The sequence below is a fragment of the Notamacropus eugenii genome (assembly GCF_028372415.1).
Source record: "Notamacropus eugenii isolate mMacEug1 chromosome Y unlocalized genomic scaffold, mMacEug1.pri_v2 SUPER_Y_unloc_22, whole genome shotgun sequence".
Lineage (NCBI taxonomy): Eukaryota > Metazoa > Chordata > Mammalia > Diprotodontia > Macropodidae > Notamacropus > Notamacropus eugenii.
The window spans coordinates 1-102,500 of NW_027325123.1; the positions used below are offsets into that span (position 1 = coordinate 1).

At 35.4% G+C, this 102,500-nt stretch overlaps 1 protein-coding gene across 1 annotated transcript; it reads left to right on the forward strand.

Annotated features, from left to right (window-relative positions):
* Positions 1 to 10,762: 10,762 nt before the first annotated feature.
* On the forward strand, positions 10,763 to 98,711 carry LOC140516993 (transcriptional regulator ATRX-like). The gene is given in 31 exon segments (XM_072627841.1): positions 10,763 to 10,870; positions 13,941 to 13,984; positions 14,182 to 14,291; positions 18,494 to 18,607; positions 23,755 to 23,864; positions 25,279 to 25,346; positions 29,340 to 31,009; positions 32,881 to 32,968; positions 34,935 to 35,037; positions 36,122 to 36,292; positions 37,231 to 37,369; positions 39,585 to 39,694; positions 44,145 to 44,291; positions 44,478 to 44,655; positions 46,144 to 46,281; positions 46,729 to 46,904; positions 47,455 to 47,572; positions 52,771 to 52,901; positions 57,257 to 57,345; positions 58,201 to 58,355; positions 61,232 to 61,388; positions 62,417 to 62,523; positions 64,703 to 64,811; positions 69,249 to 69,426; positions 71,509 to 71,570; positions 71,572 to 71,707; positions 73,323 to 73,469; positions 85,239 to 85,346; positions 86,776 to 86,871; positions 97,675 to 97,803; positions 98,419 to 98,711. Coding segments are annotated over 31 exon segments (5,433 nt in total). The 3' UTR covers positions 98,656 to 98,711.
* The last annotated feature ends 3,789 nt before the right edge of the window (positions 98,712 to 102,500 follow it).

A 102,500-nucleotide genomic window follows, 5' to 3' on the forward strand; every position in this document is an offset into this window, starting at 1 on the left:
TACCTCACCTATCGCAGGTCTTCGGCTGGCCAAACCGGATAAACGTATGAGAGAAGAGACTTTCCAGAGTCGAACAAGGGTTAGGCTTTATTCAGGGTCTTGGTTACATGTGCAGGGGGAATTCTTCCTGAGGAGAGAGGAATCTCCCAAGGAGGCAAAGATCTTACAGTAAGAGAATGGAAGCGGGAGAGGGGAGAAGGAAGAGAGAAGAGGGGAGAGGGAAGAGGGGCCTTCTGTCCTCTAAGGGCCCCTCAGCGCTAAGAGCGCCTTCAAGCTTTCCTGACCCTACTTAAGCTCTCTGGCCACATAGTTTGCACCTGAATACCGTGCCTGCTCTCAGCCCTAGCTAGACAATAGGTGTACTCAGACCCCGGGCAAATCTCGAGGGCGGGAATGCTCTCTCCCACCACGTTTCCCACGGGAAGAGGCGGAAATGCACGAGATAGCCCAGTCTCACACCTCAATTCCCAGCTGTTCCCTGGGGGGGCCTCATGAGAATTCTAAGGTTTAGAAGTCCTCACTACTTTTTATCTGCCCGAGACTGTCCACATGGAACTGAGCTTACACCCCCAACATATACATATATATTTGCCTACTCCTTCTCTGTCTTTCTCTGTCTCTTTCTACCACTCTTTTTCTCTGTCTCCATTTCTCTCTATCTGCATATGTTCTCTCCCTGTCTGTCTGCTTCTCTCTGTGTGTCTCTCTCAATCACGCACACATACACATTTTCTCCCCAAAACATTCTGACAACTACTTTGTCTCACAACACACACAGACAAACTCCAACATACACGGTCTGTCTCTGTCACACAGAATCCCTTTATATATAAATCTCTCTTGTCCCAATCTTTCTCTCTCTCTGTGTGTCTTTCCCTCCCTCCCTCCTTCTTTCTCCCTCTTTCTCTCTCCCTCTCTTTCTGGCTCTCTGTCTATCTCTCTGCTTCTTTCTCTGTCTCTCCTCTCACCCCCACACACATCCATACTTTCTCCGCAGTATGTGCTCAACTCCATGCTGTCTCACAATCATAAAGGTAATAACTCTAATATATATACTCTGTCTCCTATCCACATACTGCTTCTCTCTCCCTGTCTCTCTCTGGATCTCTGTCTCTCTCCTCATATGTAAATTTGCATCTGGTTTTCTGTCTCTGTCTCTGTCTCTCTCTCTTCCTTCCTCTCTGTTCCTGTCTGTCTGTGTCTCTGTAGCTATCTCTCTGCCTTTCTTTCTCCCCTTTCTCACCTCCATACTCATACACTCTTTCTACCCAGAACATGCTCACATTTTTGTTGTCTTATAAACACAGACACACAAACTGTAATGTATACACTGTCTCTGATACACATACTAATTTTCTCTCCCTCGGCATATGTATATGTATAAATAGACATACAAATATGCTATATATACACATACACATCTGTACTGTTCTATCTATCTATATGCATTTAACAGATCTCTGACTATTTTTCTGTCTCTCATTCTATGTTTTTCTCTCTCACTATGTCCCCCTCTCTGGGTCTGTTTCTCTCTCTTTGCCTCTGTTTCTCTCTCTCCCCCACACACACATACACTTCTTTCACCCTAAAACATTTTCAAAATTATTTTGTCCAACAATTACGCACACCCAAACTCTAGTATATACATTCTGTCTCTGACACACATACTGATTCCCTTGATATGTAAATATCCATATATATACCTACCTTCTTTCTCTTTCTCTTTCTGCCTCTATAAATTCTCTCCCTCTACCCCTCTGTGTCTGTCTCACACACAGAAACACGTTTGCCGTCTCTCTCTCTGTTTTCCTCTGTCTTTCTCCCTCTCTTTATTGCTATTTCTCTGCCTCTATAGCTTCTCTCTCTGTGTCTCTGCTTCCCTTTGTGTCTCTCTCTTAACCACAGACATATGCAGACTTTCTCCCCAAAACTTTATGAAAACTGCTTTGCCTCCCAAATACACAGAAACAAACTCCAACATACACACTCCCGCTCTGACAGAGAATCTTTTCATTTATATATATGATATATATGTGTGTGTGTGTGTGTATATCTATCTGTACATACGTGCACATACACATACATATGTATGTATAGATCTATCTATATAAAAATAGGTCTATATATAAATATGTGTATAGGTACAGATATATACATATATATATATATATATATCTTCCTAATCTTTCTCCCTTTCTCTCTCTCTCTCTCTCTCTCTCTACATTTCTCACACGTCTGGCTATTTTTCTCTCTCCCTTTCCGTCTTTTTTGACTCTTATCTCTTTGCCTGTGGTTCTCTCTCTCTCACACAGACATATGCTCTTTCACGTCAAAACTTTTTGAAAACTGTTGTCTCACAAACACCCACACACAAACTCTAATAGACACATTGTGTTTCTGACACATATACTGATTCTCTTTCTATATAAATATGTTTATATGTATATATATATATATATATCTGCCTTCTCTCTCTTCCTCTGTCTCTCTGTCTCTCTCCCTCCCACTCTCCCTTTCTCCCTCCCACTCTCCCTCTCTCCCTCCCTCTCTCTTCCTTCCCCCCCTCTCCCTCCCCCTCTCTCTCCCCCTCCCTGTCCCTCTCTCTTTCCCTCTCTCCCTCCCTCAATACCCTTCCTCTCTCCCATCCTTCCTCTCTCCCTCTCACCCTCCCTGTCTCCCGCTCTTTCTTCCTCTCTCCCTTCCTCTCCCTATCTCCCCCTCTCTCTCTCCATCCCTGTCTCCCTCTCTCTGTCTCCCTCTCCCTCTCTCTCTGCCCCTAATTCTCTCTCTCTCTTTCTCTCCCTATCTCTCTCTCCATCTCTCCCTCCCTCTCTCTCCCTCTCTATCTCTCTCCTTATATAAACGTATATCTACATCTGCTTTCTGTTTCTTTTTCTCTCACTTTTTTTTTCTCTCTCTCTCTCTGTCCCTCTCTGTCTGGGTCTCTCTCTCACCCCCATACACATACAGCCTTACTCCCCAACATGTACTCAAATACATGTTGTCACAGAAACATAGTCAGACAAACTCTCATATGTACACTCTGTCTCTGACACACAATTGATTTTCTTTCTATACACACACAAACATATATACATATATATTTGCCTTCTCTCTCTTTCTCTCTCTATCTCTGTCTCTGTCTCTGTCTCTCTCCCTTTCTCACCCTCACACACCCTTTCTCCCCAGAACCTTCTCTAAACCATTTTGCCACACACATACACACACACACATAATCTCCAACATGTACACTGTATCTCTGACACACAAACTGATTCGCTTTCTTTCTCTCTGTGCCATCTCTCTGCCTCTTTTTCCCTTTTTTCTGTCTTTCACCCACAAACCCATACTCTCTTTCTCCCAAAACATTCTCAAAGTTGCTTTTTCTTACATACACACTCACAAACTCTATCATATACACTATGTCTCTCATACACGTAGTCATTTTCATTATCTGTCTCTGTGTCTGTCTGTTTCTGTCTTTGTCTCTGTCTTTCTCTGTCTGTCTGTCTCTCTGTCTCTCCCTCTCTCTCTTTGTCCAGGCACATACACAGTTTCTCTCCAAAACATACTCAAAACTATTTTGTCGCACAGAGACACACATACAAGTTGCATCCTATATACTCTGTCTCTGACACACATACGACTTCTGTTTTTCTCCCTCTCATTCTCTCTCTTTCTCTCTTCCAGCATCTTCATCTGACTTCTGTCTCTTTTTCTCTCTCACTGTCTCTGTTCCTGTCTGTGTCTCTGCGTCTCTCTGCCTTTCTTTCTGTCTCTCTCATCCCCACACTCATACACTGTTTGTCCCCAAAACATGCTCAAACCTATGTTATGGCATAAACACAAGCACACAAACTCTAACGTACACAATGTGTCTCAGACTCACATACTGTTTCTCTCTCACTCTCTCCATATATACACATTTTTCAGACATCTGACTATTTTTTTCTCTCCCTTTCCCTTTTTTTTTTTATCTCTCTCTCTCTGTCCCTCCCTCTCTGGGTCTCTCTCTGTTTGCCTCTGTCTCTCTCTCTCCTGCACACACATACACTCTTTCACCCCAAAATATTTTCTAAACTGTTTTCTGAGAAACACCCACACACAAACTCTAACATACACATTCTGTCTCTGACACACATACTGATTCCCTTTGTATATAAATATACATACATGTACCTGCTTCTGTCTCTCTATCTGTTTGTCTTTATTCATTCTCTCTCTCTGCCTCTCTTTCTGTGTCTTTCTCACGCACAGAGGCATACACATTCTCCCCCGAGAACATTCTCAAAAGTATTTTGTCTCATAAAGACACACACACAAACTCCAACATGTACACTGTGCTTCTGACCAACAGATTTTCTTCATATATCTATGTCCAATCTCTCTGTATCTCCCTGTGTTCTCTCTCTTTCTCTGTATCTCTCTGTGCCTCTGTCCACCTCTCTATCTTTCTCTCACCACCAAATACATACACACTTTCTCCCCAAATCATACTCCAAACTGTTTTCTCTCACAAACACACATACATGTATTGCTTCTCTCTCTCTCTCTGTCTCCGTCTCTCTCTGTCTCTCTTTGTTCTGCTCTTTGTGTGTCTCCCTCCCCCATAGACACATGCACACTTTCTCCCCCAAATATACTCAAAACTATTTTGTCTCTCTCTCTCTCTCACTCTCTCTCTCTCTCTCTCTCTCTCTCTCTCTCTCTCTCTCTCTCTCTCTCCTCCTGCCTTGTCTCTCTCTCTGCCTGTCTTTCTGCCTCTCTCTCAACCACACACACATACACTTTCTCCCCAATACATTCTCAAAACTATGTTCTCTCACAAATATACACACACAAATTCTCACATGTACATCCTCTCTATGATACACATAATGTTTCTCTCTCTCTTCATGTGTACATATATATATATACATATATATATATATATACACGTATATACATATATCTATATCTGCCCTCTGTCTCTCTCTTTCTCTCTCTCTGTCTCTCTCCCTCTGTGTTCCTCTCTGTGTCTCTCTGTCTCTGTTTTTCTCTCTCTGTTATGCCCGTACACGTATAGCCTCATTCCCCAATATGTGCTCAAAACTATGTTCTCTCACAAACACACACAAACTCTAACATACACACTCTGTCTCTGAGACACATACTGCTTCTCTCTTTTTCTCTCTTTATCCCTTGCTCTTTCTCTCTCTCTCTTCTGTCTCTGTCTGCCTCTCTTTCTGTCTCTCTCTCACTCACAGACACATGCACACTTTTTCCCCAGAACATACTCAAAACTATTTTGTCTCACAAAGACACACAGACAATCTGCATTCTATACACACTATCTCTGACACACACACAGCTTCTTCTGCTCCCCCACCCTCTCTCTCTCTCTCTCTCTCTCTTTCTCTCTGTCTCTTTTTCTACATGTTCCTTCTGTCTCTTTTTCTCCCTCTCCCTTTCTTTCTCTCTTTTTCTCTCTCTCTCTGTCCCTCTCTGTCTGGGTCTCTATCTCTCTGCCTATATTTCTCCATCTCTCACCCACACATACACACTTTTTCCCCAAAGTATACTCAAAACTATTTTGTTTCACATACACGCATACGCACACACACACACACAAACTCCAGCATATACACTCTGGCTTTCACTCACAGATTCTCTTTGTGTCTGCTTAACCTCTCTCTCTCTCTGTGTCTCTCTCTGTGTGTGTCTCTCTCAGTCTCTCTCTCTGTGTCTCTCAGTGTCTCTCTCTCTCTCTTTCTGTTTCTCTCTCCCTCTCTGTAACACAAATTGTCTATCCCTATTGCATTCTTTATCTTTCTCTCACGAACTCACTCTTTTTGCACTCACACATGCTCTCACATATATCTTGTCTTACGAACACAGCCACATTTTACCACATACACTCAATTTCTCACACACGTGCTTTTTCTGCATCTATCCCTTTGTCTTTCTCGCAGTCACAAACAAACACACACACATACTCTCTTTATTTCTCTTACCCAATCTTAAATAAAATTTAAAGTTAGAGGCAGCAAATTTCAGACAGAAAAGGTGTGAACACTTTTACAGTGGAGTAGAAGATTTGGAGTTGTTGAAAATAACATTTGAAACTTATTCTGGTTAGAATTAGCTCAGTTAAGGCAGTAATTTCAAGCGAAATACTTTGGAGGACAATGAAGGAAATGTGAAATACTTTATTGGAACAAAAGCTGACATTTAAAATACAACGAGGAGACTTAATTTAAGAATTACTGGAATACTTGAAAGCCATTATGAAAAAAAGAACATAGACCATGTTTCAAAAAATGATCAAGGAAAACTACCCTGACAAGAAACATAGATTAAATATAAATAGAAAGAATTCATCCCCTGAGAGAGATCCTGAAATGAATACTTCCAGGAATATTGTAGCCGAATCCCAGTGAAATTTGTCAAGGGCAAAGTATTTCAGGTAGCCAGAAAGAAACAATTCACATATAGTGGAGCCACAGTCAGGCTGTTCCTTTAATCTTCTAGCAACAGAAGTTAGTATTCAGGAAATACAAACTGTGAAACTTTAGCAATGACATACACAATCTATTGAAGTGCAGCAGAACAGCTGTAGCAGTTATACTAATTTTATAAAAAGGATTTTCAGATTATTCTATTACCTCACTCTCCTTGACTTTTTGAAATGTGATTGTACAGACATAAAGAAAGAGTGCAATTAAAACAACTGTGTTTCCAAATTCTGTCACTTAAGGAAAACATAGTAATATTCCAATGAAATGAAGGAGTAAGGAATTCTGTTTACATGAGACCCATCTAAATAAGTTTACTTTCTTCTTTTCACAGTCAAGATCAACACAGATCCTCCACTTCCCTCTAGCATCTCAGAGCATCGATGTAGACAATCTGCATCTCATATAAGGAGATGAGACAGAGATCTTTAGGGGTCCAGTGGAAAGTTTGTCTTTGAGTGAAGAAGCTTCAGTGTGACTCTGGCTTTGCCATTACCATCTTCCATGATCTCAAGGATGACACTGGGGGCTGGATTAGATTCAGGGTTGGGGAACCTGTACTCTTGAGGCCACATGTAATCCTTTGAGGTCTCTGAGGGTGACCTTTTGAGGGCTGAGTCTACATTTTACTGAAGAAATCCTTTTATTAAGGGGATTTGTTCTGTGAATTTTGGATTCAGTCAGAGGCTGCGCTTGAGGACCTAGAGGGTCACATCGGGCCTTGAGGGTGTAGATTCCTCAATAGGTGATTCCATCCAAGTCTCAAATTACAAATGAGCTTAGAATTCATGCTTTAGGAACACAGACTGGAAGAAACAAGAAGTTAAAAATTGGAGAGCTGGAAAATATATACGTGTGTATGTATGTATGTATATATATATACATACATATATATATATAATATTTTAGAAAGTGTTGTCATGTAGAAATTCTTTGCAGTGTTTTTAAAAATTCTTATCTATACACAGTGACCATGACTTCTACAAGGTCTCCTGATAAAGAAAGCTTCATAAACATTGTAAAAGGCTCTGACAAATCTGGCTAGGTGAGAACTCTCCAAAAGTCCTTTGTTGCCAGAACTCAGATTTTCTGCTTCTGAATTCTAAGAACCAAAAAGCAGGGCTTAAAATATAAAAATGGTGAAAACATTCCACAATTATGCTTGCTTGTCAGATATCCACTATATCCACAATTATTTGAAATACAAGACTGAATATAATCAATAAGAGAAGGACATTGAACATTTGTTCTGAAAAATAACAAATGGAGATATAAACTGAGAACAACAGTTGTTTTTTCCTTTAAAGACAGTTCTTCTCACAAATAGAACTCAATATGTCACCTAAAAGAAGGTGTAAAGACCACTTTTGCTCCAATTTGACATAAATATGAATTTATAAATAAATTTGAATTTATAATGAAAATATACTAACTTTATTTTCCTCATAACATTGCAAGGCCTAGAACCTGAAATTTACACCCTTCCTTTTGAGGCTTTTCCTTCATTTTGATAAGCATTCTTCTTTGGGCAATGGGCATCTGTTCTTTTGTTTATGGCTACTTGTATTATAGGAGCTATTCCCTTAGGAATTTGAGGAGTTCAAGTTGCAGTTTTTGTTGCTTGGTAAAACAAGTAATTTCCACGGGCTAACTGTGCTCTGATAGTTTGGGAAAGCAGTAAATGGTAACTATTGCTGTTATTTTTGGGCTTTCTTGAGAAGGAGATGAAGTTTGGATGTTTCCATAGCATCCCAAAGTCATGTGCCTGAGTGTCATGTCACTTTGCATCTCAGAGAGACAAGTGCAAGGATTGAATATGCATACACCAACTCTACATTCCCCCCCTTTCTCAGAGGTGAATAAATCACATGGTAAGAGGAAACTGTACAACAATAGGTGAGGGAGGGTCTGACAACTGACCCAATATCAGTAACATTTGAAGTCCACAAATGAGGGGACTTGGTTAAGAGTTCAGTGGTTAGGAAAGATTAAGGAGGGTCAAATGAATTACTGATCTGTCCTTGTAACTGGCTAAAGAACTCAGGACCCAGGAGGAAAAAAAAGCACTGATTTCTTCAATGAAGAAAGGAAGAGGGGTTCTGAGATATGGGCTACAATTATCTTATCAGCAGTTTTCAGAATTGAGATACACTCTTGACTGTGAGGAGGGGAGTGGGAAAGGCAGAAGGATTTAAAATTGTGAGTGTAGCACTTTTGTCCATAAGAGTTAGTGTCTTTTGCCCCTGTGTGAGCAAATGGGCATCTCCAGCAGGAGTCATGGGGATTATAGACATTATACATCCCCTACCTTTGTTACCCATTGTGCCAGTTGTCCCTGGAGCCTACTCGTACTGAGGTGCTTTCTGACATCAACTCCTATTGTTTTCTCTGTCAACTGAGACAACCATGAGTTGATACAGATCGAGATGAGTACCTATCTCAATACAGGTTTAGTGGGAACCAGTCAGCAAAACCTGTGGGATCCTCACTGGGGCTGGGATACTTGTTGGCTGGAGTGTGGAATTCTTCAAGTTGCCAGGGCTTGAAATTATAGATCCTGATCAAGTAATTCTCTTTAGAGTTTTTGCCTGAGTTGTACTTTCAAAGAAAACAGAGAAGCTGGGGGGCTGGTGATGCTTTTTGGTTAATGCTGATATGCTTTAGGTAGCTGGGTAGTTTGGGGGTTTTTAAGGAGAAGATTTACAATTGTAAGTGACTCACCAATTAGCAAAAACAGTTCTGAGAATCTAATTAATTAGTGTGTTCATTATGTATACATTAACTTTTATAAAAAATCAAAATTTCCTTTATGTTATATTTATGTTTAGCCATTTTGAAGTATTTTCTGCTTTTAAATTTAGGGTTAGGGTTTTAAATTGATCTTCCTCATCATAGTAACGTTATATATTCAGGGTTTTTTTTGTTAATTTTTTTCTTCCTTTTTTGTGATGTGGATTTTTTTAATGTAAGAGGTGGACTGTGGTGCTGTAGTATCCTAAGTTTTCTGTGGTGTGGCTTGGGGTTTCACACATGTGTTTTGGTGGGCTTCAAAGGTTACTTACTTGATTTGTATGGAAGGTAGGTTTCCTTTCTGAGTAGGGTGTGGGGAGTCTTTGTTGGCTTTAGGTGCGTGTAAGGATCAGCTGGTGGCATACTTTAGTAGGGGGATCTTCTTGCCGGGTTGGTGAATATTTATGGTGGTATACCATGGAGGAGAAATATCTTTATTTGTGGGTTTGGGGACCCTTGGTCTCCTGCTGGGTTACTATGGAAACAGGGTTTCTTTAGTGACTGGCTTTTGTGGTGGGTTCTCACTGTTGGCTTTACTAATTGTCATTAATAGGTTTAAGGCCTAAGTTGTGGTTTGTGGTGGAGGTGGGTTACTGGGATATGCAATGCTGTTTCAATATTTGTAGGAGGATTGGGCCTGAATGGCATGGAATGTTGTTTCTTGCTATGAAGATGTTTGGTTCTGGGCTGCTTTTGGTTTTGGACTCTCCCACAAGAGTAACAAAATGGTGTATTCCAGACCTGTGTAAGAAAGATTATTAGACAGGAAATTTAATACAAAGTAAGTATGAAGAAGCTAACATAACTTTTTGCATATGGTAATGGGATAACATGATCAGTCTTATGTTATCAGAGACATAATTTGTGGAAGAAGGAAGGGAGTAGGCAAATACTTGAAGTGGTGGGGAACAATTTGCCTATTTTTGCAATAGTTTAGGAAAGACGTGATAAGTTAAATTTTATGTGAGTAAAGATGAGTGGATGAATGTAAGAGAAGTTTGAAAAATACAATTAGCATTTCTTTGAGTTTTTGGTATTGACATTTGTTGATGATTCTGATAAAGTTGTGAAATGAGGGAGTAGAATACTGTGGGCAAGAAAAAAGGGAAAGAGACAAAAAGAAAAAGTAAGCAGGAGAAAAGAGAGAGAAAGGGGTGGAGAAAAAAGTAGGGAAAAAGAATGATGAAGAGCAGTAAAAAGAGTGACAGTAAAGTCTGGATGAACAAAAGAAAAATGAGGAATAAGTGTGTCACAGTTTTCTTTTATGTCTTTTGTTTAATTTTTAAAATTTAAAAAACCTTAGTGATAATAAATATTTTAAAAGTCACAGAAAACCCAGACTATATTAAAACCCACAAATTTTTATGAAAGTGTTTCCTCTGTAAAATGTTGCTTTAAATTGAGGCACAGGTGAAATGTGGGCGTGGTGTCCTCTCAAGATTCTAGAACCTTCATTCTCGAGGGTAGTTGTCTCCGCGATGATTGACTTTCTCATTGTCCAATCATCTTCTTCCCCTCCTGTCACTCGGTGGGTAGGTCCGTTTAAAAAAAACTGTGACGGAACTCCGCGAGCTTCCACTTCTGAGGTAAATATTTCTGCCTCTAAACGTTCCTTTACTATACACTAACTTTGCTTTGCGTCACTGAACTAGTTAGCACAAACACTTTCATTGTCTTTCTGAAGAATTTTTCTCTTATTTTCGACGTTTTTCCACATTCAGCCTCACTTGGTTTTCTTCGTATTTGAAAATTTTGCAGAATGGATTTCTCTCAAAATTGAAAAGTTTTATTTTGTTCAGTTCTCAGCACGTGGATGTTTGTGATGCAGTAAAATGTTTATCTCTTTTTGTCCTCAGATTCAATACTATTGGAATTATTAATTATTACTTAACTGACTGAAATATGTTTTAATCTTTTAAAACTACATACGTGTACACAAATAGTTTTCTTTTAAAATTATGGTGTTTTCAGTGTATTTTTCTAAAATCTTGTTTTGGACTTATACTATGTTCTCTTAATCTGAGCAACTTATACTTTCACAAATACTTTGATTAAATTTACGATGTCACTTTTACCATTATGTAGTTCTACACAATAATTAACTTCCATTTTTTTCTTTGTTGACTAAAAATTCATGTTTTCACATTTGTTTCTAACAGTTTGGATTTTTGTTTTTTTCTTTCTCTTAATCAAATTACAAAATTCCTTGTATATCTTTATGTTTAAAAATCAGTTGCTACTTTCATCTGTTTGAATTTTTAAAAATTAAATATTTTGTAAAATTAATTTCTTCATTTTAATTGTGTATTTTTTTTTCTAGATTATATATCTTTTGAAATGGAAAATCCCAAGGATGAGGTAAATATGTTCTCTATGTTTATAAATTAATTTTAAATATTTAAAAAATCCATTATCTCTTACTCTTTTACAATTAAAACATTTACACAGACTTATTAGTAAAACTGCGAACAAACCATAAGGACAGGCACCATTTGGAAATTTATATCCACAAACTCTCTACAGCTTGTCTGTACTTTTTATATGGCTCAAGTTTGCAAAAAAAAATTTTCATCACTTAAATATGTTCTGATTCTTAATATTTTGACAATAGCAAAAAGAATAACTACTGTTGCGGCATAACTTACTAACTTTTTATAGTCATACTGCAAAAGTTATTACTCAACACTTCACATATGTGATTCTTGTCTACTTAAAATGATATGCAGTAGTGCAATATTGACTCAATCGAAGCAAAAATTTTCGGGAGAAAAACGATATTGTAACAGAAATCCAGTGTTTGTCATGTACTCTTCCTCTCTGGTATATATTAAAATGTTTATTGATTAATATTAAAGTCATAATTAAAAACAAATTTTAATAAAGGATGTCAGACAATTACACCTTAATGAAAAAATGTTAACTGGAAGTACAGTGGAATTCTTGACAATCATAGAAATAAAAACTAAATTATTGTAAAAATCCAAAAGCAAATAGACATATAATAGGATTCTGAAACCCTCCAAATAAGACATAAACCAAGAATGCCCATTTTCAACACTATTAGAAACACACTTGACACTAATAAGGTATCAAGGAAAATTTGTAGCAGCAGACACTGTCTTTTGATTAGTTGAGTCCACCTTATTATCTAACTTTTTCTTAATGACTTCATCAATTAACAATAACCTGTGGAAACTTAACTTTTGCTGTCTCTCACAACACTGCAATAGTTCCACAAATTCTAACTGCAATAGCAAAATAACTGGCAATTATAAAACACCAGTAAGAAGAAACGTAATAAAAGACTAAATCTTTTACATTGCATAGTAGTGTATGTATACTAGAAACCCCTTGAGAGTAATATTAAAAACTTAATGAAAATAATTAACTTCACCAAAAGAAACAAAAAAAGGAAGGAGGAGAAATAATAGGAGAGAGGGAAAAGGAATGGTTGAGGGAAGGTTTGAAATGTGCTATGATTCCCCAAAGAAATTATATTCTGTTAAATAGAATCACTACAGTAGCAGTAGATAAGGCAGCATCTTGAAGATACTCTGAAAAGATGAATTTCTGTGTCTCTATAGTTCAATATTGGTAGATTTCTGAACACCTCACTCTCTTTCACCCTCCATATCCAGACCTAGGCATGTTGATTTGACCATCTCAACAGATCTCAAATATGTGCCTCTTTCTCTACCCTCTCCCTAGTGCAATTCCTCAATTCTCTTTCCCACTTCACTCTAACCTCCTTCCATCCCTTAGAGTGATTTTCTGAAAAATTCTCATCTGTCATTCTCCTCCTGCCAGCCCTCCATTTCATTAAAGTCGCATGGCTCCCTTATTGCCTTTAGAATCACATGTAAAACCCCATCATAACCTAGCTCTATAGCTTTCATCGAGTTAAAAACGTACTCTCCAGTTTATGCTCTTTGACTCAGTAACACTGGCTTCCTGGCTGTTCCATGAACTAAACATTCCATCTCTGGTCATTCTTTCTTGCTATCCCCCACCTTGCAGTATTCAAGCTTTGTTTCAGTGAAAACTAAAGTCCCACCTTCTGTAGGAACCTTCCTCAGCCTCTATTAATTCACTTACCTTCACTTGTCAGTTTTTCCTATTTATCCAGTATGTAGCTTGATTTTTACATATTTGCTTGTTTTTTTCCTATTAGAGTGTGAGCTTTTGAATACAGGGACTGACTTGTCTTTTTTTCAAAACTCAGTTTCTGACAATACTATGTGCTTAATATTTTTTGTTTTGATCAACAGTAATATGATATCAGTATTAGTTGGAAGGTCATTTCAATAATTTACTGAAGAAGCTAAGTCTAATATTTTCCAAGAAGACGCCACATGGCGTCAGAACAGAAAAATGGTTGAATATTAAAAACTTAACTTTGCGCTGCAAAGTGGTAAAGGCACTAACCTGGACTCAAGAAGACTCATCTCCCTTCATTTTCAGATGTGACCTCAGACATTTGCTAGTTGCATTAACCCTGTTTGCCTCAATTTCCTCATCTGTAAAATGAACTAGATGAGGAAATGCAAAACCCTGTCGATCTTTCTTAAGAAAACCCCAAATTGGGTCACAAGGAGTTAGAATTGAAAAGGAGAAAACTATGGATTTACTAACATTTTACTTGCTTTTTCTTTTTAGGGTGGTGGTCATTCTGAAGGACTGAAACCATCTTGCTCAGAAAGGTTAGTGCTATTTCTGACCAAAATACATGAATTAAAAAAAAAATACAAACACACCTATGGAATCACGTAATTTGAAATATTGTCGTATCATTTTCACCAAGGAAGTCATTTTTGTAATAACATGCAGTCTACTAGTATTACCTTGTTTTTTCATTTGGCATACTTAAGTACAAACATAGATTTTACATTTTATTTAGGAAACTTAAACCTATCAACTCTGATGATGAACAGAATGTGGATGAATCTACATATGAATTTCAGTCAGATGAAGATTCAAATAATCTTCTTAGGAAAAACTTCACTGAAGGTAATTTATTATTTCTATGGTTGCAGTAAATATGTAATTTCCTTAGCATGTTTGATGGGGGAATACTGGGCTATCAAGAATTCCTTTCCATAGATGTGAACACATGAAGAGCATATTTGGGATCAGTATAAATGTGAGCCGTCAGTAACTTCCCCAGTTCTACAGCCCTTGTGAAGGTGGCAAATTCAGCCCTCTGAGCAGAGATCCTCTAAGTTATTATAAAGGCTGACTTGGGTTTTGTGTTTGTCCTTTATTACCAAAGAACATCATGCCATCACAGAAATGATGACGTGGCTTGCACTTGACTTTGTTTTGAGTGATGGAGGGCTGTGCAGATCACCAGCCTCACTTCTCCTCCAGAGCCATCTGAATCCAGTGACCAGATATCAGGATGACTGGAGATGGCCCAGGTGCACTGGGAGACCTTGGTTCCTTTAGGTCAAGGTCTTCACAGTTACTTCTTAGGGTGAGGTAATACCCATTCAGGGAGTAGGCCTGTTGAAGAGATAGCTAGGGCGTGGCCTCTTTAATGAGGCAAAGAAAAAGAAAGACATCAGGCTGGGAGGGAAACAGCAACAGTTACTACTGATAATCACTCTAAAGCTAGGAGGGTCCAGAGGAGCCCTTAGGCAAGGGACCTTTGGCGTCCCAGCTTCAGTGTACACTAGGATTAAGGTTTTAAGAAAGGAGAAGACAGGACAGGACAGGAGGGTTCAACTCCCACCTCAAATACTTCCTGATGAGACCACTAGCTCAACAAGTATTATCTAAATGAAGGAAGATTTGTGAGATAGGTGTACTTCAATCATTTCAAACTTATAACTTCGTTTCTAATTAACTCCAAGAAACTTATACACCTTTATAAAGTCCTCATCAGATGATGATCAGACTCACTGTGGACCTTGTATTTCTTGAAGTATGCTATATTGGTAGAACATAACCTATTAGGCCCTACCACCCTGGAAAAGCTTTGAAGATACTTCTTGCAACAAATGATATCTACTTTTCCTGAATCACACCATCTCACCACTAACTAGGAAGCTAGTCAGCCACTTGATGATAAATTCTTTGGCCATGGCAATGAGTGAGGAAACAAAGACACTTCTATTTCGAAAGGGGGAGTCAAGAGGGCACTAAGAATCAATTTTTAGACACTTATGGAATTACTTTACATCTTAGGACAACAACCACCTTCCCAGCAACAGAGAGGAAAGAGCTCTGAAAGTGTATCATCCTTCCCTGGAGACCAGGCATTACTTTTTGGTAAGCAATCACTCCAGTGAAGATTCTCTCTCTCTCTCTCTCTCTCTAGCTAAATCCAGCTACACCTTACATCTCACTGATTCTACTTGGAGAGGCAGTTGTACAGGCTCATAAAAGCTTCATGTTGTAATGTGGATAATAGGTATTCTTCATCCACTTTGGTTTTTCCTACGTGAATACTTAGACCAAATATTTGACTTCATTGTAGATGTTGCTTATATTCTTTGAGAGAGGAATTAAAAGAGATTACTTTATTTAATCCTGATTTTTTAACATTAAGCAAAGAATAAAACTGGGAAAATGTGTGTTCTCTAAAAGTTATTTCAAAGAATCTTGTATGATTTTGACATGCATGGGACATCTTGGTGTAGAAGAGAAGTTAAAATGGCTTTCCAGTCTATTGCAACAAATCTTTTATTAGGCAATATACAAATATAATGGGAGTTTTTAGTCCCAACATTTTAGTCAAATTATGTGACTTTAAAGATGTAGTCTTATAATGATAAAATATTTATGATTTGGAGGACCTTAATGAACTTTTCATAAAATTGCTTTATGTTTTTTTTAAATGTTGTCACATTAAATGGCAGTTTTGTTCATATTAATGTTTTTAGAAATGATTTTCATGAGTACTGCAGTATGAGTTGACCAGGTTTCCCACGAAATAATGTTTCTTCTCTACTACTGAATAGTCCTTAATTAAATTGAACCCATCTGTGGAGCAAAAATAAAATCCTTGAAGTTAGGGGTGGCTGGATCTAGAGTCTCAGTCTTAAATGGTATCACGTAACAGAGAAGCAAGGTAGCTGGATTGAGAGTGTGGCATACCTAGAAAGTTAGGTCAGGGTGTCTTACGGGAGAGCCTGGTATTTGCAGAACCTGCCACTTTAGTTTCCAAGATAGTTTGAACCTGATGAGGAGTTAGGACTTTTAAAGGTTGTCCATGAGTAGGTTTGGAGCATTCCTCAATTAGAATTGAGGCAGCCACTGCTTCTAGACAAGGTGGCCACCCAGAGTTAACACAGTTTGTGTAGTGAAGGAGCTACCAGTCTGGGTCAGATCATAGGGAATGGGTTAAAACTCCCAAGCTTTTGGTCTCATTAGCGTTTTTCCAGATTGGGCAGGGTTAAGTCTGGGGTAGTCAGTTTCGGCTTCAAAATATTGAAGGCCTTGACTTAGGCCAAAGGGAGGAAGTCAAGGCCTTGAGGAGAGTCATAGAGGGGCTTCTGGGGATCCTGATTCTGTAAAACTCTGCTATACCCAGAAAGGTGTATAATTATTTTTTAGTGGATGGAACAAGGATGGACAAAATTGCCAGTTTCCTTTCTGGAGTTAGAGACTGGAAAGTGGGAGTCAGTTAATAGCTTAGATATTTTTCAGACTAATTGGAAATTTGGAATAAAGCAGAGGAGACATTTTAACCACAAGGACTCAGGAAGCTGAGGGTCTGTACAGTAGTGGCCGGGGAGGCCTCCCAGGTTGGGCTATAAATGAGAATATCTATGTGTTAAATTGGGCTAGTCTTAATATCAGATCCCTCATATCTTTCCTAAAGCCTGTTCAAAAAAGTGGGAGCTATCTCCAGATATTTCCCTCCTAGGCTTTGGACTTAATCAGGTACTGGTGACAGAATCTTGGAGACAGGAGCTGGGATGATGTGGGGTAGCTTGCTCCCAGACTGAGGAGTCTACTTCACCACTGATTTCTGATTAGCTAAATAAAAGTGCTGCAGAACCAGGTTTCCAAATTCACCATTTGGATCTGACCTGAACAGGGCCAGGAGAGGAGGACAAGAAATCAGTGATTACAAAATAGATGCTAGAACTGGGAAGGCCTCAAGGCAGTTTCTAAATTTACCTTCAGTCCCCATGACCTGATGGTATGAAGGCCAAAGTGCTGGAGTAGAATAGGGTAAGTGGCTCCTGTGTCAGACCTACCTGCCACGTCCAAAGTTATCCTGGTATTTGGTAATGCAGAAGCAGGGAACTTGGTTGGATTCCAGCCTGTCATTCCAAAGTCCTAATGAGTCTAGAGTATGGGAAGAGGCTACTTGACTCCATTTGTGGCAGTCTCTCTTCCAGTTTCCCTCCTGCTTGTAAATAGGACATAGGCCTTCTGGGTTCCTCTTTAGCAGGTACTTATGAGATCAGTGACCTTTCTTAAGGCATTGAAAGCATGAATCCTCCCCAAATGGAATTATGGACGGTACTCTTCTAGGTGCTGGGTTTGGTAGCAATCAGAAGTTGAGTCTGTTCTCTGTTGGCTAGCCTTGTGGTTTTTATCTTGTGCAGCAGTTTAGTCCAAAAGCTAGGCCTGTGTCAGGGGGTCCATAGCTAACTTCAGCAATTTCTCTGAATGTCTGGGGGCAGATAAATAGTAAAGTCCATGCTAAGGATGCAAGTTTGGGTCCAGGTTGGTGTATTCTTAAGGGCCTCATCTTGAAAAAGTGTGGGGTTCTCCTCAGGCCCTTAAATAAATAACCTCCTTAAGCTTTTTATAGTTCCTGTATTTCCTAATACTCCTTTCTGCACCCCCATCAGTTAGGAAAATTAACATTTCTGTATCCCTATCATTGGTAATCCCAACCTGGAACTGATGTTGCCCAGGTGGGGTGGGGGAACAGGAAAGGAGACGCAATCTACTGATAGTATCAGCCCCAAATTTCTGATCCTTCTCTTTCTCTTCTGTGGTACAATAGGAGGAAATATATTATTGTGCCCCATGTTAGGTCAGATTGGTGGTTATGGTTTCTTAAGAATTTCAGCTTTAACTAACTATAAGACGCAGAGGTTAATAATATAATTATATTGTAATGTTAACAAACTTGCCCTTTTGCTTCATCCACTGACTTTCAAAGACTTGTTTTTTATTCTGACACTCAAGGTTGATTCACTTTTCTTTATGTAGTTCACATAATAATTATTAATGTTAAATTGTAGGTAATGTGGTTGTGCAATCAGAACCAGTGCAGAAGGAAGACAAAGGTGATTTTCAGCGGTCTAAAGTTAGCAATAAATATAAAATTGAAACTAAAACTCTCAAAAAATGTGTGGGTAAGTAGTTTAGATGAAAATGGATTTCAAAGCAGCTTTTGTACAAACAACATAAAGAGTATAGAAAATCATGGAAAGATAGGAATTAACATAAAGTGATTACAATTACGTAAACAGGAAAAAATAGCAGAAAAAGAAATTAAATAGTTCCTACAACCAATTGAAGGTCAACAAAGAGTTGAGTTTTAGAAGTGGGGGACTATAGGTATAAAATATTTCATACACTTTCAGACTTGATTGATATATTGGGTGGATTGACTGGTTTGGTTATTTTATTTTATTTTATTTTTTATTTAGAAGGAGATGGTCTCTGGGTATTTTGGGGGGAATTGCAGGTGAAAATGAGTGCATCACAAAAAATAGAAGGTATCCAAAGAATACAAAAAATTATTCATGAAAAATTAAATTCCTATTTTGTACAAAAGTAGGCTGCTTAAAATAAAAAGTGTAACACTTTTGGATATCTGCTTTTAAGTACTCTATACTTTGCATCTATATTGGATCTAAGTTTGTTTTAATTCAAGACCTAAATTTCACTTTATCTTTTTATCACTCTGTAATCAGACATTATTAAATGCCTGACATTTATCTTAGAATTAAGACAATTAAATCCCAGGGTTGAAAAGTGCATTGTTTCATCTAATCAAACCTATACCTGAAATAAGAATTCATTTAACCTACATCCTTGAAAATGTTCTTCATAACTCAATTTAAACATCTTTGTAAATGAAGAGAATATAATTATGAGTTTATTTTACTTTGACAGCACAAATGAGAAAAAAAATAATTCATTGAGTTGATACTTCTTGCTCTATCACTTCTCATATGTAGTTTGTGGCTCATCATAGAGTACTTTATTATAAAAGTTGTGTTGATGTGTGTGTCTGTATATATATATATATACATATATGTATATTATAACTCCTTTTTTAACTTCTTTTAATACAGCCCAAATTCAGATTTATCTCTTTCAATGTAATCTGCTGTCTGGCATTTTAGCATATCACTATAATGAGATTTTAGTACCCTTCTGCTATATACTATAAATTCAGACCTAAAGGTAAAAACTGTAGTTATTTGACTTTTTTTCTCATAGATCATTTTACTTCATTTGGATTTTGTTTATTTTAATGTCTTAGGATTAATATTATTATTATATTGTTTTAATATTATCAATAATTGGTCTGTGTATTATAGACTTTTGCATTCTCCTCTGTCTCTTCACATTGGATGTCCTCCTTGTTTGGAATTTGCAATAGCTTTTACTGAAACCCTTTCTTAATCATCCCAGCTGTTAATTCCCTTCCTTCCTCCTCTCTCCTCATTTTTGTCTGACACTCTGCGACCCTGTTGACCATACTGTCCCTGGGGTTTTCCTTTTTTTTCTTTTAAATTTTTTTAAAAATTAAAAAAAATACAGAATGAGAAAGGAAAAAGGAAACATTGCTGTGTACAAAGCAGAATATGAGAGAATTTTGTATAAAACACTAGATTTCCATTTCAAGAGAACCTATATAATAAATAGTACACATTATTTTCAGAGTTATTCAGCTTTTCTTTGCTCCTTGTAGATTTTCTTTTGTTCTGTGCAGTACTTTTTACTTTATTTTTCCCCTTCCTTTCTTCCTCTTCTGCCCTAAAGAAGGTTACAGTTAAGCATGGATATATGTGTGTATGTATATATGTATACAAACATACATATGTATATATATATTTATACACACATATAGATATGAACATCAATAAACATGCATATTTATACATATACACTAATATACATATATGTAAGACTAGTATGCTTATTTCCATTTGTCATGTTTCTCTGGATAGCATCTTCCTTCATATTTTGACATATTTCTGACATGGTTTATGGGTGCTGACACTAGGTGGTGAGACCTCAAAATGTCAAGATACAGGTGGCATCACTTGGAACAAATCTACATACTCAAGCTGTCTCTCTAGCCAGGTGGCAAAGTTTATTGTAACACTTAAACAGGCAAGGGGTTAGGCTTCTTAGGCTGCTAGGGTTATATAGAAAAGGGTCAGGAAGGAAAATGTCAAGAATGCTCATTAAGTAATCTAGGGATTTCAAAGGAATATGTAAGGGGTCTGGTGTCTTTGGGAACAGGCATCAGTGATCTTGGATGAAAAAAATTCAGGTAGTCAACAGAGATAGGAATTTGCATCAGGAAAGAATTTTCTCACAAGAAACTGGGTTGCTTTTGTTTTAGTTGTATAATTGGGGTAGTATTGAATAATTAGGTTAAATTGTCATTTTTTATTATGTTGGTTTTACCTACTGTTAAAGACACACGACACACAAAAAGTGTCAAGGAAAATTCATTAAAATGGAGTTCAGAAGATGGAGGGCCTTATGAACAACTGGTCTCCAGAATGGCTACTGGAGACTAAAACAAGGTCAAGATAAGACAGGCTTTTAACAGAATTCTGCTGGCCATGTGACTTTATGTTCTGTCTGCTAGGCTTTCCCCCAAATAGCTCATTGGGCTTGTGCAGTAGTTTCTGACCTTTACCTGACCATCCTAGGTTGTGACTCTGGGCAAATACAACTTCCTTGTTTCCCATACTACCCACAAACAATAAATATTTCTTGAGCTATTTAGATCTGAATTTATTTGTGTATAAAATGTTTTATATTTATGTTCATTCTTCCTGTGTCTTTTTTGGCAAGTGTACTCTCAGATGTTTCGTACAACCTAGTTATTTAAAATGACTTAAAACAATTTAAAATAATATTGCTGACATGGAGTATAGTTTTCTTGTTTTTCTCTTTTAAGTCTATTTTAGCTTTAACTTTTTCTGGGATTTTGATTAATACCTCTGCTTTTTTTTACATAGTAAGTCCTGCTCCTGACCTTTATTTGTCTTTGTGTGTATCTCATTTTTATATTGTTTGGTGAAGGCAACATATTGTTGAATTAAAATTTTTAATCTGCTATTTCAGTTTTTTGGATAAATGCATTCCATTAACCTTCTAAGCTGTAATTGTTTGTATATTTTCTTACTTCCTGTTATTCCTCGCTATCCTCAGTTTTTTTCCTATCCCTTCTCATTCCTTGGTTTTACTTCTACCATCCAATTTGCTTCTTGCCATCCAATTTCTTAACCACCCTTGTAGAACTCCCTGCTTTATCCCACTCTTTTCTTCTCACCACCTTGTTTCTTTCTCAAACCTGTATGTTTGTGTGTATACATATATTATATATAAATATAATAATATATACATATATTTTCCTCTTTATCCCATTAATGATGAAAATCAGGTTCCACTACTCCCTACCCTCCTCCTCTGAGCTTCTTCTTATCATTTCTTTCTTTTCTTGCCTCATTTGTATAAGATAATTGCTCCTTTTTATTTTTCCATACATGCAGTTTTACTTTTTTAGAATCATCACGTCATACACAGCTCAACGCAACTCTCTCTTTCAAACTGTGCAAATAATGACAATCACAAGAGTACCGATAATATTTTCACATATAAGAAGGCGTCAGATTTTCCTAAAGTTCTGAGATTTTTGTCAAAGGTACCTGAGCGTTTTTGAGTTTGTTCAGTGTTCACTTTTTTCACTTATACTTAATTAGTTTTGTTGGGTAACTTAGATCTTTTGCTCCACAGAATGGAGTATTCTCAGATCTAAGATTCTTCAATATAGTAGTTGCTAGAGTAGTTACTTTAATTGAAGCCCTCCAAACCGTGACCATAGTTTCACTTAAATGCATATCTTTGTGCCTCAGATTTTTCTATATTTTGTTGTCACAATAATTTTCCTTAATGGTTGGTCTGCTTTTAATAAGCTCCTTTAATCTAGCCTGTAGGTATAAAATATAACTTCATCACTTGACTTTTAAAGCCTTGAAGTTTGTCCTCAGACTAATTTTGACTATACTTATTTTCCTTCTATAATGGCAATCAGAATAGGATTTTTGTTAGTATAATCAGGGACCTGGGCAGATTTGCAAGAAGGTCCACACCTTTTGGTAATGAGGCACTGGTTCTCAAGGGGGTGACCCTCTGGTCAAGGGTGAAGTTTTCCTTTGTGCCTTATATTTTTTAATTAGGTCTGAGTGCCAGATGAGGACTCTGGGAAGCTGCTAAGGAGCCCTCCTCAACCCATTTTGAGAACCCATTTGTCTTGCTCTCCTCCTTGGTATTGTCAGACAGCTATACCTGTCTGTTGAATTACGGTCAAGCAGAGGAAACATTGTCTGTTGATTGCTTTGGGGTGCAGGGTGTTAGACTCCTCTGAACTAGGTGAATAATATATTGTGTTTGACTAAAGGATTGATATATGTACTTGATTAAAGGGATTGTTAACCCCTTAAAAGTTGCCTTTCCCTTTATGAATGCAGATCTAACAACCTGTGATAGTGCCCCACCACCACCCTGTGTATGTTGAGTTGCTTGCTGCTACACCTTCCTTGTGTTTATAAGTTTTTGTTCCATTGTTGTAATTATTGCTGTGCACACTCTCATCTTTATTAAAAATTTTTTTTTGCTTTAGTTTTGTCAGACTCTTTATGATCCCATTTAGAAGGTTTTTTTGGCAAAGATACTGGAGTGGTTTGGTGTTTCCTTTTCTAGCTCATTTTATAGATGTGGAAACTGATGCAAACAGGGTTAAAATGACATACCCAGAGTTACATAGCTAGTAAGTATCTGAGTCTGGATTTGAAATCAGTAATATGAGTTTCCCTGATGGTAGGTCTAGTATATTCTCTCTATTTATGCTATTTATGCATTCTATATATGTATATATTCAAAATTCATATATAGCTTATAAGTATATTAAATATTCTCACTATATACTATATATAAAACATATATATGTACATATTTTCTTCTTAGTTGAACCTGTTAGATGTCATCTATTTAAAGAAATAGATTAATTTTTGTCTTTTTACCAAAGTAACTGTGAAATATAAAAAATATGTCCAGGTATGTGAAAGTCTGTCTCAGGGGAAAAGGGAAACAAACCAAAGAGTTACTTTGTTTTCTTTCTGTGATGAATTATTCTTGTTCTGATTGCCATTATAGTACATAGAGCTCCAGAAAAATTGGATGAAAAATTTTAAAATATTTTGAAGATAGAATAAACTAACCTATGTTTGCAATTGATTTGTTTTAGGAGAAGAGCTACGTAGAAATGTGAATTGTACTGCTTGTGGACAACAGGTGAACCAGTTTCAGAAGGATTCGATATATAGACACCCTACACTGAATGTTCTTATTTGTAAGGTATGTAGTTGTGAAGTTGATGATGATTTTATCATCTGTAGTCTATTATTCCTTTTTTTATCTTGAATAGTTGAGTACAGGACAGCTCTCTTGTTACATTTTAAGATATCCTTTTATTTATGTGAATTCTATAATGATTCATTTGAAAAGTGAAGGCACTCTCTGTCTTCAGAAATGGAGTGCAATAAATGTCAAACTCGTAAAAACCATACTTGATTAATAAATTGGTTAGTTTAGATGAACTTCATTTTTTAACTTTTACTTGCATGAGAACAAACATATGTCATCAATCTGTAGTAGAGCCTTCTGAACTCATTGCTCTGATCAGTTGGAGTTGATCCTCTTTGATTAAGAAGGACAACTTACAAACAGATACAGGTTATTGTTTTTTAAATAAGATGTTCCTTTAAGTTATGTGTTTCCCTTACTTTACTAAAATTTTCTGAAAAGTGTTGACCATGAGAATGGTAGTATCCTTTTTGGGGTCTGTCAAAGCTTGTTTTCAGATTATTAATTCATTCACCTACTATAAAGCATTTTATTTCTCTTGAAATGAAAAAAATTGTTGATACTTTTTATTTTTATGTCACAATTTTATCTGGTTATCACATTTCTTTAATCCACAGAACTGAAGTTGCTTTCAATAGGAAAAAAAAAGGTTTAATTAAAAAATCCCATGAAAAATCCAAACCTGGTACTCTTTATGTTTGACAGTACATACAATATTCTGCCCTTGATTGCCTTTGCCTCAAGTGAGAGGAAGATATTTCAAATTACATCTTTTGGGGATTATTACTTCTTATAATAATGAAAAAAGTAGCATTATATAATTGTATTTTATAGCACTCTTAAGTTTTCCAAAGTGCATTACATATACAATCTTGTTTGATGCTCAAACAACCCTGTTGGACTGTTATTATAATACCTATTTTGTTGATTAAGAAATTAAGTCTGAAAATGGTTGTTACTTGAGAAAGGATTTCTTTTGAGATCTTCCAACACTACCAACTGTGCTACTACTACTGGATATCGGATTTCATTTTGTTCTTTGCAATTGTATTATTGTAATAATGTGTGTTTGTGTGTGTGTGTGTGTGTGCTGTATATTTTCTTTGAAAAGCTTTTGAATTTTCTTTGAATCAGTTTTTTAGTTAAAATGAATTCATTGAAAAAAAATTTAACTGTGCTAAATATTTTGTTCAGCCATACCCTAATGATGGGTTACTACTTTGGTACTACTACCTTACTATTGCCAAATATTTCTCCATTTTTGCTATGAATAAAGTTATTGCCCCATTTTTATGTATAAAGATATTGACTTAATGAATTGGATTATTTTAAAATTTGTGCTTAGTAAATGTTAACATTTTAACAGATTTTTATATGTAGAATTGAATGTTGATTCCTTTTTTAGAACTGCTACAAATATTATATGAGTGATGACATAAGCCGTGATTCTGAAGGAATTGATGAGCAGTGCAGGTAGGGATGTAGAAAACATGCAGAAAACATAATTATGAAATTTTATGTTTTGTATCAGTGACTTAAAATGTCATCAAATGTCAGAGTATATATATATATATGTGTGTGTGTGTGTGTGTGTGTGTGTGTGTGTATGTATATGTAGTCTATATTCAAAATGAGGGTGATACAAGTGTTTAGATTTCTGACTATAGACTTCTTTAAACATTTATTTATTTATTTAGTTTTAATTTTCAACATTCACTTTTATAAGATTTTGTTTTAAATATTCTCCTTTCCCTCACCTCTCCTTTTCCTCAAGATAATGTGCCATCTTATATAGGGCAAACATGTACAACCATATTAAACATTTCTGCTTTAGTCATGTCGTGAAAGAAGAATTCTAACGAAATGTAAAAAACTATGAGAAAGGGGAAAAAAACAATAAAAGAGCAAATAATCTACTTTGCTCTGCCTTCTGAGAGGAGGTTCTTTCTCTCGATGTGGATGGCATTTTGCATGATGAATACTTTGGAATTGTTTTAGGTTCTTGCCTCGCTAAGAAAGGCTAAGTCTATCAGAGTTAGTCCTTGCACATTGTGGCTATTACTGAGTGTAATGTTCTCCTGGCTCTGCTCCCTTCGCTCAGCATCAGTTCCTACTAAGTCTCTCCAAGTATTTCTGAAGTCCACCCATTCCTCATTTCTTACTGCACAATAGTAGTCCATGACATTTATCTACCACAACTTGTTCAGCCATTTCCCAATGGATGGGGATCCCTTTGATTTCGAGTTTTTTGCCACCACAAAAAGAGTTGCTGCAGATATTTTTAGTTTTCCTGTTTCATCATGTGACCCATCTAACAAGTATGATTTGGTAGTTGTTTTGATTTGTATTTCTCCAGTCAATGGTGATTTAGAGCATATTTTTCATATGACTATAAATAGCCTTCGTTTCTTCTTCTGAAACCGGCCTGTTCATATCCTCTGATCATTTGTCAATTGGTGAATGTTAGGGACACTGGCTGTAAAAATTCTTGTCTAGTTTTCTGCTTCCCTTATAATCTTGGTTGTATTGGCTTTGTTTCTGCAAAAATTTCAATTTAAAATAATCAAAATCATCCATTTTGCGTTTCGTAATGTTCTATATCTCTTGTTTAGTCATAAATACTTCCCCTCTCTTTCTTAGCCAGTATCAAGTGCTTTTGATGATTGCTGCTTTATGATACAATTTGAGATCTTGTAAGGATAGGCCACCTTCCTTAGCATTTCTTTTCATTAATTCTCTTGATATTCTGGATTTTTTGTTTTTCCAGATGAATTTTGATACTATTTTTTCTAGCCCTATGGAATAATTCTTTTGGTAGTTAATTGGTATGGCACTGAACAAGTAAATTGATTTAGGTAGAATTCTTATCTTTATTATATTAGGTCGACCTGCCAAGCAACTGGCATTTTTCCAGTTACTTAGATCTGACTTTATTTGTGCGAAAATTGTTTTGTATTGGTGTTCATAGAGTTCTCGGGCTTATTCTGACAGGTAGAGTCTCAAATATTTCATAATGTCTACAGTAATTTTAAATGATATTTCTCTTTCCGTCTCTTGCTGTTGGACTTTGTTAGTGATGCATAGAAATAACCATGATTTAAGTGGGTTTTTATTATATATCCTGCAACTTTGTTGTTTGTTATTTCAAGTAATTTTTTACTTGATTCTGTAGGATCTCTTACATATCATTTGCAAAGAGCAATAGCTTTTGTTTCTTTTTGGCCTCTTCTTATTTCTTCAGTTTCTTTTTCTTCTCTTCTTGTTAAAGCTAACATTTCTAGTACTATATTGAATGGCACTGGTGATAATGGACATCCTTATTTCACCTTCAATCTTACTGAAGATGCTTCTGTCTTATCCCCATTACCTAAAATTCTTGCTGATGGTTTTAGATACATACTACTTAACATTTTGAGGAAGACTCCATTTATTCCTATGTTCTCTAGTGTTTTTAATAGGAATGGGTGTATTTTGTCAAATGTTTCTCCTGCATCTGTTGAGATAATCATATGAATTCTATTAATTTTGCTGATTTCTATTAGTTATGCTGATAGTTTTTCTAATAATGAACCAGCTCAACCTTCAACCTTCCTTGTATAAATATTTAATATTTTTGCCTTTCTGCATTGGAATGTGAGGTTTTTATATTTTATTTTTATTGTTTTTAGTATATGGTCAATTTTTGGGTTAGGTTCCATTTACCCTGAGAAAAAGATATATTCTTTTCTCTCATCATTCAGCGTTCTCCAGAGGTATCTAACTTTAAAATCCTGTCCATCTCCTTTCTTGTTTATTTTGTGGTTACATTTATCTAGTTCTGAGAGGACATTGATGTTCCCAACACCTGTAGTTTTTTGTTCTTCCTGTCACTCCCTAAATGTCTCCTCTAGGAATTTTGATGATGTACCATTTGGTGCATATATGTTTAATGATATTACTTCACTGTCTATGGTACCTTTTTAGCAGGATGTAGTTTCCTCCTTTATTTCCTTTAGTTATGTGTTTTTGCTTTTGCTTTGTCTGAGATTAGAATTGCTACCAACCTTTTACTTTTATCCTGTGTGTATCCCCCTGCTTCAAATATTTCTTGTAAACAACATATTGCAGGATAATGTTTTTTAATCCATTCTCCTATCTGTTTCTGTTTTATGGAAGAGTTCATCCCCTTCACATTCACATTTCTGATCACTATCTGTGTTTTCTCTCCATCCTATTCCCTCCCCCCAACCCCCCTTATGTGTTTTTTTGTCTATTTGCTCCCTTTCTCTTTTCATTAGAGTTTTGCTTTCCACCACCACCTCCCTCAATTTGGCCTTTCCTCTATCAGACCTCCTCCACTTTCTTTCCTTTATGCCCTCCTACTTACCTACAGGGTAAGTTAGATTTTTATACCTAACAGATTATGTTATTGTGTCCTTGAGTCAAATCTGATCAGAGGAAGATTCAAGCAATACTCATCTCCCTCCCTCCTTCCTGCTACTTTAGTGTATATCAATGTGATGTAATTTACCCTTTTTTATCCCTTCTTTTCTTCTTCTGCCAGTACAATCACTTTTCACTACTAAATTAGACTTTTGTATCACCACATCAAAGTAATTTTATACCCATGCCCTCTTATCTATGCATACACCTTTTAAATGTCATAATAACAATACACTTCTCAAGAGTTACAAGTATCATCCTCCTTTTAGGGATGTAAACTGTTTGCCTTTATTGAATAAAATGTTTTTTTCTTTCCAGCTTACCTTGTTATGCCTCTCTTGAGTATTGCATTTGAAGCTCAAATGTTCTGTTGAGCTTTGCTTTTTTTTTTTTTTATAAGAAAGGTTTGGAAGTCCTCTATTTCACTGAATTTCCATCTCCTCCCCTGAAAGATTATGCTCAGTTTTACTGGATTGTTGACCCTTGGATCTAATTCTTTCCCTTATGGAATGTCTCAGCCTCCACTGGTGGCACAAGCTCTGCCATTCCAGTGCTGCTTCTCTCCCTGGGCCTGCCATCCAAGATGGGTCTGAGCATGGGCAAAGCAACAAAATCCTGCCTCAGTGCAAGCAACGAGACCCCTGTACTCTTCTTCTGACCGGCTGTTCGACCCCCTTACTGACTGTGGGCTGAGAGCTGCAGAAGCAGCCAGTGCTGATTCACTGGCTCCCAAGGTCACTGACTGGCTTGGACTGGAATATTGTTTTATCCTTTACATTTATTGGTTTTTCTACTCCAGAGTTACTTTTAAGGCAGTATTTTGAAGTTCTAAAGCTGTTTGGATAAGAGAAGTTGAGTGAATTTCTGCCTCAACACTGCTATCTTGGCTCCAAGTATATGTACGATTTTAATGAAAGTGTGTTGTGTTAAGTTTTAAAAATAAGCACATTTTGATTCCTGATTAGTTTTTATTTTTAAGTTTTTAATAGTTGTTTGATTAGGAATGATGCCTTAATATTATTTTTGTTTCGTTTTATATTTCAGGTGGTGTGCAGAAGGTGGAAACCTAATTTGTTGTGACTCTTGCCATAATGCATTTTGCAAGAAATGCATTTGGCGCAATCTAGGGCAAAAAGAGGTATCAAAAATAATGAATGAAAAAGATGAGTGGCATTGCTATATTTGCTGCCCAGAACCTTTGTTAGATTTGATTGCTGTATGTGACAGTGTGCTTGAGAATTTATCTCATTTAAAGCAACAGAAGGTAAAGGCTGCAGTTAAAAAGAGTGGGAAGACATCTGACTGTCCCCATGAATTCCACTCCTCCACCAAAAGAGAAAGTAATGCTGAAGAAAAATCTCAGCTAGATAATTCTTATTCTGGTACTGTAGCACATTCTTTTTCATCATTAAATATTCCAGTAGACTTGATTAAAAAGACCATAACAGTGGTTGAGAACACTGCAGTTATGAACTCTAGTTTTTTGACATTTTTGGAACAAACCACCAGTAACTGGGAAATTACCTCAAATACTAAGCTAAATCAGTTGACAGCTATTAGATCTGTGATAAGTGACATAAGTAAGGCTCATAAAGTGTTAGAAGAACACTTGAACAAGAAGATAAGTAGCTTGGTTGTTAGAGATGAGGAAAAAAATAATAAAGAAAGGAAAAATGATGCTAAAATTAAAAATGTAGATAAGAAATTAGAAGAGGAAAATAAATTTGCTACAAAGACAAAAAGGTTTTTGAGTGACAAAATGGATAAAGAAATTATGGTCCCAAGAGCAACAACTGACGAGGGTAATACAAATGAAGAACTACAAAATGAACCTCCCTGTACTTCTAAATCTTTAGATATGGACTTGCCATCTTTTCCTTCTTCAAGACCTGAAGTTATTTTTAAAAATGTAGAAACTTCAGTCACTATCCAGAATGATGAAAATACTGAAGTATTTAAGGACACAGAAAAGTGTCCTTTAGAAACAAATGAATCTTCAGAAGTTGGCAAAAAAAGATCCAAGTTAAAGACATCAACAAGGAAATTATATGTTAAACTTTCTCCCATTTCCAAATCAGATTTCTCATTGAAAGACACTATCGATCAAGAGAAAATAGAAGACGAATATCAACAGGAGACCAGTATTACAGGAAATGCTGAAGTCCTCAAGGAAAATATTATCATCCCTGGTAATGACACTACATTATTGAAGGAAGAAACTGACCTTCAAACAACACCTTTAATCGGACAGATAGAAAAAGAGCTTGTTAAATCTAATTCAGAACAAAGTAATAAAAAACGTAGAGCAAAATCATCAGGACAGTGGGGAAAAAAAGGGAGAAAGATTTCTTTGCCTGAAGAAAAGTTCAAGTTAAGTAACAGAGAATCCAATTCAGATTCCAGTGAAAAGCCAAAAAAAGAGGCTAAGAATTCTTCAGAGTCTGATACTGATTTAAAAGATGAAAATATTCAAAAGAAACTTGTATCCAAGGCAAAATGTCACACGCGTAAAGGTGTTAAAGCAAAACGAAAAAGAGAAGATTCTGTTACTAATTTAGATAATGATGACAAAAAAAGTAAAGCCTCTCCAGAAAATATCAAGAAGCAGCAAGATGAAAATGATTTTTCATCCCCTTCATCTGACATGTTCAACAGTGACAAGTCTGAAATGACCATGACAGAAAGTACTGATGCAACACATTTTCAGTTGTCAGGTATGTAAAAAATAGTTTAAATTCCTAGAGACATGTTTATTTCTTTTTGTTTGATGATAATTTTAAACTGCATTATTAACATAAGAGAAACAACCTCTTAAAGAGTGTATATGGTTATGATGTCTTTTTTGTTTACAAAACATTTTTGTTTTATCCACCTTATAATAAAAAAAATACTTAAAGTTTAGGGAAAGTATATTTATTCTTATTTTGCATGTTCTCATATAATTTGTATTTAAGTATGAAAATTTGGGCAGGAGAGTAGTAGTGAAAAAATCACTTAATTTAAAGACTGAGGTTTATGTCCTTTAGTAGGGCAGACGTTCTAAAAATCTCTAAAATTCAGTTTTTCTACCCTATTTATTTTACTTACCTGATTTATTTCACATCTAGACTTTTTAAAAATCACAACATTTAGGTAGCCCAACTCCATTGTCTCTTTGAATTGTTCTCTAGATGACTTGTTTTTCTGATGATATATATCACATTTGTTTTTACTTTTTCACTTTTGGTTTTGTTTTATTATTTTTTGGTACCTGGTAATTTGTTTCTTTTTTCCCAGTTCTAGTTTTCAAGGAGTTATTTTCTTCTTTGATCTCTTTTTTCTAATTGGTTGATTGACTCTATTTTCATAATTTTTTTTTATTTTCTTGAATTATTCTTATTTTTTTCTCAGCCTCTTCCTTTTTTTGTGGAGGAAATTTGGAGATCTTGGAAATTTCTGGCCTATTCCACCATCTTTCCAGAATTGTATAAGATTTTTCTAAAAGCCTTCATCCAGTAACTTTCTTTTTTAGTTTAAATCCATCCTCATGTAAAAATCAGTTAATAGAACTTAAGAAAATAATAATAATAACACTCAAAACAAAGAAAAACATAATAATTGGTGTGCTTTTTTTGAATATCTTGCTGTTGTTTCACTAATTTTTAGTTGAATTTTTATGTCATTTTTCAGGTTGATTTTCATTTGTTTCATTTCCTTTGTGCTTCTGTTCATTCCCTTAATTTCCTTTTCTCATTGCCAAAGGTAGCATTTCTTTCAGTATTTTAAATGATATTCAGCTCATCAGTCAACACACACTTACTGCAAATATGTATCGTATTGCAGACACTCTCCTAAGTAGTGGGAATGCGAATCAGGAAGCAGTTATTTATATAAGCAGTGAAAACAGCATATAAGTTACATTCAGAGTAGATACAGGATAATATAAAAAAAGTGTAGACTTTGACTTTTAGCTAAAGGGCAAACCAAGAAGACAAAGCAGAACTTTATATTCTTAGTTGACAGCAAATGATTTGGAGTGTAAAGTTCGGGAAATATTTGTAGATTCGCACACATGAATTGTAGTCTATGCTCAGGGAACGCAAGTGTAAAAAGTCAGGAAATATAGTCATGGAAACCTAAATTTTCATACGGGAGAAAACAAGGAGATTAACAAATATATTTTATGATAATATACTGAACTCACATTTGGGATATAACCTGGAGGAATGTTACATAGCAAAGTTTATTTTGATCTTCAAGAAATATATTCTTTGAAAGACATGGAAAATTGTATTACAAGGGGAATGAAAAAAACTGTGCAAAGTCAGATTATGATGTGTGAGGAGCGCTGAAGAGAGTAAAGATTGAATTAAGATGGGTTGAAGCAGGGTTGAATGGGGTTTTAAAAGCATAAAGCTTTACCTGTAATTTCAGGAATAATAGGAAGTCACTAGAATTTATTGAGTAGTGGAATGATGTTGTGAGACTTGTGTTCATCTGCTAAATTATTAAAATATTGAGTAAATTTTAATGTAATTTTTTGCAATAGAATGAAAAGTGCTAGAGTAGAGCTTAATTTTAATCTTTTTTTTATTCACTAATCAAGTAAACACTGATCAGTCACTTCATTCTGAGCTTGAAGGAAAGAAAGTTGTGGATGACATCACTGAACATGTTCAGCAGCCAGGGACAAGGTAGTTTAATAATTTTTGTGTTTCATTACCCATATTTTTTCAATGTTCTGTTTTAAGAAATTTGTTATATGGATTTTTGGTTTGGATTTAATTGCCATTTCTGTATAATTGTCTATTTAAGAGTTTGTGTTTTCTAATTTAGAAATTGCAAATTTATGGGATAGTCTGATAAAATAGAATCTAATGAGTGTGTCTCTACAATATTTAGTTCTCATGATGTTTAGTTCTCACTTTGGTAACCATTTTTTTAAAGTTCTGGTAATTGCTATGTTGGTACCTTTGTTGGTATAGTTAAAAAAAGCAACTTAATTCTTCAAATTATTCAGTGTAAGGGAAAAATCTTATTGTTTATGAAGACTGTTTAAAAATAAAAAAAATTATATTGACTTTATTACTTTTTAACAGTTTCAGGAGACAGTTTTTTTATTGATTTAAAAGAATCTTATGGATATTTTATTTATGATCATTTATTAAACACTTACTATTTACCAGGCACTAAAGGATACGAAAAGAAGTAAAAGATTGTAGTTCCTGCTTCCAGGGAGCGTACATCATAATGGGGGAGCTAATAAGCAAATACACACACACACACACACATACACACACACACACGTACACACACACATACACAAGTAATCTATACAGAAGATAAATAGAAGGTAATTGAAATAGGGAAGACACTGGAATTAATAGTTGGGAAGAAAACTCACTGTAGAAGGTAGATTTTATCTGAGACTTAAAGGAAGTCAGGGAGTCAGTGCAGAGAAGGAAGAACCTGGAGCTGAGAAATGGAGGGTCCTGTTCATTGAAATAAGGTGTAAGGAGACTGGAAAGGTTCCCAAGTTAGAAGGGGACTAAATTACCAAAGCCAAACAGAGCATTTATATTTAATTGTGGAGGCTGAAGTTTATTGAGTAAGGAGAAGGGTGTGTATGCTGTGATTGGATTTATATTTTAGGAAAATCACTCAATGGCCAAATCTATGATGGGTTAGAGTGAGGAGAGACTGGAGACTGGTGGATTTCTCAGCAACAGCTACTGATAGGCCCTATGGTGGTTCTGAGGTTGTCAGCCTGGAAAGCTGTACAATAAATATCAGGTTTAGATCAACACCCAGCCATTATAAATTGGATATAAGATTGGAGGGAAAACAAAGAAATTATTTTCCCAGTCTGTGGATAGGAGAAGAAAATAGGAGAACTTTGGACTTATTAAGAGTGAATTGAAATGAGAATATTGATAACATTAACAGCTTTCAGATATTTTAAAGCGTTTATTGATCCTGTAATAAACAAGAGTCTAAAGGAAGGAAAATGAAATTTGACACTTATTTTCTGCCCAACAATAAACATAAAATGTAGAGACGGGTACATTTTCAGATATGGCTAATGTGGGAGCTTGTTTTGCTGAACTCAAAGCTAGTATAATAATACGAAATATTATTTGTAATTGAGTGAAGGTGACATTAGTTTAACAAAAATGCTTTTGATGTGAAAAATATTGATAAATAAAAAATAAGATCATAGGTTTGTCCATTATTAATGTCAGTTTAACAGAGTACTAGAAAAGTTGGCTAAAGCAATAACGTAAGGGAAATTGAAAGTAACGCTTTGGCTGCATGTTATAGATTTGGCTATGCAACAATTGTAAGTCTTTTGTTGTTTTTGTGATTTTGCACAAACCTTGTAATGTTGTATGAAATGATCCTTGGTCATTTGTGTCCATATGAATTAGCAGAAATTGATGGGAATCACTTTAACTAGGTTCCCTGCCCTTCTTAATAGCAAGGTTAGAAAAATAACTGAACAACAACTTATAGAGAAATAGAAAATAGAGATATTGGTGTATATGTGTGTGTGTGTGTGTGTGTGTGTGTGTGTGTGTGTGTGTGGTATATGATGTGTGTGTATTCTCCAGTGGTATGTATTTTATTATGATACTCAGTTTTACCTTCATTCCCTATCAGCTCAGCAAAAAGCATAATGGTCCATAGTAATCAACGAAGTTACAAACAGAAGAAAAGGAAACATATTAAAGTAAAGGAGAATTTATCAACTGAACATAATAAGGTATATATTAGCCTTTTTTCCCCTTCCCTAACCTTAAATAAATTATTTCTCTACAGTTTTATATACATATATATATATGGATGTATATGGATGTATATATACATATATATATAACCAGTTTAAAATATATATGTATATTTTATTTTTTCATAGTTTAAACTATAACAATTAATTTTCATAGATATGCTAATTTACACATGATACACATTTTATGAAATAATACAGTACAACTAGATATATTTAGGTGCTTTTCTACTAAAACAAATTATCTTTGCTATAGTTACTTAGATATCTTGTTGTCATTTGCTATTCCTACATGCATATTCCTGAAGCTGTGCTAAAGGACTGACTTTTCATAGTGCCATTTTTCATTTTATGAAATTTCACCAACACTGTGTGTCCTAGGATTCGTGTTAAATTTGCTTTCTATTTCATTTGTAGCATAATATTATAAAATGTTTTCCAAGTGTAAGCCTGTAGCTAGCTGAACCTTGGTATTTTTATCACTTTTGCATAGGATTATTTAATTTATTAGTAAATGCGTATCAATTTTTGCTGTTCAGTTTTGTGTTTCAGTCATTTTTCAGTTGTGTCCAACTCTTCATGACCCCATGTGGGGTTTTCTTGGCAAAGATATTGGAACAGTTTCATTTCCTTCTTCAGTTTGTTTATTCACGGTCACATAACTAGTAAGTGCCTGAGACTAGATTTGAACTCAGGAAGAGGAGTCTTCTTGACTCCAGGTACTATATCACCTGCATCAACTAGCTACCTCTAGATATTTCTCAGATGTCCATTAATGATGACATTTGTTATGAATTTATCTTTAATATTTTTAAAAACATAGCACACTCAAAACAAGCTATCATAGTTATTCCTTCCCATGTGCTTTTGTACATTGAAAGTATTCTACTTAAATTAAGTATATCTTATAGAAATAGAGTTGAAAGGAATCTCTAGAACCTTTAAAGTCTTACCCTTAATTGTCCTTAATCTATATGCACTGAATAGTGATTTCATTTTGTTTGTGTTGGATTCTAGGGTGTTTTTCCCTATATCTAACAATTACTTCCAATTATTACAGAATCTTTCTGAAAATGATGAGTCAAAGTCACCAGAACAAAGTAGAAAGAAAATTAGAAATATCCTTGAAAATGATAAATTACAAAGAGAAACACAGAAAGCACTTAAAGAAGAAGAGAGGAGAAGAAAACGCATTGCTGAAAAACAGCAAGAAAGAGAAAAATTAAGAGAGGTGAATTACTAAATACTAGATATGATTCTTGTCTTCTTGAATTCCTGCTAATATTTTAAACATATGTTCTTCCAGGTTGCATATACTAACCTAATGTGATTCAGCATTAGCCTTAATACATGGTCAGTTTTTGTGAATATTCCATGCACTGCTGAGAAATTCACTCTCTTCTACTCAAATCCATTCAGTATTCTCCCAATCTAATTCAATCCATTAACTTCTTTCTTGTTTATTATTATTTTTTTTCCAAATTGATTAATTTGTTTTCAGTTTTCAACATTTACTTCCATAAGTTTTAAATTTTTCCCCGGTCCATCCCCCCCAAAACACACAATCTTCTGTGGGCTCAAGACATGTGTTCCCATTACACATAAATTACACATCCATTTTTACAGTCATGTTGCATAGAAGAATTACAGCAAATAGGAGAAACCATGAGAAAAACAAAACAAAACAAAATCTGACAAAGAAGAAAAGAGTCCACTTCATTCTACATTATTCTTATTATTAGTTCTGACTTTGATGACCTTACAGGCATTTACAGATCTAAATCTGTGATCTGCTGAATTGCCTTTCTTCTGTGAGAGTTCTTTTCTATAGAACTGGAATTACCCAGAATGTTTAAAGCCGAAGCAATTAATTAAAACTTTAACAGAATATGAGATACTTGAGAACAGAGACTATGCTCATGTTCTCTCAGTTTCCCAAATGCATTTCCTCTGATAAATATGTCATACTTGATGAGGTTAATTGGAGTAAAATGAAAATTGCTAAATCCATACTTTTCTAAAAATAACTTTTGCCATTTGTTTTGTATTTATCATTATCATTTACCATTGCAGATTTGACACAAAAAAAATTTAAAAAAATTAATACATTAATTGTTCCTATTTTTATTTTCCTGATAATTCAACTGATTTTTACCCTTTTTCTTGCAGGTGGTAGATGGTTCTGCTTCACCTACTGAGTGTCCAATTACAATCAAACTTGTTTTAGATGAAGATGAAGAAACCAAAGAACCTCTGGTTCAGATTCATAGAAACCTGGTTACCAAATTGAAACCTCATCAAATAGATGGTATGGATGTATGATGTATTGATATATTTAAAATACATTTTAAGTGACTTATTTACATAATTCTTTTTATTGTCTTAGAACATAAGCAGTTAATATATAGTTTGCATGCATTGGTGAAAGGAAAATTTCTTGGGGGATATGTGTATTTTTTTTTCATTTTTTCATTTTTTTTCATTTTAAGCATTTTATTTTATTTTAAATATTTTAAAAAAATTTACTCATTTATTTTTAGATTATGATATTCATTTCCACAAAATTATGAGTTCCAATTTCTCTCCATCTCTTCCCTACCCTCACTCCATAACACCTTCTATTCTGATTGTTCCTTCCCTCAATGTGACCTCCCTTCTATCACACCTTATTCTTCCCTTATCCCCATGTTCTCTACCTGTATTTCTTATTTCCCAGTTATATGCAATAGCAATTCTCAACATTCGTTTCTAATACTTTGAATTCGAACTTCTCTCCCTCCCTCCGTCCCCACCCATCCCCACTGAGAAGGCAAGCAATTCAGTACAGGCTATATATGTGTCGTTTTGCAAAAGACTTTCATAGTAGTCATGTTGCGTAAAACTAACTATATTTCCCTCCATCCTACCCTGGCCCCCCTTTTTTCTATTCTCTCATTTGACCTTATCCCTTCCCGAAAGTATTTACTTCTGATTACTCACTTCTCCCATTTGCCCTCCCTTCTATCATCCCCCTCATCTCACTTGTCCCTTTCTCTCCTATCTTCCTGTAGTGTAAGATAGATTTTCATGCCAAATTTAGTGAGCATGTTATTCCCTCCTTAAGCTGAATGTGATGAGAGTAAGCCTCCTCCCTTTTCTCCTTCATTGAAAAAGATTTTTCTCTTTGATTTTATGAGTGATAATTTACCCCATTCCATTTCTCCCTTTCTCCTCCCAATATACTCCTCTCTCACTCCTAAATTTTATTTTTTTTTTATAGTTAACATCCTTTCTGATTCAACCCAACCTGTGCTCTCTGTCTATGTGTGTGTGTGTGTGTGTGTGTGTGTGTGTATGTGTGTGTGTGTATAATCCCTCCACCTATCCAAATACTGAGAAAAGTCTCAAGAGTTATAAATATTGTCTTTACATGTGGGAACGTAAACCATTCACCTTTAGAAACTGTTGACTTGATTTTCAAACACTTCCATGGCCTGAGCTCATTGCATATCCATTTTGGAGTTACTGGATGCAGAAGCCTTGACTTCCTGTGACAGTATGCATTGTTATTGCTCCTCTGAAAGGATGGAAGGAAATACCTGTTCACCAAGAGAGTAACCTTCTGTGGTCTTATTTTTTTCCCCTTTTTGGGCATTTTCCCAACCAGTTACTTGGTTTCTGAATCCTTTGTCAAGAGGAGGGTCCTAGTGCTCTTCCTCACTCCAGGACCATGCTCGGGGCTGAGATTTAGATCAGTTTCTCAATTCCTCCAGGGGCTTTAAGCAGAGCTGCTCTCACAATGGATGCTGCTGCCTGACTCTGCCACTGCCATGCAGCTCTATTGCCCTGCTGCTGCTGCTGCTGCTGCTGCTGCTGCTGCTGCTGCTGCTGCCTGGGGCTCGTGCTGGGGGGAACCCTGATCTCCTCTCACCCAGCCTGGAAAGCCTTCTCACTGACCTTTGAAGCTTTCTTCAGCGCTTGTGGGTTGAGGGATCTGAGACTCTCCCTGCTGGGGATTCTGCCATGGCCTGTTCTGGTATTGTTCCTCCTGGTGCACATGGCCAGCGTCCTGTGGGATAGACCTTTCCTGTCAGCCTTCCAGGTTACCTTTGACTGGAAATCTCTTTCATTCTGTTGTTCTGTGGCTTCTGCTGCTCTAGAATTCGTTGAGAGTCGTTTTTTGCAGGTATTTTATGGGTTGTGGGGGAAGAGCTAGTGGATGTGCATCTTTCTAATCTGCCATCTTGGCTCTGCCCCTCTTAAAATTATTAATAGAGAAATTTAAATACAATTGTTATTTAAATTTCTTTAAACAAACCTAGACATGAAACAATTGATAAAAATTAACAAGTATGAATTTAAGGTTTTTTTTTAAAACTTAAGCTCACCAAATATATATTATATATTCAGCATATGTAAAAGCCTGAGGACTGAGAGAATATAAACAGTTCCCGTCTGGTTCCATAGTCCTTGTTAAAATTTTGAAATTTTGATTAAAAAGTCACACAAATTTCAAAGTTTTTTTGTTAATTTATTTTACATAGGTGTTCAGTTTATGTGGGATTGCTGTTGTGAATCTGTAATACAGACAAAGAAATCAGCAGGCTCAGGATGCATTCTTGCCCACTGTATGGGTCTTGGGAAGACACTACAGGTAACATATTATAAAAATTCAAGATAAATTGTATCTTATCTTGCTATCTTGAAATTAAGTGTAGTACATATTAAACTTCCTAAAATATCTTGAACTTGTTGCTTATGCAGAATTGCAGCCATTCCTTTGCTAATTCCTTTCTTAATGCCAAAGACTTTCACCTGGAAAGGTATAAAGCTTTTTAAGAAAGGAACTTTTGCAAATCTTGAGAATGCAAAGGAAAAAGACAGTTCTTGTGCTACAGAGCTCACAATCTAATTGGAGAAAAGTGTATTTGGTAAATCTGAGATAATTTACAGAGGTAAAAGGAAAACCAGAAGACTAAGAAGAAAAGGTATGGGGAACAACCAGAGAAATTTCCTGGAGAAAAGAAATGAAATGTTTTCTGGGAGAAAAGAGCAAGATATAGAGGGACCAAGGTGAAGGTTTTAAATGCTAGTAAGAAAATTTTATATTTCATCTTCCTTGTAATGGAATTTATTGTGAAGAGAAATGACATGGGCACAGTGGAAGTTTAGAAAAATCAGTGATAACTAAACAGAAGAACTTTACAGACTCATAAAAGACTAACATAGACACATTTGGATGTATATAGTCATTTAGGAAAAATCACTTGAGGAGTCAATGTGGAGAATGGATTGGAGTGAAGATAGATTTGAAGCAAGAAGACAGTTATGAGAGTGTTAAAAATGAAGAAGTCCCTTAGGGGTGAAAGCTGCAACGATATCTAGCCCCACTTAGCAACCCCCAGTTTTCTATGTTTCTTCTAATGTCAGTTACATCAGTTTCCACCATCACCTCATTTCCCTATCTTCATACATGTCAGGTAATTTCCTCAGCGCTTCACTAATTTGTTTCTGATGTCATCATTCATTCAGGATTTTTTTTATTGTGTCCAACTCTTTGTGATCCCATTTGAGGTTTTCTTTCCTTTTTTTTATTTATTTAAGTTTTCAACATTCATTTCCAAAAAATTTTGGGGTTCCCAATTTTCTCCCCATTTCTCCCCTCCCCCCAACTCCAAAACGCTGAGCATTCTAATTGCCGCTATCACCAATCTGCCCTCTCTTCTAACGTCCCTCCCTTCCCTTATCCCCATCTTCTCTTTTGTCCTGTAGGGCAAGATAAATTTCTGTATCCCATTATCTATATTTCTTATTTCCCAGTAGTGGGAACAGTACTCGACAGTTGATCCTAAAACTTTGAGTTCTAACTTCTCTTCTTCCCTCCCTCCCCACCCATTCCTTTTGGAAGGCAAGCAATTCAGTATAGGCCATATCTGTGTAGTTTTGCAAATGACTTCCATAATAGTCGTCTTGTGTAACACTAACTATATTTCCCTCCAGCCTATCCTGCCCTCCATTGCTTCTATTCTCGCTTTTGATCCTATCTCTGCCCAAGAGTGTTGACTTCTAATTGTTTCTTCCTCCCATTACCTTCCCTTCCATCATACCCCCACCCTGCTTATCCCCTTCTCCCCCACTTTCCTGTATTGTAAGATAGGTTTTCATACCAAAATGAGTGTGCATTTTATTCCTTCCTTTAGTGGAATGTGATGAGAGTAAACTTCATGTTTTTTCTCTCACCTCCCTTCTTTTTCCCTCCACTAAAAAGTCTTTTGCTTGCCTCTTTTATGAGAGATAATTTGCCCCATTCCATTTCTCCCTTTCTTCTCCCAATATATTTCTGTCTCACTGCTTAATTTCATTTTTTTAAGATACAATCCCATCCTATTCAATTCACTCTGTGCTCTCTGTCTCTCTGTGTGTGCATGTGTGAGTTTGTGTGTGTGTGTGTGCGCGCGCGCGTAATCCCACCCACTACCCAGATACTGAAAAGTTTCAAGAGTTACAAATATTTTCTTTCCACGTAGGAATGTGAACAGTTCAACTTTAGTAAGTCCCTTGTGACTTCTCTTTGCTGTTTACCTTTTCATACTTGTCTTCATTCTTGTGTTTAAAAGTCAAATTTTCTTTTCAGCTCTGGTCTTTTCATCAAGAATGCTTGAAAGTCCCCAATTCCATTGAAAGACCAATTTTCCCCCTGAAGTATTCTACTCAGTTTTGCTGGGTAGGTGATTCTTGGTTAGTCCTAGTTCCTTTGACTTCTGGAATATCATATTCCATGCCCTTCAATCCCTTAATGTAGAAGCTGCTAGATCTTGTGTTATCCTGATTGTATTTCCACAATACTTGAATTGTTTCTTTCTAGCTGCTTGCAATATTTTCTCCTTGACCAGGGAACTCTGGAATTTGGCCACAATGTTCCTGGGAGTTTCTCTTTTCGGATCTCTTTCAGGAGGTGATGAGTGGATTCTTCCAATATTTATTTTGCCCCCTGGTTCTAGAATATCAGGGCAGTTTTCTTTGATAATTTCATGAAAGATGATGTCTAGGCTCCTTTTTCGATGATGGCTTTCAGGTCGTCCCATAATTTTTAAATTGTCTCTCCTGGATCTATTTTCCAGGTCAGTTGTTTTTCCAATGAGGTAGTTCACATTATCTTCCATTTTTCATTCTTTTGGTTTTGTTTTGTGATTTCTTGGTTTCTCATAAAGTCATTAGCCTCCATCTGTTCCATTCTAACGTTGAAAGAACTATTTTTTTTCAGTGAGCTTTTGAACCTCCGTTTCCATTTGGCTAATTCTGCTTTTGAAAGCATTCTTCTCCTCATTGGCTTTTTGAAGCTCTTTTGCCAATTGAGTTAGCCTATTTTTCAAGGTGCTATTTTCTTCAGCATTTTTTTGGGTCTCCTTTTGCAAAGTGTTGACTTGCTTTTCATGCTTTTCTTTCATCTCTCTCATTTCTCTTCCTAGTTTTTCCTCCACCTCTCTTACTTGATTTTCAAAATCCTTTTTGAGCTCTTCCATGGCCTGAGACCATTGAATATTTACTTTGGATGTTTGGGATACAGAAGCCTTGACTTTTATGTCTTTCCCTGATGGTAAGCATTGTTCTTCCTCATCTGAAAGGACGGGAAAAGATATGTGTTCACCAAGAAAGTAACCTTTTATAGTCTTATTTTTTTCCCTTTTTGGGGCATTTTCCCAACCAGTTATTTGACTTTTGGGTCCTTTGTCAAGAGTAGGGTATACTCTGGGAATCTGTAATATCTCGGTTCCTCCAAGGTGTCACAATGCAGTGTGTACACTGATCGGGAAGCAGGGAGATTTTTGTGTCCAGAATCTTAGTAGTTACTTCTCCACAACCACCTGGTCTGCACTGGAGGCTGATTTTCAGATATGCTGGATGGGCAGGGCCGCCATTCAGTGTGAGACAAAGACCAGCTCAGCCAGGGCCTCCACACAGGACTGAGATACGAGTCAGTTGCTCAGTGCCCCCAGGGGTTTTACAATCCAACAATGTATGTGGGCTGCTGCAGGGGCTGCTGTGAGAACTGCTGCCACCTGCCTAATGTGGCCTCTGTGACCACTGCCTAAGGCCGGAGCTATGGGAAGGCCCTTCTCCCTTCCTGGCCAGCTGATAAAACCCTGTCACTGACCTTTGGCGCCTGTGGGTAGAGGGATCTGAGGACCTGCTGCTGCATTCCGCCCCCGAGGTGTCTTCCTCTCAGAGTCTCATTGCTCGGCCAGAGCTGGGCTGGGCTCTGCACTCTGCTCTGTGTCCAGTGCAACTGGCATTTCCCGTAGGTCTTTCAGATCACCCTGGGCTGGAAATTTCCTTCACTCTGTTGTTCTACTTCCGCTGCTCCAGAATTTGTTGAGAGTCCCTCTCTACAGGTATTTTATGGGCTGTGGGGGGAGATCCTGAGTATGTGTATCTTTCTACTCTGCCATCATGGCTCGGTCCCCCCATTTGAGGTTTTGTTGTCAAAGATACTGGAGTGCTTTGCCATTTTCTTCTCTAGCTCATTTTACAGATGATGAAACTCATGCAAATGGGTGAAAGTGACTTGCCCAGGGTCACACAGATAGTAAGTATTTGAGGCTAGATTTGAACTCAGGAAAAGTAGTCTTCCTGACTCCTGGTTCGACACTCTATGCACCTAGCTTTCCCATATTTTGGGAAGAACAGAAGGATTAAAAGTGTTTTATTCAATTCCAGTAGTGAATCTAAACCTAAATTAGGTCCAGTTCAAAACATGAATAGAGAAATTAATCAGAAGTCAGTGTACATGATGAGGACCAAATAATAGCAAAAAAAAAAAAATTGACTAGGTTTTATAAGCTAGGAAATCACTGATGGGAATGGTTTGTGGATCACCTGTGTATATTCTGACCACTAATTTGCCAGAGTAAGAAGATAACACATGAAATTGAATAAATTTCACTTTACCTTTTTAAAGAAGCTATTAATGCTTTTAAAAAGGAAAGCAGATTAAAGAATATACTTTCAGCAATATTATAACTATTTCTAAAGTAATTTTAAAAATTACTGATTGTAGTTATATTTATTTCAACCTGTAATTAAGAATACTTGATTTTTTTTAGGTGGTTACTTTTCTTCATACAGTTCTTTTGTGTGACAAATTGAATTTTACTACGGCTTTAGTGGTTTGCCCCCTTAATACTGCCCTCAACTGGATAAATGAATTTGAGAAATGGCAGGAGGTATTGGAAGATGACAAAAAACTTAAGGTGCTGTGAATTTTAAAATTTTTCACATACGAATATGTATTTTACAGTATATTTTATTTTAAAAATGGATTTTAAAAATAAAATTTAGTATATTTTTAATTGAAGTTGAGGAATATTTTAATGAAATATTTTAGTACTTTTTAGGATTAAAAATATCTTTTGATGTCTGATTTTCTTTTGGCAAAGGTATCTGAATTAGGAACTATGAAACGACCTCAAGACAGAAGTGATTTACTACAAAAATGGCAAGACAATGGTGGTGTTATGGTCATTGGATATGAAATGTACCGAAATCTTGTACAAGGAAGGAATGTGAAAAGTAGAAAATTTAAAGAAATATTTAATAAAACACTTGTTGATCCAGGTAAAATAATATATTTAATGTTGAAATTTCAAATCATATTTTGATTTTATGTTTTTGCTCATATTTATTGAGCATCCAAAATAGTCTTGAAGAGAAGATAGAAGATATAGAAAAGAAAAGTTATAAGTTTTGAATTGGATAGAACATCAAAGTACTTTTATCTTTAGTCTTCTCATCTGGTAGCTATAACTATTATCTCCATTTTATAAATAAGAAAATTGAGTCTCAGAGAAGTTAAATTGACCGGTCCAGGGAAAGAGGCAGGATTCAAACCCAGGTCTTCATCCAAGTTGAGCGCTCTATCTGCTATATTACGTAGACTTAAAATACTCTATTTTTATTATTTCTGTTATATGCCAGGTATTGTGATAGGTGCTGTGGATATAAAGCTACATAAATATAAAGCTAGAAATATAAAGTTCCTGCTTTAAGGAACTTCTATTCTAATTTACAATTTTTATCATTTATACAGATAAATAAATTCCAGAGGTTAATATTTTCTTCTAGGGTCATGTTCACACTTGTGCTTTAGGAAAGTCCCTTTGGCAACTTTGTAGAGGATAAATTGGAATTCTAAGAGGTCTGAGGCTGGACAATTAGGACATTATTAGTGGATAGTTCAGAGAAAAATCAGCAAGATGGAATGATATTGCCCTCACCAGAAGTGGAAGGTTCAGATAAAAGGAAAACTGTCATTTGTTGGCATAGGTATGAAATAAAACTGGTCTTCAGTTGGAAACTAATCAGGTGGTGTGAAAAATTCTCACAAGCTATCAATACAGACATGGAAAAGTGCTTGTAACTAATAATAAAATTTGTGGAAAATGGTTAAAAGAGTCAGTATTGGTGATGCTGTGTAAATTCAGACACACTTTATACTAATAGTAGATTTGTAAATTGATCCAGCGGTTCAGGAACATAATTTGCAATTGGAATTGTATAAAATGAAAAGGTTTCTGTATTTTTAATGCTCCTTGAGTCAATTATACCTGATCTTGTGCTCCCAAGGAAGTCAGAGACAGAAGTAAAAAGTGACATATATTCCATAATATGGGTGAGGGGTCGGAAGAAAGCAGAGACATAAAACCAGTAGTTAAAATTTGGAGAATGTTTCAACCAGTTGTGATTTTTTTAATGAAATGGAATTTTTTTTATGTTTTTACAAAATTGCGATTTTTTTCTTTGATTTCAGGTATGATTTTTTTTGCATTGTAGAGTAAGTGAAAGGTTTAAGAAATCAAAAATGTGGTGTACAAATGAAAAATAAAACAAACAAATCTTAAATGACACATTCTTGGTCAGGTGAATGTCTTGCTTCAGGTATTCTGACTCTTAACCCACTGATCTTTCCATTTATTTGGCTAGTGTGGGTCACTAACATAGATTTTCAATATTTAATCATTGTTCTACTGTGCAGTTTGAACTTAGATAAGCATTAATTAATACAATTTTTGAGAGAACTAAATAATAGTAAGAATTTTTTGGTAGGTCCAGATTTTGTTGTGTGTGATGAAGGTCACATACTAAAAAATGAAGCGTCAGCTGTATCCAAAGCTATGAATTCCATTCGTTCAAGAAGAAGAATTATTTTAACAGGAACACCTTTACAAAATAATCTAATTGAATGTAAGCAACTTTTTGCTTTTAAGTTACTTTGAGCTATTCTTTCAGCTTGAATAGAACATGTTCCTAATCTCCTTACCAAGTCTTTTTGAGAATTTTTCTTTTATTTCTTAACTTGTCTGAAGTGTTTCAATTATTATATTATTAATTTTTGTTGATATTTTGTTCAATTATTTCCTTGTTTTAAAAAAATTTTTTACTAAACATTACTACAGTTTTGTTTCTTACTAAATTTTCTGAACTATTTCCAAAAAATATGCTTAGCTGCATGTCAAAATATTGGTTGGATTGTTAAATAATGATTTGTCAAGTGCTAATTCAACCAACATATTTCATCATATCTCACTTGAAAAAAAACTTTATTTTTCAACATTGTTGCTTTTAATGATATAAAATTAGTTGAATGAAATTTGAAATGTTTACATTGAAAATTTATCTTTCTTTTCTTAGATCACTGTATGATTAATTTTATCAAAGAGAATCTTCTTGGTTCTATTAAGGAATTTAGAAATCGATTCATAAATCCAATTCAAAATGGCCAGTGTGCAGATTCCAGCATGGCAGATGTTCGAATAATGAAAAAGCGTGCCCATATTCTCTGTGAAATATTAGCAGGCTGTGTTCACGTAAATGTAAAATGTACTCATTCAGTTTTACTTGAAAAATCTGTAATTTCACTTGAAACCTCTTTATGATATGTTGTTACATTTGAAGCATAAGGTAAGAAGCACTGCTGTAGGCTGCACAACAGTGACTACTAATGACCACCCAGTCCAGAATCCCTCAGTTTTGTAGCTATGAAAAATGAAGGCAGAGAACCATTCAAGGAGTCAGAATTTTGTTTGTCTTTATGAGAAATTTTGAGTAGAGATAATATAATAAATTTGTGAAATGAAAGGTAATAGAAAATTAAGAACTGTGTATGGTGACAAGGAAGTCAGAAGGAAGGACCACTTGTTGGATAGTGAAAAGAGAATTATTATTATTTTCATTGGAATAAGGTTATGTTTTTCCAGTAGTGAAGAAAAAAAGATCAGTACTTAAATTTGGGAGAACAAGTGACTGATTATGTTAAGGAGATTACAAGTTTGAGAGTTAGGCTATTTTGAAATTTGGAATATACTAGAATTATGAGAATATGAGAACATAACTTATTTTTATTTGGTTATTTAACAGAGGAAGGATCACACAACATTAACAAAGATTTTACCGCCCAAATACGAGTATGTACTGGCAGTAAGAATGACATCTGTTCAGTGCAAGCTTTATCAGTACTATTTGGATCACTTACCAGGTACAAAATTTTTTAAATTACTTTGATTATTCTTTCATGTTAATTTGTAAGGATTAATTAGTTCCTCAAAAATATTGTTACTTTAAAAAATTGGACCATAGTTACAAACCATTCTGAAATAATACACTGACTAAAATCTGATAGTATTTTCTGGTAATAATGAACTTTTGAGAAAACTTCTGAGAAAAGTAAAATAAGGGATTTGATGACAGTTTTGTTTGAAACTTTTGGAAAGAAAGATAAAGTGGGAAACACTTTGACGGACTATAATAGTTATGGCCTGTATTACTATTATATAGAAGGATGAGAAGTAATCTGGCAACAAGGGTTTTGGAATTATTTTATTTAAAAAGATTCTGTTTCAGAGATTATCTCAGCTACAAAACTTGTACTGGTGGCATCCCTAGAAAACAGACATATACATACATACATATATATATATATATATATATATACATATATATATATATATATATATATGTATATATATATATATATATAAAATTTAAAGAATAACTTTGGGAGCAAAGGGAGAAGGATATTAAAGTGTTAACAAAATTCAGATAAAGGTACATTTTCTGGTTGAGATTATATACTATATCTGACAATATTAAATATTTTCTATCCTTAGACAAGTGGTACCACAGTAGAATCATGAAGTGTGTTATGGATTATACATTTTAGATGGATAAATGAGTAAGGAAATTATGAATTTTGCTCTCATAGAATATTTTCAAAATATGAAAATAGTAAAAACTAATAAAAGTTACTGAAGAATCATGAAAAATGTAAACCACAAGTGACATAAATATTTAAGTAAAAGCTACAGATAATTCATGAAACATTCTGTCTTAATTCCTGTGGTCTATTTTTTCCATAGATGAAAAGACATGTATCATTATCTACTCTCTATAATGATTATTTCAGTTTATATTTAAAATTGCAAAGTTTGGCTTCTTTTAGTGATCATGTATTCAGATTGAAAAAGTCATTTTGGCTATTATTCTTGTAGCCCTAATTATTTCATTTTACCCATACAAATCTTGAATTTTTCCCTCCTGATTTCCTCATAATTTGGCATTTAAAGTCTTATATTCTGGTCTCTCCAATTACTCAATTATTCTTCTTATAATCAGTCTTCTTGTGCCTTATACTCCCCTCCCTGTGCTCTTCAGGCCTTAACATTGGATTCCTTACTGTTCTTTGATCAGCACACTCATTCTTCTGACTCTTAGCATTTTCTCTGCGTGTCCCCTACATGTTTTGTGCATCTCTAACCCTAGTTTTCTTCAAATTTCCCCTGAAATTTCACATTCTACAGGAGACCTTTCCCGTTTCCTCGTAATTTCTATTGCCTTCCCATTAGTCATTAATTTCAAATTTTTCTGATATTTAGCTTGTTTGCAAGTTACTTCTCTCTTTAGATTACAAGTTTTTGAAAGGACTGTCTTTTACCTGTCTTTGCATTCTTAGTTCTTAGCACAGTACCTGGAAAATAAAGAGTTTTAAGTATTTATTGATTTACAGTTTATCTCAACTGCAGTTACATAGCTTCATCAATGTTTTCTCTTCTCTTTTGATTCTCAAAAATTTTTGACATTTGATTACTCCCTCTGATTATTTTCTCTTTTTTTGCTTTTCATGGCACTTTGTTCTACTCCTAATTCTCTTATTACCTTTCTAGCTGTTTCCTTATCTCTCTGAACATTAGTTCCCCTAATACTTTATTGTTTTATCATTTCCCTTTTCCATAAGTATTGTTGTTCTCCATATTCCTGTCCTGGGCACTCTTCTTTTTTTCTTTCAATTACTTTTATTCCATGGTGATGTGAATCAGGAATATCTCACCCTGATGATGATGAAAATAGATTTAGACAAAATAAACACTTATTCTTATTGAAACAAACACTTGGAAGCATAAGTATAAATGTATTTTTTTCTTAAAGTGATAAAATAAATCTACCTAAAACTACCAGCAAGCATTATTTGCTATTGGAGGTAAGCTGGAAACCTTCCCAGTAAGATCAAGAGAGAGAAACTAGGATGCCTGTTACCATCAGTATTATTCAATATTGCGTTAGAAATGCTAGCAGTAGTATTATGAGAAGAAAAATAAATTGAAGAAATCAGGATGGGCAATGAGATAAAATTATCTTCTTCGAGACATTATGATGATATGTTTGGAAAATCCCAGGGATTCAACTAAAGTTAATTGAAACAGTGTTTTAGTAGAGTAGCAGGATATAAAATAAATCCACATAATCAGCATTTCTGTATATCACCAACAAAAGTGTGGAGGAAGGGATAGTGAGAGATACTCCATTTAAAATAACTATGGACAGCATAAAATACGTAGGAATATGCTTGCCAAGATAAACCCATGACCTACATTTATAACACACTTTTTATACAAATAAAGTTATATTTAAATAATTGGAGAAATATTAACTGTATATAGGAGATCAATATAAGAAAAATGACAGTTCCACTAAACTAATCTATTTATACAGTGCCATCCCAATTAAATTACCAAACGATTATTTTCTTGAGCTAGAAAAAAATAACAAAATTCATTTGGAAGAACAAGAAGTCAAGAATATCAAATGAAAAATGGAAACAATATAAAGGAAGAAATATCAAGATCAAATCAGTGGAATATAGTAAATAAATATTTCAATTTTAATTTTTTTTCTATAAAGACTTAAGCGTTTGGGATAAAAATGCACTTTTAGTAAAAATAGTTGGGAAAACTGAATCTAAGTACAGGCCAGTGTTTTGTTCAGTCATTTTTCAGTAATACCTGATGTTTGTGAGCTTTTTTAGGGTTTTCTTGGCAGAGATACCAGAGTGCTTTGCTGTTTCATTTTACATAAGCAACTGAGGCAAACTGGTGCATGATGTTGTATTCGAGCTGAGATCTTCCTGATTCCAGGCCCAGTATTTTCTCCACTGTACCACTTAACTGTCCCTAGATCAGTATCTTACATCATTAACCAAGAGAAGATCAAAATGATACATGACCTAGACATAAATACAGATAGCACAAATAAGTTAACAGAACATGGAATCTACTACATATGCACTTATGGATGGGAGAAGAATTTATGAGTAAAACAAGTGATAGAGAGCTGTGAGATATAAATGGATAATTTTGATTACATTAAACTAAAAAGGGTTTGTACAAATAAAACTTATGTGGCCAAGATGAGAAGGCTGGCAGGAAATTGGGGTCCCATATCCCAAACATGTAGGGAACTTACAAAATTTGAGTCGTTCCTAAATTGGTAAATGATTAAAGGATATTAGCAGCCAGTTTTTGGGTGAAGAAATCAAAACTTCTGAGTCTTATGAAAAATGGAGAAATGAAAATGAAGACTTCTTTGAAATACCTGTCAGATTTGATAGGAGAAGCTGGCAAATGATAGAGGGGATGTGGAAAATTGGGACACTAATGCATCATTGGTGCAACTGTGAACTGATCCAACCATTTTGGAGTGTAATCTGGAATTTTTCCCCAAGAGTTATTAAACTACCTATGCCCTCTACCCTTTTGGCCCAGCAATACCCCTACTTACTCTTGTTTCCAAAGATGATTAGGGAAAAAGGAAATGAAATCATATATTCTAAAATATTAATAGCAGCTCTCTTTGTGTGGTGAGGAAAACTGGAAATTAAGAGGGAGCCTGTTTTTTGGGGAAGGAATAAGTTGTGGTATGAGAATGTGAGGGAATACTATTGAGCTGGAAGGAATGATGAGCAGGTTGATTTTAGAAAAAACATGGAAAAATTTGAATGAAAAAATGAAAAGTGAAGTTAACAGAATGAAGAGAATGTTGCCTACAGTAAAAGTAATATCGTTTTAAGAACAACTTTAGATGACTAAGTTATTCTGAGTATCATAAATCTTCAAATCAACTACCAAGGACCACTGAAGGAGAATGCTTTCCATCCCCAGGGTAAGAATTGATAAATAGAAGTATGCACAGGATAGTTTTACATACATTTATAAATCTGTTTCAAGTGGTGTCCTTCTCTAATGTAGAAGCAGAAAGGAAGACAGTTTGAAACTGAAAATGTAACAAAGAAAATAACGATTTTGATTATTGAGTGAAGATTAGATTGTTGTGAAACTGTGAGACCAATTAAAGGGACACAGGAGATAATAAGGAATTTGTCTGTGTACTTGAAATTAAGGAAACAGATTGGAGGGATGTGAAAATGATTTGGAATATGTTTGAACATGGCAAGTGTATGAGTAATGAAGATTTGAGAATGACACATAAGTGATAGGAAAAGCTGCAGATGGATGGGTTTTGTGTTGTGGTAATAATCAGTTTATAGGGTAACGAGCTCTAGATGTCCTTATAAGGATTCAAAGGACTGAGGTGGGACACTGGGCCTAACAGCAGTTCAAATACAGCATAGTTACTATCTTTGTGACTGTGGAAAAGTCACTTAACCTGACTTTCTTAATTTCCTTATCTGTAAAATGTTGATAAAAACAGAAATTATCTCCCAGAGGTGTTTGTGAAAATCAAATGAGACATTTGCAAAGCGCTCAGCACAATATGTGAAACATAGTAGATTTTATAGAAGTAACCTGTGATGAGGATGATATGGTAATGTAGATTTAAGTTTTATTTAGAAAGGATCAAAGTATAAGGTAACAGAAGAAAGAAAGTTGTACCTAAATCAGTGAAAAGTAGTAATTAAAGATCACTGCTGGGAAAATGGTGTCCAATTAAAAAAGAATGGTACTAAATAAGTTATGTAATCATAAAGAAAAAAATTGTGAAGTGAAATAATTAAATGATTCCAAATCAAAACATTAAAATATTCTGGCATCATCTCACAACTAGACTTCCCAGATTGTGAGCTTGATCCAGACACGATTGTGTATCTATTCCTCTTTTCCCCTTTTCTACTCCTCTACTTGCATTGCCTTCTCTTGGGTAGGCAACCCCTATTCTTATATTTGTTATATTTTTTCTTATATTTCTCTAACAAGTATAGAATTATAAGTAACAAGAGTTTAAAATTTTTTTTAAAAATGTCAACCTCCCTCCACATCTGTTAAACATTTAAAATATACTTGGATTCTTATTGAAATAGAGGCAACTGTAGATAGTGGTGTTGATGACTTTAGTAAAAAAAATTTTTGTTAAAATTTTCATTAAAAAACTGCCTTTTATTATCAGTTGCAGGAAGTATTACTGAAGGGGGAAGAGGAAAAGCAGGAGCAAAACTCTTTCAGGACTTTAATATATTAAGTAGAATTTGGACTCATCCATGGTGCTTACAACTGGACTATATTAGCAAAGAAAACAAGGTAAATTAGATATTCATATTTAAGTATCTATTTCTGATTTCATTTTTTTAAATTAATTTATTTATGTAACTTTTAACATTCATTTTAACAAAATTTTGGGTTCCAAATTTTCTCCCCTTTTGTCCCCTCCCCCCCCAAACACAAGCATTCTAATTGCCCCTATGACCAATCTGCTCTCTCTTCTATCATCCTTCTCTGCCCTTGTCTCCATCTTCTCTTTTGTCCTGAAGGGCAAGATAACTTTCTATACCCCTTTACCTGTATTTCTTATTCCCTAGTGGCAAGAACATTACTCGACAGTTGTTCCTAACACTTTGAGTTCCAACTTCTCTTCATCCCTCCCTTCCCACCCCTTCCCTTTGGAGGGCAAGCAATTCAATATATGTCAAATCTGTGTAGTTTTGCAAATGACTTCCATAATAGTTGTGTTGTATAAGACTAACTATATTTCCCTCCATCCTATCCTGTCCCCCATTACTTCTATTCACCTTTGATACTGTCCCTCCCCATGAGTGTCGACCTCACATTACTCCCTCCTCCCCATGTCCTCCCTTCCATCACCCCCCACACCCTGCTTATCCCCTTATCCCCCACTTTCCTGTATTGTAAGATAGGTTTTCATGCCAAAATGAGTGTGCATTTTATTCCTTCCTTTAGTGGAATGTGAAGAGAGTAAGCTTCATGTTTTTCTCTCACCTCCTCTCTTTATCCCTCCACTAATAAGTCTTTTGCTTGCCTCTTTTATGAGAGATAATTTGCCCCATTCCATTTCTCCCTTTCTCCTCCTAATTTATTTCCCTCTCACTGCTTGATTTCATTTTTTTAAGATATGAGCCCATCCTCTTCAATTCACTCTGTGCACTCTGTCTCTATGTGTGTGTGCGTGTGTGCATGTGTGTGTGTGTAATCCCACCCAGTACCCAGATACTGAAAAGTTTCAAGAGTTACAAATATTGTCTTTCCATGTAGGAATGTAAACAGTTCAACTTTACTAAGTCCCTTATGACTTCTCTTTGCTGTTCACCTTTTCATGCTTCTCTTCCTTCTTGTGTTTGAAAGTCAAATTTTCTTTTCAGCTCTGGTCTTTTCATCAAGAATGCTTGAAAGTCCTCTATTTCATTGAAAGACCAATTTTCCCCTGAAGTATTATACTCAGTTTTGATGGGTAGGTGATTCTTGGTTTTAGTCCTAGTTCCTTTCACTTCTGGAATATCTTATTCCATGCCCTTTTATCCCTTAATGTAGAGGCTGGTAGATCTTGTGTTATCTTGATTGTATTTCCACAATACTTGAATTGTTTCTTTCTAGCTGCTTGCAATATTTTCTCCTTGACCTGGGAACTCTGGAATTTGGCCACAGTCTTCCTAGGAGTTTCTCTTTTTGGATCTCTTTCAGGCGGTGTTCTGTGGATTCCTTGAATATTTATTTTGCCCTCTGGTTCAAGAATCTCAGGGCAGTTTTCCTTGATAATTTCATGAAAGATGATGTCTAGGGTCTTTTTTTGATCATGGCTTTAAGGTAGTCTCATAATTTTTAAATTGTCTCTCCTGGATCTATTTTCCAGGTCAGTTGGTTTTCCCAATGAGATATTTCACATTATCTTCCATTGTTTCATTCTTTTTGTTTTGTTTTGTGATTTCTTGGTTTCTCATAAAGTCATTAGCTTCCATCTGTTCCATTCTAATTTTGAGAGAACTATTTTCTTCAGTGAGCTTTTGAATCTCCTTTTCCATTTGACTAATTCTGCTTTTGAAAGCATTCTTCTCCTCATTGGCTTTTGAACCTCTTTTGCCAATTGAGTTAGCCTATTTTTCAAGGTGCTATTTTCTTCAGCATTTTTTTGGGTCTCCTTTAGCAGGCTGCTGACCTGCTGTTCATGCTTTAACTGTATGTCTCTCATTTCTCTTCCCAGTTTTTCCTCCACCTCTCTAACTTGATTTTCAAAATTCTTTTTGAGCTCTTCCACGGCCTGAGCCCATTGGGTGGGCTGGGATATAGAAGCTTTGACTTCTGTGTCTTTGCCTGATGGTAAGCATTGTTCTTCCTCATCAGAAAGGAAGGGAGGAAATGCCTGTTCACCAAGAAAGTAACCTTCTATAGTTTTATTTCTTTTCCCTTTTCTGGGCATTTTCCCAGCCAGTGACTTGACTTCTGAATATTCTCCTCACACCCACCTCGCCTCCAGATCCTCCCAGCCAGCACTTCGGGTCTGAGAATCAAATGCTGCTTCCCAGCCTCAGGGCTTTGGGCGGGGGCAGGGCTGCTATTCAGTGTGAGATTAAGTTCAGGTGCTCAGGTGGGGGCAGGGCCGCCTCACGGGCTCAGTTCCCTCAGGGGGTTTGTGCAGAGACCTTCAACAATGGATCCGGGCTCCTGCCTGCTTGGGGAGCCCCAGTCTGCTCCCGCCTCCACTGCTTCCCTCCGAGGGGGCCTGAGTTATGGGGGCATCCCACACCCCTCTTGACCTGCCGAAGAGACCCTCTCACTGACCCCCGTCACCTGTGGGTGGAGGGACCCGTGAGGGCGCTGGAGATCCCGTGCCCAAAGCCTGCTCGGATCTTCTCCTCTCGGTGCCAGGCCAGGGCAGGGCTGGGCTGGGCTCAGCGTCCGCAGCGTGATGGACCTTTTGCGAGAGGTTTGCAGGTCCCTCTGGAACAGAGATCTCCTTCGCTCCAATGTTCTGTGGCCTCTGGTCCTGCAGAATTCGCAGTGAGTTGCTGTTTACAGATGTTCTATGGGTTGTGGGTTCGGAGCTATGTGTATGTGCGTCTTTCTACTCCGCCATCTTGGCTCTGCCCCGATGTTCTGATTTCATTTTATCCCATTTTCTTCTGTGTTATACTCTCTTAATGATTTCTCCCTGTCTCCTGGCTTCTTTCCTAGTCTGAATAAACATGTCTATGTTTCCCGTTCTCAAAAAACGCTCACCTGACCCAACTGTTCCTGTTAGGTATTGTCACATTCCTTCCTTTTGTAGCAAAATTTCTTGAGAAAGCTGGCTACTGTAGGTGCTTTCTATTTTCTCACTGTCTTTTCTTAACTCTGCAGTTTGTCCTCTCACTATTCAGTCAAAACTTCTTTTTCTGAAATTACTAATAGTCTCTTTATTGCCAAATTGAATGGTCTTTTCTTAAACTTCATTCTTTGTGACCTTTCTGTAGTGTTGTCTGTGACTCCTAGTTTCCTGTTTCCCAACTTCTGAGTTTTCAGTGTCGCTAGTTGCCATTTGGACATGCTATACTAGTTAACCTGAAAGTATTTGAAATTCATCATGTCTAGAACCAGTTGTAGTATCTTTGGACCTCTGTTTTTGAAAGTATCCAGTATCCTTGCTTTTGGTGTCCAAATAACATTGGCATCAACTTCAGCTCCTCTATCTTTCATACCACTTCTGTGTTAATGTTGACATTTCCACATTCAAAATACATTTTATATGTCCCATTTCAATTCAGGCCATATATGATGTATATGTAGTTCTCTGTTTTCCCTAAAATCAAATGCATTATTTGACTTTTAAATTCCTTAAAACCAAACCTAACTTTCTTTTTGTCTCATATGTGAATCTTCTTATTTCTGAAAATGTTCTTTCTTACCATTATTATGTCTTTAACCCTGTATGTTGCATTGCAACTACAATTTTTTTTTTTGCTGCTATGTTGTTATTTCTCAGGATTTCAAGATTCCAGGAGTTCCTGGACCTTTGGTACTTTTATTCTCAAGCCTCTACTATCAGATTTAGTTGTTTGTTGGCTGTTAATAAGAAGCACTGTTTAGAGACCCAACCATAGACTCAACACATTAAAACTTCCATTATCTTGTGATTTATTTCTGGGGATCAGATGAAAAAAAGTCAAATACTAGTAATCCCCTCTTTGTTAAGGTTATCAGAACATAACAAATAGTATCTTCGAATTTTTAGGAAATATGAGGAAGTGCAATTAATGCAGTATACATGAATGAATAATAATAGTTTTTACATGACAACTTATGGTTTACAAGGCACACATGCATTACCACTACTTTAAACATACACTCTGTGAGATTGCATCACTAATATGATTGTCCCCATCTTACAGATGAGAAAACTGAAGTTTCTAGACATTAACTTAATTGTACAGTATCATACCCTGGAAGAAGAAAGCATGGTATAATTGAAGGTATAGTGTAGACTGAATACTTCATGATTCCATTCCCCGCAACAATCTCTGTATTATGCCATACTTAAGTGTATGGGGGTTGAGAGTTACAAAACTGACACAAAAGCTTTAAGTACTTTACAGTATGATAAATAAGCAAAAAAAAATATAGATATTTTCAATACATTGTAATGCTTGTTAAAAAATTTTTCCCTTCAGGGATATTTTGATGAAGACAGGATGGACAAATTCATACCATCAGATTCTGAGGAAACCTCAACGAGTTTAAGTTCAGATGACCTTCCCAAGTAAATGGAATCTTTCTTTATATAAAAATGCTTGTTTTTTAAATTTCAAACTTCCCTAAATAGTAATGTAATAAAATAAAAAGATAGCGATATTCTCATATGATAACTTATCATATTAAATTTTACTCTAACATTATCTGTTAGGAATGATCTATCAATGTGTATATTCACACTACTACAGTTTATAAATTGTCATGTATTATAAATATTGTGTACATTTGAATGAATATATATATGCTGTATGCACATGTACACATGAATACATTTACATATACTGATACCCATATACTTATATATCATAACATTTGCACTTGGAAGTACTTGAATGTTTCCTTTTCTGTTTTTCTAGTCACCTTCTTTCTTGGAATTTTAGAAATTAACAAGGAAAGTCAGAGTACTTATACAAAAAGTTCTAATAATAACTTAGCAACATTTTTAAACTTTATAATATTTTTTCAATGTATATTCCTTTGGATCTACAAAATATTTTATTAAAGTTTAAAAATTTTTCAGAATGAGCAGTACCACATTTAAGTCCTTCACAAAAGTAAAATTTATGCTTTTTCTAGGAATATATGTTATCTGAATAAGAATATATCAGTGTTTTACCACCAAAAATATTTATTTTAAACCTAATTTTCTAAGGAAAAAAGGAGCTGCATTGCTTATTTGGGATGATATATTGTTAAACAAGCAAAACTTCCTCGAATAGGTTCATTGGAAAAATCTAACATTTAAACCTAGAAAGAAATAGAGGAATATTTCTGTTATTTTACATGAGAAATTTTTGGGGTCACTTTATAATTACTCATACTACAGACTGAATATTTTTTTTACTTCATAATCTTTTCCTAGGAAAAAAAAATACAAAGGAGAAATAAATACTAGCTCTAGCAGAAGTGATGATGAAGAAGTAATTAAAGTATGGAATTCAAGATCTAGAGGTGGGGGTGAAGGGAATAAGGAGGAATTGACCAACGTTTCATCTGTGACTGCAAAAACAGAAGGAAGTAAGTCTAACACAGAAGTAAAATTTTGTATTTGTCTAGGCATCAAAAAGATATTGATAATAAGATACCATCTATTTATTTAGGGTTAGGTCAATTTCTTGATAGGTAAAGCAATGGGTTTATTGCTGACAAAATTTAAAGTCACATTACAGTTTTACATTAAGATGGCATTATTTCAGAACCTACTAAGTCCATAATTATTTTATATATGTATGCCCTAAGTCCATAGATCATTTAGATTTGGATAGAATAAAAACTGATCTTTAATTGTAAAAGCAGAATTATTTTCTATTAAAGTTGTGTAAAGATTTCATTAAAGATTTTTTTAAATATCAGTGTTTTAATACCCTTAGTAGTATTTATTTACCAAAAATCTAGTAATGAAACTTGACAAACTGGTAATTTTAAAAGGATTAGAATACCATTTTGCTTAGAGCTTATTATTCTACAGTTTTTGAGCTTGCAAGTAACAAAACCTCATTTCTGCTGTGTATTTTCATATAATGTACATTAGTATAGATTGTGTTTTTTTCTGCTTTATTTTCTAAAATAAAAAAAACCTCAGGTGATAAATAAGCTAATGTTTATAGGAAAGTTCAGTGGAAAAAAACAAATAAATTGCAGAAAGCACTATCATCAAGGTTTATAACGACAAAACTGAAGAACATATAATAAATGAACACAGAAAACAATGCCTGTGAGATTTCTTAAACAAAGTTTTTTCTTTCCCATGATTCCAAGCGAAAATGGCACAGAAAGGAACAAATGATGGGAAGAACTTCAGTTCTATTTATCCTAGTGTGACATAGTTTAAAGACATTGAAGGATTGATTTTCAGTGTATCTGAAAGAGGGAGAAACACCTGATACTTAAAATGATTAATGGATTTTATTATAACTGAAAATAGGACACCAAGAATAATAGCTGTTGCCCCTACTTTTTTTCTCTTCTCAACGAAACCTTTGTGAGAGTAATTTACATACAATGAAGCTATCCTTGCTAATGGTATGTGAAGGAAATAGGCAGAGTTTTGCAAATACAATCTTATCTTTTTTGTCACTTGAATATTAGAAGAATGGGAGATATAATACTGGTTTATTGAGAACATTTGATTCAGCAAAACATTTCAGCTTTGAAGACTGGTCCAACTAGAAATCTTTTGTTCATATTACTATAATACAAGCCTTATTGATAGATATGGAAAAAAAATGTCTCCAATGAGAGAAATTCATCTTTAAGATTCTTCAGTTGTGCTTTTTTGCAAGTGACATTGAGCTCATTACATAAAATTCCAAAACATTTCAGAATCACCTGAATGAGATCCATATTTACTCTCTTTTGGCTTAACTATCCACAGGAAAAAATTTAGTAGATAAAAAAATCTGTTCTTCAGGCTTCAATTATATAATTATGTATGTATGTATGTCAGTATGAGTATGTCAGTTAGCATTTATATCTTGGACTTCAGAGAGTCCTGGAAAGACTTATATGATCTGATGCTGAGTGCAACTTTGTGCGCAATAATGACCACAGTGTGTGAAGAGTTTTTTCTGGTAGACATGGAATTTCATCGCAATGCAAGGACTTAAAAAACTTACCCATGGTCTTTTAAGGCAAAATGCTTTCCTCATCCAGAGAAAGAACTATGAAGTTCAATCACAGAATGTAGCATATCATTTTTTTTGTATTATATTTTGGTCGTTTTAATTCTTCTATACAGCACGACTATGGTGAAAATATGTATGTGTAGAACCTATATAAAATTGTATGCCATCCTAGGGAGGGAGGGGAGAGGTAGCAGGAAGGGAGGGGAAAAAAATCTAAAGTTATATGGTAGTGATTGTATAATTGAATATACAAATTATTATTATATAAATTATATATTATGATTATATAAATAAAATTAATATAAAAAAGAAAAAAAGATATTTCTATATCTCTTGGTGGGTGGGGTCAAAGCATTTGAATATAAGTGCATGAGAAAAAAAGCTTAGGGAATGTTTTTCTTCCCAATTCTACTTCTCCTAAAAACATTGAGAACTCTTGAGCAAACATGCAAAGAAAAAACAACACTTTTGAAGTGGTGTTTTGGGTGGGAAAGACCTATATTCAAATCAACTCAATAAAAGTATATTATGCAAAAAAAAAAGGCAGGTCAATGTAAAAAAAAATCAAATTTAAAAATCCATGAAATCACTTGACATATGTATATCAAAACACGATTACTAAAACATCCTTATTTTACGCCTGTGATATGTCTAGTAACAACCATGGCAATAATTATTATTTACAAATTGTGGTCATTTTTAATTTTTCCAAACTAGTGATGTCATTTTCATATTTTTCTAAGTGCTCAGTGGATTTTGTAAATAATATATTCTCAGTCAATTTTGGTATAGGTAGATGAATGAGTGCTTACATTTTATTAACTTATTCTCAAGATACTAAGAAGAATTCAACTGAAAAAATTTTTATAATCCATCATCCTCTTTCAGAAATAGATACAATTATGTATAAGGTGGAACAGTGGAGAAAGTGTGCATAGAGTCAGGAAGACCTAATTTCAAATTCAGCTTTACATACTTAATTCTTCCACTGGAGAAGGAAATGGCCAACCACATGAGTATACTTACCAATAAAACCTCATGGACAATATCATCCACAAGGTCACAAAGAATTGGAAACACATGAATGACTGAATAACAAATATATGAACTATGTTGAAAGTATAATTTTATTGAGCATCCTAATATTATTCCAGTGATGAAGAATGATTTTTGTAAATTTCAAATGTGCTTTTCGTTTTCAGAATGCTAAAAATGTTATAAATGTTTTCATAACTTGACAATGTCTCTTTGTTGCATCATTTTGTCTAGTAGGAAGAGTACTGTACATTTCAAATCCAGGCAGCCCATCTCCCGACTGGTACAAAGATTTTATTACAGATTCTGATGCTAAAGTATTGGAACATTCTGGAAAAATGGTACTTCTTTTTGAAATTCTTAAAATGGCCGAGGAACTTGGAGATAAAGTGTAAGTAAGATAATAAATTTCTTGAAAAAAATGGATTTGTGTTCATCTAAGTATGATTAAATTTCTTCCTCTTCTAATAGCATATTTTAAGTTTAAATTTAGTTGTTTATATTTCTATCATCTAAATAAAGCTCATTTTGACATAAGGGCTAATTTTTGTGTGCTATCTTCAATACTCCTCAGAGGAATCCACAGTCAACTTTAGGCAACTATTTCTTTAATGTATTTTTTTCTCTTTTCGGTTAAGAAGTACATTTTAACACTCTTACTTATAAATTAGTTTCATTGTGAAAAAAAAATTTAAAGAATCACAGCCCATCACTTATAAGAACCACATTTCATATGTACTTTTTTATTCTCCATTGCATTTAATCAGCACAATGTTTTACACAAAGCTGATATTCCTTACATAAAAAGGAGAGTGAATCCAAGGGAGAGAAAATATTAGAACTAAATTTTATATTAAGCAGCAATGTACCACTTCCTATCAGATCAGTGATATTATTTATTAGATAGCCATTGGTTTTCAGCATTAACTAATAGTATCATAGATTTTATCTGGAAAAAATAAATCATGACAAAATGAAACAAAGTAGTAAATAGAGTTCAGTTTCAAACTGTGGTCTTCTAACTCCAAGTCTGACACTCTGATGGGTTGCTGATATTATTCAATACTTAATATTTGGAATTGAATGTCTTTTTCACTAAAAGTCACTTTTACTAAACTGAAATACAAAATAAAAGTTAATGGTGGTCTACATTTACTTTGTTAGATTTTTAAAAATGGAAATGAGCCCAAACTGTTGGATTTGTACTGGGTTGTCCTTGATAAGGCAATTTCTCCTAAATTCTTCCGGTAAAGTCCCTTGTTCACTAGGTCTTTGCTATTTTTGTAGAATTCTTGTTTATATGTCCTTATGTATAAATGCGTGTAATACCAACAAATTATGATAACATGTAAAAGGACAACAGGGATCATGACAAGGAATTTTGAAAGGCCATTTCAGTAATATCTTTTTTCCCCCAAGGCTGGTGTTTAGCCAATCTCTCATATCTCTAGACTTGATTGAAGATTTTCTTGAATTGGGCAGTAACGAAATATCAGATGATAAAGACAAACCTCGAATTTATAAAGGTAAGTCTACCCTTTAATGCTGAATTTCTGGGGTAAAAAGTCTTGATATCAGTGAAGAAAACTGGTGAACTAATAATAAAACTAGAAGCTGATTTTATGAAAAAAAAACAAAAAAGTATAGATTAACCAATGGTTAATATTATTTTAAAAGAGAGAGAAGAAAACCAAATTTCCAAAATATCAAAAACAAAAAGGGTTAATATTCCACTAATGAAGATTAGTAGGAGTGCTTTTGCTCAATTACATGCCAAGAAGTCTGACAATCTAAGTGAAATGGATGGATATTTGTAAAAGTAAAATTGCCTAGACTAACAGAAAAGAAAATAGATTACTTAAATAGTCCTGTTAATAAACCATGAACTCCCTAGGTCCAGATGGATTTACAGGTACATTCTACCAAACACTTAAAGAATATTATTTCTAAAAACACATAAACTATTGGAAAAAATAGACAAAGAAGTCCTTCCAAATTCCTTTTATGACACAAATATACCTAACCTGGGAAGAGTCAAACCAGCGAAAGAAAACTGTAATCCAGTTTCCCTATGTATTCATCATAAAATATAGCAATATATCACTAGGATTCAACACTGTGCCAGGTGAAATTTATACCAGAAATTCAGGGCTCATTTAATATCAGGAAAACTAGTAGCGTAATTGACTATATCAATAACAACACCAGCAAAAGTCTTAAGATTATCTCAACAGATGCAAAAAAAGCTTTTGATAAAATAGAACTCATTCCTCATAAAAAATATTACAGAGCATAGGAATAAATGCAATTTTCCTTAAAATCATAACTAGTAGGGATCAAAATAATCAGTAGGTGTTGTCTGTCATGGGGTAAACTAGAAATCTTCCCAGTAAGGGTGAAGCAAGGATACCCATTATAAGTAGTTATTCATTATTGTCCTAGAAATATTAGTCTTTCAATAAAATAAGGAAATAAATTAAAGCAATTAGAATAGATGGGAAAACAAAGCTATTACTCTTTGCAGGTGATATCATGGTATATTTGGAGAATCAACTAAAGAACTACTTGAAAAAATTAACAATTTTAGTAAAGTTGCAAGATACAAAATAAACTCACATATATCATCAGCATTTCTATGTTCATCAACATTTCTTTGTTCTTAGGAACAAAGTCCAGCATCACGAGGTAGAGGAATTACATTTAAAATAACTTGACAGTATAAAATACTTGAAAATCTTCCTGCTGAGACAAACCCAGGAACTATATGATCTCAATTAGAATACACTTTTTTTTCACACAAATCAAGTCAGATTTTAAACAGTTGGAAAAATCTTAATTGCTATGCATGCATAGTCCAAGCCAGTATAATACAAAATGACAGTTTTATCTAAATTAATTTACTTATTCAATGCCAGACCAGACTACAAAACATTTCTTTTGTAGAGCTAGAAAAAATTATAAAATTCATCCGGAAGAACCAAAGGTCAAGAAAATCACAGAAATTAAAAAGTATTTGTTGTTGTTGTGTTTGTCCTTCATCCTTGAAGAGGACCGTGACATCAAGATGCTGACATGACTTGCATTTGACTTCGGTTTGAGTGAGGGAGGCTGTGCAAGGTCACCAACCTCACTTCTCCTCCTGAACCATCTGGATATAGATTTATTTATTTATATATTTGTGTATTTAGGCTTCTTTATCAAGAAGGCTGGAGATGGCTCAGGATGCAATGGGAGACCCTGCCCCTTTCAGGCTAAGGTCATATTCTCACTTTGAGTGACATACATCCATTCAGTGAATAGGCTTCTTTAAATAGTTACTCAAGGGATAGCCCATCAAACTGGAAGGGGAACACCCTCAGAGTTCCTGGGTAAAAGAAATAATTGCTATTTAGCTATTGCATTCACTTCTGTAGTAGGTGGATATTTAGTGACTAGCAAAATGACCATCAATTAAGTAAAACAATTAAGTAGATTCCAAGTTTTATTTGTAGCATCTATTTTTCTAGTCATTTTTGCTATGTAGCATTTATTTGAATAATTTTCAAATTTGAACTGTGATTTTAAAACCTAAGGAGAATTAAATATTTAAAGAAACGTGATTTTATATGAATGTGTAAGATATATTCATTAAGGAAGTAAACATTCTAGTATGTGAATGTGGTGGATTTTGATAAAATAGTCCCATTTTTGCTATTTAATATGTAGGTGAAGGAAAATGGTTTCGAAACATTGATTATTATCGTTTGGATGGTTCTTCAAGTGCACAGTCAAGAAAGAAATGGGCTGAAGAGTTTAATGATGAAACTAATGTCAGGTGAGTTCTTTGAGAATTTTTTTCTTCTCTTATCTATGTTGAAGAACATTAACAGTGCAGGCCACTTTCTTTGTTATCTTCAAAGTGTTTTTGCTACTGACTCTGTCTGGCATCCAGTACATATTTCTTGAAAAATTTTCAGTTAATACAGATATTCCCTGTAGCTATAAAACTACTTTCCTATTATCTACCACTTCTCATTTTGGGATAATTAGACTTACAAATACCTTATAATCTATCATTTTCTCTTCAAATTCTATTTTCAAGTTCTCTAGTCATCAGATTTTATTTTCTCTCAATTCCATACTCAACTCCCTATTGTTTCATGTAATAAATTTTAAATCTTAGTTTTTTGATACATCAGTAATGAATTATGTTTCTTCAGTTTGAGATAGCAAACTGTACTTTAAGTACAAATAATAATACAAATAATATGCTTTTATACCATATTATTATTTCCTGCTTCACATTTCATTATGGCTCCATCATTTGAACATTTAGGTCTTTTACATTTTTCTAGTAAGCTACTCCACCTTTAAAACACACCTATATATACATGTACATATATTTCTTTATAGGTGTAACTATTATCTGTATCTCATTTCTAATTTGGTGATCATTTCCATCATTGTTGAAATTATTTTTGAAATTCAGTTTCATTTTTATTTCAGTTTTCATTTCAGTTTCAATTTCAGTTTCATGTTTTCACTCTCCCATTTTCCCCCCATTTGTCCACTGAGATGGCAAAAACAAATATTGCTTCACATAGGAAAAGTTAAATAAAACAAAATCCAAAATTAACTATGTCAAAAAGAAATGTTTCAATCTGAGTTTATCAGTTTTCTGTTTGGAGAGAGATGGTATTTTTCATCATGTTGTTTAGTCATCTTACAGCCACATCTGACTCTCTGTGATCTCTTCTGGGTTTTCTTTCAAAGATACTGTGGTTTGTCATTTTCTTCTCCACCTCATTTCACAGATGAAGAACTGAGACAAATGGGGTTACAGAATTAGTGTCTAAGATCTGAAATGAGGAAGATGAGTCTTCCTTATTTCAAGCCTTGTACTCCATTGCTTGTGCTGTCATTGGAATTATGGTTATGCAATTATGTGTTCATTTCATTCTGTAGTACTTCATAGAAGGATTTCTGGGATTTTATCATTTTTTGCATAGTAGTGTTACATAAAACTTATTAACTTTTAGGTACTTTTTTCTGTACTTGAATGAACCTCTCTAGTTTCCAATTTTTTTTGTCACTACCCAAAGAGCAGGTTCACAACTTTACTGAAGAAAAAAATTCTTTAACAATTAGAATTGCCAAGTGGAAGCTAAAGACTTCTTGAGACATCAAAAAGCAATAAAACAAAGTCAAAAGAACTAAAAAACAGAAAGAAATGTGAAATATCTCATTGCAAAAGCTACTGACCTGGAAATAGTGCATGAAGAAATAATTTACAAGTTATTGCACTCCCTGAAAGCCATTATAAAAAATGAAACTAGATATCATAGTTAAAGAAATTATCAAGGAAAATTGCACTGAACACCTTATAATTGCCTCACTTTCAGATTTTGATCTGTTTTAGTGTACTTTTCCTTGTGTTTCCATTTTAAAGATGTTTTCTTTGTCAGGGAAAAATAGATTTTCAAAGAAAAAATTAGATAATTTTCCTTTTCTCCATTGTCAGTCATCTACTCTAATATCCATCAAGACTGTCTTTGATTGTCACCATTTCCCTTTAAATTGTAGTACTTATTTTTGTTTAAAAGCAAACAAGCTCGAAATGCATAGGAATAAATGGACTTTTCATTAACATGGTGAGTAGTATTTATCTAAAACCTGGAGTCAGCTTCATTCAGGGTTAGTTATTTGTAATGAAAATAAAATAGCAGTCTTTCTAATAAAATTAAGAAAAATATTTTTGTTCATTGTCACTGTTTGATATAGTGCAAGGAATGCCAATTGTAGGAATAAGAGAAGAGAAAGAAATTGAGAGAATTAAAGGAAAATTAATGCTTTTTGCAGATGACGTTATGGTTTATTTAGTGAAACCTAGTCAGATAATTGAAATAGTAGATTCAATAAAATAGAAAGATATAAAATAAAAATATTGACTATTCAGGTAATAGAATTGACTGTATTTGCCTATATTCATTTACCAGTTCATTGCTGTTCTGATTAAACCATCAAAGAGTCATTTTGTAGGGCTAGAAAGATATAATAAAGATATTCATTTGGAGATGAAAAATAAAAGATCAAGAATTTATGGGGAAAAAGAAGTCAGAAGGAAAGCTATGTAGCAGCACCATATTTTAAACTATGCTTCAGAGCAGTAATCCTCGAATTACTTGGCTGTAGTTAAAAAGTAGAGAGACTGATAATAGAAAGAGCTAGTAAGAATAAAAGTTAGCATCTGTATGGCACCTCCATGTAAGTTTGCCTTTCAGTTGAAATTTCATTTCATTCTTATTGTAAGCATATTAAAGATAAGGAAACAAACTGAGAGAAGGTAAGAGATTTGTCTGGGGCCATAAAACAAATGTATGTCTGAGTCAGGATTTGAATTCTAGTTATCCTGGCTCTTAACTGTAGCACTTTGTTCACTCAGACCCCTAACTTGCACAGTGGGTAATGAGTAGAACAGATAAGTTGCACAAATTGTAGAATCAGTGAATCTCAATCAACCACTAAGAAAGGGGCTTGCTGTTCAACAAAAGATGCTGTAAAAACTACATAGCAGTTTGGCAGAAACTACAATATTGACAACACTTAATATATCAAGATAAATTCCGCATGGACTTATCATGTAGATATAAATGATTGTATGATAAATTAGAGGAACAAGGCAAAAATTACCTTCCAGATCTACTGATCAAGGAAGGGTGTTTAACTGAGGAAGAGAGAGACGATTATCAAGAATGACATGAACAATTTTGATGATGTAAAATTAATTTATTTCGTAAATCAATCCAATGCAGCTACAGTTAAAAGAAAAGCAGGTAATTAGGATTCATTTCTTTTGGTAGCAAGGTTTTTTTTTTTTTTCATGAAGTCATATTTCCAAGATATGTTGTAATTGTGGGGTTTCATTCATCTTTGACTTTTAGTTGACCCCATAAGGGATTTTATTAGCAAATATACTGGAGAAATTTGCTATTTCCTTTTTCAGTTCCTTTTACGGATAAGAAAACTGAAGCAAACAGGGTGAAATGACTTAATGTCTGAGGCCAGATTTAAACTTTGCTCTTACTGAGTATCCACTTAGCTGCACCTTCCAAGATATATAAAGAACTGATGAACATGTATAAGAAGACATCTTACTGCACTAGTTAAATGGTCAAAGAATATTAACATGCAATTCTCCAGGGAATAAATTCAGATGATAAGAATCCATATAAAAATTTTGCCTCAGTAATAGTTAAATTCAAATTAAAATAATTACAAGTTCCTACCCTATACTTATTAGATTGGCAAAGATAATAGAAAAAAGGGAAACAATAGACAGGACCATGAGAAACCAGGAACATTATAGCTAGAACTGTTATTTCATCTAGTGATTATTGAAATTCATAAGTAGGTCAAAAATGGAATAGAAGATGTCATGAAAAATGTCCCTAAACTGTGCAAACCCTTTGATTTCACAGTACTGTGCTGATAAGAGCTCAGAAAGATCCAAAAAGGGAAAGGATCTCTATCTCTAAAAATATATTTCTAGCACTTCTTTTTGTAGTGACAGAGAACTGGCAACTTAGGGTGCCTATATATTGGGGAAGGGCTGGATAAGTTAAGATATGTGAATTTCATGGAGTACTATTCTATAAGAAATGATTAAAGGGAGTATTTAAGAGAAGTATTTAAGGGAAGACTTATATGAACTCAGTACTGAAAAAAGTGAGAAGAACAATGGTAGCAATTTTTGCAATACCAATAACATTTGTGTTAAGACAAACAACTTCCAAAATGTTAAGGATTTTAATTTTTGGTTTGTTTGGTTTGATTGTACCAGTGATTTGCTGTCCATCTCTTGACAGACTCTAGACTCAAGGTGCAGAATGAGATATGTTTTATTTTTATTTGATGTATAGGGAAATTTATGTTGTTTGTTTACAAAAAGAATTTTCAGTTTTTTGATTTTGTCTGCTCCTTAATTTGTGGGTTGAGATATTGGAAGAAAGAAAGTAAGTGTTTGTTAATTGAATAAATAAGTGAATCAGAGATTTATGATTAAGAGTCAGTATACTTTTCCCTTTATATTTTGATGTGTTCTTGATACTTGAAGTACTCTGCTTAGAACATTTGGCTACATACTTCTCTTTCTGGCAAATGGCATATTTTGGCAAATGAACTCATATTTTCTAACTCATAAAGGCAATATTTTATGACATTTATTGATTTTGTAAGAATAATCTTTATTTTCTTTTTCTTTTTAAATTTCTAGGGGCCGACTGTTCCTTATTTCTACCAAAGCAGGGTCTCTTGGAATTAATCTGGTAGCTGCTAATCGAGTAATCGTCTTTGATGCCTCTTGGAATCCTTCCTATGATATTCAGAGCATATTCAGAGTTTATCGCTTTGGCCAAAGTAAACCAGTCTTTGTGTACAGGTTTTTAGCTCAGGTAGGCTTCAACTTCTCATGTAACAAATTTGAAAGTACAAGCAATAGTTTGAAGTTAGTGAGCAGTTATGGGTAAGTAAAATGACATTCCATTCTTTATATATAATCAACTTTGATATTTTCCTTAAATATACAAGATCATATCAAAATATGTTCATTGATCACAGTAATTCCCCTTCCCTAATTAATACATATAATATATCATATGTGTGTGTGTATATACACACAGGGACACGTGAAATATATCAATATATGTGCCAGTTAGTGTGTCAAACACTGGGATTTCAAAGAGAAGCAAAACCAACCCCTTCCTCAGTGACATTACAGCATGCGAACTACTCTATTGTTTGAGATATATAAAGTATATTGGAAGCTATCAGCATTGAGAGGAACAAAGGCCTCCTATAGGAAAGAAAGGAAGCTTTAGGGATAAAAAAAGTGAACATAGAATAACAGTAAAAAGGCACTTGACTGGCAAATGGAATCATGTGCAAGCAATAGCAAAAAGTCACTCACTGAGTCAGTATAAGTGGAAGGTAGTTATGCTTAAGAAGATAGAAAATCCTTACAACCTAAGTTGTAAGATTTTATCCTGGAGATAATAAGGAGCTGTTAGAGTGTATTAAATAGTGGCAGTTGAGTCATTGGAAAAAAAGTTAAATGCGAGGGATTTTGTAAAAATGGAAATGACAAGTTTTTGGCAAGATTTGTGTATGTGTAGTAAGGAAGATTGATGATAATTCTGAGGTCCCAAAGTTGGGAGATTGGAAGATGGTGGCATCTTAAACAACAATAGAGAAGTGTGAAAGAACAGAAGGTTTAAGAAGAAAAACAATGAGTTCAATTTTTATATGTTTAATGTTGGTTTTCTATACACCCAGTTTGAAAATCTAGGAGACATCAGCATGGAGATGATGGTAACAAGTGGTTACCAAAAGGCAGTGGGGAGAGCAAAGTTAAAAGAGCTTATAACCAAACACTGGGGACACCTGTATTTAACATACATGATATTAATGATGGAGCCAATAAAACAGACTAAAAAGAAATATTCATATGGGCATCCGAAAAAAAGTATGATAAACCTAGAGAAGAGACTGGATGAGATGTGGTCCACGTTGTCAGCTGTAGCAGATACACAAAAAAGACTTGAGAAAATGGGAGATTTGGTAATTAGATAATTCGTGGTATACAATGAAAATGATGTAAGAAACTATAGACATAATTTCAGAGAGACCTGGACAATAAAAACTTATAAAACTTATAAAAAGTGATGCTGACACAAATAGGCGGAATAAACAGAACATCTTACAGAGTAACGGCCACAGAATGTGATGAGTGACTTTGATAGAGGTAGCTTTGTTCAGCAATGCCAGGACCTAAGACAAATCCAAAGTACTCAGGATGGAATTTGCTATCCACATGCTGTAAAAGAACTATGGAGTCTGAATGCAAATTGAAGCAATCTATTTTCACCTTTTCCTGTGTGTTTGCCTTTTCCCTTTTGTTTCTTCAATCACAACATGACTAATGAAGGAATATATTTCACATGTAAAATCTGTATCAGATTGCTTGTTGTCTTGGCAATAAGGAGAAAAATTAGAAACTCAAAATCTTAACAAAAAATGGGTGTTGAAAACACGTAATTGGAAAAAGTAAAATACTATTTAGAGAAAAATTTTAAAAAACTTCCTCCAAAACAAAAACATTTTGCTAGACAGAATAATATTTCAAAGAAAAAGAAAATGTAATATATTTTAAATATTATAATCAGTTATTTGTGACATACTTAAGAACTACATTGAAAACCTGAACAGTTCAAAAGAAATGTAGGTAGGATGTTAAGACTACTAGAGGATACATGATGATATTTTGACATGATCTACTGAAGTAATAAAATGATCTGTTTCATCTGCCTTTGAAAAGTATTAGAATGCTTTCTGTGAAAAGAGAAGGGGAGAAATTACAATAAGACAAATTTGTTCAGTAGTCAAAAAGAGTTTTATGAATTCAAATATCAAGCACTGCCTTTGCATAACCAAAATCTATGAAGTAAAGTGTACATATGTTTCTGATTCTTATACAGGGAACCATGGAAGATAAGATCTATGAACGTCAAGTAACCAAACAATCGCTGTCCTTTAGGGTTCGATCAACAGCAAGTTGAACGCCATTTTACTTTGAATGAACTGACTGAGCTTTATGCCTTTGAGCCAGATTTACTAGATGTCACTGATGCAGAAAAGAAGAAAAAGAGGGACACCCCTATGCTACCAAAGGTGTATATGATAATTTGAATATTATTATTAAGCCTAGTATATAAAAGAGATATTTTGGTGAGATTTTAAAAATTAATCATAATAATTTAGTTTTTTAAAAGGGCTTGGGTTTCCTCATCAATAAAAAGGTTAATGTTAATATTTAAATCGCTAAACCCATAGGGTTGATGTAAATAAAGAAACCATCCCTTCAAGTTAATATCTTGGACTGTTGCTTGGCATACTGAGAATTTACTTACGCAGGGTCAAACAACCAAACAACCAAAATGTGTCATAGGTAGGAATTCTACTCTCTACGTATTATCTGTCCAATATGGCCAGCTGCCTTTCTATAAAGAAAGCATTTAGTAAATTGTTCTGTTAACATAAATATAAGCTATTTTTGCTACACATGGTAATATTATCACATATATGTTATACAGTAATGGAATCAGGAAGTCCTCAGTTCAAATGCAGCCTTAGACAGTACCTGTGTGACCCTGGGCAAATCATTTGAACATACTACTCTTTGGAAAGAACACTGTTGTTGTGAAAGATTGAAGCAAAAAGAGTCCAACTTACACAGCCATAATGAGAAAACCATGACTTTGACTATATTAGCAAGGTGATGTTTCTGCATTTTAGTCTGCTCTTTAGATACGCAATATCTTTCCTTCCAAAGAACAGTTTTTCATAAAAAGATATCCCCTCTTATTTCTTTGCTCTTCAAAAAAATTTCTTATCTCTATTATTCTCTGGAATTCTGTGTTCAATTGGATACACCTTTCCCTTTTGCTCTTCCTTTCTCTTTCAGCAATTTTTTAAAGAAACTTATGAGACATTCATCCATTTTACTTTTTTTACTTCGGAATGGTTTTTGTTCCTTCCTCCTGCACATTATTGTGAACTTCTGTCCATAGTTCTTCAAGTATGCTGTCTCCTGGATCTAATCTCTTTTAACCCATTCGTCATTTCCACTTCATATTCATAAGGGAAGTTATTTAAATCATGCCTCTGTGATCTGATTGTTTCCTTTAATTTTTCCGTTTAAATCGCTTGCAATAAGAAATTTATGATCTGAGACATGGTTAACTCCAGGTCTTTTTAAAAAATTGTTTTGTGTTTTATTTTTTTGCAGTTACATATTAAAAGAATTTCAACATTTATTTTTAAAACTTTGAGTTCTAAATTCTCTTCCTTTCTTTCCCATCCCACCTCATTTTGAAGACAACAGGATATACATGTGTAGACATGCAAACCATGTAGTCGTCTTGTCAAAGACTTATTGTATTTCTCTCCAACTACCTGGGAGCTCTGGAATTTGGCTATAATAATAGTGGGATTTTCCATTTTAGTATCTCTTTCAAGAGCAATTGGTTCATTCTTTGCATTTCTATTTCACCCTCTGGTTTTAGAATATCAGGGTAGTTTTCCTTGATATGTACTTGAAAGACAATGTCTAGGCTCTTTGTTTGATCATCTCCTGAATCTATTTCCTAGGTCATTTTTTTCCAGCATCTTCTTTTTTTTCCTGATTGTCTTCTATTTTTTCATTCCTTTGCTTTTGTTTTTTTGTTTTCTAATTTCTCACAAAATCGTTAGCTTCCATTTGCTCCATTCTTACTTTTTAAGAAACCATTAGGTTATAGAGGGCTTCCAAGGTCAAACAGGGGCTTTTCTATTTGTTCCTGGAGGTCAAGGTGACATGTTGGCAGCTGAATGGTCGATGGTTTGGAGTACGATGAGACTCAGCAGACAAACCACTAAGCAGATCATTGCGTTAGTCCAGGTATGAAGTAATGCGGTCCTTCATCACTGTAGCAGTATTTGAGGGAAAATAGAGTATCTGCAGGAGATGGAATTTATGTAGGGAAATAGAGTCTACTTTAGGCAGATTTGGAAAAGCACTGTATATAGCAGAGTTAAGGTGAAGGAGTAAAAGGTGACACTAGGTTATTATCTGTGAGTGACTTGGGAGGATGACTTCTGTGACAGTAAAAGGAAGACTTAGAAGATATTATATTAATATTATAGGAACAATTAAGCCTTTTCTTTCAGTCTTTCACAATATCAGGATCAGTTGTTTTTCCAGTGAGATATTTCTTGTCATCTACTTTTTCATTCTTTTGGTTTTGTATTACTGTTTCTTGATTTCTCACAAAGTTATTAGCGTTCATTTGCTCCTTTCTAATTTTTAAGAAACTATTTTCTTCAGTGAACTTTTGGACCTCCTTGTCCATTTGGTCAATTTTAAGCCATTCTGTTTCTCACTGGCATTTTGGGTCTCTTTCGCCAGTTTTTGAGGTGGTTTTTTTTCAATATTTTTGGAGGGTCTCCTTTTCCAGGCTGTTAATTCGTTTCTCATTGATTTTCTTGCATCTTTCTCATTTTTCTTTCCAATTTTCCCTCTACCTCTCTTGCTTGATTTTCAAAATGGTTTTTGAGCTCTTCCATGGCCTGTGACCAATTCATATTTTTCTTAGGAGCTTTGGATGTCGGAGCTTTGACTTTGTTGCCTTCTTCTGAGTGTGTGTTTTTATTTTCTTTGTCACCATAATAATTTTCAGTAGCCAGAGTTTTTCTGTGGTTTACCCATGTTTCCAGCCTATTACTTGCTTGCCTATTTAACTCTGTAAACGAGGGCTCTCTGCTTCTAGGGTGGAGGTCCCCCAAGCTTCAGGGCTTTGGTGTTTTCCAAGATACTTCTAGGGACCTGTGAGCCTTCAGTTCTCCCAAGGGGATATGATGTAGGGAGGGGTGCTTACTCCTTTCCTGGCCCATGTTCTGGTCAGTGAGTGACCACAAACGCTCTTTTGTGCCTCTGCCACACCAGCGCTGCTTCTTACCCAGGGACTGCTGCCCAGAACTGCGACCTGGATCTGAGCATGGGCAAAGCAACAAAATCATGCCTCAGTGCCAGCAACAAGATCTCTCTGCTGTCCTTCTGACCGACTGGTTGACCCGCTTACTGACTGTGGGTTGAGAGTTGCAGAAGCAGCCACTGCTGATTCACTGGCTCCCAAGACGTGCTCCTGGGTTGCTGGGGCCTGTGTTGGGCTGGGTTCCTCCTGGATGAGAACCCAGGTGCAACAGACCTTACTGCTGACCTTTCATGTTGTCTTGGGCTGGAAATTTGTTTCACTTTGTCTTTTGGTGATAGTAGTACTTTACAAATCTGAAAGGTCTATATGAATGCTAGTGTGGTTATTACTGTTAGTATACAGGACTGGAGGTCAGGAGAGCAACGTGGGTGGGTATATAAATTTGAGAGTCATCAGTTTAGAGAGAACTGAATACAAGAGAGCTATTCATGAGATTATCAAAAGCTCAAGACTAGAGAGAGGGGGAGAGAGAGCGAGAGAGAGAGAGAGAGAGAGAGAGGGAGAGAGAGAGAGGGAGAGAGAGAGAGGGAGGGAGAGAGAGAGAGGGAGAGAGAGAGAGAGAGAGAGAGAGAGAGAGAGAGAGAGAGAGAGAGAGAGAGAGAGAGAGAGAGAGAGAGAGAGAGAGAGAGAGAGAGAAATCCCGGGATGGAGCATTGGACTACAAACATAAACAGGAGGTGAGACATGAGATGACGTAGCAAAAATACTGAGGAGGAGTATATCATTCGTTTATTGGATTAATTCCAAGGGTTCGAAAGGTCATCAGGATTTTGGTGGGTTTTGCTGCTCTAGAATTTGTTTGGAGTCATTTTTAAAGGTATATGGAGTGGTGGGGGAGAGCTCAGGTGGGTCCCAGTTTTGACTCAGCCATTGTGGCCCTGCATCATCCTCCACTATTTCTTAAAGTATGCCCAAACTCATATTTGTTGCTTCCATTACACTCTCTTTCCATCTTATCCTCTGCCATTCCCTTTTCCTTTTGTCTTCAATCTTTCCCAACATCAAGGTCTTTTCCAATAAGTCCTTCTTATTATGTGCCCAAAGTATTTTATATTTCATCTTCAGTCTTTGACCTTCTGGTGAATAGCCTGAATTAATTTCTTTAAGTATTGACTGATTTGGACTCTCAGAAGTCGTCTTCAGCACCACAATTGGAAAGCATCAGTTCTGTGGCACTCAGCTTTCCTTGTGGCCCAACTATCATCGCTGCTGAGGAAATCATAATTTTGGCTATATGGAGCTTTAAGAATTGACTTGGATCACTGTATTGCTGAGAATACCTAAATCATTCACAGCTGATGATCATGCAGTATTGCTATTAGTGTCTATGGTGTTTTCTTGGTTCTGCTCATTTCACTTGGCATCAGTTCATAGAAGTCATTCCAGGTTTTTCTGAGAGCATCCTGATCATCATATAGTATTCTCTCATAGTCATAGACAATAACTTCCCCAATTGATGATTATGTCCTCTATTTCTAATTCTTTACTTACTAACTTGCAGCAAAATAGCTGATATAAATATTTTTGTACACATAGGTATTTTCTTTTTTTGCATTTTCTTTTGGGGTACAGACCTATTTGTGATAATGCTTAGTCAAAGCCTATCCATGATTTTATAGCCTTTGGATATAAAGGCTATTTTATAGCCTTAGGCACAGTTCCTAACTGCTCTATAGAATGTTTAATTCATTATACTACTTCAAAAGTAGCCTTATTAGCTCAGTTGTCCTACATCCCTTACATTTCTCATTTTTCTTTTCTGATACTAGCCAATCTGATGTGAAGTGGTATCTTAGAGTTATTTTAATTTGCTTTTCTCTAATCAAGAGTGATTAGATCATTTTTCATGTGACTGTAAATAGCTTTGTTAGTTGTGTATTAGAGCCTTTGACCACTTATCAATTGAGGAATGATTGTCCTTTTTTCTACAAATTTGACTCCATTCTCTCTGCATTTGAAAGATCAGATCTTTGTCAGAGAAACTTGCTGTAAAACATTTTCCACACTTACGATTACTATGTATTTCTCTCTAACCTATTATTACCCTATATAACCAAATCTTTCTCTTTTCAACCCATCCATTCTCAAGTGTTCTGTTTCTGACTTTTTTCTTTTTTTTTCAATTTTTAATTTTCTAACACAGTTTACAGTAGGCAAAACAATTCAAACTTTTGGTCAAGTGATATTTCTTTCTAAAACATTTACGGTATGGACTACAAAAGATTTTTTTTTAAACATTAACCAACTGAGACACAAATAATATTTAGGTTGCTAACTTCACAAGCTCTTGACCTAATTGTCTCCACAGTATTGCTAAGAATTAAAAGGCTCTAACTTATTGTTGTTCGTCTAAAGTCCTGTGCCTAATAGCTTAATTTTAGACTATACCTCGGATGTTCCCCTACCAATAATCTCTAATTGAATAGATTTGGTATTAAGCTTGCAAACCTTTTGGCTATAGGAAATTGCCACCAAGACTAGGAACATTGCAGGGATACAATATCTACCCGACTTCATGTCAGTTCCAGGCAGGATTAGATCATCCATTTGCATTCAGTCAGGCTCAAGGTCTGCCAGGTGTTAGTGGGGAAAATGAGTCAGGAGAATCCTACCTCAGCCCAGGCTGAACAGCCGCTCTCCCACTCTTCCGAAGAGATCACCTTTTGCAGTTCATAACAGCATCTCACCAGTTTACTGACATTATGGGTTAGAGGCTCAGATCGCCTTTCTTGCTACCCATACCTGGAGTGAGACTCAGAACAGTTACTAAATATACCCATAGCATCTAAAAAATGGCAAGTTCCAATAACCAGGTTTCAAATATGATTATAATTTTCACTTTGGCTAAGGTACATCTTTTGAGGCAAGTCTTAAGTAGCTTACATGCCTTTGTATACATGTTCTAGTTCCTGATTAAATTAAATAAAATGAAATTTACCATTAAAACCTTAACTTTTCCATCAGTGCCAAATTTTACCTGAGGCTACCTTCATCTAGGAAATTTAGACTGAAATTCTTTTCCCCAGACTGAAGATGTCATTGATTTATTCTCAGTAATTAATTCAGTCAATTGTTTTGATACTAATTGCTTTTACCTCACTTTGCAACATGTCCAATTTTTCTCCCCATCACTCCCCTCCCCCTGCTTCCTAATACCTTGCATTCTGATTACTCCTTCCCTCAATGTACCCTCCCTTCTATCACACCCCACCCTTCCCTTATCCCCATCTTCTCTCTTTTCTTGTAGGGCAATATAAATTTCTATACCCCATTCCCTGTAGTTCTTATTTCCCGATTATATGCAATAAAAATTCTCAACATTCATTTCTAATACTTTGAATTCCAACTTCTCTCCCTCTCCCTCCCCTCCCCAGCTCCACTGAGAAGGGAAGCAATTCAATACAGACTAAATATGTGTACTTTTGCAAAAGACTTCCATAATAATCATGTTGTGTAGTACTAATTATATTACCCACCACACTGACCTTGTCCCTTCTCGAAAGTGTTTATTTCTAGTGACTCCCTTCTCCCATTTGCCCTCCCTTCTAACAATCCCCTCACCTCACTTTTCACCTCTTCTCCTTCTTTCCTGTGGTGTGATATAAATTTTCATATCAAATTTAGTGAGCATGTTATTCCCTCCTTCAGCTACATGTGGAGAGAAGAGCTTTATTTCCCCCCCCCCTCATTCTCCCTTATCTCCTCCATTGTATAAGATTTTTCTTATCTCTTTTATGAGTTAGAGCCTGACACATTCCATTTCTCCTTTTCTCTTCCCGGAATTTTCCTCCTTCACCCCTTAATTTATTTTATTTTATTTTTTGGGTGGATATCATCTCTTTTGATATAACACACCTTGTACTTTCTATCTGTGTGTGTGTGTGTGTGTGTGTGTGTGTGTGTGTGATGTACAATCTCTCCATCTACCCAAATACTAAGAAAAAATTCAAGAGTTAAAAATATTTTCTTTCCATGTAGTAATGTAAACAGTTCAGCTTTAGAGAGTCTTTTATGATTTTTCTTTCCTATTTACCATCACATGCTTCTTTTGATTCTTGTCTTGGGAAGTCAAATTTTTCTGTACAGATCTGGTCTTTTCCTCAACAAGAATGATTGAAAGTCATGTATGTCATTAAATGACCTTTTTTCCCCTTGAAGTATTATGCTCAGATTTTCTGGGTAAGTGATTCTTGGTTTCAATCCCAGTTCCTTAGACTTCTGAAATATCTCATTCCAAGCCCTTAAATCCCTTAATGTTGAAGCTTCCATATCCTGTGTTATCCTGATTGTAGTTCCACAGCACTCAAATTGTTTCTTCTAGCTGCTTGCAGTATTTTCTCCTTGATCTGAGAATTATGAAATTTGGCCACAGTATTCCTAGGAGTTTCTCTGTTCAGGTCTTTTTCAGGAGGTGATTGGTGAATTTTTCAGTATTTATTTTGCCCTCTGATTCTACAACATTAGGGCAGTTTTCCTTGATAATTTCATGGAAGATAATGTCTAGGCTCTTTTTTTGATCATGGCTTTCAGGTAGTCCTACAATTTTTAAATTATTTCTCCTGGATCTGTTTTCCAGGTCAGTTGTTTTTCCAATGAGTTGTTTTACATTGTCTTCTATTTTTTCAAATTTTTGGTTTTGTTTACTAACTGCTTGGTTTAACTCAAAGTCATTCGTGTCCCTGAACTCAGTTCTCTCTTTCAACGAATTATTTTGTTCAGTGACCTTTTGACCCTTCTCCTCCATTTGGCAAATTCTGCTTTTTAAAACCTCCTTCTCCTCATTGGCTTTTTGGACCTCTTTTTCAATTGAGTTAGCGTCTTTTTAAAGCTGTTATTTTCCTCAGCATTTTTTTGGTTCTCTTTTAATAAACTGCTCACTTGTTTTTTAAGGTCTTCTATTGCCTGAGCCCAGTTTAAATTCCCTTTGGATGTAGGGGCCTTGACTTCCTCTGACAGTAAGCCTTGTTCTTCCTCATCCGAAAGGATGGGGGGAGACACCTGTTCTCCAAGAAAGTAACCTTCTATGGTCTTATTTTTTTCCCCTTTTTTGGGCATTTTTCCAGCCAGTTACTTCACTTCTGAGTTTCCTCTCCATACCCACCTCGCCTCCAGTTCCGCCAAGCCAGCACTTGGGGGCTGAAATTCAAATGAGCTGCTCCCAAACTTCAGGGGTTTTCAGTGGGGGCAGGGCCACTATTCAGTGTGAGATTAAAATCAGCTGCTCAGGTAGGGGCAGGGCCCCCACACAGGGCTCAGTTTCCTCAGGGGCCCTCTGATGAGACCTTCAACAATGGATGCGGGCTCCTGCCTGCTTTGGGAGCCCTGTCTGCTAGTACCTCTACTGCTACCTCCTGAGGGGGCCTGAGTTATGGGGACACCCTGCTCCCCTCTCAGCCAGGGGAAAAGACCCTCTCACTGACCTTTGGTGCTTGTGGGTTGAAGGACCTGTGCTGCTGCTGGAGATTCTGTCCCTGAAGCCTGCTTGGATCTGCTCCTTTTGTTGCTGCATGGCCAAGGCAGGGCTGTTCTCTGCTCCACATCCAGTGCGCAACAGACCTTTCCCATCCGTCTTTCAGGTCTCTCTGGGACAGAAATCTCCTCCACTACATTGTTCTGTGGCTTCTGCTGCTCCCGAATTTGTTGAGAGTATTTCTTTACAGGTATTTTATGGGCTGTGGGGTAAGAGCTAAGCGTATGTGCTTCTTTCTACTCGGCCATCTTGGCTCCTCCCCTCTGACTTTTTTTCAATCTCTGTTCTCCTCTATCACCCCCGTTTTCTCATCCCCTTCCCCTTCTAATTTCCTGTAGGGTAAGATCTTTACCCAACTGACTGCATATTATTCCGTCTTTGAGCCAATTCTGATGAATGTTCATTAGCTCAGCTTAACAATAATTCTGTTGCAGCTTTGAAATCTTAGAGAACTGAGAAGGGCCATTAGAATTTTAGTAACTTCCCAAAGTCATGCAGCTAAGATTTTTTCAGAGGTAGGATTTGAATCCAGGTCTTCTTGCCTTCAAGTGTAGTTCTTTATATCATTCCATGATCCCCCTCTAGTTTTTACATATTTCTTTTCATTCATTGTAATTGCTATGCGTTTTATGAAGATAATATTCCATTACATTTACATGCCACAATGAAGTTAATTGTAAACCAACTGATAAACACTTGCTTTATGTCTACTTCTTTGGAATGTTTTGCCTCTCACCTCCAAGTCTTAATTTTCCTGGATTCTTCATACACAATACTTACCTCCTTTTCTTTGTCCTTCTAACTGTTTTAGAGCATGAATTCTTCAAAAGAATCTGAGTCCTCAATGCTTTGTGCTTAGAAGACAATTAATAAAGATCTAATGAATTGTTGGTTGAAAATTGTTAGTTAGTGGTATTACAGACATTAATGTTCCCATTTTAAAGATGAGGTGGGTGAAGGTAAGAGATAATAAGCCCCATTTTACGAATGAGGAACTGAGGATCATAGAGAATAAGTAATTCTCTCACAGTAATAAAGCCCATGGCCCACAGCACAGATCAACTTCTCATGATTCTCTTTTGCTCTTTTTCTTACACTGACTGTTTCAGGATAAATCGCAATTAAAAATGAGATATCTAAGGCTAGCCTGCATGTAGTCAACAAAACATGGTTTGGTACTTAGATTTAATGCTAATTTATCATTTTATTTCCTTTAACAGGACACAATCCTTGCAGAATTACTTCGAATACATAAAGAATATATTGTAGGATATCATGAACATGATTCTCTTTTGGATCATAAAGAGGAAGAAGAACTGACTGAGGAGGAGAGAAAAGCAGCCTGGGAAGAATATGAAGCAGAAAAAAAAGGTTGAGTCACTTAATTCCTTTATGGTATATTGAAAAACTATACAGTAGAGTTTAAAGCATTACCTATTTCAACCTGGGAAGCTGGCCTTGAGACCAAAAAGACTATTTAACCCTAAGCAAGTCACTCAGCCTCTCAGTACTCACTGTAGCTGTCTTAAAGGTATATAAATTGTAGAGAAGGTACTCTTCCTAGGTAGAGGAATTTGCTTTTTCTGGGAGTTCCATAGTCCCCATGCTCTTTGCCTAACTGTGAGGATACAGCTTTACTTATTGCTAGTCATTTGATCCTGTGCTATCCCATATTTTCTAGCAGATTATATCTTCATTCACTTCCTCCCCAGTTCAATTTTCTACGAATCAATTCTTTCCTTTCCCCTGTATTCAAGTCTTTCCCATCCTTAAAACACCTTCATTAGTTCCTACTATCTGGTTATTGTCTTAAATCCTGTTTTCCTTTCATAACTAAGTATCATGGGGGTCCAGAATTGTCTGATCTACAAGAAAAGAAACTGAGGCAGAGCTCCAAACCAAGAGCACTTTATTAAAAGGTTCATGGCCCTCTCTAATGAGGTGGACCTCGACCCTTTCTCATGATCTAAGATGACCCTTTCCTCCAAGGCCTTAGTTTTATAGTGCTTAATACCTAACTGATAGAGAAGAAGCATAGTAAAATACAGTCTTATTTGTTGACATATCTTGATCTTGATCTTACCGCATGGGGTGGGAAGTACAGAATCTCATTGACTGACAAACAAACTGAGGAGCAGACCTTGACAGATCTGTCTTTACCTTTCAGATGGTCCTTCTGAGCCAGTGAGGAGACCATGGGGTGGGTTTTTAAAGACATGTCAAAACATCTACATGGGTCAAGGGACTTTCTGTGTTATGGTCACATTAAACCTGATTACCACAATAAGGAAAAATAAGGGTGGGAGGGTCTCTACTTAGCTTCCTCATCTGAAATCCACAGTACTGGTGCCTAATTTGCAGAATTTTTATCCCTACCTTTGTGGAGTCATATCCAACTGATGAATACTGATTAGGAAAAAATAGGGGTCTAATTAATGATCGGTCACAATGATTTCTATACTTTCTGCTCCCATTTCCTCAGTTCCTCACTGTCTTAGTTACTCCTCAGTCCTTTGTATTCTGGCTTCCAGTTTCATGATGTAACTGAAACTACTCCCTCAAAATTTTTCATTCATCTTTGGCTTCATCTCTTCTCAGAGATTCCCAACGAATAGTCACTCTTATCTGGATTTTTGTGACTGTTTCTCTTTTAGTTCACTGTCTTATCTGTCTGGTTTTTTTTTTCAGTTTGCTTTGCTGACTTATCCACATTGCTCTTCCTAAGATATACTCAAGTTCAACCCATTTAAAAAACAATAAAACTTCACTTCACTAACATATTGTGATCAAACTATGATCGTATAATATTCCTCCTTTCCTCAGCCAGACTTATAGAAAAAAACTGTCTATACTAGATTCCTCCATTTCATCTCATCTCACTCCTCAAATCTTTGCAGTCTGATTTCCAGGATTTCATTTAAGTGAAACCACTCTCCACAAATTTACTAATTATTCCTAATCGCCAAATCCTATGGTCTTTTCTCAGTCTTCCTCCTTCTCAACATGTCTGCTGCAGAAGACATTCTTTGCCACCCTGTTCTTCCGGATATGCTTTACTCTATCGAAGCTAAATAGGAGAACAACTCAGAGGATATAGTGTCATGAAATGCTGAGGAGGAAAGTGAGTTCCAAACAGATATTTTGAGGCTATGTTGTGAAAAGCCCTTTTTACTGACATGCAGAGGGCTTGAAACAAAGGGAATAAAGAGGATGAAGACCCAAGAAAAGTGATAGAAATAACATGATTTTACAGCTGACTGGATATGTGAATGATAGTTCAGTATAATGTCAAGTTTACAAACTTGGAGTATTAGAAAGATGATGTATTGGATAAAGTGGAAGAAGGAAGGACTCAGAGGAAAAGCAAAGAGTACAGTTTTGGACATGTCGACTTAAAGATATCTCTGGAACACCCAGTTTGAAATGTTCAAAAAACAATTGATGATGTAGGACTGAAACTGAGGGGAGGAAATAGAACTGGATACACATACACATATATCCATATATATTCTCTCCCTCCTCACCTTCCTCACAGTATCTCTCTTTTCTTTTAAGATGCACCTTAAGCTCCACCTTCTGCAGGAATACCTAATTCCCCCAATATCTAAGTGCCTCAATATCTAAGTCCCTCAATATCTAATTACTTTGTAATTAATTTGCATTTCTTCAGTTTATATTTATTCAGTTTAAACTTAGATATGATCTTTTTGTTTCCCCCACTGAAATATAAATTTCTTATGAGTAGGGATCATATTATTCGTTGAATTTGTATGTGTAGTGCCTGGTACGTGTTTTAATGTCTTAATAAATACTTCTAGATTGATCGATTGCCTTTTTAACACTTGAGTATTGGAGGAATAGTTTCTGCTATGGTTATCTTTCTTGTAATATTTCTCCTATGATCTCAACTACCATTTTTTCATTATTGTGTAACTGTGTTCTGCAATGGCAAATGCATATTTCTCAAACTTTCTTGGGCCTCCAGTATTCTTGAATAGAAGCACATCATATCTTTGTCTTAAACCTATGCCAAAAAATGTAGAAGACTTTCTCAGGTACTCCCTTCTTTTTAACTTTCTATTAATGACTTAGATCTCTTCTATCCTTATTTACATTTTTCTCTTTGCATCAATTCATAAACATCTTCCCATGTTTTTTTCTGAAATCATCCTGTAGTCATTTTATAGCATCACCATGATGGCTATTTTTGATGATCTCTTCACCTTATAACCCTCATGATTGCACATCTTCATTCCTTTGAGAACAAATAGCTCTTCAGGAAGAACACTGTTCAAAAAAATTCTCATTGTATATGTGGCCTTTTCCTTCCCACTTTCCCCAAGTTATGACAGGAGGCAAATACTCCTAATTTGTACCTTCTTTATTTCTACCTTAAAAGAACCTCACTTTATCTTGTCTGCTTATTTTTCTTAAAAAAAAAGTGAACCTTTCATTGTCCAAGTGTGGGGAGGTGAGTTTTTTTTTCATGAATGAGAGGTCACTCACTTTCAGTTTTATTTTATTTTCAGCTCTAAATTCTCTCTCAATTTCACCTCCCTCACCCAATGAAAATGCTACAAAAACATAAAATTCTATCCAGTTTCGCAAAATAAATTCCATATTACTCAAGACAGATGTGTACTCTTAATCCTTCATCTCATTATTTGGAAATGAGTAGTATGTTTCATCACGAGTCTTTTGGAATTGTGTGTGGCTGGTCATTGTGTTGATCTTAAGCTTTTTATGGTTTGGGTTTTTTTTTTTTTTTGGTCATTTCAACAAGTATTTTATAAATAGTTCTCCTGGTTCAGGTCATTTCACTGTGTGTCAGTTCATATATATCTTCTCAGATTTGTTGGAAACAGCATAGAAAGGTTCATTCCATCACATTCATTTGTTTAGTCATTCCTGAATATTAGTCATTCTCTGAATGTCCATTTTTTTGCCATAGTAAAAAGAATGACTATCGTTTTGCATACATGAGTTCTTTTCCTCTTCCCTTGTTTATTTAGACTTTATTTGTGCTTAGTAAACTGTGGTTGCCACATATTTATTAATTTGCATTCATTTGTAGGTAGTTTTGTTTGTGTGATAATAATTTTCTAGCTATAAATATAAAGGATTCCTCATTGGCAATAAGTGGTATTAAATTGCTTGTTTCAAGTCCTAGTTTGAAAATTTTTTTCCTCTTTTTTTTGTTTTGTAGGGCCTGAGTTTTCATTTCACTTTTCCTGGTGTCACTTTCAGTTCTGAATCTCAATTTGTTCCCTTTGATATGGAAGCTCTGTCGTCAATGAACTTTCAACAGTTGGAAGTAAGTTTCGAAAAAATAGCTATAAATATGAATCTGAATTATTGAAGTTAAAGGCAGTCTCTCTCTCTCTCTCTCTCTCTCTCTCTCTCTCTCTCTCTCTCTCTCTCTCTCTCTCTCTCTCTCTTTCTGATTCTTTCTTAGAATCTCCCTTAGAATCAGCTGAACAAAGAACATAACTTTAAAGCAATTTTCTAGGTGGATTGTGATTGAAAACAGTCCCTGCCTTCAAAGAGCTGACATGTTCCCAGCTAAGTAAGAAAAGAAAATATACAAAATAAGTGTACAGTGATTAGGATCATTTCTTCATACAAAGGGTGTATAAGGAAAGGCGCAAGAGGGGAACAGGCAGAGAAAGGGGGAATAAAGGGTCTGTGGTGTGTGTGTATGTGTGTCTGTGTCTGTGTCTGTGTATAATCCCTCCAACTACCCAAATACTGAGAAAAGTCTCAAGACTTACAAATATTATCTTTCCATGTAGGAATGTAAATAGCTCAGTTTTAGAAAGTCCTTCATAATTTCTCTTTCCTATTTACCTTTTCATGCTTCTCTTAATTCCTGTGTTTGAAATTCAGATTTTCTCTTCAGTTCTGGTCTTTTCACCAAGAATGCTTGAAAGTCTATCACTGAATAACCATTTTTTCCCTGAAGGGTTAGGGTTAGGATTACACTCAGTTTTGCTGGATAGGTGATTCTTGGTTTCAATCCTAGTTCGTTTAACTTCTGGGATATCTTCCACTGAAAATTGAGCCATTAAATGGTACCAAAGAGTGTCTCTCATCTATGTAAGCTTATATTGATTTGGTGTTATTTTTATTGATCCTTTTTGCAATTGTTTTTGTTCTTTAACTGCATAAGTTACAGTTCTTTGCTTCTGACCTTAATTCAGAAATTTAGCTGAAATATAATGAACTGAAATCCAGCTTTCCTGCCAATAACTCTACTTTTCTTGCCTCAAAAAATTCTGCTGTCTTTGCAGAATGAAAGTTTTAGACACCGGGAAGATTGTTCTTGTATCTTTAAATCACCAAACTATGCTGCAAGGATGTCTGGTTAGCTATCCAAAGATTTGCTGTCTGGTCCGCCATCTTTTGACCTTCCAAGGTGGACTCAAGAAATGAACATTTCCTAAGTCACAGGAGAGAAGGAAACGTGGTTGTTGCTGGCCCAACTTCCAGCCAGTCATATTTGTTTCCCATGCCTCAGCTACGTGACTAGCAGTGTTGTCCTCAATGTCAGGATGTCGCCTACCTGGTTCTCATTCATTGTTCTTTACTCCATAGAATCTATAAAAGGGAACTATCTCCTTCATTTGGGATATTAGACTTTACCAATAAATTGTGCTTGAAACTCAGTTTACCTGATTTTAACTGTTACATATGCGTATATAAGTGTAAATTTGAAGAATTTATCTAAAATTCTTTTCTTTCAGGATCTTATTAATCAGGGAAAAGAAAAAGTAGCAGAAGCCAACAAGAATGTGATGTCAATGAAGGTTCAACCTCTTGAAGATGTAATTACAGATTTTGTAAGTTAAATGACTATCTTGCTTTGTTTATTACTTTTATTTTTCCTGTACAGTTTCTTTCACCTTCATTTCTTTTGCATATTTCTGTTAGTAAACTCTTACCCAATTAAATTATGGAAGGCTTTTTGGAATGACTTATTGAAATCTCAAGCTTGAAATTTTGTTTTTTTCAAATTGTATTGCAACATCTTGACTTGTCCTATAGACTTGCCATTTGCATTACCCTTTCATTTAAGCCATTTTTTAATTTTCACGTTTTTTATATTGTCCATAAGTTTAATTTCATATTTATTAAGTCTACATATCGCTTTAAAGTGTCTTCATTTCTGATGACATTTTTAGGTGCAGTTTCAGTTGCTTTACTATATTTTATTTGCCAACAAATAGTATTTTTTTCTGTGATTTCCTAACCTAATACTGAAGGATGTGTTTTGTATTCTTGAGGCCATTGGTTGAGATGTTTTGCTGATTACTTTTGGTGGGGGAGGGTAAATTTCAGTTTTCTTCTTTAAGGGCTTTAAATGGGATTTCAGTGAGTGAGTGAATAAAAATGTTTTTACTAAAGATTTTGTTAAGCGTTTGTGATTCAGATAGATAAAGAAGATGGTCCTTTTTCCCAAGAAGTGCACATAAAAATGCTATACACATATATGCATATATAAATTTGTGTACATTATATATATGTGTATACCCATTTGATTATATACATGATACATTAATATGTATATACACATATACATATGTATGCATACATACATATATGCATGTGTGCATACATATACTGTGTGTTGTGTGTGTATATATACATATATGCATACGTGCATGCATATATATGCATGTATACATATAGGTGTGTGTATATATACACATACCTACACATACATACGTATATGTCAGGTTTCCGCTGCAAGTCAGGTAGAATGACTGTGGTTATTATTAGAACTGAGTTCATAACTATTTCAATGTTGCTTTATTTATAATATTCTTGTTATATGCGTTGTCCTCACTTCATTTCGTATTACCCAGGATTCTCTGAGATGATTTCTTTTGCAATAATGCTCCTTTACACTTATATCCCAGTATTTGTTTAGCCATTTGTCAATTGTCTTAGGAGGCCATCAGAGACTTTGTGACAGATGCTAATTGTTTTCTTTTTACCCTTTTGTGACCCCCCAGATTTAAGCTCAGAAAGTATTTGTTTCTTTTGTTTTGTTCTTTGTCACTCTTCACAAGTATGAACCTTCCTCATAACCCTGTCTATCGGCCATTCCTGTTTGTTTCTCTTTTGAGTTTGTTTCTATACCAAACTGTCCATTTGAGATAGGGGTATTTTTCCAAATGCTCACTCTTACTTCATGTTAATGTTCTCACTATAGTTATGGGAAATACAAATTCTCCGTAGTCCATTTCCTTTTGTTACTTTCTGATCATGGTGGGAGGATGTTCTGGGATGGTCCTGGAAGGACCTTTCTTGCCCTCAGGCTGAACTCTTTTTTTAGTTCTTTTTATGAAAAACTTCACTGACTAGAGTTTCTTACTGCTGTTCTTGGTCATTAGTCAGGCTGATACTAAGCAGGGCTTTGCTGGATGTGTGAACTGGATATTGTCTTCCCATTCAGGTTACTAGCTACTTTTCTGCTCCTTAGGACTATTTCTGTTGATAAAAGCTATTAGTGTTTGACACTGAGCCATTTCATAGAACTTTGGTGGATAGAATTTCTTGTGGTACTCTTGGAAAAATGTTACCAGGTCACATTTTATATGGTGCCTGCATTGACAGTGGTGGCGAGGTCAGGTTGAAACAGGTCTGGGTGAGGCAAAGTACTGCTTTTGCTTAGCTACCTTTACATGGCATTTGGTTATCAGATGGGGCACCTAGGTGATGCAGTGGATAGTATTGTCAAGTTCTTAAAAAAACTTTCTCATTCTTCTTTCTCTTCATCAAATCTTGGTATATGAATTACAGTTACACATAAGTATAATCGTCTCTTTTTCTTCTTTGTTCTTCCAGCTTCCAATCTGTCTGTCAGTCATTCTTTTTTCTGACTACAACTTCTTCAAATTTAATTTTAATAATAATACTAGTATATATTTGTTTCATTTCATCTATATAATGGTCTCTTAACTTATTCATGGCCAAAAATGGCAAAATCAGAATATCAAAAATTTATTGTTTATAGTTGCTATGGAATCACGTTATTCTGAGTGATCAGGGCAAGGAACCCAAACAAGGGTAAACCTGTGGTTCTGTTTCTTAGATCTTTCATAACCTTTTATTTTAACTGACACAAGTCTCATTTCAGAAAGGAAGACTGGAAGAATGAGTAAACACTCACATATACATATATGCACACATTAATATATGCATATATATATGCCTTTCAAATGATAAAACTCTATTCCAAATTAACTTCTGAATGTGACTTGGCCGAATGGTTAAACTTCCTCTCTGAACCATGAACTAGACAAGGCAGGTTGCTCAAAATATTGGAGTCCAGCAAATATCTTTCCTCTGCAATGCATTCTTAAATATCTGCCAAACTGAGATTCAGATTCAGTCATTGTGCTCCCTGCTGGGCAGGGGACTCTTGGTAGGTTTTCCATTCTTTCAAAGCTCACAGGGCAGTACTTTGTTGTATTCCCTCTCTGATACGTATTCATCTTTTGTGAGCTGCAGAAACAACTGTTGCTGATTTAGTGGCTGCAGTGCTGGAATGCCCGTGCTGGACTGTGCTTGTCACACTGGCTTGATGGACCTTTCCTGAAAGACCATTGGAATTTGCTTGGGTTGGAAATTTATTTTCCTCTGTTTTCTGTCGGTTTTGTTGCTCTAGATTTTATTTAGAGTCTTTTTTTGTTCGGAGAACTTTGAATAAAGTATGTGGACAAGTGTGGGGGAGAGCTCAGGTGAGTTCCTGCCTTTACTCCACGGTCTTGGTTTCACCCCCATACAAAGCATTTTTCAAGTAATAGACATTCTGAAAATAAACAAACTTAATTTAATGACTCCATGAGACAATAAGAAATATTAAAGTTTGACAACCGAAAAAATATAAGGAGCCTCATATCAAAAACATCTGACCTGGTTGAAGAAGGAAAAAATACCTAGGAATACTTGAACTCTCTAAAGGTCCCAATAGAAGGAGAATGAAATTGCTCAGATCTATATGAAAGGGAGGGCTGTGATAATAGAAAAAATCCCCGAAACCCCAAAATGAAAGTATCACGATCAAATTTCATAACTTCAAAGTCAAAGACAATAAGAAGAAAGAAAAGTTAATTTGAAGTAATTAATTTTAAGTTTCCTTCTCCTTTCTCTAACCAATCAAACCCCCAATTTGCTTTCTGATTACTCCAATTTCAGACAGCAACTCTGCTTCTTGCTGAAGGCACTGCAGCCTGTGTAGGCATTTACCCTTTCAAATCATCCTTTTCACTTTCTTGTCTTTCTTCTAGAATTTTCTAGGTCAAAACAACTTTTAAAAAAAATTTTCTTACAGAAATGTTGGAATATTTTTTCTCTGATTTCATGTCTTGGAAAACTGACACCATATTAAATTTCTGCTATACGAGTACTTTTTTGTTTCTTCAGTTTTCCCTGAATTGAAGTTTGGTGTTAGCTCTCGTGTAGTGCACTTTTGGAGAGAAATGTCAGGGCATTGATGATTCTGTTCTGCATCATATCGGGTTCTGCTGCTGCATTCTCCAGGGTCCGAGTTGTGTGCATCTTGAAGAGTTACAGGTTTTTCTCAAGCTGGGGAATTCAGACTTCCAAAGAGATTCAGGGTCCAGATACTGTTTTGGGTGTCAGCAATACATGTACTGACTTAGCTTCCCTAGAGTACCTATTTATGCTTGCTGATCCCATCAGCTAGTTGAAAGGATCCAAAATTTCAGTGTAACAGGGCTTTTGACACACTTCTGTTCTGAGCCAAGGAGATGAATTCCTAATCCAGGTCTGAGGCCAAAATAATAGCACTGCCAGCCCACTTTTGATGTGAGCCTAGGAGTTTAATCTGTGATTTTTTTTTCACTTCGTAGATATAGGCGCAGTCCTACTTCATAGTTCATGCCCTGGTCACATACCATCATCAGAAGCCTATTAATAATCATGGGCTTGAAAAAATGTCCCATTATATTTTCTCCTTGGATTTTCTGATCATACCCCATATAGTATTCCTCCTAGATCTTTGTTGGAATAGTTGTTGGGCTATGTTATTTTCTCCCATTTTTTCCTATTTACTTCTAAGTATCATTTTCTCAAAATCACTTAAGACTGGCTGACTAAAATGATTCTCAACTGATAATTTTGTGGAGAAGCACACTAATTGACATGAGCCAAGGGTATTAGAAAATCACCTCAACTCCTCTGGGATAGCCTCAAAACCTTTGGGAAGACCTGAGGCAGTGGCTCTACTGCAGAATCTCAGGTATATCAACCCAGGATTGGAGGCTAGTGGAACCAAGCAAATGAGAGCCATGGAGCCCACGTATCTGCAGCAGCTGCTTCCGAGACTATCAGCCTGCAGATTAAATTTCTGTAAGTCACCTACTTGAACTTCTGGGAACCATAATGGCAGAGTGATCAGTAAATGCTCTCTCCCCCTCCCATTGTTAATCTTGAGAGAACCATAAAGAAACCATAAACCCCAGAAAATTCCTGGAACAGTGAGATCAGCAGAAGGGGCAAACAGACTCTTAGCACGCGAGGCTAGAAAAGCCACTAAGGAGGGTTGCTGTTGCTGTGACTGAAGGGAACCAGTGAAGGCCCAGAGATGTCCTAGACAACCCCACCTCAGCAAACTGGGAGGAAATCTGGAGCCACAGGGGCATGGAGCCAGAAACTGTCAATACTAGGACCCCAGGGGTGCCTGAGCACCCCAGGGGAAGCAGAAAGACACTAGGGCACCTGGGATCACCAGCCGCTGAGCTTGCCTATGCTGTAGCTCAGCAGAGAAGACCTTCTGTGGCCAGACCACCCCTCCCCTGCATTTAACAAGCTAGTTCCAAGGTAACTCCAGGGAAACAGAAAAAGACTTCACCTGGCCTCTGTTTTCCTACACCATCCAGCTCAGCACCAAGTAAGCTGCAGTACTTTAGCTTCTAGCTGAAAGAACCAGAGACCACAACACACGAAGTCTCAAATTCAGGGCACAAGAACTGTGGGACATAGTCCCATGTGCCCCAGAAGCAGAGGTCTACTTTAAAAGCCAGGAAAGGGGTGATTATCATCATCATGAGTAAGAAGCAAAGCAGAAAGACCATAGAATCTTTCTATGGGGACAAAGACCAAATCACGAACACCAAAGAGGTTAGCATTGAGACTGTACTGCCATCTGAAACTTCAGAAGGGGCTCTGAACTGGTTACAAGCACAAAGAACACTCTTGGAAGAGCTGAAGAAGGATTTTAAAAGTCAAATTAGAGAAATAGAAGAAAAACTGGCCAATGATTTTTAAAGTATGACAAAAGAATTCACCAAAAAGAACAGCTCCTTAAAAAGGAAAATTGGACAAATGGAAAAGGAAGCACAAAACCTAACTGGGTAAATTGAACAAATGGACAAAAAGTACAAAAACCAACTGGGGAAATAATTGGAAAGGTAGAAAAGGAGATGCAAAAGTTAACTGAAGAAAAAGTTTGATAAAAATTAGAATTGGGCAGGTAGAAGCTAATGACTCTATGAGACATCAAGAATCAGTCAAACAAAATCTAAAGAATGAAAAGATAGAAGAAAATGTAAATTATCTAATTGGAAAAACAACTGACCTGGAAAATAGATTCAGGAGAGAAAATCTAAGAATTATTGACCTGTAAGAAAGCCATGATGAAAAAAAGAACTTGGACAATATCTTCCAAGACATCATAAAAAATCACAGCCCAGAAGTCCTAGATTTAGAGGGTGGAATCGTCATCGAAAGAATCCACTGTTCACCTCCCAAAAAGGATTCCAAACTAAAAATACCAAGGACCAGGGAAGGGGAAAATACTACAGGTAGCCAGAAGGAAACCATTCAAAAATCGAGGAGCTATAGTCAGGATCACACAGGACCTTGCAGCTTTTACATTGAAAGACTGAAGGAATTAGAATATGATATTCTGTAAGGCAAAGGAGCTGGGACTACAACCAAGGATCACTTACCCAGCAAAGTTGAGCAGATATTTTGGGCAAGGAGATGGACATTCAATAAAATAAGAGATTTCTAGACCTTCCTGATTCAATAGAAAATTTGATCTTCAAACACAGGTCTCAAGAGAGGCATTAAAAGATAAATGGGGAAAAACACATTGTTACTCAATATGGGCAAACTGTTTACATTCCTATAAGGGAAGATGATACTTGTTAATCTTGAGAATTGTATATTTATTATGAAATATAAAAGGGACATACATAGATAAAGGGAGTGGATATAAAGTAAACGATGTGAATGATAAACATGTGATTTAAGGGTGTGAAGGGATTGTAGCAGGAGATGTGAAAAAGGAGGCAGGAAACAGTAAATTACATCACAGAAAGAGGCACAAAATTTTATTACAGTAAATAGGAAAGAGGGAATGGAGATGAGCATTGTCTGATATTTACTCTCATCTGATTTGGTTCAAGGAAGGAACAACAAACTTAAATATATAAATCTAACTAGCTCTATAGGCAGTAGGAAGGGAAGGAGGAAAGTAGAGGGAGGGGAGGCTAAAAGGGAGGGAAGAAGTAGCAAGGGTGAAGGAATAAAAGGGAGGAGGGCTGAAAGAACAGAGAGAGGACAGTGGGAGGAGGTGTTCAAAAATTAAAACTATTGTGGAGGGGAAGGGAGAAGAGAGAACTAAAAGCATAAACGGGGGGAAAGAGGATGGAGAGAAAGACGCAAAGAGTAATCATAACTGTGAATGTGAATAGGATGAGCTTTCCTACAAAACTGAGATGGATAGCAGAATGGATTTAAAAACCATAATCCAACAATATGTTGTTTGCAAGAAACACATTTGAAATGGTGGGATACAGACAGCGTAGAGGTAAAAGGTTGGAGCAGAATATATTGTGCTTCATCTGATGTAAAAAAAAAAAAGCAGGGGTAGCAATCCTAATCTCAGACAAAGCAAAGGCAGAAAGAGATCTAATCAAAAGAGATAAGGAAGGAAACTATATCCTGCTAAAAGGCACCATAGAAAACAAAGCAATATCATTAATAAACATATATGCTCCAAATGGTGTAGCATCCAGATTCTTAGAGATGAGGTTGAGGGAATTGTAGGAAGAAATAAGACAGCAAAACTTGAGGACCTCAACCTCGCCCCCTCTCAACTTGAGAAATCTAACTTCAAAGTAAACAAGAAAGAAGTTAAAGAGGTGAATAAAACTCTGGATAAAGCACATATTATAGATCTCTGGAGAAAATTGAATAGCGATAGAATATGGCACATATACAAAAAGTAACCCTGTACTAGGACATAAAAGCTCACAATCTAGTGTAGAAAGGCAGAGATAGTGAATACATCCTTCTCAGGTCACAATGCAATAAAAATTATGTGTAATAAAAGGCCATGGAAAGATAGACCAAAATTTAATTGGAAACTAAATAATCTAATCCTAAAGAATGAGTGGGTTAAACAACAAATCATAGAAACAAAAGAACTGCATTCAAGAGAATAACAAAAATAAGACAACCAACCAAATCTTATGAGATATTGCAAAATCAATTCGTAGGGAAAATTTTATATCTTTGAATGCTTACATGAAGAAAATAGAGACAGAGGAGATCAATGAGTTGGGAATGCAGCTGAAAAAGCTAGGAAAAAAAAATGAAAACCCTCAATTAAATACCAAAATACTGAAAACCAAAGGAAAGATTAATAAAGTTGAAATTAAGAAAACTATTGAACTAGTAAATGAAACTAAGACTTGGTTTTGTGAAAAAACCGATAAAATTGACAAACCTTTAGTCAATTTGATTTAAAAAAAGAAAAAAGAATACCAAATTGCCAATATCAAAAATGAGAAAATGAACTCACTTCCAATGAGGAAGAACATAATCAGTATCTACCTAAAACCCTCAGAATGCATTTTATGCAGTGGGCATAAGCTAGATGCATTTCCATTAAGATCAAGGGTGAAACAAGAATGTCCATTATCACCATTATTATTCAATATGGTATTGGAAATGTTAACTGTAGCAATAAGAGAAGAAAAAGAAATTGAAGGAATTAGAATAGGCAAAGAAGAAACTAAGTTATCACTCTTTGCAGATGATATGATGATATACTTAGAGAGTCCCAGAGAATCAGGTAAAAAAACTACTTGAAATAATAAACAACTTTGACAAAGTTGCCGGTTACAAAATAAACCCACACAAATCTTGTGTATTTTTCTATATTACTAACAAAGGCCAACAGTGAGAGATAGGAAAAGAAATTCCATTTAAAGCTATGGTAAACATTATAAAATATTTGAGTCTACCTGCCAAAACAAATTCAACGACTATATGAACACAATTACAAAGCACTTTACACAAATGAAGTCAGATCTAAGTAACTGGAAAAAACATCAGTTGCTTGTGGGTATGCCGAGCCAATATAATAAAAATGACAATTTTACCTAAATTACTTTACTTATTAAGTGCCATAACAATCAAACTATCAGATAATTATTTTCTAGAACTAGAAAAAATAATGGAATTCACCGGAAGAAAAATAAGTTCAGAACAACAAGGAAACTAATGAAAAGAAATACTAGGGAAGGTGGCCTAGCTACCAGATCTCAAATAGTATTATAAAGCAGCAATTTTCAAAACCACTTAGTATTGACTAAGAAACAGAGGGGTAGACCGGTGGAATATGTTAGGTACTCAAGACACAGGAGTTAATGAATATAGCACTGTACTGTTTGATAAACCCAAGCACCCCAGCTTCTGGGATAAGAACTCAAACTGTTCGACAAAAATTGCTGGAAAACCTGGATAACAGTGTGGCAGAAACTAGGTATAGACCAATGCCTGACACCATACACAAGAATAAAGTCCAACTGGGTACATGATCTAGGTATTAAGATTGATATTATAAACAAATTAGTGGAGCAAGGAATAGCGTATTTATCAGATTTACGGAGAATGGAAGAAGTTTTGACTAAGCAAGAGATGGGAAACATTATAAACTGCCAAATGGATAATTTTGATTACATTATATTGAAAAGTTTTATGCACAACCAAACCTAATGCATCCAAGATTAGGGGGGAAGCAGAAAACTGGAAAAGAACTTTTGCAACTAGTGTTTGTGATAAAGGCCTCATTTCTAAAATATGTAGAGAACTGAGTCAAATGTACCAGAATACAAGTCATTCCTCAATTGATAAACGGTCAAAGGATATGAACAGGCAGTTTTCAGAGGAAGAAATTCAAGCTGTCTATAGTCATGTGAAAAAATGCTCTAAATTACATCACATCACACCTATCAGATTGGCTAACCTGACCAAACAGGAAGGTGAGAAATGATGTGGGAGAGTTGGAACACTAATTCATTGTTGGCGGAGCTGTAAGCTGATCTAAACATTCTGGAGAGCAATTTGGAACCATGCCCAAAAGACTACAAAAATGTGCATACCCTTTGACCCAGCAATACTGCTTCTAGGACTGTATCCCCAAGAGACTGTAAGGGTCCCACATGTACAAAAATATTTATAGCAGCTCTCATTGTGGTGGCCAAAAACTGGAAATCAATGAGATCCCCATCAACTGGGGAATGACTGAATAAGTTGTGGTATATGAATGTTATGTGTTATAAAAAATGATGAACAGGAAGACTTCAGAGAGGCCTGGAAAGACTTGTATGTTCTGATGCTGAGTGAAAGGAGCAGAACCAGGAGAACTGTATACAACAACAACTACAATGTGCGAGGAGTTTTTCTGGTAGACTTAGTACTTCATTGCAATGTAGGGACTTAAAAAATTCCCAGTGGTCTCTTAAGGCAAAATGTCTTCCACATCCAGAGAAAGAACTATGGGATTCAACTGCAGAATGAAACAGATCATTTTATTTTGTATTACATTTTGTTTTATGATTTCTCCCTTTCATTTTAATTCTTCTATGCAACATGACTAAGGTGAAAATGTATTTAATAGAAATTTATGTGTAGAACCTATGTAAAATTGGATGCCATCTCGGGGAGGGAGTGAAGGATTAGGGGGAAGGAGGGAGAGGGAGGGGGAAAAAAATCTAAGATATGTGGAAATGATTGTAGAACACTGAAAACAAATTTAAAAAACCCTTTAGGAAGAGAATTAGCTTTCTGATTTGATGACTTCTCTTGCATCTCCATTTAAAGATGGTTCCCAGTCCAGATAGCTCTTCATTCCCTACCAGACTCCTTTAGCATGCTCCAGAAAACTCTTCATCTGGAAGATGACTTCCACCCTGAAATTCACACCTCAGAAGTATTCTTAGCCCTTATATGCCCTGGTCCAGTCACCTCTTCATTTTTCTCTAGGCTGTACTCAGGACTCTTCATCTTCTTCCCCTCCTCATTTTTTGTCTTTTCACTTTTTATGCATTGATTTCTTCCATTAGAATATGAATTCCTTAGTGGCTGAGACTGGATTTCTGCTTGTAATTATAGTTATATAGTGCCTGACACAAAGTAAGTATTAAGAAAAGATTGTCAGTTGGTAACTAAAGTCCTGAGAATCACCCCTTAAAGCAGGAGTTTAAGGGTCCTCAGAGTTTACAGAGTATTCCCAAGTCTGATACATTATTGTGTAATAGATGCCTAATAAATAAATTCAACTGAGGATTGCGTGTTGTGTTGTATTTTTACTTTAGTGGAAAGAAAATACACATATGACAGACGCTCAAATTTATTCCTTGGCATTACGTAAGCAAGCCAGCCAGGAACGAGATGCTAAACATAGAGAAGCCATCTACAATGATGTATCCATAAGACAGCAAATGGTAAGTTTATTTTTACATTTCTGCAAACTTCACCATGTATTTATTTAGACATTTCAAGACAAATGAGACGAGTAGGTGTATAGTCATAAGACCTTTTTTCTCCCAAGTAGAGATACCAAAAAGTATTTTAAAGAATATTCCTGAAGATGCTAGTGATGACTTAGTTTCTGACTCTTGATCCTTATATTGAAATGATTTCTTTTGAAAAAATATTTGTAGATGGATTGGATGATAGGATATATAGGTAGATAAATGATAGGTGAATTCTATGTATAAATTTAGGTACGTGATATATATGATATTATATATTACTACCAGAAAATATCTCTTTTAATCATGTATCTTATTATATAAATGTTTTCTATGTATCATCTAAGTTGTTCAGAAAATTACATGTTATTTTCTAGAACATAAATTATTTGTGAATATGATATCTCTAAAAAACATTCATTTTCTAACAAAGACTTGAGAGTTGGAAGGAGCTGTAGTTGTAGGGAGTAAGTAATTGGGGAGTAGTTAGTCAGAAAGTAAGTACTCAAAGACTAACTTCTCTAAATCCAGAGCCCAAAATCTTTACATTCTTCAGAGTCAATAATTTGAATCTTCCTTTCACAGTTAATAAGCTACGTCCAACAGATGCAAAGGAATAAGGAGGTACTACAAGAACCTAGCCAGCCACAAGAAGATTCGACTCATCACCTTGTGCTTCCAGAGCCTCCAGATCTAGTCATAAATCCCTCTTGTTACCAGTATATTGATGTGAAAGGAATGTATCAACCAACTGTTAGTGGTATGGAACCCCAGCTAATAAGAAGCAAGAAATCAAGAACCTCCCAAAGGAAATCAATGTGATTTTCCTCTAAAATATAGAAAATATATTATAAAGTTGACAATTTGTTCTAGGAATCACCAGCCTAATTGAAAAAAAATGTATTAATTCTTTGTTTCCTATAAATGTTATGTTCTCTCCAGGTTAGATTTTCTGTAATTCATTTTTATTTTGAAATTTGAGATTAATATTGCCCACATTTTTATTATATGCACATATATGTATGTGTATACATATACATACATATATATATATATATATATATATACACACACACTAAATTGAAAGAAGATTTCAAATTATTTTCATTGGAAACTTATTCAAGAATAATAACATGGGATCCATACTATTTCCTCTAAATTTTTATTACCTCTTTATTTTTACTATAAAATCAATCTGAAAACAAATAAGTAAAAAAAAATCTTTGTATGTTTATATTTATCAGAACCTAACATAAGAGGTCAAGAGTTGATCCTTTGTCATAAGGTAATTTTGTTTTGTAAGAGTTCTTGAAATTAAAAGGAAAGAAGGAATCTCCTGTTTATTTACCTCAGATTATAAGTTTGTGTATTGCTAAATTACCTATGTAGCTGAGAAATTTAGGAATGAGTACTCATCTTGAGATACTTTGCAGTTTTCTTCTATAGACATTTTTAACTTAAATTTTAAAAGTTTAATCCTGGCTATATTTTGCGTGATCTAGTGGTATAGGAGTTGGCCAGTAATTGAAAGTTTATTACAAAGTATTTGAAGCAATATTTTTGGTTTGTTTTATACGGTTTCTTATCTTCTATTTTTCCACCAAAATATTTAATTCAATATATTTGTTTTAAATTTTCTTCTTTTGAATATCTTTCAGAAATACCTCTTAATTTTTTTGTGATAATTTTTTTGCTGGTTTTCTGTTGGCTAATAAATACAAGACTGTCTGAATATAAAAATAAGTTCACCAGAAAAAATATAGAACAATTAGAAAATCATATTTGTTGAAGCAAATTTTCAGTTTTTAGTGCTTTTTTAAAGGTATAGATTAAATTAGTGGCTGACAAGTGTATAAAAAAGCAATGATACTTATTTCAGTGGAGACTCAGGATATTTAAGGATATATCCTGATGCCTTTAGGGGTATTATCAACTATAAGATCTCCTTTATATTAAGAGAGTGCATTATCACATATTAGCATTTTGAGACAACCTGGAAGTGAGCGGTGAAATCTATTACAGAAACCCTAGGGACATCAAAAAGACATTACACTTTATTCATGGTGGGAGGATCTAAAATGCCTTTGTTTATATCCTAACCCCGACCCTAAAGAAAAGTAACATGAAAAACATTAAATTAATTGGAAATGGAGAAAAAAATGAAATAAGAATTGAAAACTTTACGTATTCCCTCTCTCTCTCCCCCTCCCAAAATGTTATGGAATATATACTTTGAATAAAACTTTCAACTTTAATGAAAACATGGAGTAATACCTATTATAGTTGTTTGAGAAGCCCCTTTTATATTTGTTTTATATGTTATCTGGTTTTCATGACCTTAAAAGACTGATTGCTTGTTGAAAGAATTTTGGCTACCAGGTTCTCCACATTTTATGATTGTTAATTTCAAAAACATAAATCATATGAGTAGTATTGTATTGTTTTGTGTGTTTTAATCCAGTTACATAGCAAACATTTCAGTCTGTCATGTAAAAATTCGTATACCTATGAAAACTAAGCTTCATTTCTGTTGGGTGGCTTACTAATTCCCTAGGAAACTTTAAGTGCTTCAAAATTATTTCACCTCTCACTTCTTTCCAATATATACAAAAACTAAATTGCATGTGTTTGTGGAGGGTGGGGAGTTAAAGACTCAAGTATAGCTATATATTTTACTTCCCAAAATGTTGTTTAGTATTGTAGTTATTACTCTTTAAATATATCTAAATAAAAAGTGATCAAAATACACAGTGTTTTTATTACTTAAATTTTTCATTACACAAACCAATCTGTGTGTCATATGTCAAACATCACCAGGATGGGTACTAGTGCTTGAGGATAGTTAATGCATTTTATCCTTTGACAAAATCATTGAAATTTTTTTATCCTTAGTTCGTTCTTCTGGGAAATAATGATACCAGATCCAATATTGACTATTTCAGAACTCTTTTGCACTTTAAGGTTTATTATTAACTTTGTTTTACCCGATAACTGGAAACCAGAATTGAAGAGGATCTCACAGGTCAACACAAATACACAGTGACTAAACAGCAATTTCCTTCAATGATATTCTTGACAATTATTCATTCACCCACTACTTGCAAACTCCCAATTAGAAACTATCTCACAACACAACTTGCCTTTTGGAAGTTCTAATTTTCTTTTTCTTTCATAAAAAGTTATTCACCTTTTCAATTTCAACTTCCTAATCCTACTTTTTCCATTTGAGTCCAAGTACTTCAAAACTAATGCTTCTTTCCCACTTCACTTGACCTCTGCTGCAGCTGGCCAAGGAAGACAGGAAAGAAAGCTGCAATGAGCCCTCCCCTTCCATCACCTGATCCTTTCTTCTGTTGCCATGGATCTTGAGACGTTCATCTGTGCCAAGCTTGCCTGCGCCCCTGTTCTGATCCATGCTAGATCCAGTCTGTCCAAAGTTGTCACTACCAGAGAATACTGGAGAAGGCAATGCAGTATCTAGTGTGGCCCAGAGTAGGTTTCTCAGCTAGTGCCTTGGGAGTGCCAGACCAGTGTTAGCAGCAGATATTGACAGTGTTGCCAGATTCATTGGTATGGACACTGGCTTAGCAGGAGTGGCTGATTTGGGACATGTTTTTGATCCCATCTCAACTCTTTATTGAAGCTGTTATCATATATTATCCTGGGATTTTCTCTATCTGAAACTATGGGTCTCTCTGTTTGATGGATGCTTTTGTGAGCATGGTCAGAGTATACCCAGTTAACTTGGGTTTTACTGGCTAGATTTCTTCCTTCCCTTCCCTACCCTTCCCTTCTCTTTCCTTCCCTTCCCTTCCTTTCCCTTCCCTTCCCTTCCCTTCCTTTTATTTAATTTCCCAAAACTTTAAACCTACTGCACTCTGAAGCCCATAGATTGGACAACACAATAGATTGGCCTACCCCTGTTGTTTTCTGAAGCCTCCTGGCTTAAGAGAGATTATCAGTAATCTGTTGCTGTTTCCCTCCTAGCATGATTTAGTTATTTTTCTCTGCCTCATTAAAGGGACCATTCCCTGATAGTTCTTAAACAGGCTTTCTCCCTGAATGAGTGTTACCTCACCTTAAGAGAAAACTTGAATAGGCCTTGGCCTAAACGGCTCAAGGTCTCCCAGTGCACCCTGGGCCATCTCCAGTCATCCTGATGAATGGTCACTGGATTCAGATGACTCTAGAAGAGAAGTGATGCTGGTGACCGTGCACAACCTTCCTTCACTCAAAACAAAGTGAAGTGCAAGTCATGTCATCATTTCTCTGATGGCATGGTCTTTTACAGCGATGAAGGATGAACACAACAAGCTGTTGGTATATCTTACTAGAGTCTGAAAACTGTTGTGCTGGTTTCATTGTACACCTCCATTGCAGTTTAGGGTGAAACAGCTAATAAAGGAGAAAACCAGCCACGCGGGTCTGGATGGAGATGGATCCACCTGACCAGATTGCTGGAGGCAGCTGAATTTCACGATCAAGCCACATTTTCAGTACGAGAAGCTGAAGACTTGTAACCCACATCGTCATTAAATGTCTACCAATCAGGGTTGATTTTCACTTGTCAAAGGATTTTCTTTCAGAAGGGATTTAAAATATTCATAATCTCCGTTAAAGGTCTTTGGTTAGAAAGAAACCACCGATCATCTTTTATTGATTATTAG